The 144179-nt window shown below is 38.1% G+C and overlaps 8 protein-coding genes and 1 non-coding gene across 11 annotated transcripts in view; 6 read left to right on the forward strand and 3 right to left on the reverse strand.

Moving 5' to 3' along the window:
• Positions 1-11496, forward strand: part of lin28aa (lin-28 homolog Aa) — a 12516-nt gene extending 1020 nt beyond the window's left edge. Inside the window, exons 2-4 of the mRNA XM_062992169.1 lie at positions 465-637; positions 5500-5684; positions 11277-11496. Of these exons, the coding sequence (XP_062848239.1) occupies positions 465-637; positions 5500-5684; positions 11277-11496 (578 nt within the window). The remainder of the gene's footprint in view (positions 1-464; positions 638-5499; positions 5685-11276) is intronic.
• A 6817-nt stretch (positions 11497-18313) lies between these two features.
• mecr (mitochondrial trans-2-enoyl-CoA reductase) lies at positions 18314-28465 on the forward strand. The gene is made up of 10 exons (XM_062992171.1): positions 18314-18824; positions 18905-19002; positions 20989-21120; positions 22683-22826; positions 22925-23027; positions 24652-24754; positions 25760-25833; positions 25985-26045; positions 27312-27384; positions 28226-28465. The coding sequence occupies exons 1-10, from the start codon at positions 18592-18594 to the stop codon at positions 28387-28389; spliced, it is 1185 nt and encodes a 394-aa protein (XP_062848241.1). The 5' UTR covers positions 18314-18591; the 3' UTR covers positions 28390-28465.
• Positions 28466-31871: 3406 nt separating this feature from the next.
• On the reverse strand, positions 31872-42030 carry smpdl3b (sphingomyelin phosphodiesterase acid like 3B). Its single transcript, XM_062992172.1, has 8 exons — positions 41961-42030; positions 38911-39121; positions 37988-38085; positions 37745-37888; positions 34887-35056; positions 34610-34790; positions 33099-33232; positions 31872-32234 (listed from the first exon to the last, which is right to left on the reverse strand). The coding sequence occupies exons 1-8, from the start codon at positions 42028-42030 to the stop codon at positions 31872-31874; spliced, it is 1371 nt and encodes a 456-aa protein (XP_062848242.1).
• A 2938-nt stretch (positions 42031-44968) lies between these two features.
• On the forward strand, positions 44969-54292 carry rpa2 (replication protein A2). The gene is made up of 9 exons (XM_062992173.1): positions 44969-45104; positions 46652-46746; positions 46837-46938; positions 49209-49322; positions 50348-50422; positions 50861-50977; positions 51263-51397; positions 51570-51664; positions 53848-54292. The coding sequence occupies exons 1-9, from the start codon at positions 45092-45094 to the stop codon at positions 53933-53935; spliced, it is 834 nt and encodes a 277-aa protein (XP_062848243.1). The 5' UTR covers positions 44969-45091; the 3' UTR covers positions 53936-54292.
• Positions 54293-57710: 3418 nt separating this feature from the next.
• Positions 57711-69732, reverse strand: themis2 (thymocyte selection associated family member 2). The gene is made up of 6 exons (XM_062992315.1): positions 69627-69732; positions 67708-67848; positions 65629-66054; positions 60131-61299; positions 57866-57980; positions 57711-57772 (listed from the first exon to the last, which is right to left on the reverse strand). Exons 1-6 carry the CDS (start codon positions 69730-69732, stop codon positions 57711-57713), a joined length of 2019 nt encoding a protein of 672 aa, XP_062848385.1.
• Positions 69733-72513: 2781 nt separating this feature from the next.
• On the forward strand, positions 72514-84008 carry ppp1r8b (protein phosphatase 1, regulatory subunit 8b). Of its 2 annotated transcripts, none has more exons than XM_062992174.1 (7): positions 72514-72599; positions 75124-75184; positions 78103-78256; positions 78359-78573; positions 78692-78836; positions 81643-81707; positions 81818-84008. In XM_062992174.1, exons 1-7 carry the CDS (start codon positions 72550-72552, stop codon positions 82148-82150), a joined length of 1023 nt encoding a protein of 340 aa, XP_062848244.1. In that variant the 5' UTR covers positions 72514-72549; the 3' UTR covers positions 82151-84008. The 2 variants fall into 2 exon arrangements, with proteins under 2 accessions (XP_062848244.1, XP_062848245.1); XM_062992175.1 differs by lacking the exon at positions 72514-72599 and adding an exon at positions 72888-72954.
• LOC134311013 (small Cajal body-specific RNA 1) lies at positions 75275-75437 on the forward strand. Its single transcript, XR_010011380.1, has one exon. It is a non-coding gene; the product is annotated as a small Cajal body-specific RNA 1 (non-coding RNA).
• A 2869-nt stretch (positions 84009-86877) lies between the features above and the next one.
• On the reverse strand, positions 86878-106374 carry LOC134309934 (cytochrome P450 4A6). Of its 2 annotated transcripts, XM_062991398.1 has the most exons (12): positions 106128-106364; positions 105489-105633; positions 105265-105309; positions 103604-103731; positions 103397-103521; positions 101583-101737; positions 101387-101493; positions 97587-97777; positions 97343-97476; positions 90197-90261; positions 88871-88953; positions 86878-87809 (listed from the first exon to the last, which is right to left on the reverse strand). In XM_062991398.1, exons 1-12 carry the CDS (start codon positions 106317-106319, stop codon positions 87632-87634), a joined length of 1548 nt encoding a protein of 515 aa, XP_062847468.1. In that variant the 5' UTR covers positions 106320-106364; the 3' UTR covers positions 86878-87631. The 2 variants fall into 2 exon arrangements, 1 of the variants encoding a protein (XP_062847468.1); XR_010011244.1 differs by lacking the exon at positions 90197-90261 and having other exon boundaries at positions 87795-87809; positions 106128-106374.
• Positions 106375-142453: 36079 nt separating this feature from the next.
• Positions 142454-144179, forward strand: part of med18 (mediator of RNA polymerase II transcription, subunit 18 homolog (yeast)) — a 4272-nt gene continuing 2546 nt past the window's right edge. Inside the window, exon 1 of the mRNA XM_062992177.1 lies at positions 142454-142950. Coding sequence (XP_062848247.1) covers positions 142878-142950 — 73 coding nt within the window. The 5' untranslated portion in view covers positions 142454-142877. The remainder of the gene's footprint in view (positions 142951-144179) is intronic.

The following is a 144179-nucleotide window of genomic DNA, read 5'->3' on the forward strand; positions in this document are numbered from 1 at the left end:
ATCTTTGCTTATTTTTGTAATAATGTGTTGATGTATTATTTATGTAAAAGGATTTTTTTAAAGTTTAAGTACAATCACTGTAAAGAATTTTTTTTTACATTTTCAGCAGACGCCTTTATCCAAAGCGACTTACATTACAGTTACAGTATACAGTCTGAGCAACTGAGGGTTAAGTGCCTTGCTCAAGGGCCCAACAGCAGCAAGCTAGCAGTGGTGGGGCTTGAACCAGCAACCTTTGGATTACCTAGTCCTGTGCCATAACCACTTGGCTACGGCGTGTTTCAAACACACCCTTAATTTCTATCTATAATGTATGACGTGGTACCAGACCTCTTTATTAATTTATAATAAATAATCTTAAAGTACTTGAAGTATGTCTTTAGGTGTAAAATATCTCTGCAGTATACTGAACTGAAATAAGATAACTGAGATATGTTATTATATTGTTGCCAACTCTCCTGCAGGAGGGTGTAAAACTGAGGAAGACGAAGGACAGAGTACTGAGGAAGACTCACAATCATTCCATGGGGTCGGTGTGTGTAAATGGTTCAACGTACGAATGGGTTTTGGTTTCCTGTCCATGAACAGTCAGGATGGAGTGGCGCTTGAAGCTCCAGTTGATGTGTTCGTCCATCAGGTATGTTTGGCCTTTACTCCAGTTGTCACATAACCAAATTTGACTCCATGCCATTTCAATTTTTCTCTTTAAGTGTTTGATTGTGGTGTTTTATAATTGATCATTTACAACACCCCTCCTGGACCATTATCATATCGCCCATCTAGAATACACCCCAGATTAACCTTATGGCTACAGCAGTCAAGCCCAGACATTGCTGAAACTGACAAAGCTTGTGTAATAAGATTGCTCATTTGAATGACCAGAAAACAAAGGTGAGGCCAGTGAAACCAGGCAGTCCTGAAATGGCCCACCCATACTAAGGGGTAATTATAATTTAGCCTTTTCTGTCATCTAAGTGTCAGATTCAGCAGTCTATAGCAGCAAACTATGCAACTTTCAGGTTTTAAGATTAAAATGTGTTTTTTTTATCCTGGACTTCTCCCTTCAGTTTCCTGTTATAAGCTAATTTGGGTTTATTTAAGGTCTTTACAGAACCCATCCCCCTCCCCTCTAAGATACAGTGTGCTAATAGACATACCAGGATATTGTGGCTTTATCTTCAACAGCTTTAAGACCCCCTATGGAGAAGCCATTCTTCCTCACGGAGCCAGAATGGCTCCTAGCACCCTTCTGCAATTTAGAATGTTTTTATTTCAGTAAACACTACTACCCCACATTACAACTCATATTTAATATGTACATTATTTTTCCAAAGTAAAACTGTCCAACTGAAAACCAGTACCATGTACATGTAAACATATTAAAATGTAATTTCAATTCCTAATGCATATTACTTGCAAACGATTTAATACAACTTCACACAAAGCAAGCATGTGGTGTATACTGAAATGCCTTTTTGGTGCTATATATTGTACACAATCAAAGGGAACTATTACTGCACACTAAGTAAAAAACTAAGTCAACTAATTATTAAAACCTAAAATTTCCCTTTAAAATTCATAAAAGATTAAATGTACAATCCTGGAAATGATGCGTACTTGGGCATATCCACTGCTAATTGGCAGTCACTTGTCCTGACTGTTAGGGTCAATGTTGTGGTCATCATTAGTAGATGGGTGGTCCACATGCCAGGACAGCAAGAGCGGCTGTACTTGTGTCTACGAATTAGCTGCTGAAAACCTTAACTGCTGGGATTTGATGGTTTTTGTAGTGGCAGACAAAGGAAGATGTATCCCAATAAAGTGCTCCCCTCAGCCATGACCAACCCCCACTTTATCTCAGGAGCCATCTATTTCATTGTCCTTTAATCCTCTTTTCTTCTGATGTCCTCGTCTACTTCCTTTTCCTGTCTCTCAACGTGTCTTTGGTAGCATAAGGCAGTTGTTAGAGTACTGAACCAATGATCTGTAGGTTGCTAGTTCAAGCCCCTGAGCAAGATCCTTAACTTTCTATTGCTTGCACTGTATTCTGCACATGTAAGTTATTTTGAATAATAGCGTTTGCTAAATGTCACAAATATGTGCAAATATTTAAATAACATAAACATGCCGTATAAATAAATAGTCAACGATTTCTGTGTTCTATAGTATTAGAACTTTTGGAAGGTTATAAAAAGTGCCCCCACAAAAACGTCAACTATTAAAATGCACAATCAAATAGAAGCCTAAATCTAAGCATTAAATGCAATGCTGTAGCCATTAACTGAATATTGGGGGGTATACCACTTGGGGTCAGTGATCAGTGGCTAATTTTAACAGTTTAAATGAAATAGTCTGGCAAATAACTGAATGTAAATTGATTACAGTGCAGTCTTGCTTTGTTGTTGCTTCATTGCTAAAACACTTATTGTCTCCTCTTTAACCATGACCACATTGAGAGAGGTCAGTTCCAAATAGGATTTTTGATGGAGCAACATCCTATCTATCTACTAACTATACCCTCTGACTCATTTGGTATTGGTAATTGTATTTAATATTAATTTAAACAGATCTCTATCTTTTTTTAAACATGAATTTTATTGTACAGACATTGAACAATTTAAAACGTGTTTAACTGCTTGTTAAACTGCTGGTGAGAAGTCAGAGCATAATGTCACATTCCCACACTATATGATATCCCTATGTGAACCTTAATGGGTTTTTTAATTCAGGCCTGACAGCTTCTTGACCTGCAAGGTTTTAAGCCTTCTCCATTGGAGTTTTAAGACTAGAGTGAATCATTCTAGACCACATAGCATCTCGGCATGTCTCCACACTGAAAAATCTTCAAGGAATGTTCCAGGACCTCCCCTCTCCAAATCCATCCTTAAAGTCAGTGTCAAAGGAACAGGAATTAAGGCATTGGTGGGTGTGTGTGTGTGGTATTGGGGGGATGGTATGTGAAAGTGAGAGAGTGAATTTAGGTAGTGTGGAATGCAGTATCTTAAACTACAGAAGAGAAAGACATTTGGATAAACTACACTCTGCTGGGTCCTTCAGCCTCCTAATACCCATATAAAGACACATCCCTGGAAAATCAAATTTATGGATTTTACAAATGATATTAAAGCTGTGAACAGTTGGCACTACTTATTTTGTTTACATTTTACTTTTTACTATCTATATCAATCAGAGTTGTCATGAAGGTTATGCATTAAAATGAAATAAAATTTGTTTAGACTGGAATTCAAGAATAAATGCTTGTGGGTAGAGCTTTAGGCTGTTAAACAAATGATTGTTGGTTCCAATCCCACCACTCGCAGCCAGTGTTGAGTTCCTGAGCAAGGCTCCTAACCCTCTCAGCTCCAGAAATGTCTGCCCCTGCATCTTAACTGCAGCTTACAAACAAGATGGGATGCGTGGAAAAAGAATGTAATTGTATTGTGCATGAGTATACAGTGTGTATATATGACAAAAAACAGTGTTCTATTAGGCCAAAAGTATTCAGACACCTGGCCATGAGCTTGTTGGACATCCTATTGTAAAAACAAATGTGACCTCTATGTGATTTTTCAGCTATAACAACAGCCACTCCTCTGAGAAGGCTTCTCACAAGATGTATTTCTGTGGAAATTTGTGCCCATTTAGTCAAAGAGCATTTACATTTTGTTTGGCTGGGCACTGATGTTGTAGACCCTTCATGATATAGACACAATGATGTAATTGGTTTACTGTTCTCTGGCTTTTTTTTCTTCTTTTCTTTTCTTAGTGATTGGATTTAGGTAGGGCTGGCTCGATACCAATCCGATACCATCATTTCTCCTCTCAAACAACTAAGCAGTAATAATACATGTCTCAATGCACCACGGTTAAACTAGCTATCTTAATAACAATGCTCAGACTATGAAACAAATATTCTAAAGGAATAAATATAGAACCTACAACATCACACTTATGCAAAACTGCTGTTTTTATTTGAATTTTTACACACATTTAGCAGCATTTTGGCTTGTTTAACAGCACCATACAAACATTTAAAATAAAATTTAAAGTGCAACTTAATCTGTATTTAACAAATAAATTATAATTTCAATATAAAATTCAACTGTCGACTCTCAAGTCTAGTAGATCAGTGTGTTTTAATTTCTAAATGGCCTTATTTACATTGTGTTATTTAAATTATGTGTTATTTACATTAAGCAACAGTATCAGATCGAATTACACGTTTTTTTCGTTGCGATATCCAATCCAGTGATTTGGGCCAATATCGGACCGATACCGATACAGAGTATCGGATCGGTGCCAGCCTAGATTTAGGGCAGCTGTAGTCTAGTTGTTAAGGTACTGGACTAGTGATCAGAAGGTTGCTGGTTCAAGCCCCATCTCTGCCAGGTTACCACTGTTGGGCCCTTGAGCAAGGTCCTTAACCCTCAATTGCTTTGACGATATACTGGCACAGTACTAATTTGGCATTACATAACATTGTCTTCAGTCCCCTTTACTATAAAGAATCTGCTTTAACGTCTAAGGCGTTTGGGCCAAAAACAATAATACAGGAAAGTAAGTACTTGTACAATACCGGATAAGCTTTTAACTCTATATTAAAATACTGTCTGTAAGTCTGTAAATATTAATGATTTTTCCAAATACTGAAGTTCTTCTATATTTTGTATTTTCTATCTTTTGACTTTCCTTGTACCATTTAACCCAAAATCTGACAAAAACAGATTTTTAAATCAATTAAACATCAAGTCTGATGTTACCAAAACAGCTCTAAAACAACTCAGGCTTCTAAAATAAAAATAATTATCAGAAATATACAGTGATCCTATTTCAGTGATCAGATCATTCAGAATGCTGCTGTCCGAGTGCTAAAAAGTCTAAAAACATGAGCATATCACCCCGGTATTAGAACGACTCCATTGGCTTTCAGTCAATAAGCGTATTCAATATAAAATTTTAGTGCTCACTTTTAAGGCACTTTATGGTCTGGCCCCTAATCTTTTACACCGCTATGTCCCTTCTCGTAGGTTAAGGTCGTCTGTTGCTGGTCTCCTGGTTGCTCCTAGGTTTAGGTTGACCACCATGGGTGGTAGATCATTTAGTGTTGCTGCCCCTACACTGTGGAACTCTCTTCCTCTCACTCTTCGTCTCTTTTCATCTCTCGCTCAGTTTAAATCTCTTCTTAAAACGTTCTTGTTTTTTCAGCACTTTCACTCATCTTCTGTTTCTGTTTGATCTTGTTTGTGATTATGATTCCTATGTAAAGCGTCATTCGGTACTATGAAAGGTTATATAAGTTGAATTTATTATTATCATTACATCCACATTTAAACCACACGAGGATACAAGCACCAAAAACACTTTATTACAAAAAAAACAGGAATCTGTGTTTTTAGTTCATCTGTTTTCCCCAATTTCCCCATTTTCTGATGTTACATTTTATTTTTACAGCTTGTGAGTATGCACCATATTTAATAAAATATTCATCTTTTTCATCAGAGTAAGCTACACATGGATGGTTTTCGGAGTCTGAAGGAGGGTGAGGTAGTCGAGTTCATCTTTAAAAAGTCCTCCAAAGGCCTGGAGTCTGTGCATGTGACCGGGCCTGGCGGAGCTTACTGCATAGGCAGCGAGAAGAGACCCAAAGGCAAGAGCACCCAAAAACGTCGTTCCAAAAGGGACAGGTGAGCAGATTTAATATAAATTCATTATTTATGTGTCACAAAAGGCCTTTTTAGCAACAGAACTTATTAATGCCACTATTTTTTTCTGTTGCTTGTTTTTGTTGTGTACATCTGTGTGAGTGGAATCATTTACATAACCCATTTTACTGCATCATAAGTGATGATCTTACCCTCTCTCTTTCAATTTATATATAATGTGATTTGGTCACCTTCTGGGCCACCACTCACCCATTCCGGATAAGGGTCAAAGAGACTGGCTTGACATGTGACCTTGATCAATAACTGTTAAAATTTTCTGGTCACTAGTGCATTTATTTTCCTTCATGTCCATCCCCCATCACCGTAGCCATCTTTTACAGATTAGGTCACTGCCTTATAGAAGTTTATTTGTATACATATTAATATTCATTTTTCTATGCACTGTGATTTAAATACAGTTTTGCCTTTTTTTTTTGCAAAAATCTGGTTGAGCTTGTGAAGACTGTTTTCTGTAAATGCTTTTCTTTCGATAAATCCTTTAGTTTTTGTATACTTATAAGTAGGGCTGGCACCGATCCGATACTCGGTATCGGTTCGAAATTGGCCCAAATCACTGGATCGGATATCGGAAAGAAAAAAACATGTAATCCAATCCGATACTGTTGCTTAATGTAAATAACACTTAATGTAAACAACACTTAATGTAAACAACACTTAAAGTAAATAACACTTAATGTAAACAACACAAAGTAAATAACACTTAATGTAAATAAAGCCATTGTTTGTGTGTAAAACAAATAACACATGAAGATATGTTCCAACAGAGCGCCGTTTATTGCCACTCACGCTTGATGACATCATTAACATGTGCCACTGATCTACTTAAACTTTTAGCATTTAAAAAATAATCATCTACTACTGCCACATCTAAAAACACTGTTTAATCACAATAAAAATCGCTTTATAAATGATAAATTGCTCACCTGAGATAAAGAACCTATCTTGTCCTGGCTTGGAGATCTCTCACATCCTTAATGATTAATCCATTAGTGTTATGAAATAAAACAAACTACACCGTTTTCCGTTTTCCTCTTCAAAATCCAGCAGGGTTTTGTAATACGGCAGTTTTGCATAAGTGTGATGTTGTAGGTTCTGTATTTATTCCTTTAGAATATTAGTTTCCGAGTCTGAGCATTGTTATTAAGATAGCTAGTTTAACCATGGTGCATTGAGACGTGTATTATTACTGCTTAGTTGTTTGAGAGGAGAAATGATGGTATCGGATTGGTATCGGTATCGGCAGATACTCAATTTGCAGTATCGTATCGGACATAAGAAAGTGGTATCGAGTCAGCCCTACTTATATGGTTTTAAGGAATAGGATATAAGATCCATGCACAGTTATAGGAAATAGGATGCCATTTGGAACAGAGTAATCATGTGTGTGGTTACATTAATGTTAGTAAGACTTGGCAAGTTTTTTAAGTTATGGAAAGTCATGTTGATTTGCTAGCTGCATTACTTTTAATTACGTCAAATGATTAAGATCAGGTCTTTTAATGTAACTGTAATGCTTGTTTAGCATGGTGCAAATCACATAGTGCCACTACTAAATTCCATCAAAAAAAACATTATGTTTTGATTATATATGTTGTGATTATATATGTTATGACTATTCATCATGTATTTAAAAATATTCCCTTTTTTTATTGATGGAAAATTTGTCATATTGTGGTGCAAAAACTACAGTACATATTGTGAAATGTGTGTATTGCTCCACACCAGCAACCTTATAAATGTAATTTGCTCCACTATTTGGAGGTTAATAAAATGATATAGTTAAGGTGCTCTGGTCACTTTTGGTTAGAAAATTGAACAGTGTTTACAGAGTTTGGATGGGGATTGTTACAGCCACAAATAGTCTCAGGAGACCTGCATTCAATATAACGACCCTGATCGTGTCAGCCCTTTAATAGGCGCCGCAGCTGTTTAATGTGATTGCTCATTGTTTTCAAGAGCAAATGGAGATTTTTAACAAGATGTATTGTTAAAGTGGCACTGTTCATCAGTTTTATCCTTGTTACTGTATCCTTGTATCAAGAGGGTAGTAAAATAACAGCTGTGTTAAGAGAGCTAAAAGTGATTAAAAAATCACTAAGTGTCAAACAGCAAGACATTACATAACAAGTCTTTAAAAGAAAATCACACTTTGACACATTTCCTGTGCACATTCTCACTTTTTTAGCATGTGAAACCACCACACACACAACAAACTCTCTCCCTGTACATGTCACGAACAACTGTTTAAGTCAAAAAGACAGAGGGGAAAAAGTCCTTGCATCTTATTTAATTGATAACAGATGTAGATGCACAGGAGTGGTTAGAGGTCAGTGTTGCCAGGGAAACTGCATAATTTTAGGGCTTGGGGAGGGGGGCGTGTTAAGATTGAAGAAGCAAGAGGTCATAGTTCATAGGTTGACACTGCAGCTTTTTTTCTTTCTGCACACGCTCTCTGTGATCAATCCACAACCCAAGCTGCCATGATAGTTGGATGCATGTGGACTCAATTCAACGCCTATAAAACACCAGCATCATCATCACACCCCCTCAACATCATTTGCATACACATCAATGTGGCAGTGACAGAGTTTGCCTAGCATCCATCTGTCATTCACGCTGCCACGTGTGACCATGATCCAAAACACTTCATCAATTGCAATCCACTCTTACTCTTACATTATGGCTACCAATGGCTAAACTTCATTCGGAAACTAATTATTTCACAAAATCTGGGCTTTAGCAACTTGGTTTAAAATGTCTGTATTGGAGTTAATGAGGTGCTGCATTTTATGAGTGTATTGAATAAAGATTATTCTAATTTAGTCATATGGATGGTTTATGGTAAAATCGGTTTATGGTAAAATCTTTGATATGTTATTTTTCTAGGTAGTCTTGCCTAGAATCATAGATAGATGCACTAAACCATAATCAAAAAGTCATTAAGTAGCCTTCATTAAAAAAAAATACTATAGGTAGTATTTATAATCACATACACAGTGAGAAAAGTGTTGCATGTACACTGATCAGCCATAACATTAAAACCACCTCTTTGTTTCTACACACTTTGTCATTTTATCAGCTCCACTTACCATATAGAAGCACTTTGAAGTTCTACAATTACTGACTGTAGTCCATCTGTTTCTCTACATACTTTTACCTGCTTTTACCCTGTTCTTCAATGGTCAGGACCACCACAGAGCAGGTATTATTTAGGTGGTGGGTCATTTTCAGCACTGCAGTGACAATGACATGGTGGTGGTGTGTTAGTGTGTGTTGTGCTGGTATGAGTGGATCAGACACAGCAGCGCTATTGGAGTTTTTAAATACCATGTCCACTCACTGTCCACTCTATTAGACACTTCTACCTAGTTGGTCCACCTTATAGATGTAAAGTCAGTGACAATCGCTCATCTATTGCTGCTGTTTGAGTTGGTCATCTAGACCTTCATCAGTGGTCACAGGACACTGCCCATGGGGCGCTGTTGGCTGGATATTTTTGGTTGGTGGACTATTCTCAGTCCAGCAGTGACAGTGTGGTGTTTAAAAACTCCATCAGTGCTGCACAGAAACAGATGGACTACTGTCAATAATTGTAGAACTACAAAGTGCTCCTATATGGTAAGTGAAGCTGATAAAATGGACAGTGAGTGTAAAAACAAGAAGGTGGTTTTTAATGTTTGCATTTAATATACATTAAATGCAAAATTATATACACAACCACTTGTACACTAAATATACACATATTACTGAACAGAGGTACCAACGTAACATACAAACTAACTTTAACCCAAAATATGCAGATATGGATATAAGCTGCAATACATAATTATTTATGTGTAGGTGTAGATGTGCTCTGTTGCAAGTGTAAGAAAGTAAATTTCAGAATATAGTGTTTGGTATGGGGTGTGGGTGTGGTGTGGATTAATTATGTGGATCATCATGTTGGTGGTTCATTCAGATGTTGGCCTCTGCTGTTTAGTTTTCAGTTAATAACATTATTGAGTTTAACACTGTTATTGTAATGTCTTTATTATGCCCTAAGAAAATTGTGGTGTATGATCTGAATAATGAAAATATAGATTTAGAGGTTATATTCAGTTCAGACTACATGACAATCCAGTTCAATACAAATCAAGTGCAGTTCAGCTGTATTATACAAAATCTTTAGCTCAGAGGAACCATTTGTGTTTCATACAATTTCCCTCATTAATAGTATTTGTGATAATTACTAAACCACAATATTACATTACCGTGTGCCTTGCTAATGATTTGAAGGCTTCCTGTCTCCCTCTAGTGGATTTAAATAATAATATTTGTTTATTAGGATTTTAACGTCATGTTTTACACTTTGGTTACATTAATGACAAGAGCGGTAGTTACCCAAGATTTATCAGTTCACAAGGTTATATCCAACACAGTCATGGGTAATTTAGTGTCTCCAATTCACCTCACTTGCATGTCTTTGGACTGTGGGAGGAAACCGGAGCACCCGGAGGAAACCCATGCAGACACGGGGAGAACATGCAAACTCCACACAGAAAGGACCCGGACCGCCCCACCTTCAAACCCAGGACCATCTTGCTGTGAGGCGACAGTGCTACCCACCGAGCCACTGTGCCGCCTTTTCTTCATACAATTTCCCTAATTAATAGTATTTGTTATTATTACTAAACCACAATATTTCATTACCGTGTGCCATGCTAATGATTTTAAGGCTTCCTGTCTCCCGCTAGTGGTTTTAAATAATAATATTTGTTTGTTTGTTTGTTTATTAGGATTTTAACCTCATGATTTACACTTTGGTTACATTAATGACAGGAACGGTAGTTACTCATTGCCCAAGATTCATCAGTTTACAAGGTTATATCAAACAGTCATGGACAATTTAGTGTCTCCAATTCACCTCACTTGCATATCTTTGGACTGTGGGAGGAAACTGGAGCACCTGGAGGAAACCCACACAGGCACAAGGAGAACATGCAAACTCCACACTGCCCGGACCGCCCTGCCTGGGGATCGAACACTGGACCTACTTGCTGTGAGGTGACAGTGCTACCCACTTAGCCACAGTGCTGCCCTAAATAATAATAATTGCAACCCTTCTTTAGGTGAATGATAATGTATTTTGGTTAATTGGCTCACATTTACACTAAATGAACGGGAAATTATTTATTCTGACTTTTTTATAATGGTATAATACTTTTAGAGAATACAAAGCAAGGAATATGGGTGGCTGGGTGGAGTGGCCTAACCTTAAAAAGGTTATTTTCAGTACACTAATTTGAATGTTTATAACTACTGTAAAAAAAAAAAGTAAACTCAAATATGTTGATTGTCATGAAGCTGGTAGACTAGTAAATGTCATTCATTATTTTTGGTCATTTTCTTCTTTACACTTAATGCCAAAATCTTAAAATTGTAATGTAAATATAGTTCTATTGATTTATTAATTTCACAACACAAGGTAGGCATTTGCAGTTTTACTGTTTTGTCTTCCAATGCTATTTTTTTTAGTTTCTTAGATACTCATTAGCAGTTATCCCTGTTTTTCAGGTGCTACAACTGTGGAGGGTTGGATCACCATGCAAAGGAGTGCAAGTTGCCTCCTCAGCCCAAAAAGTGCCATTTCTGCCAGAGTGTCTCTCACATGATTGCCAACTGCCCAATCAAAGCACAGCAGTCTTCACCAGGCTCTCAGGGAAAGCCTTCCAGTTTGAAAGAAGATGAAGAGGTGCAAAATCATTCCCCTCAACCCACTGAGATGGCTGACTAAGACAGGATGGTGCTCACAATCCAATCATATTGCTACACTGAAAATATGAATACAATTGTACCAATGCTGCTCTTAAACTACCTCAGGTTTATACAAAAAGAATGTAACCTTTATATTTAAAGCTTTAGTTTAACACTCAGGAATACAATTGCTTTGTTCTCAGGAATTCCGACAGTGCAGTTATTGTATCTCATTAACAAAAATTACAGCTTCTGTCAGCTGCCTTGTGACCATACCAACTTCCTAGTGAAAGATGTGAATACACTGCTTTGTGTGTTTGTTATGGTAGTTTAGGGTTTAGAATAAGGTTGGGGTGGGTTTACAATCATTTGACCTGATCACTTGAGGCCATATGAATGCTATGCCATGGCTTGGTTCTTTGCCTGCCAGTGGTTTTGTCTTTTTTGTCCTTGCTATGTCATAGATTATTCTCAGTATTTTTTTTAAATAAAGCCTATTTAAAGTGTGTGACATCAACAGCTACTTAACTGTAGTGATCTTTGCTCAATTGTGCGATGTGTTTATTTAATGAAATGTATTACTTTTCAGTGGCTGCTGAGAAAAAAAAAACAATTTCCGGACTGTAGGGTCATAATCTAGATAATTTAATGGTTTTTTCTTCACTTGTTTACCTATGATGCTAGCCATCCTTTATCTTAGGTCATCTTATACATTTAACAAACTGTATAAATAGATTGAAATGGAGCCTTTAAATAATCTCTGTTACAACCGTCTCTATAAAGACCCTACTCTTTGTTTTATTTCATCATACACCTCATCTCATATTATTTATGAAATGTTTATAATTTGTTGCTTATTATTCATTTACAGACAATGATGTTTCTGCTATGCACATGTGTATGACTTGGCAAATAAGCATTGGGAACAGTTTGTATTCTAATATACAGTGTATCACAAAAGTGAGTACACCCCTCACATTTCTGCAAATATTTCATTATATCTTTTCATGGGACAACACTATAGACATGAAACTTGGATATAACTTAGAGTAGTCAGTGTACAACTTGTATAGCAGTGTAGATTTACTGTCTTCTGAAAATAACTCAATACACAGCCATTAATGTCTAAATAGCTGGCAACATAAGTAAGTACACCCCACAGTGAACATGTCCAAATTGTGCCCAAATGCGTCGTTGTCCCTCCCTGGTGTCATGTGTCAAGGTCCCAGGTGTAAATGGGGAGCAGGGCTGATAATTTGGTGTTTTGGGTACAATTCTCTCATACTGGCCACTGGATATTCAACATGGCACCTCATGGCAAAGAACTCTCTGAGGATGTGAGAAATAGAATTGTTGCTCTCCACAAACATGGCCTGGGCTATAAGAAGATTGCTAACACCCTGAAACTGAGCTACAGCATGGTGGCCAAGGTCATACAGCGGTTTTCCAGGACAGGTTCCACTCGGAACAGGCTTCGCCAGGGTCGACCAAAGAAGTTGAGTCCACGTGTTCGGCGTCATATCCAGAGGTTGGCTTTAAAAAATAGACACATGAGTGCTGCCAGCATTGCTGCAGAGGTTGAAGACGTGGGAGGTCAGCCTGTCAGTGCTCAGACCATACACCGCACACTGCATCAACTCGGTCTGCATGGTCGTCATCCCAGAAGGAAGCTGACGCACAAGAAAGCCCGCAAACAGTTTGCTGAAGACAAGCAGTCCAAGAACATGGATTACTGGAATGCCCTGTGGTCTGACGAGACCAAGATAAACTTGTTTGGCTCAGATGGTGTCCAGCATGTGTGGCGGCGCCCTGGTGAGAAGTACCAGGACAACTGTATCTTGCTTACAGTCAAGCATGGTGGTGGTAGCATCATGGTCTTGGGCTGCATGAGTGTTGCTGGCACTGGGGAGCTGCAGTTCATTGAGGGAAACATGAATTCCAACATGTACTGTGACATTCTGAAACAGAGCATGATCCCCTCCCTTCGAAAACTGGGCCTCATGGCAGTTTTCCAACAGGATAACGACCCCAAACACAACCTCCAAGATGACAACTGCCTTGCTGAGGAAGCTGAAGGTAAAGGTGATGGACTAAACCCAATTGAGCACCTGTGGCGCATCCTCAAGTGGAAGGTGGAGGAGTTCAAGGTGTCTAACATCCACCAGCTCCGTGATGTCATCATGGAGGAGTGGAAGAGGATTCCAGTAGCAGCCTGTGCAGCTCTGGTGAATTCCATGCCCAGGAGGGTTAAGGCAGTGCTGGATAATAATGGTGGTCACACAAAATATTGACACTTTGGGCACAATTTGGACATGTTCACTGTGGGGTGTACTCACTTATGTTGCCAGCCATTTAGACATTAATGGCTGTGTGTTGAGTTATTTTCAGAAGACAGTAAATCTACACTGCTATACAAGTTGTACACTGACTACTCTAAGTTATATCCAAGTTTCATGTCTATAGTGTTGTCCCATGAAAAGATATAATGAAATATTTGCAGAAATGTAAGGGGTGTACTCACTTTTGTGATACACTGTACATGCAATGCAAGTCTGCACTATTCTTAAAGCTTAATTTAGCCTTATTACATTCTGTTTACATTTAATTGTATGGCTGATGATTTTATTACAGATTAGTTCTGTTTTAACAGTAATTTTGTCAATCAACATTGAGCCTGAAAATCTCAGGGATTTTTTTAGATTGTCAGATGCTTGTGATTTTGGGTAAATTCATTTTAAATATCACATTAGTATTATTGAATTGTACCAATAACATCAATTGTTTTGTTATTTTGTTAACTCCATGTGTATATGTTATACTTTAATGTTTAAATACAAACAAATAGGCTATTAATATATCACGTAAACAATCAAAGATATTTAGATACAAAATATAGAGCAAACTTTATCTTATAAGAAATTAATTTTCTTGTTTTTACATTTGTTTTTGTATTTGTCATTTTCCCACTTAGTTATGTCACAGCATCAAGACAATTGTGTATTTATATAATCTAAACATTACCATATATATTTTTATTTCTTATTTCTATTAGACAATTCCAAACACATGGGCAATAATATAGTTGCTCCCCCATTACATATGTCTAAAATAGATCCAATGCCTTTTTTGTTTTGTTAACTTTTTGCTAAACACAATTTATGATATTTTGTTGTCATAATATTTTTTTCCTGCTTAGGACTACATATTTTTCTTGTGTTATTCAGGCTTAAAGGTTTTGATGCCTAATTCAGTATAACTACATTTCTAAGATTTTTTTTTGTTTGTTTTCTGTCAGCCGTTTATGTTAGAATTTTTTTATAAGAAAAAAAAATCTTGTCTTAAATTTCTCAGGGAAGAAGCAGAAATTGTGTTTTGTCTTTTTAACTGGATGTTAAGAATGTAATACTTTATTTCAGAAAAGAATGTAACTGCATATCCCATGCTACAGAGTGTCTGCTGTCTAGTTCTTACAGTCACAGTGCTCAGAGTGAATGTACAAGTGTACTGACTTTTTACAGTCATCAAGCACTAATCTTAAGTGTGTGAAATAAATCCTCTGTGTTTTACTGTTATGATGTATTATGATTGTAAGGCATGCATTGCAGGGTGAATAAGGGTCTTGGATCCTAATAAAACCTGTTTCTACTTGCTTACTAAGATGAACTCTTTAAACGATGTCATTTTTTTGCAGTTCAAAATGAAATAAAAAACTAATCAGCATGCTTAATATACTTTTGTATTTTTCTTTAAATGGCATAAAATAAATGCCAACATGGTTTTAGTAGAATTATTTTGTATTCACTTGAAAACTAACAAATGCCAGGCAGTACATATAATAAAATGGATAATTTTATTAGTTTTAACTGTACTGAAAATGACAATTTTATTTACAGTCAATGCTTAGCAAATATGCAATCATTTAGGACAGCGTGAAACATAACACAAAATTCTGAAGGAGCATTAATTGTGTTTTCACAAAAAATAATTTAGTCAGTTGCTTAGTAAGCTGTTTAAAAGACATTACAGAACAACAACAGGCAGTAAGGGTGACATGAATTTCTGGGTCCTGTGTTTGAACCTCTGTCTTAGGTTACGGTCTGTGAATAGTTTGGCATATCCTTATGCCCTTTACTTTACCTTTCACATTTAAAAACATATGCAAGTAGTTGTCTTTGGGTTTTCTCAGTGTACCAAAAACCAAAACAATCAATGGACAGTCGACTGGCAAATGTTTTCTTCTTGCTATAATGAAACAATTATTAACACAATGAATAAATATTTAAACTTGTCCTTCAACCTAGGACGTTCACTGACACCCTGCTTGTATACAGGTCATTCTATAGAAATGGTGGAAATGCATGTCCCTTGCTTTTTCAGCCTGCTAAAACATATGATTAGACCAAGTAATCACATTAATTGTATATATTCAATAAATATGGACTGTCCCTGTAGTAATGAAAAAGTTTAATTATATAATCTTCATTGTTTTAATTTTAACCTTTAATTATAATGCCTAGATCAAGAAAGTACCTTGTCCCTTAGATCGTATGGGTGATGAGCTTTGTACTTTTCATTTAAATATGTTTTTTTATTAATTAAAATCTAATTTATATTTACTGTTAACATTACATAAAATACATAAAATATTGAATTGGCAATAAATTATATAATTATTATTATTATTATTATTATTTTATTTTGGAAACATGCACATACTCTTTGAGGTTTTTCCTGGGTCAAGAGGTCAGTGGAAAAAGTGCAGTGGACAAGAGCTTAAGGTTTGTGAGATTTCCTATTTCATTTGTTTAAAATGACATGATATGTTGTAGAATTTTTAGTGAAGACTTAAAGGATGTCATTGGAGTTACTCATTGTATAGCTTATATACTTAATGTATGATGACATGTGGTCTGAAAAATGGTGGCCATTTTGTAAAAAGATTTTTTTCCAAATTGTCATTGGTGTTACTGTCCCTGGTGTTACTTCTCCTAGGAGCAACATTCCAGTAAATAAGCCACATAAAAGCTTTAAAAAAAGGAGAATTATAAATTAATTACATTAATTACAAATAACAATAATAATAATAAACTGTATTCTAAAAATGTTTGAATTAAACTTTTGCTGCCGTTGAGTCATTAGTGTTATATTGTGTCCCTGGTGTTATGCCAAGTTTTTCCAGGATTTGGCATTATAAATGTATTATTAAAAACTTTCTAGCAATAGTTTGTTTGTTGATATGTGTTGTATAAATTAGTCTATATTTCAGAGTTTGTATCAAAACCTCTTTGTTTGGCTACTCCTGTTATTGTGGTTTTTAAAGAAAGTAATTTGCGAATCAAATAATTTCATGCAATGATGTGCAAACATTATAATATATATAATAACATAATATTTTTTCTTGGTGTCATTATTCCTCCACTCTACCTTTAATTAAATCCTGATGTTGTAATGAGAATGTCTTTTAAAAAATTAACATCAGTGTTGGTTGAATCGTTGGTAACACCAATGACAAATAAACAGCTCATAGATTCTTTGTAAAAATAATTAAAATAGATTAAGGTTGACTTTTTGTGGATTCATGAAGTTTATGGGTTAAATAATGTAATTAAAGTAGTTCAGGGTATGTTGGAAGATTTAAATTTTAGCAGATCACCAGTGTCACCCAGTTTACACCTTTTTTGTAGAATGACCCATACACATCTTGAACCAGATTAAGAGAATTTGATGGCCTTTTTGTTTTTGCTTTTTTTTTTATTTTTATTGAAGCTCTTTAAAAGTCTTACAACTTTAGAAAAGCTGCTGTTGGGCTTGTCTAGTTGGTTGTCCAGCTGCTTTGCCAGCCTGAACCAGTGTTGCCAACTTAGCGACTTTGTCGCTATATTTAGCGACTTTTCAGACCCTTCTAGCGACTTTTTTTCAAAAAAACCGACTAGCGACAAATCTAGCGACTTTTTCTGGTGTTATTGGAGACTTTTGGAGACTCGAACGTGAAAACTGTTATATAAAATTATATTGTTCTGCAGTTACTGTCCTCAACGAGCAGTGGGTGGACAAAACATGGGCTGGTTTGTAATCATTTTGGCAGCTTAAAATATAAATAAAAAAGCTATTGCTAAAGCAGGTGGAGTATAAATAGGTCTACCTTCTCCCACCACATCCAACCAGTTGTGAAAAGTTTGATTGACAGGTTATTCTTTCCAGTCCAAGACACTGTTGCCACGCCCATCAATACACTGATTCATATGTTAGACAAGTGATTTGAGTTGAATATGAAGGTAAGCAAGTCTCGTACATACAACCTCTCATATGTACGAGAGGGAAAACTTTCATTGCTTGTGTGTCCTAACAAATAATGCATTTTACAAACTTGGTAGGCTACTTTAAAGACATGCAAGCAAAAATAATTTGTCCTTTATAATGTATAATTACTGATCTGTACATTTTAAGATATTGATTTGTAGGTCATGATGGTTTAACTGGTTTATTATTTGTGAAATGCCAAACATCATTTGCTTATCCTGTGTTTTGAGCATTTTTTCATGCATTTAGGCTGAAAATTATCAGTATTATTATTATTATTATTAGTAGCTCAGTGTTGTCTTAAAAAACAAAAACAAACCACGAATTAACAGAAGAATGTTCATTTGTAGTTCTAAACATATTTAGGGTGTTTTTTTACCCACTTTTTGTCTCTCCCACGACGTTATTCCTCTCTTCTACAGCGTCAATTACATGCAAATGGACCTTATGCAAATTAGGCGATGACGTCATTTAGCGACTTCTACCGACTTTTGAGACAGCCAATAGCTACTTTCCTTACTGAGGAGTTGGCAACACTGGCCTGAACAGCATCCAGAACCATTCAGAAACCATTAAAATTGCAAAGGTGCAAATGTGGATTACTCTGGGTTATGGAAAGACGCTCATGTAAAGCTACAGCCCTATATTTGAGTTATTTCAGCTTGGTGCAGTTAAAAAGATTGTATTTCCCTCCACATCTCTGAACCTGCTATTACAGACTTTACGGTAACGCTCTATCCTATACGGAGCCAACATGGCCGCTTACTGGTAGCTGTTTCGTTTCTGACGTCCGTGTTGACATTTACGGATTTTAAGATCATTTGCATGTGGAAATATGTTCATGAATACTTGCTTTAGTATGGAAGGTTGTCGTATTGCTCGAATTTTGCGTAGGCGATTCTCGCTTAATAAAAAAGCGGGTGGACATGCATTAACCACAGGATCACACACTGGTACTCTGGTGAGAAGACACATTCCCTTCTGTAGTCACTTCTCCACAGGGACTCTAACTACAGACAGCACTGCCCTAACATACAGGAGTCATGGGGATCCCTCAGAAGTCGTTCAGTAAGCAGAGTATACACATAAACACTCACCCTCCTCTATACACCTGATATTCATTCTGATTCCTCTGTTGTGACTGACAGGTTGGAGACTCTGAAGCTTCCTGCTCTGCAAGCTAAAAATGTCCTTGTGAAAATGCTTGCAGCTCCCATCAACCCTTCTGATATAAACATGATCCAAGGCAAGAGCAGTGTAATCATAGTTGTTTTCTGATGCTTGTATTTCAGAGTCATTTTGCTGACTGCAGAGGCAGCTAATTCATACTGTGAAAACCGGTCAAACAGTGCTGTCACAGTATGAAGTAGCAGTAGACTTTATTTATTCTTCTGTAGTGACATATGTTGGGACAGTGGTAGAACTTTGGGCTATCAACCATGCAGACACTGTTGGGCCCCTGAGCAAGGCCTTTAACCCTATCTGCTCCAGGTTGCCATACGATGGCTGACCCCAGCTTCCAAACAAGCTGGGATATGGGAAGAATTTTGTTGTACTGTACGTCTGTATATGTATATAGGACAAATAAAAGCATTATACATTCTGTGTTATCCCTAAGGGATGCATTAAACCTGGAGTCCAAAGGCCCAGCAATATAACAAAGCCATCAGTGATACTGACCTAAAGTAGAATTCCTACGCTTTGCTGCTATTTACATTTCTAAAAAGAACAGCCTGTAATATTGTTAAATATCGAACTGAGAAAACATTATGCATTCTTGTCACTTGTGTTGTTAAATTAAACGCTGCTATTTTCTTTTTACAAGTCTATTGTTTTTATATGAGTAAGTGTGATGTTGTACAGATGTATTACTCATTTAATACAAAATATGATTTAGTTTCTCTTAAATGGTATTTTTTAAAGTTGTTGTCTGTTGTTCCTTAAATGATTATTTCAGGGAGGAATAAAATGTATCCAGTATTGATTTGAAAATGTTATAAAACATTCTGTTTTTCTGACCTACTTTTGGGTTAGCTTGTTTATAAATACTACTACTACTACTACTACTAATAATAATAATAATAATAATAATAATTGTAAAGAAATTGCTCCAAAACAAAATGAAACATGAGTGACACTTAAAAGCCCTCAAAGTGCTAAAATGAGCATTACATAAGAGAATTGTGTCCAAATTAAATAATGCACTCGTGATTACTAGCATAAATCTGCACAGATAATACTGCACAGAGTCGAGGAATAATGCGTTGATCAGGCTGTGTCTCTCTATACACAGAGCTGATCCGCGCATGAACTCGCCTCGTGCAGGTGAAAAGATGCAGTCGGCTACTGCACACGTGTTGGAGGGGGCGTGTGTTAGTCTCGCTCTCCTCAATCAGGACGGGGATCGGCATCAGTAGAGAGAAGCATAATGCAATTGGGTAATTGGATGCACTAAAGTTGGAAGAAAAAGGGGAGAAATGCATAAACAAAAATATATATGTAAAAAAAAGTTTAATATCAGTGTCAGTCAAATTGTGGTTTTTCAGAAAAGATTTTATGTTCGATTATTGAGTTGGTGGTTTAGAAATTTATTTGGTGGTTAATTTGATTTGCTATGGTAACTAGCTCATTAAAAAATACATGTACCAATAATTTCTTGTCAGTGTCGGAAAAAAAACCACACGGTCACCTTATGCTTAGAGCAATTTTGTTCAAGCAGTCAGATGTAATCCAACAACCAGTTATTCCTTTTTTGAGCAAAGCAATCTCCACACCCACATCAATTTAAACTTGCACGTTTGTGTTCAACTAGCTTTTAATTTATAGCAGATCCTATTTTTTGGTTTCTAAAATTTTATTTACATTACATTTTATTATGTGCAGTCAACTCTGTGAATATGGGCAGAGAGAAGTCACCAGCTGTAGTTAAATCACTTACATGTTGCTGTATGTATTTGGTAAAGATGTTTTGTGAAACTGAATACCTAATACACCATGACTGAAGTCATTATAAGACCCTTAAATAAAATTAAATAATTAGCATATGGATGATAACCATATCAAAGTTGAGAACATTTCCCCTTTTTAAGAAAGGATACAGAATATAGCACTTGAGTTTTAAATGTATAGATTATTTATATTAAACTGTATAAAATGTATAGATTATTATATATAGTAAACTTGTGTCTAATTTAACTCACTGTTATTCACACCCCTGTGTCTGCTTTAACAGGCACCTATGCGATACTTCCTGATCTTCCGGCAGTAGGTGGAAATGAAGGAGTGGGGCAGGTCTTAGAAGTCGGTAGTCATGTAAACACAATCAGAGTGGGTGACTGGGTAATTCCCAGGGATGCTGGTTTAGGTAAGTCATTGTGTCTTTTTAAAGATTTTAAAGTTGTACATTTTGTTTTATTAAAAACATATTTTATAAATTAAAAACACCCACATTTGAGACAATCACATGTGATTTTTAAATTATTTCAACAATATGACAAGTTACTCAAATGTTATCTACTTAAAATACACCAATCAGCCATAACATTAAAACCACCTCCTTGTTTCTACTAACATTGTCCATTTTATTGGCTTCACTTACCATATAGAAGCACTTTGTAGTTCTTCAATTACTGACTGTAGTCTGTCTGTTTCTCTGCATGCTTTGTTAGCCCCTTTCATGCTGTTCTTCAATGGTCAGGACTCTCCCAGGACCACCACAGAGTAGGTATTATTTAGGTGGTGGATCATTCTCAGCACTGCAGTGACACTGACATGGTGGTGGTGTGTTAGTGTGTGTTGTGCTGGTATGAGTGGATCAGACACAGCAGCGCTGATGGAGTTTTTAAACACCTCACTGTCCCTGCTGGACTGAGAATAGTCCACCAACCAATAATATATCCAGCCAACAGTGTCCTGTGACCACTGATGAAGGTCTAGAAGATCGCCAACTCAAACAGCAGCAATAGATGAGCGATCGTCTCTGACTTTACATCTACATGGTGGACCAACTAGGTAGGAGTGCCTAACAGAGTGGACAGTGAGTGGACACGGTATTTAAAAACTCCAGAAGCGCTGCTGTGTCTGATCCACTCATACCAGCACAACACACACTAACACACCACCACCATGTCAGTGTCACTGCAGTGCTGAGAATGATCCACCACCTAAATAATACCTGCTCTGTAGTGGTCCAGACCATTGAAGAACAGGGTGAAAGCAGCTAAAAAGGTATGTAGAGAAATACATGGACTACAGTCAGTAATGATAGAACTTCAAAGTCTTCTATATTGTAAGTGGAGCTAATAAAACGAACAGTGAGTGTAGAAACAAGCATGTTATGGCTGATCAGTGTATTTCTGATTATAATATATTTTGATTTTACTTCCAAAAATTAATCGCATAGAATGTAATGATGCAAATTACAACGTAGATACATAAATTTAACTTTTTCAACCAACTTACTTTTACTTATGATGAATGTTAGCAGCCTGCTTAAAAAGTTTATAGAATAACGTTTGACCATTTCAGAATGTTCCACAATAAGCAGGGGAATTGGTAACAGGTGAGAGTATCATAATTAGGTATATAAGTAGGATCCACTAAAAGCTCAGTCTTTGCAAGCAAAGTTGGCTCATGGTTCACCACTTTGTGTCAAACTTTGTAAGAGAATTGTCCATCAGTTTAAAAAGAACATTTGTCTATGCAAGATTGCTAATAATTAGGTGTTTCACCATCTACCATACACGATATTGTGAAAAGGATTTAAAACAACTTGTCCTTTTGGGTTTTTCTTTTTATAAAAGGGAAAAGTGAGTGATTCTTATTACAACTGTATTTCTTTAACTATGTTGTTATTTGACTTGATTATTTAAACTGGTTTGTTGACTAAGGTGTACTTTATCATTGCTGCTGTGTTTATTTGCACAGGCACTTGGCGTACAGCAGCAGTTTACAGCGAGGATGATTTGGTCTCGCTGCCCACTGATATCCCTCTCCTTTCAGCAGCCACTCTTGGAGTCAACCCATGCACTGCATACCGAATGCTCTTTGACTTTGAAAACCTCAAACCAGGTTATTTTAGCTTGTATATTGTATTCTTTTAGCATTATATTAAATGCACAATATCCATGCTTTCCTTAATGAGTATTATATATAACTTGTGATTTCAGGAGACACAGTCATCCAGAATGCAGCTAACAGTGGAGTCGGACAGGCTGTGATCCAGATAGCTGCAGCAAAGGGTGTTCAAAGTATTAATGTAGTTAGAGACAGGTAAACTGCCTGGAGTTAATCTACTTCAAAGAAAAAACTGTCAGACCTGTCTGTGTTTAACATTTAAAAAGGTATATTGTTTTTGCCATATTCAGGAATGATATTTGAGGCACCTAGAGTACCTCAAGAACCAATGCAGCACCATAAAATTGGCAGCTTATGCCTTATTTTAGCATATTTTACTTGGATTAAAAAGCACAGCAACAGTATTTACTTTAACCAGCATGTACACAGATTTTTGTATGCTTTAGATCAGTCCACTTTAACCTGTGGTTTATGCCTTGCAAATGATACTGCAACTTTCCACTTAACTGGCATGTTATTTGATGATTTCATTTAGCAATTCAAACCTACATCCTGTGGCTTTTCTTTTTTTTATGCCAGTGATCTTAGATCTTGGCATGTCTGACTTCATCATTGTTTTTCTATGTAGTTGAGATCTTATTAGATCAACTTATCAGGTTAACAGTTATTTCTGATTTCATGTATTGTCTGGAAAACAATTCTTTGTTTCCATCATCATGTCTTCACAGATGTTGTTGTAGTACTGATACTTGTCTTTCTTTGCTCACTGGAATTTGTGATCTAGTTGTTTTAAAACATCTATCTTAACTTTTTTGCAAATGAGGGTTAAGTACCTTGTTTATGAGCCAAAGAGTGGGGACCTAGTGGTTGTCAACATTTGTTAATAGTCTAGTCTACATACTACAACTGCTCCAGTGTAAAATTAAACAGGGCTGGGTTTCCCAGAATGTTTGTAATGCTAAGAACTTCATAACTTCATACTTAAGAACATTCTTGAATCTACGGTGTCTCCATCTCCATTGGAGATGTTCATGTTTAAGCTGTAGCCCTTTTTATACCTGCATACCTTCTTGTTTGAGGACAGTTAACTCCTTATGAGTTTCTGGACCAGGTGGAGCTCTTTCACTGGCGATGACCTCAAGGTGGAGTTTGCACAAAGGATTAAATTTATTTAAACATGCATCTACCCCCCTCCCCACCCCTAGACGTCCTGTCAGTTGCTGTTGTACCAGTGTAACAAAACTGATGTAGATAACTGACCTCCACCAATCTTAGCCCTTTTTTTCGATGGCAGATCTTTTTTATAGCACTACAGGCACTTATGGTTTTGGCAATACTAGTAGTTTAAATGCTTATTAGTTTTTTTATAATTTTTTTCTTTACCTTATGATATGTGGTTAATAATGAGAAAATGTTCTGCGTGGGTTTCCTCTGGGAGCTCCGGTTTCCTCCCGCAGTACTAAGACGTGCAAGTGAGGTGAATTGGAGATACAAAATTGTGCATGACTGTGTTTGACATTAAAGACTTGAACTGTTGAATCTTGTGTAACCAGCAATTACCTGTCCTGTCATGAAAGTAACCAAATTGTGTAAAACATGACGCTAAAATCCTAATAACTAAATAAATAATATGAAAATGTATGTAAAACAGTACATAAACCAGTAAATAATAATAAATACTACAAAATGCAGTTTTTGTCTGTTAAATAATGCTGTAGACAATTGATCACAAATATTTACTGCATGAGAATAGTAAAAATCTAGTTTACAGTTTAGGAGTGTTTTTGCTTTAGTAATTTTATTTGCTACGCTTCTCCAGACCGGACCTGCAACAGCTGACTGACAGACTAAAGGCAATTGGAGCTACACATGTGATTAAGGAGGAGGCACTCAGAAAGCCAGAAATAAAGGAACTATTTAAGGTTGGTTTTCTGATATCAGTTATTTTAAAATACATACTATTATTTTTTGTTCACATGATGACAATTTGAATCATTAAAATAGGCTGATGTGAATTTAAAAGAAGTAGTAGTAGTAAAAATGCTAGAAAATATTAAATGTACTTTGTGCTCATATTACTGAAAACATAGAAGTCTGTATTGGGTCCAAGTCCAGATTTTCTGTTGTCTTAGAATTGACCTGGACCTGTAATTTTGAACCTAGACCTGGTAATTTTATAACTTAATGAGAAGATTTACCCACTGTGTTAATAGAATTGGTTTTACATGAACGTGTTTAAGTGTTTAACACAAGTATAGTAAAATCACACTCGTGGCTGTTTTTATGTTCAGTGAATAATTGTAAAGTAAGCAAAGACAATTGCTTCAACCACCCATTCTGTTTATTAAGAGTTAAGGAGAACAGAATAAAACAACTGGTGCCGTGTAGTGTTCGAGAAGCCTGTGTGGTGATGTGATTAAATTAAGAAATTCATTAAAATACTTAAGAAATGAGCTGTTTTATTTAGGTGATAACCTTTTCTGTACTGTCTGCTGGAGGTTTTTCTAAAGCTGAATGATTGTCATGATTTTTGTTTTGTAACTTTTGCAGTAGTTTAGGAGAGTACACAGTAAACTAGGCTGGATTATGTATTTAGATGGGGAGGTCTGAGCGCTGACGTTTAAGAGTCACAGATCACTACTGAACTATTGTAAAAACATTAAAAAGCCTTATTTGGAAAATTGTTTACAAGTATTTTTAGTTTTCTTTCTTTCTTTACAATCATAGCTCTTTCTTACCTCTGTCTATTTTGAATTTAGGTAAAAAAAAATAACCTCCCTATGAAAGACCAATCTAAATAGTGCATCAGTTGATTTAATTTATTGTAATTTAACATTTAGAGTTACTGTACGGTTGGTATCTTTACAAGAAACAAGCAAAACTGGAAAGTGTTAAACATGCAACAATATAATGTGTATCTTGCATAGTCTTGTTCTAGACCTAAACTGGCTCTAAATGGAGTAGGAGGAAGAAGTGCTACAGAACTGCTGCGTCATTTGCAGTAAGTTGCATTAAGTATGCAGTGAAGTGTAGAAAGTGGTTTGTGGTTAAAAATATAAACAGTTTTTGAGTTTGTTAACCACATGGTCTTCTCTAAATGTAGTGTAAAAATGAAGCACAACTAAAACAGTTTTATCTGCTGTTCTCTGTAGGAGAGGGGGCACCATGGTTACATATGGAGGGATGGCCAAGCAACCAGTAACAGTGCCTGTGGTAAGCAACGTTACTGTTTGACATATACACCGATCAGCCATAACATTAAAACCATCTCCTTGTTTCTGCACTCGCTGTCCATTTTATCAGTTCCACTGACCATATAGGAGCACTTTGTAGTTCTACAATTACTGACTGTAGTCCATCTGTTTTTTGCATGCTTTGTTAGCCCCCTTTCGGGCAGCACGGTGGCTAAGTGGGTAGCACTGTCGCCTCACAGCAAGAAGGTCCTGGGTTCGATCCCCAGGTGGAGCGGTCCGGGTCCTTTCTGTGTGGAGTTTGCATGATCTCCCCGTGTCTGCGTGGGTTTACTCCGGGTGCTCCGGTTTCCTCCCACAGTCCAAAGACATGCAAGTGAGGTATATTGGAGACACTAAATTGTCCATGACTGTGTTTGATATAATCTTGTGAACTGATGAACCTTGTGTAATGCGTAACTATCGTTCCTGTCATGAATGTAACCAAAGTGTAAAACATGACGTTAAAATCCTATTAAACAAACAAACAATCCCCCTTTCATGCTGTTCTTTAGTGGTCAGGACCCCCACAGGACCACTACAGAGTAGATATTATTTAGGTGGTGGATCATTCTCAGCACTGCAGTGACACTGACATGGTGGTGGTGTGTTAGTGTGTGTTGTGCTGGTATGAGTGGATAAGACACAGCAGCGCTGATGGAGTTTTTAAACACCTCACTGTCACTACTGGACTGGGAATAGTCCACCAACCAAAAATAACAAACACACAGCGCCCCGTGGGCAGCATCCTGTGACCACTGATGAAGATCTCGAGGATGACCAACTCAGACAGCAGCAATAGATGACGATTGTCTCTGACTTTACATCTACAAGGTGGACCAGCTAGGTAGGAGTGTCTAATAGAGTGTACAGTGAGTGGACAGTGTTTAAAAACTCCAGCAGCACTGCTGTGTCTGATCCACTCATACCAGCACAACACACACTAACACACCACCACCATGCCAGTGTCACTGCAGTGCTGAGAATGATCCACCACCTAAATAATACCTGCTCTGTGGTGGTCCTGACCATTGAAGAACAGAGTAAAAGGAGGTTAAAAAAGTATGTAGAAAAATAGATAGACTACAGTCAGTAATTGTAGAACTACAACGTGCTTCTATATGGTAAGTGGAGCTGATAAAATGGACAATGTGTGTAGAAACAAGGAGGTGGTTTTAATGTTATAGCTGATCAGTGTATGCACATACTGTGGTTTTGTTCTCTGGTTAACTTGTGCTGTTTCCTCCAGAGTGTCCTTATTTTTAGGGATGTGAAACTACGAGGCTTTTGGGTCACACAGTGGAAAAAAGACAACAAACACAGTAAGCATAAAATATGGATAGAGGGCTGGTTGGGGGGAGAGGGTGTCAATAACAGATTTAATTAAAAAATGAGCATCTAATTTCTTTTATAAATGTAACAAATTTAAAAATGTATAGAGTAATTTGACTTAATTTTAGCTTTTTGCCAGATGTAATGCGACCCATGTTTTTTACCCATTTTCACTTTGTCAATAAGGATACATATTGTTTGCACTGCACTTTATTTTTCATCTAATGCCTAGTTCCATATGATTTTTTTTATTTATATGACTATGATTTTTGCCCTGATATTCGCTTGCCGACTGGTCTGCGCTAGACTTGCCGGCTCGGGAGCAACTCGGTGTTCGCTCGGCGATCGAAACTCGGCTCTCAATCACTATGTGTAAACTGCTCAACAACTCGATCCGAAGAGAGATATCTAGCTTGTCAAATATCTGGATCTGTCGCCCAACTGGCAATGAGTGCTATGTCGAACAGCCAATGAGAACACAAGATACGGGGTGAGGGGAAACGCAGGGGAGACGTTGTATAAAGGTGGGACAGGGGCACAATATAGTTTATATCAGAATACATCGGCACACACACAAGTTTAAACAGTGTTTCTGACCTTATCGTTTTCTACAAAACACCAACGCTGTATTGCAAAAAATATTTGTGTAGTGTGTGACCCCCTATCGCCGATCAGTCGTGTAGTGTGAAAGCCACAGCGACTTGATAGACTCCAATTACAAGAGATCCAGTTGTGTAGTGTGAACTGTACAGTGACCTGACGACTTGGAAAGTCGTGTAGTGTGAACTTGGCATAATGTTTTCTAAAAACTCATATGTCTGCTTTACATAGATGAGAAGGCTTTGCGGGTCATGTTGGAGGAGCTTTGCAGCCTCATTCGAGATGGAAATCTTTCGACCCCGGCCTGCACTGAAGTGAATATTCAGGACTTCCAAAAAGCTTTGGACAATGCTATGAAGCCATTTATCTCCTCTAAACAGATTTTGGTCATGTAATGTCAAGTAATTGTTTTATCCAATGTTTGTTTCTGTTAGAAGTCATAAAAGAATTATTAAAAAGTAATTTCACAAATGTGGTATCAGTGTGAGTAATGGGCCTATAACCATAACGTATTAGATTAATTATCAATGCTATAACAATTTACAAACAATAAGATGTAGGTTGGCAAAATGAATGTATTTTTTGTGGTATTATCTTAATAGACATTACATTAAAAAGTCATAATTAATTATTTGGAATTATCTGAATATAATAGCATCGTGGAGGACATATTTAATATATTTTAATTTCAGATGTACCAATCAGAAAAAAATAGTATCTATCTGAATAGGCAAGTATTCAGACAGATACTATTTTTTGATTGGTACATCTTAAATTAAAATATATTAAATATGTCCTCCTCGATGCTATTATATTCAGATAATTAATATTAATATATTAATACTGCTGATTAAGTATCAAATTTTAGATTTAAAATCTGATTTTAAAATTAGATTTTATTTTATTTTTTGTAGTTAATACTAACCCAACACAAATAATGCATTTGAACACGTCCAGCAATGTGCCACTTTTTTCTTTTTTTTTAATATTTCTGTTTTATGCATTTTCTCTCCTTTTGTCTCCCTTTTTAGCGCATCTAATTGCCCGATTGCGTCATGCCTCCTCTCCACCAATGCCGATCCCTGCTCTGATTGAGGAGAACAAAGCTAACCCACGCCCCCTCCGACACGTGGGCAGCATGCCGTATGCATCTTATCACCTACACTTTGACGAGTGCAGTGCAGCTCAGCACTGTGTTCGGAGAGACACACCCTGAGAGCACTCTTTTCTCATCTCTGTGCAGGCGCCATCAATCAGCCAGCAGAGGTCATAATTGCATTAGTTATGAGAGAGACACTATCTGGCTTAATCCCACCCATATCTGAACAACAGGCCAATCGTTGTTCATGTGGCTGCTCAGCCTAGCCGGCAGGCAGAGCTGGGATTCGATACGATGTATTCGAGATCCCAGCTCTGGTTCCAGTGTGTGTTTCTACAGCTGCGCCACCTGAGCGGCAGCAATGTGCCACTTTTATTGTTTTATTTAAATGTAAATAAATTGTACTTGTAAGAGTAGTTTTAATTTAGGGTAAATTTTTACCCACACTATTTTATGACAAAAATACTCCATTCACCTGCACTTTTATGATTGTTATTCTTTTTCAATTCTTATCCCCACAAGTACACTATCCAAAACATGTGAAAAATATGAGGTCTGGTTGAGCATTTGAATCCATCCTAAAGGTGTTTAGAGGGGTTAAGGTCAGGGCTCTATGGAGTTCACTGAAGTTTATCAATACCAAACTCATAAAATTATGTCTTAAATAAAAAATGACTTTCTCCAAACTGTTGCCACAGAGCTGGGAGCACACTATTGATTGTATACATTAGTTAGCAATGGGTGTGGATGAAACATCTGTATTAGGATGTCCACATACCTTAGCCATATAGTGTACTCTTCTTATTAAGATAGATAGAGATATACTTTATTTGTCATACATACAGTGTATCACAAAAGTGAGTACACCCTTCACATTTCTGCAGATATTTAAGTATATCTTTTCATGGGACAACACTGACAAAATGACACTTTGACACAATGAAAAGTAGTCTGTGTGCAGCTTATATAACAGTGTAAATTTATTCTTCCCTCAAAATAACTCAATATACAGCCATTAATGTCTAAACCACCGGCAACAAAAGTGAGTACACCCCTAAGAGACTACACCCCTAAATGTCCAAATTGAGCACTGCTTGTCATTTTCCCTCCAAAATGTCATGTGATTTGTTAGTGTTACTAGGTCTCAGGTGTGCATAGGGAGCAGGTGTGTTCAATTTAGTAGTACAGCTCTCACACTCTCTCATACTGGTCACTGAAAGTTCCAACATGGCACCTCATGGCAAAGAACTCTCTGAGGATCTTAAAAGACGAATTGTTGCACTACATGAAGATGGCCAAGGCTACAAGAAGATTGCCAACACCCTGAAACTGAGCTGCAGCACAGTGGCCAAGATCATCCAGCGTTTTAAAAGAGCAGGGTCCACTCAGAACAGACCTCGCGTTGGTCGTCCAAAGAAGCTGAGTGCACGTGCTCAGCGTCACATCCAACTGCTGTCTTTGAAAGATAGGCGCAGGAGTGCTGTCAGCGTTGCTGCAGAGATTGAAAAGGTGGGGGGTCAGCCTGTCAGTGCTCAGACCATACGCCGCACACTACATCAAATTGGTCTGCATGGCTGTCACCCCAGAAGGAAGCCTCTTCTGAAGTCTCTACACAAAAAAGCCCGCAAACAGTTTGCTGAAGACATGTCAACAAAGGACATGGATTACTGGAACCATGTCCTATGGTCTGATGAGACCAAGATTAATTTATTTGGTTCAGATGGTCTCAAGCATGTGTGGCGGCAATCAGGTGAGGAGTACAAAGATAAGTGTGTCATGCCTACAGTCAAGCATGGTGGTGGGAATGCCATGGTCTGGGGCTGCATGAGTGCAGCAGGTGTTGGGGAGTTACATTTCATTGAGGGACACATGAACTCCAATATGTACTGTGAAATACTGAAGCAGAGCATGATCCCCTCCCTCCGGAAACTGGGTCGCAGGGCAGTGTTCCAGCATGATAATGACCCCAAACACACCTCTAAGACGACCACTGCTTTATTGAAGAGGCTGAGGGTAAAGGTGATGGACTGGCCAAGCATGTCTCCAGACCTAAACCCAATAGAACATCTTTGGGGCATCCTCAAGCGGAAGGTGGAGGAGCGCAAAGTCTCGAATATCCGCCAGCTCCGTGATGTCGTCATGGAGGAGTGGAAAAGCATTCCAGTGGCAACCTGTGAAGCTCTGGTAAACTCCATGCCCAGGAGAGTTAAGGCAGTTCTGGGAAATAATGGTGGCCACACAAAATATTGACACTTCAGGAACTTTCACTAAGGGGTGTACTCACTTTTGTTGCCAGTGGTTTAGACATTAATGGCTGTATATTGAGTTATTTTGAGGCAAGAATAAATTTACACTGTTATATAAGCTGCACACAGACTACTTTTCATTGTGTCAAAGTGTCATTTTGTCAGTGTTGTCCCATGAAAAGATATACTTAAATATCTGCAGAAATGTGAGGGGTGTACTCACTTTTGTGATACACTGTACATGTACAGGTGTACAGTACAATACAATTCTTTCTTCGCATATCCCAGCTTGTTTGGAAACTGGGGTCAGAGCGCAGGGTCAGCCATCAACAGTGGCTGCATAGCAGAGCCTGGATTTCAACCGCCAATTTTCCGGTTGATAGCCCGAAGCTCTTCCCACTAGGCTACCACTTTAAGATACTGCTGTTTAAATAAGACTGCCCTAGATGATTAAGGTAAAATGACTTGGTGGGAGAAAATAGAAGAAAACTCAAACATGCTGAAGTGAGTGTAACAATGCAGGATTTGAACATTAGTAGCTGGCCCACATGCTTACAGCTAATGCAAAACCGATACTTAGCAAGGTTGGGACAACCAAGGATGCCCCCTCTTTCTCCACACACCGCTCATAGGCGTCAAGGTTCACCTCTCTAATGGCACAAACATGGTCAATACGACAGTCTGCATTGCAAACCGATCGATCATAGTTTACAGAATTGAATGCGTAATATTTCTGCAGGTAGCAGCTGTCATCAGCTATCCTTTCTAACACATGATGCATGGAGGCAGGGGAGGCGTCTGGTACCCCAAATGCCTCAGTCAGGCGATACTCCTTCTCCCAGCGTGCCTGTGCAATGTTGGCATAGGTCAGGTTCAGATAGTAGGTCACAACATCCTAAAATATAGAGAAAAGAGAGAAGTGACACATGAAGTCCTAATGCAGTTCTATTCAATGCTTTATTATTTATTTATTAAAATATACAAAAAAGAGGAAGGTGACACATGAAGTCCTAATGCAGTTCTATTTAATGCTTTGTTATTTATTTATTCAGTGTTTTTAAACCCGCTCTTTTCTGATTAAGTTAGGGCAGCACACACTTACACGTTTACCCACTTACAGCTAGGGACAATCAAGAGCAGCTGATTTATCTATTGACATATTTTAAAGGGTGGAAGGAAAAGCTTCACAGGCAGCAAATGAAAGCATGGATAGATCCCATGTTCCCAGGACCCTGATGCTGTTAAGCACCCACATTTAATGTTTATGGCTTATTTATTCAACTGTGTAGAGTGATAAAATGTTACAAGATATTCATTCACTTTTTTATTTATTCATTTTCGGGGCGGCACGGTGGCACAGTGGGTAGCACTGTCGCCTCACAGCAGGAAGGTCCTGGGTTTGATCCCAAGGTGGGGCGGTCCGGGTCCTTTCTGTGTGGAGTTTGCATGTTCTCCCCGTGTCTGTGTGGGTTTCTGTCAGGAGCTCCGGTTTCCTCCCCCAGTCCAAAGACATGCAAGTGAGGTGAATTGGAGATACAAAATTTCCATGACTATGTTTGACATGAAATTTTGAACTGATGAATCTTGTGTAATGGACACGAGGCAATTACTACATCCTAGACAGGGCATTATCCATGACATTACCCACTTACTCACAAGTAAAGGCAATTTAGTGTAGCCAGTCCACCTACTGGCAAGCTTATGAAATGTGGCAGAAAACCCAGATGAACTGAAGTCTGAAGATTATAGATTGTCATACCTTGACTAAAAGTGTTTTGTCATCATACTCAAACACTCGAATGCCCGGGTTATTCGCCCCATCTTCTACTCCAGGCAGTGTTGTTTTCCAAGGTGTAACTCCAGGAGTCAGGAACATGGAACTAATTGGAGATCCTGTGCAAAAAAAGATAATTATGTTTGACTTCTTACTGCTATTTAAACATTTTTATCATGACATTATTATAGGAATATGTAAATTAATAAAAAAATTTTTTTTTCTATTTTATTTATGCATTTTCTCCCAATATAGCGTAGTCAATTTGTCTTCCGCTGCTGGGGGATCCCCGAATGCAGTCGAGGTGGGTATATTGCTGCTCACGCCTCATCTGACCCGCGTGGGTGCAGCCCTTAGCGGAACCCTTTTTCACCTATGCACTCTGCACAGGCGCCTCACTATCTACCAACCAGGGTCCTTACACAGCGTTTTAAGACCCCACCCATATAGTCTGGTCATCCCACCCTAGGAGAACCATGTCTGCTACAGGCACTGCCAATTATGCCCGCTAGATGGTACCCAGCCAACCGGCGGCAACGGCGAGTTTCGAACCGAGGAGTTTAGAATCTCGGGCTGGTGTGCTAGCGAAATATCCCGCTGTGCCACCTGGGCGCATATGAATTAAAACATTTTACATTACATTAACATTTTCGGTATTTAGCAGATGTTTTTATTTAAAGTGACTTACAGTACTGTGACAGTATATATTGTCCAAGCAATTGAAGGTTAAGGGCCTTGTTCAAGGGCCCACAGTGGCAACCTGGTAGTGATGGGGCTTGAACCAACGACCTTTTGATTACTAGTCTAGTACCTTAACTACTAGGCTACAACTGCCTAGTTTTAAGGTTCACAAATCTGTAGTCATGACTCTGACTGCAGTAACTTCTATTAATTAATAAATATTTTAATGTGTAGTTTGTCCACTTAGTTTCCTACATTTATCTCACCTTTTTTTAATGCATTTTCTCACTTTTTCTCCCGTTTTTTAGCGCATCCAATTTTTTACCCAATTGCGTTATGCTGCCTCTCTACTGGTGCTGACCCCCGCTCCGATTGAGGAGAGCGAACTGACACACGCCTCCTCCGACAAGTGAGCAGTAGCCGACTGCATTTTTTCACCTGCACCAGCAGCCGAGTTCATATGCAAATCAGGCCTGTGCAAGGAGAGCCACACCCTGATCAGCATTATTCTTCTACTCTATGCAGATGCCATCAACCAGCCAGCAGAGATCGTAATTGCATCAGTTATAAGGTCTCTATCCGGCTCCCTAACCCTGTATTCGAAATCCCAGCACTGGTGTGCTAGCGTATTTTACCACTGCGCCACATGAGTGGCTTTGCTACATTTGTATTGTTTTTTATATTTACATATTATTGTTTACTATTAATTTTTGGGTTTGTGGGTTGGGTTGAAAAGGTTTGTCCAGATATACACTTTTAGGCTTAATCCTTGCACATACCCAATCCTACCTCACAAAAAGCATAATAAGAAATACCTGTTGTACTGTAAAACATTCGGAAGCTGTCAGTATGGTGATGACCAAAGAACTGGCCGATAATGACGTCATGATGCTTTTGAATCAGCTGCTCATATTGCTTATTGAATTCAGGCCTGAACCACATCTTGTGTCGCTTCTTCTCAAAACATCCAGGGGGAACATGGCCGATAATGTATACCTTAAAAAGAGACCCAATATTCTTAGCATAATAGGAACTTCCATTTCTGAGCTTGTAACTTTGTGATGTACTAAAGATAAAACACAGTAATTTAACCTTTTCCTTGTTTTTGGCGGCTTCGGTGAGCACTTGATCTGCCCATTTAAACTGGCCTGCTGGATCTTGTATATTTTCTGTTACTTTGTTCTGGTCATAGTACAAATTACTGTTCAAGACTATAATCCTAAAACCAGTTCGATTTAACAGCATCTCTGTGTAGTATCCACCTGGAAACAAAGAAAAAAAAGAAGTGACGGAGCTGCCACACAGCAAAATGGCTTCTGGTGTCCTGGGTTTGATTGTTTATGCCAGAGATGTTCACAGGTCACAAAATACGAGTCTGAGTCGAGTCACGAGTCTTTAGGCTAGACTCCGAGTCAAGTCACGAGTCAATATAATCTACACAAAACATATATTGGAAATGTAGCATAGAAATGAACAAATAATATATAAGTTCAGATAAAAAAACAACAGATTAGTGACTGTATTTTGCCGTTTTACTTCGGGCCTTTACTTTCCTAGGTACCAGTTAAAAGCTTAAACTGATACGTTTTGTTTTCATTGCAAATTACGGCACAGCAGCCAAAATCCCAAACACAGCAAAATATCCATAACCACTGCTTACCTTAGCTTATGTTGTTCCAGATGATATTAAAAATATAATCGTGTGTCCCATTAGGAATATAATCCGTTTTTTTAAATGTGCTTATAATTAAAAACCTCCAAACTTTTCCCAGGTGTGAAGTAAAACACAAACTCGTTAAAAAGCCAGTCAAGCGTTTCATTGACAATCATCTGTGTGACGCTGCAAACTAAATACATACAAATAACAACATTTATTACTAAAAATTTAAATCAGAAGGTCTGATTGGTTCAGAAAGCGTTTTTTTTTCAATTATTAGCGCCAATTCTGTAGGAGCGTTCCATTCACATTAGCTGTTGCTGTGAAGTGAACTACGTATTCCACCATTTTAAGTGAGATTCATATTCAAAGTAAGGAGTAGGGAGCGACGCTTCAGCACTACGCCAGAAGCTGGCTTGAACATTTACCCATTGTGGGTTAAGATGGCTGTAGCGTTATTAGAGAGCAGAAATGACACGATGAGAATGATGTTGGATCATATATATATGCTGTATACTGGTGCTGGTCATAAAATTAGAATATCATGAAAAAGTTGATTTATTTCAGTAATTCCATTCAAGAAGTGAAACTTGTATATTATATTCATTCAGTACACACAGACTGATATATTTCAAATGTTTATTTCTTTTAATGTTGATGATTGAACTAATGAAAACCCCAAATTCAGTATCTCAGAAAATTAGAATATTACTTAAGACCAATACAAAAAAAGGATTTTTAGAAATGTTGGCCAACTGAAAAGTATGAACATGAAAAGTATGAGCATGTACAGCACTCAATACTTAGTTGGGGCTCCTTTTGCCTGGATTACTGCAGCAATGCGGCGTGGCATGGAGTCCATCAGTCTGTGGCACTGCTCAGGTGTTATGAGAGCCCAGGTTGCTCTGATATTGGCTTTCAGCTCCTCTGAATTGTTGGGTCTGGCATATCGCATCTTCCTCTTCACAATACCCCATAGATTTTCTGTGGGGTTAAGGTCAGGTGAGTTTGCTGGCCAATTAAGAACAGGGATACCATGGTCCTTAAACCAGGTACTGGTAGCTTTGGCGTGCAGGTGCCAAGTCCTGTTGGAATATGAAATCTGCATTTCCATAAAGTTGGTCAGCAGCAGGAAGCATGAAGTGCTCTAAAACTTCCTGGTAGACGGCTGCGTTGACCTTGGACCTCAGAAAACACAGTGGACCAACACCAGCAGATGACATGGCACTCCAAACCATCACTGACTGTGGAAACTTTACACTGGACCTCAAGCAACGTGGATTCTGTGCCTCTCCTCTCTTCCTCCAGACTCTGGGACCTTGATTTCCAAAGGTAATGCAAAATTTACTTTCATCAGAGAACATAACTTTGGACCACTCAGCAACAGTCCAGTCCTTTTTGTCTTTAGCCCAGGTGAGACGCTTCTGACACTGTCTCTTGTTCAAGAGTGGCTTGACACAAGGAATGCGACAGCTGAAACCCATGTCTTGCATACGTCTGTGCGTGGTGGTTCTTGAAGCACTGACTCCAGCTGCAGTCCACTCTTTGTGAATCTCCCCCACATTTTTGAATGGGTTTTGTTTCACAATCCTCTCCAGGGTGCGGTTATCCCTATTGCTTGTACACTTTTTTCTACCACATCTTTTCCTTCCCTTCACCTCTCTATTAATGTGCTTGGACACAGAGCTCTGTGAACAGCCAGCCTCTTTAGCAATGACCTTTTGTGTCTTGCCCTCCTTGTGCAAGGTGTCATTGGTCGTCTTTTAAACAACTGTCAAGTCAGCAGTCTTCCCCATGATTGTGTAGCCTACAGAACTAGACTGAGAGACCGTTTAAAGGCCTTTGCAGGTGTTTTGAGTTAATTAGCTGATTAGAGTGTGGCACCAGGTGTCTTCAATATTGTACCTTGTCACAATATTCTAATTTTCTGAGATACTGAATTTGGGGTTTTCATTAGTTGTCAGTTATAATCATCAACATTAAAAGAAATAAACATTTGAAATATATCAGTCTGTGTGTAATGAATGAATATAATATACAAGTTTCACTTTTTGAATGGAATTACTGAAATAAATCAACTTTTTCATGATATTCTAATTTTATGACCAGCAACAGTATATATATATATATATATATATATATATATATATATATATAAAATTGTCACACGTAATGTTGCTGACTTTCATTGTCCACAAGTAATTTTTTGCGAGTCACAAGTCGAGTCCGAAACTATCACAGAGTCCCCATCTCTGGTTTAAGCTTAATCAGTTAGGTTGTCAGACTCTGTTACCTTTTTTAAAAGTATCTCTTGAAGAAGAATCCAGCCAGTCCTCCCACAGCTTTTGTATTTGTTCATAAATGCTATTTTGAACAGGTGGCAGTTGACTTTTTGGATGATAGTCATGATTGCCCATGGCTGAGTAGACCTTTGTTTCTGACAAAACAAAAGTAGTTAAAATACTGCAGCTCAGTCCACTGATACAATGGGTTTTAATAAAGCAAAACATAATGCTGTGCATTAGACTGTACATACTTGGAAACAGTGCTTGTAAGATATGGGTAAGGTTGCCAATAATTCTTAGGACTGCCTCTTCCCCAAGATCCTCATTAGGCACATGAGGTGTATCATCTCTGTAAAAGACATTTGGTTAATTTGCATGCATTAATTACAACAGTTAATGTCAGTTGGAAAAAAATATATTTTTGATGTTGAGTTTACATACACTAAAGGGACATAGTAGCAGTCTTAGGATTAACACCTACAAAATACAACACTATTTAAATAAAGAAGGAAATAATAGAGAAATATGAGAGTTATTGCTGTTTCTGGTAGATACATTTTATAAAAAAGAAGGAAATGTATTATGGTGTATGGTACAGCAAACATACTGTACTAAAATGTGATGTGTGTTTTTTATGTACAGTACAGTACTACTATTGTATTGTTGTTTATTGTTGTTTCTTATAGGAATGTCTATTCTATAATTTAAGATTTAATGGAATATACTTGTATTTATAAAAAAAAAAAAATTTAAGACATTAGAAAGGTTAGGTAAGGGGGAGGTCTGGCACGGATTAATTCTATTTACATTTTTTCTTATGGGAAAAATAGGTTTAACTAACGAACATTTTGACTTAAGAACAGCCCTTTGGAACCAATTAAATTCGTAAGTCAAGGGCCTACTGTATGTATTGAACATATATGTTTTTTAATGTACTTGATGATCTTGTATATTAAAACACCCAGAAATGTTTTTAGAAGTGTGTTTTAATAATTAATCCCCAAAAAAACAACAGTAGGAATTGAATTCCCTGACTTGCTTTATTAAGACTATTATCTTTTCTGTATTATCTTTGCTAGCTACTTACTTATCAATGTCAAGAGAGTGAACGTATCAAAAGACAAAATGAGTTAGTGTTATACAGTTATGATCATCAAAAAAAGAGAACAAATACCCAGTCCAAACAATGAAGTCTGGATCAGAAAGAATATCCTTCATGGCATTCACTGTGGAATTGATAAGGTCCCATGGTGAATCGCATGCGTAGTCTCCAAACTTTCCTGCATGTGGAGTTGGACGGCTCCCGCTAGAATCACACACTGATCCTGAGTTACCTAGGCTGTAGGTGGGATCCCAGTGAAGATCTGTGATATGCCAGAAGCTACCTGAATACATAAAGTGTGAGAATAAACCAAGACTTTTCACTTGAGAAACAGTCAGTTTGTGTTGATTTCCTTCAAGCATTTAATAATCACATTCTAAGGTTAAGGTTCCATTTTGCCAATATGCCTACTGTGGAGCTTACTATTTTCCCCAGTCACTACAGCACAGGTTCAAATTTAAATTGCTCATTAGCAGTGATGTTGTATTTTGTTTGTAGACCTTCAAACCTTTACCAATTATCCAGTGTTGACAGGTAGAGTTACTACATACAGTGAACAACCATTTTGTCCATTTTATCAGCTCCACTTACCACAAAGAAGCACTTTGTAGTGCTACAATTACTGACTGTAGTCCATCTATTTCTCTACATGCTTTGTAAGCCCCCTTTCATGCTGTTCTTTAATGGCCAGGACCACTACAGAGTAGGTATTATTTAGGTGGTGGTGCTGCTGTGTCTGATCCACTCATACCAGCACAACACACACTAACACACAATCGCCATGTCAGTGTCACTGCAGTGCTGAGAATGACCCACCACCCTAATAATACCTACTCTGTGGTGGTCCTGGGAGAGTCCTGACCATTAAATAACAGCATAAAAGGGGGCTAACAAAGCATGCAGAAGAACAGATGGACTACAGTCAGTAATTGTAGAACTACAACAGGCTTTTATATGATAAGTGAAGTCGATAAAATGGACAATGTGTGTAGAAACAAGGAGGTGGTTTTAATGTTATGGCTGATCAGTGTATAGTAAATACATTAATTTAACTACTTTAAATTACTTTTCACTATGACCCTGTACTGACCCTATTTTAATAAGATTCATGAAAAATAACTTTATTTTCTAAATCTACTTAACATGAACATTCTTAGTTAATTTTGCACACATACAAAAAACATCAAAAACCTCTGAGGCAAATTTGCACACAGATCTTAACTGGCCTCAGTCAAACACAGTGTAAAGCAAGTGTTGGTTCTAGGTTTCATTACTAACCACAAATACAGTATTTAAATCAATTTGACTCCAACAACTGATGTTACTGTCAACCACATTAGTATGTACATTAGTAAACACTATAATGATAAGGGTGCATGGGTGGTGCACTAGCCCATCATTGCTGAGATCAAGGTTCCAATTTAATAAATAAATAAATAAAATGTATTTAATTCATAATAAATAAATTAATAAATAACAATAACAATAAACTATAACATGCATGTAGTGTGTCTGCCATTTTTGAAAACAGTGGTTATTCTATAATAAGCACTTTATTATATTACCATGACACATAGTATTAAACGAATGAATAAGTGAATGGATTAATTAATAGTTTTTGGCACAGTTTTTACATAGGATGCCTTTCCTGACACAAACCTCATATTTATCGGGGCCTGGGACCGGCACTAGGGGTGCACTGATATGTGGTCCCCTTAAATGGCTAGGCTCAAGTGACATCGTGCAGCTTCTGTGTTCATTAGCCCAGTCTGGAATTTGAACCCCCAGGACTTAGGCACTGCTATTACTGGCAGTGTGGCTCTTACCATTACACCACTCAGGCACACCCATGACAGATAGTATTGTGGTAGTACAACCCCAAATCAGAAAAAGTTGGGACAGTATGGAAAATGGCAAATAAAATAAAAACACAGAGTTCCTTACATTTACTTTGTTCCTTACAAAAACTTCTATCTGCTCAACTTAATTTCATTTGTTAATAAACATCCATTCCTGCATTTCAGGTCTGTAACACATTCCAAAGTTGGGACGGGGCAATTTAGGGCTAGTAATGAAGTGACATTGACTTCTCTGGGCTCGGAGGCATCTAGGATGGACCATCACATAGTGGAAACATGTATTGTGGTCAGATAAATCAGCATTCCAGGTCTTTTTTTGGGGAAAAAAAGGACGCCGTGTGCTCCGGACCAAAGACAAAGAGGACCTTCCAGACTGCGATCAGCAACAAGTCCAAAGGCCAGGGTCTGTCATGATATGGGGCTGTGTCAGTGCCCTTGGCAGAGGTCATTTATACTTCTGTGATGGCAGCATTAATGCAGAAAAGTACATTGAGATCTTAGAGCAACATATGCTGCCTTCAAGACATCATCTTTTCCAGGGACGTTTATGCATTTTTCAACAAGACGATGCAAAACCACATGCTGCACACATTACAAAGGCATGGCTGCTGAAGAAGAGGGTGCAGGTACTGGACTGGCCTGCCTGCAGTCCTGACCTCTCCCCAGTAGAGAATTTTGAAAGGAAAATGCGACAACAATGACCCTGTACTGTTACACATCTTAAGACGTGTTTGCAGGAAGAATGGGACAAAATAAAAGCTGAAACACTAAATCCCTTGGTCTCCTCAGTGCCAAAACGTCTTTTAAGTGTGGTGACAAGGAATGGCAACATTACAAAGTGGTAAATGCATTACCATCCCAACTTTTTTTGGAATGTGTTGCAGGCCTAAAATGCAGGAATAGATGTTTATTAATAAAGGATATGAAGTTGAGCAGATAAAACATGAAATATATCAGGTTCATCCTGTCTGCAATCAAATAAAATCAAAGTAAATGTAAAAAAACTCTGTGTTTTTTTATTATTTGCATTTTCCATGCTGTCCCAACTTTTTCTAATTTGGGGTTGTAAATTCCTGTACTGTAATATTAATTTGCTTAATAAAATCCTTTGAATTACAATTTTAATGTGCTGATAATGTAAATGCAGAAACCATTAAAAAACAACACTGGCAGATTCTCATTCTGCGAGCAGTTAAGAATAATCTTTATTAAGAACATACCTACACATGTTACAGTGTTTGAGATAAAGTTTTAAGCACTTACCTGTGAGTTCTTTGCCCTTTGCAGAGAAAGTTAAAACAGCAAAAACAAGAACTTTGCAGCTGAAGTCCATATTGTGACTATCCAGGAGAGACTCTACTCAGCCAAGCTGTCTGGTTAGCTTGTTGGTTTATAAATTAAAAGTCTCCAACAGAAAAGGCATGCAATTTCCAGCTGACAGTAAATGACAGATAAGATAAGGCAGCTGAAGTTAATAGAACTTAGATAAACACCTTTTCTCTTGTAGGATACAGAAATAAATAATTTTTAACACTGTTGCTATAACATCATTAATACACAAGATGGTTTTTTTTTTTGCTAGACTGACTTTGTGTTATTTATTTATTTTTTTATGTAACTGTGTGTATCTAGAAAGTAGCTACAGGAATCCCCATTTCATTTATGGCCTAAAATAAAATAAAATGAGAACTAAAAGGACTTTGGACATAAGTTCGTAAAGCAATTAGCTAACCTATTGCTTAACACATTATGCACTACAACTTCCTAATCTTAATTGCAACAACTTACAGAATTCTTTTAATATTATTTACATTTCATAATAGTTTTATCCTAGACAGTGCAATCCCTGGATCCCAGCAGTAATTGACTATCATCTACATACTTTATACAAACATGAAACGTTGGATTTATTTGTGGATTTAGTGGTTGAACATTTATAGTGTTGTGTATTTTAATATGTCTATGGAAAAACTGCCATTAACAAGGAGTGTCATAATCTTTTAGCACTTTAATAGTGGGCAGTGTCAGACCTAAGATTGCTGTTCACTAAATATTTTGATAAACAGACTATTCTCAACCCAGCAGTGATGACAGTGAGATGTTGAAAACTGCTTTCGTGTCTGCTATGCTAACCCATTACCTGTGAACTGTGGCCAGTATTGAAACAAAGCTGTTGATGAAAATGAAGAAATGAAATGGAAAAACTAGCCTGCTGCAGCTAATACATGATACATCAAAACTATCACACAACAAGGCTATGTTGGTCACTAGTGATCATGTGGTGGTTATTTTTGACTGATAGGTTTGGTTAGAGGTTTGGTAAGTTTTTATTACAACAGATGAAAAAAGTAAGTATCTGTAAATATACAATGAACACATATAGGTGTACCTAAAAAATGAACGTAAGTACCAGCTAGCTAAAAATGTTTAAACTCCTTTGGAATTACTTAGATTTTTACATTAAATACCCATGAAATGTGTTTATAAAAACAGACAAACAAAACTAGTAAAAGACACAAGAACTTTGTTCTAGGTCAAATGTTCTATTAAAACATTTATTAGTCATTTATATTACACACAAAAATAATTAAAAACAGGCAAACAAAAAGTAACCATTGCGAGATTGCTGCTGTTGGGCCATTGAGCAAGGTTCTTAATCCTCAATTGCTTAGACAATATACTTTTACGGTACTGTAAGTCACTTTAAATAAAAGCGTCTGCTAAATGCCAAAAATGTAAATGTTCTAGGTCAAATGTTCTATTAAAACAAGCAAACAAAAAGTAAACTGCTGTTCTGTATTTAATAATTGGTAGAAGCTTTTTAGTAGCTATAATGTTTCATGTGGCTACTGATTACTGATGTTTTAAATGTTTAAGTCTATTATCATGACAATCAGCTCAACAGTGCAGTTGTAGCATAGCGGTTAAGGTACTGAACTAATAATCAAAGGGTCACTGGTTCAAGCCCCACCAAGGTCAGGCTTTCACTGTTGGGCCCTTGAGCAAGACCCTTAAACCTCAATTGCGTAGACCGTATACTGTCACAATAATGTTTTTTTTGGATAAAAGTGTCTGCAAATGCCAAAGGTGTAAATGTAAAATTAACCGATTAGTCAGATTAGTTTAAACTCATTTAATGCTTCTGTAAAAACAATGTTATATGCAGAGGTCTTAAAATAGTATATGGATTGTTTGTTTGTTTGTTTGTTTATTAGGATTTTAACGTCATGTTTTACACTTTGGTTACATTCATGACAGGAACGGTAGTTATTCAATACACAAGGTTCATCAGTTCACAAGGTTATACTGAACACAGTCATGGACAATTTAGTGCCTCCAATTCACCTCACTTGCATGTCTTTGGACTGTGGGAGGAAACCGGAGCACCCGGAGGAAAGCCACGCGGACACGGGGAGAACATGCAAACTCCACACAGAAAGGACCCGGACAACCTCACCTGGGGATCGAACCCAGGACCTTCTTAAATAGTATATGGAATATACGTATATTAGGGCGGCCATAATTCTTAAGTTGCTAATTTATCCTGATTACACGATGGAGTTGCTCCGAACTGAGGTGATGGTAGTCATGGCGACGAGATCGCGACACCAGGTTACGTGTGACGCAAGCACGTAAGTGCGAGCCCTCCCGGAACCCATTCAGATTGTATTGCAGCGCCTGCAGTTCGAAAAAAAGTGCCTTAACATGAGAGTCTATGAGAGCAATCCGGGGCGATTTTCAGTTAGAGTGAAGTCGCCCAAACAGTCACAGCTGTGATAGAAAAATGTATTCCCTTTCGCCCTTTGGTGGTGCGTTCCCCGATCGTCCTAAGGAACGAACCACCCCTGCATTAATGATATAATATTTAATAAATGAATGCACATTTTATTATTGGTTTTATCCTTTAAAATATCACCTGAGAAATATTTAAAATTCAGGGTCATGATGTGTTTGGTGTCACCACTTTATCCTGTCAGGATTCACCGCCAAATCACTGAGCTGAAGGCAGAACTACAGAAACAAACCACTACATGTACTGTACTAACTGTTGTCTCACATTGTGGCAATAAAGTTTTGTAAGCCCTGAATTCGCGGCAGAACTTGGTGACCAGTAAACTCGCTTACTGGTTTGATCCTAAACAGCCCCAGCCACCCTATATAATGAAACTAGACGCTTTGTGAGGTAATAGCTCCTGCACCCTATGTAGTGCACTTAGTAGCCGTTAGTGAGGCATGTTGGATACAGCCTGTGAAAACCAACTGCGCGGGGAATACAGGCAGTAAGCGCGGTACTGCACTGACAGTGAGGCTGTTGTTGTGTGAAGAAACTTCTATTGCTTCTCGGTTCATTTTATTTGTGTAAAGAACTATTACCTCTCGCTTGTATTAAAATAATGTGGAATCAAGGTATGTGTCTTTACATTTTTAAGCACTTTAGCGGTCTTTTTAGTTTAATGAACTGTGGAGCTAAAAGCTAACAGCCATGCCACTGCATCAGTAAAATGCTAGCGAACTAGCCAAAAGGGCAAATTGTTGACTAGTTAGCATTTATTCAGGCTCAACTATAACATTAAAACCAGCTGCTTGTTTCTACACTCACTGTCCATTTTATCAGCACCACTTACCATATAGAAGCTCTTTGTAGTTCTACAATTACTGACTGTAGTCCATCTGTTTCTCTGCATGCTTTGTTAGCCCCCTTTCATGCTGTTCTTCAATGGTCAGGACCACTACAGAGCAGGTATTATTTAGGTGGTGGATCATTCTCAGCACTGCAGTGACAATTACATGGTGGTGGTGTGTTAGTGTGTGTTGTGCTGGTATGAGTGGATCAGACACAGCAGTGCTGATGGAGTTTTTGAACACCTCACTGTCACTGCTGGACTGAGAATAGTCCACCAACCAAAAATATCCAGCCAACAGCTCCCCGTGGGCAGCGTCCTGTGTCCACTGATGAAGGTCTAGAAGATGACCAACTCAAACAGCAGCAATAGATGAGCGATCGTCTCTGACTTTACATCTACAAGGTGGACTGACTAGGTAGGAGTGCATAATACGTAGAGTGGACACTGTATTTGCAAAAACTTAAGCAGCGCTGCTGTGTCTGATCCACTCATACCAGCACAACACACACTAACACACCACCACCATGTCAGTGTCACTGCAGTGCTGATAATGATCCACCACCTAAATAATACCTGCTCTGTGGGGGTCCTAACAATTAAAGAACAGGGTGAAAGGGGGCTAACAAAGCATGTAGAGAAACAGATGGACTACAGTCAGTAATTGTAGAACTACAAAGTGCTTCTATGTGGTAAGTGGAGCTGATAAAATGGACAGTGAGTGTAAAAACAAGGAGGTGGTTTTAATGTTATGGCTGATCAGTGTACATACTGACTTACTTTATTTATCCCAGGGGAAATTATTGACACAACTATTGGCACTCTTTATAAAAAAGAACAAAAGGCCAACCCCAGAATTATCAACCATGTCATTATAGACCTTGTGTTTCGCACAGAAATGTTCTTAAATTGGCAGAAAGTGGTGAGCCACAATCCATCTTTGTTTGCATCCTCTTTTTATACCCAATCATGATACCATCATCTGTTTCCATCTCACCTGTAACTTGAATTTTTTTTCTTATTTAGCCTCACATAATTGCAGATTATTGTTTTCATTGCATTAGACAGCAGAAATAAAAATAAAATTATCCAACCTTTTGTGAATGGGGTTTGTATATATAGGTACAATAATATGTTAATAATAGAGATAATTCAAAATTATTAGTGACAGCAAATAAATAATCATGAAAGTCCATCTGAGTGCATATGTATAGGCATGGGCTCAGTCACTGCCAGACTGACTAAATTGTTCATCCATTTTCTTTTCATTCAAAGAAAAGATAAAAAAAAAGCAGAACAAGTAAAAAAATTATTTATTTAAACTTTTCTCAGGATCATATGGAGAAGCCAGCATGGGCGGTGGATACAATCAGTCACCAGGGGGCTTTGGTTCACCTGCTGCCTCTCAGGGAGGAGACAAAAAAGGGGTCAGTTTTTTTAAAATGTAGTTTTATGATAAATTGGGATAAAGCATAATTATGTTAATGCTTTATTGATTTTATGTTTGTGTTTTTTAGAGGACGCGTGCCCAGCAGATTGTTCCCTGCACTGTGTCACAGCTCATGTCTGCAGCCCAGGCCGAAGATATCTTCCGTGTAGGCGACGTGGAAGTTGCACAAGTAAGAAAACAAAAAGTCTTTGGTCCAGTCCTTATTGCTGGGAAGATTCTATTAAACTTATGTTTAAATTTAATGAGACTGCAGTGGGTTAGGGTACTGACCTAGTGATCAGTTCCAGCACCACTGTCTAAGCATCCACTTGACTATGGACCTGCATCCATTGTGACTGTGTATTTAGGCTACTCAGTGAGCTTATTTTACCCAGCTGCAAAATAATTTTACAGCATGACCAGCTATGTGCAACTGTGTGAAGGGGAATGCTATGAGGATATGAGAACATTAAGTATGATACTAGCTTCCTTTTTTTATATATATATATGAATTTTAAGCAGTACTTGTGAACCAGTGGCGATTTCTCTAAGACTCCAAGAGAAGCTCAGCTTCCCCTAAAATGTCAAAAATTAAATGGTCAAATATGTACAGTTGTGTTAACATTTCATTGACTACAAATGCGTTAGAACACGTTCATCTCGAAGACGAGTTCGTTCAGAATCAGCTACTTATCACAAATCGACTGACTCGAACTTCTCATACATTCCCGTAGCGTCAATGCATTTGCCCGCAGAAGCTGAGCGTCTCTTCACTTCAATGGGACTGCATGGAAAGGTTTTTTTCATTGCCTCAAAACTCGCCGGTCATTGGATAAATGCCACGATTTTGTCCCGCCCCCGGACGCTGAGCGTCTCTGGGGGTGAATGGAGCTGTGGGCGGGTCTGGACGCTGAGCTTCTGCAAGATGATTGGAGGATCAGTCGAAAGGCTGAATCCCGTTTTGATTGACAGCTATTTTGATCTCTACACCATCACTTAATCACTGGGAGCTTCAGTCCCATCGTGGATTTTGTGAGTGAAGTCGAAAGACAAACTGCAACCCATTTCAGGCCATTTTCTTGAAAAGGAACGGAGGGCAGAATTTATGTATAAATAAATTGACAAATTTTATGATGTAAGCCGACAATGTTGTGAACCCATTTAAAATAGGCATAAAAAGGGCCATTTGGGAAATTAGCATAATAGCTTGCACAGTTATTGTGCTACTTAACACTATGGCATTAAAACAATACGTAGTACACTATACATAAATGATGTGTTCAGTACAGTGTAGAAGGCCATTGAAGCTCAGGTGTCAAGACAAAAATCATGATTTTCATCTGTGTGGAGTTTGCATGTTCTCCCTGTGTCTGCGTGGGTTTCCTCTGGGAGCTCCGGTTTTCTCTCACAATCCAAAAACATGCAGTCAGGTTAACTGGAGATACAAAATTGTCCATGACTGTGTCTGACAATAAAACTTGAACTGATGAATCTTGTGTAATCAGTAACTACCTGTCATGTAATAAATGTAACCAAAGTGTAAAACATGATGTTAAAAATCCTAATAAATAAATAAATGATTTTCGTCTTGACCATATCTAATTGTAGTAAAAAATAATAATTGTATTAATAAATGTTGATTTACAGTGCCTATAAGGATTTACCCAATTTTTTTGCATATTTATTACTTTGGTTTTTAGTCGTATAAATGAGTTTAAGATTAGATAAAGACAATGATCTTTTATTGAAGTTATCCAACATTAACTGCCAATGTGTGGGTAAAAATAGTAATTACTCTTTTTAGTTTCAATCTATTAAATAAAAGTGATTAATATTTGTGTTTAATTAATCGAGATTTAGGATTTCATTTCTGACATTTAGCTCCTTACTGAATACAGTAAAAGCGATCAAAGGTTAAGGGTCTTCTCAGTACCTTAACCACTGAGCCACCACTCTCCTCTGCAGTCCCACTGGTGTCACAGTGGTAAATATTTAAAAAGTCCATGATGAGCCAACTGGTAAATCATTCACATATTTGAGGATGTGAAGGCCTAGTTCATCTTATTTGACATCAACTTCATGAATTTGTTACAAGAAAAAGACCAAACAGAAACAGAAATGTCAAAAGATATTCTTTTTGCATGTTTGCCAAAAAAGAAAAAAACAATCCTGCATAATGCAGTTGGTTTTCAAATAGGATGTGTTCACATAATCTGCTCATATATTGTATACGTTTTTCCTTTTCTTTACACCACACAGCAGATTTTGGTAAAGGGGTGCCCTGTGATTTACCCCTCACTGACGATCAGTTGCTTAATTTGCACTCTCCCATGTGAATAAGATGTCTAATCACAATCACTGCTGGCAGTAATTTGTGACATGTGAATAGTGCAAGTTTGTGTGCACCTGGTCAACAGTTCCTCAGATTCTTAAGTGATTTGTTTGTTTTGGGTGTTCTAGGTCACTATTGTTGGGATCATCAAAAGCACAGATAAATCTATGACTAATATTCAGTACAAAGTGGATGACATGACAGCAGCCCCAATGGATGTGAAGCAATGGGTAGATACAGAGGTAAGGCCAAAGTAATGAGTTAGTCCTCTTTAAATACAGGGTGTGGAAAGTGCTACCCTGCCTCCAGAACAGCACCTTGTAATATGGCCATACTAGTCTGGAATAGTTTGTTGGAGAGATTAAGACAGAGGATCTACTTTTTGTTATGTTTGTCTACGAATCTATGTTTGAATCTTAGCTGAGCTATTGGCCAGCCAGGCATCTACACAGACATGATTAGCTATACATAAATGGGATTGGCACCCATACGAAGTGGTTGATAAAAATGAAATTCAATTAATAGCTTACCTTCACCTTATTTTAAAGTCTTTTGCCATCCTAAAGTGTTTATTTTCACAGATTAAAATGTTACATGTTGGTATACTAGTTAACTAAAGCATACAAAATTATATTAATAATAAGGCATATTTAGGTAACAATGAAACCATTGCTTGCTTAATGCTGTCAGATATGAGCGTCAAATATCTTCCCATAAGCTGCTTTTACAGCCATTACATATGCGCATGATCGCCAGGAAACAGCTTTGTGCTGACTGGTGGACTATTATCAGCTATCTATTTCCCCTCAGATTTACAGAGCATAAGAAAGCCACAGAGACAAGATTCATTTCTCATAAACTAATATTTTATTGTCAGCTCCTCAAATGAAAGACCAGATGTTTAAATTCCACTTTTAGTGTTTTTAACCAATAGCTTGGATAACAACCAGTAAAAAATTGATTGCCTAGTAAGACAAAGGTTGGGTTTAAAATTATGCTTATTCTTTATTTTGATATAGTATTATGCAACATTGCAATTGTAAGACCTGTTAACACTAATTACACTAGACCATTCTTAGAAATATGGACCCCTAAAGATGCCTATCGATGATGGCCCTAAAGCTGAAATTATCCATATAAATTGTTAAAGAAATGGACAAATACCAAAATTAAATAAGAGCTTAAGGAGAAACTAGGCAAGTATAACACTAGTTGCTAACTGTAAAAGGATGTTTATATTTTATTCGTGCATGTTTCTTACCCATAGGATCCCAGTGTGGATAGCTCTGTCATTCCTCCGAACACTTATGTAAAGGTTTCTGGCAACCTGCGATCTTTTCAGGTGAGGAGCACTGGATGTCTGATTTGTTTCCATATTTCAGTCATAAATTGTTAAAACTGCACCACAGTGATAAATGCATTTAGCATGATTGAAAGATTGTGGTAGTTGTGCATTAGGAATAGCAAGGTGGCTCATTTTTTGCGTCCACTTTCCTGCCAAATCTATGCTTCATGTCTTTTTGTTCACTTTCTGGCACTGCTTTATAAAAAGTCACTTTTTTCTTTGATTTAAGATTAAGTGGTTGTAATGTTTTCTATGTCTGAAAATATTTAATATTTATTTTTTGCTGTCCCAAAGAACTGTTATTAAGTGTATGTGTAAATATTTTGTAATGACACTTATGTGCAGTATGCAGCATATTTTGGCAGTAGTTGCACATCTCCCTAATCTTTGGTTAACACTGCAAAAAAATAACTGCCTAAATCTTGTCTGTCACAGAATAACAGATCTTTAGTGGCGTTTAGTGTCCGGCCACTAGATGACATGAATGAGATTACATCCCATATGCTGGAGGTTGTGCAGGCACATTTGCTGCTCAGCAAACCACAGGCCATGGTGAGACACTTTTCACACACCACACAGCCTACATACCTTCAGCTTCCTGTCCATAAGAGCAAAGAGTTTGTGCATTTGTGTTCTTGCTTGATAAAACATGATTAATCTGTTTCTTGCTCTTGAATAGTATATCTAAAATGTACATTTTATCAGTAAATATAACGGGAACAGTGTTTCTTTATCATAAACTGAGATATACACACTCCACAGAGCCACTGCACCAGCTGAGTTGATATAATAAAATGAAAGCTGTACAAGTTATCCTTTTCTTTTTGTCCACTTTAGACAGGGGGAGGCGGTGGAATGAACAGCAGCATGGCATCTGTGTCACGCACTGGCATGGGTAGCATGGACACAAGTGGGGGATACTCTGGTGCCAGTGCCATGGCCAATAATGGATTAAACCCTAACCAGAACCAGGTGAGATTTTTTGGTTGACCGTATGAAATTGTGTTGCAAACTGTGGCTAGCATTGTGAACAAGTTACCAAGTCTTGAACAGGGAGCACACTCCTCAAGGCACACGTGTCAATAATAGTAATATTAATTTGAGTATGCTCTGATTTAGATCTGTTCTCTGTTCTGTTTTTCAGGTGTTATGTATGATAAAGAGCTGCCCAGAGCCTCAGGGAATCAGTATACAGGAGCTAAAGCAAAGACTTGGTGGCATGAGCATAATTGTTATCAGGTATTTCACATATAATCCAATATACAATGAAAGACAACAAGTGTTTAGGCATTTTATTTTTATTTAATATACTTCCACTGCATCCACTTTATATTAACACATGTAATGTCTTTCGACTTTGTACTTATTAACACACAAAGTAAAAAGAAATAAGGAAGTTGGAAGCATAGTTTTATCTATCGGCATGATGTGTTATAAGCCTATATAATAATCAAGTAAGTAATCCTGTTGGATATATTAAAAATAATAAAATTCTGCCTGTGTCTCTGGTAGAGCCAATGCACCACATGATATAGTGTGTTCAGCTATCAGACGTCATCCTTTTACAGCTTTAGTTTACGGCTGCATTCGACTCTTGTTGAGTAGTGCATGTTGCATATAGTTTCCTGGGTTTCATTATTTTTTTTAAAGACATCACGTACTGCTTTTACTTGTCTCCTAAATGTGCATTTAAATATTATTCAGTTTACCGTACATCTTGGCCAGCTTCATGTCATGGTTAGTGCCTGTGCACAGAAAATGGTTACAGGTCCCTAAATTACGGTGGCTGAGAAGTGCAAAACAAATTAACATTTTAGAAAACAAAATTACAAAAGTAAAGACAAATTTACAAGAGGTGAAACACTTTTACCAATGCCGAAACAAATTTACAAGAGCTGAATCATTTTATTCAGTTGGCCGCTTTTGTTTTTCTTGTGGGAAGTCCTTAGATTTTGCAGAAGTGCGGACGAAAGAAGACGTTTAGACGTCGCCTGTGCATCTCTATCTACCGTCCGCTCTTCTAAAACTCTAGAGACTTCCCACAAGAAAAACAAAAGCAGGCCAACTGGCTGAAATAATTTCCACAAAATGGACAAAACATTGTTTAGTAGGGACGGGACATTCGATATAGAGGCTTCGAAGCTTTTTCCCTTTTGTAACACTTGCTGAGTCGACTAAGTGTATCGGAGGTTATATTCAACCACCAGAAATGTGCGGGATTGATTCTTTAATAGTCAGTGAGATAAAACACAACACCAAAGCTTTGAGACAGTCAAACCCCTGATCACTTTTTGAGTCTCAGAGAATTGTACATGACAAATGTTAACGCAATGCTTTATTAAAGTAAAGATAATTATTTGCAGATGAAAACAAATATTTGGTGATCTATTAAACCACCGAGAGTTCGTATGTTTCACAGTGTTGAGTTTGTGCAGCCTGCGATTTGTTTCGGCATTGGTAAGTGCGGGGCCAGTGATAGCTCAGTGGTTAAGGTACTGGACTAGTAAACAGAAGGTTGCCGGTTCAAGCCCCGCCACCACCAAGTTGCCACTGTTGGGTCCCTGAGCAAGGCCCTTAACCCTCAATTGCTCATCGTGTTCCGCTCACTGTGTAAGTCGCTTTGGATAAAAGCGTCTGCTAAATGCTGAAAATGTAAATGGTAAAAGTGTTTCACCTCTTGTAAATTAGTTTTTACTTTTGTAATTTTGTTTTCTAAAATGTTTATTTGTTTTGCACTTCTCGGCCACCGTACTAAATGCCCACAAGAGACTAACCATAAGCAACATCATTGCTGGATTGACAGCCGTTCTGAACGCAGCGCTACTTGTTAACATCTATTGATCTAAATAAAAAGAAATGCAAAACATGATATACACAGATGAGACAGAAGTACTTTTTAACTGTGCTGAATTATTTCTTCATCTAAGATTTTCACTTAAGAAGCCCAATAGAACTGTATAATCCAGAATGCACCCGATCAGAGATTTCATGTAGTGATCCGTGTTATTTTTAGAATGTAATTTTTTGTTCCGAGCCCTTAGATTTCTTTTAGATTAATGAATAATAACATTGTGCTGTCTTCCATTTCATGCACTTGAAAAGGAAATGCATGTGATAAACGGCTTTTTGTCACACACTTCTGTGAATAACCCCAAAGTGGAAATGGTAGTGCAAGTTTAGTTCCTTCTTTGTCATGTATGCTCTCATATCTTTATCTCTTTGGTCAACTTGAAACATTTTAAATGGGGTTATGTATCTGCCCTGTAGATATTATGGTTTGCATATTGTGTGTAAATTTGTAAATAAGTGTAGTACTTGTTGTTTATGTCTGTATTCTGGCTTGTGTATGACAGCATTGCAGGACAGTTCTGTAAAGCATTTTAATAGTTGGATTACATTCTCATGTTTTACTTTATCTACAGACAGGTTGTGGACTTCCTCAGCAATGAAGGCCACATTTTCTCTACTATTGACGAGGATCATTTCAGATCAACAGATCAAGAGGCTTAAGAAACATCTAAACCCTTTAAGCACACTGATGGTGTGTGGTCTCTGTCCATTTGCTAGCTGTACAACAGGGTTTCTTTACTGTGTCAACAACCCATATATTACATTTGTGGTAAGAAAAAGCTTAAGACCAGTGGGTAAATTCTTAATTCTTTGAATTGTGGATGTGGTTTGAAGACCGTACAAAAAGCAGGTAGCAAAGTCGGAAACATTTTAATGTAAATGTACAGTTTAAACCCTTAAACATGTTTCTATCCCCAACACAGTTTGTTTCTAATAATATTTTCTACCTAACATGTTACTATTTTATTTGGATGCTGCATAATAAAAATTGAATAAAATAAAGTCTTTGTTTCTGAATGCCTTGTATTTGTTTACTGTTGTTCTCATTAATTAACCGATAAATGTCCAAGTTCATGTTCAATTACCTCAATTGATTAAAAATGTCATTGAAATTCATTTCCAACAGCTGAAACTCTATTTAAAAATGTTTTCTAGAAAAATCTGATGTGTTTAATATACAGTGGTGCTTGAAAGTTTGTGAACCCTTTAGAATTTTCTATATTTCTGCATAAATATGACCTAAAACATCATCAGATTTTCACACACAAGTCCTAAAAGTAGATAACGAGAACCCAGTTAAACAAATAAGACAAAAATATTATACTTGGTCATTTATTTATTGAGGAAAATGATCCAATATTACATATTTGTGAGTGGCAAAAGTATGTGAACCTCTAGGATTAGCAGTTAATTTGAAGGTGAAATTAGAGTCAGGTGTTTTCAATCAATGGTATGACAATCAGGTGTGAGTGGGCACCCTGTTTTATTTAAAGAACAGGGATCTAGCAAAGTCTGCTCTTCACAACACGTTTGTGGTAGTATATCATGGCATGAACAAAGGACCTCAGAAAAAGAGTTGTTGATGCTCCTCAGGCTGGAAAAGGTTACAAAACCATCTCTAAAGAGTTTGGACTCCACCAATCCACAGTCAGACAGATTGTGTACAAATGGAGGAAATTCAAGACCATTGTTACCCTCCCCAGGAGTGGTCGACCAACAAAGATCACTCCAACAGCAAGGCGTGTAATAGTCGGCGAGGTCACAAAGGACCCCAGGGTAATTTCTAAGCAACTGAAAGCCTCTCTCACGTTGGCTAATGTTAATGTTCATGAGTCCACTATCAGGAGAACACGGAACAACAACGGTGTGCAAGGCAGGGTTGCAAGGAGAAAGCCACTGCTCTCCAAAAAGAACATTGCTGCTCGTCTGCAGTTTGCTACAGATCACGTGGACAAGCCAGAAGGCTATTGGAAGAATGTTTTGTGGACGGATGAGACCAAAATAGAACTTTTTTGGTTTAAATGAAAAGCATATGTTTGGAGAAAGGAAAACACTGCATTCCAGCATAAGAACCTTATCCCATCTGTGAAACATGGTGGTGGTAGTATCATGGTTTGGGCCTGTTTTGCTGCATCTGGGCCAGGACAACTTGCCATCATTGATGGAACAATGAATTCTGAATTATATCACAGAATTCTAAAGGAAAATGTCAGGACATCTGTCCATGAACTGAATCTCAAGAGACGGTGGGTCATGCAGCAAGACAGCGACCCTAAGCACACAAGTCGTTCTACAAAGAATGGTTAAAGAAGAATAAAGTTAATGTTTTGGAATAGCCAAGTCAAAGTCCTGACCTTAATCCAATCAAAATGTTGTGGAAGGACCTGAAGCGAGCAGTTAATGTGAGGAAACCCACCAACATCCCAGAGTTGAAGCTGTTCTGTACGGAGGAATGGGCTAAAATTCAAGCTGGTGTGAAGGACTGATCAACAGTTACCAGAAACGTTTAGTTGCAGTTATTGCTGCAAAGGGGGGGTCACACCAGGCACTGAAAGCAAAGGTTCACATACTTTTGCTACTCACAAATATGTCATATTGGATCATTTTCCTCAATAAATGAATGACCAAGTACAATATTTTTGTCTCATTTGTTTAACTGGGTTCTCTTTATCTACTTTAAGGACTTGTGTGAAAATCTGATGATGTTTTAGGTCATATTTATGCAGAAATATAGAAAATTCTAAAGGGTTCACAAACTTTCAAGCACCACTGTATGTAATGGGACACTATATGCTATGTCACTTAACCGTCGACTAGCTGTTATTGGTTAAAAGAATTTGGCAAAATTTGAATCTTTAGTTCCCTTTTCCCTTTTTGAATCATGTGGCCAAATGTATGTGGACGCTTGACCATGAGCTTGTTGACCATACACTGATCAGCCATAACATTAAAACTACCTCCTTGTTTCTACACTCACTGTCCATTTTATCAGCTCCACTTACAATAAAGAAGCACTTTGTAGTTCTACAATTACTGACTGTAGTCCATCTATTTCTTTACATATCTTTTTTAGCTTGCTCTTACCCTGTTTTTCAATGGTCAGGACCCCCACAGAGCAGGTATTATTTAGGTGGTGGATCATTCTCAGAACTGCAGTGACTCTGACATGGTGGTGGCGTGTTGGTGTGTGTTGTGCTGGTATGAGTGGATCAGACACAGCAGCGCTGCTGGAGTTTTTAAATACCGTGTCCACTCACTGGCCACTCTATTAGACACTCCTACCTAGTTGGTCCACCTTGTAGATGTAAAGTCAGAGACGATCGCTCATCTATTGCTGCTGTTTGAGTTGGTCATCTTCTAGACCAGGGGTCGCCCGCAGGGACCACGTGAGTCGCTCGCAGGGCATGTTCTAAAATATCACTAGTGACTATAGAGCTCCATCTAAAAAAATGTATGTGTTGCTGTTCTTTTTGAGTCAATAACACTTGCATTGGTGTAGATTTGGAAATGACTGAATGAATACTAAATATAACATTTTAAAAACAAAACTGTTTGATGTTTATATGAGCTCTTATCATTAAAGGTGAACCATGCAACTCTGTTATTTAGGAAGTTTGTATCAAACAAGTAGCCCTTCGTATTATTCAGTACCCTTGAAGTAGCTCTCGGTCTCAAAAAGGTTGGTGACCCCTGTCCTAGACCTTAATCAGTGGTCACAGGACGCTGCCCACGGGGCGCTGTTGGCTGGATATTTTTGGTTGGTGGACTATTCTCAGTCCAGCAGTGACAGGTGTTTAAAAACTGCATCAGCACTACTGTGTCTTATCCATTCATACCAGCACAACACACCACCACCATGTCAGTGTCACTGCAGTGCTGAGTATGATCCATCACCTAAATAATACCTACTCTTTAGTGGTCCTGTGGGGGTTCTGACCATTAATGAACAGCATGAAAGGGGGGCTAAAAAAGTTTGTTGGTTTTAATGTTGTGGCTGATCGGTGTACCTTTCCAAAACTATGGGCCTTCATTTAAGATTGCCCCAATTTGCACCTCTAACTGACTCCACTGTTCTGCGAATGCTTTCCCAAACATTTCGTAGTTTGTCCGAGCGGCTTTGTGCCCATTTAGTCATTAACATTGAGGAGGTCAGGCACTAATTTTGAACAAAATGACTTGGTTTCATTTCGTTGGGTTTAAGATCAGGGCTCTGTGCAGGCCACTGGAATATCTCCAAACCAGAGTCGTCAAGCCATGTCTTGATGGGCCTCACACTGTACACAAGGGCACAGTCATGCTGGAACAAGCCATGACCTTTCTCTATGACAGTTGCATAAATTTGAAAGCATGTAATTGATTTTTTACACGTTAGCAATGTGCGTGAACTTGATAATAAGGACAGTGTTTTACATACTTTAAGCCATATAAGGTAGGTCTAGTAAAACATGACGTCGTCCACAAATTCGTAGTCATGATCACTGTCCGAGAGCTTCCTTGCTGTTTGGGTAAAAATGGTAATACATTAGTCCTAAGTATTCAAAAGTAATCTTTCTGTATTGTGTGCCGTTGTGAGACAACTCTGATACAGACCTGTTTTGTGTGCCTCTTCCTGTCTTTTTCTTGGTTGCTTCACGTATGTATTAGGTATCGCCAAACTCATTGAAACTGACTTTCTAGGAATTGGTGGAGGAGGGTTGCCTTCAGTCTGATTTACATAAAGGAAGGAAAGCGTTAAACAGGATGTGCACTTGCTGAAGTACTAAGCTATTTCAAAAACAGAAAAGAGGAACTTGTTACTCTTGACTTTCAGAATGATCTACCAAAAACTTGTTTCACTTATTTGCAGTGCTCTTAATCTGGTCATGATTAAAAACGTGAATTAATTTAATGTGAGAATATTCTGTTTTTCTGTATATCTAAGTAGAGTCTAGAAACATTGCTACATATTTACTGATATGCAATATGAAAATGTTTTAAAGTCTTGCTATTTTATAGCAGACGTCCACAAATGCACACAATTTTGGCTGTGTGTCAAACTAGTGCACTACCAAGGTTGTGGTTTGTTCGCACACCATAGGAAGCACACAGTATAAAAATAAATATTAGCAACTACACTATATTGCCAAAAGTATTCACTCACCCATCCAAATAATTGGATTCAGGTGTTCTAATCACCTCCATGGCCACGTGTATAAAACCAAGCACCTAGGCATGCAGACTGCTTCTACAAACATTAGATTCAAGATTCAAGATTCAAGATTTACTTTATTGTCATTGTCATTTATTGTGAAATTTCCTCGCTACTAAATATTCCACAGTCGACTGTCAGTGGTATTATAACAAAGTGGAAGCGATTGGGAACGACAGCAATTCGCCACGAAGTGGTAGCCACGTAAAATGACAGAGCGGGGTCAGCGGATGCTGAGGCACATAGTGCGCAGAGGTCGCAACTTTCAACTTTGCAGAGGTCAATGGTGTGGGGTTGTTTTTCAGGAGTTGGGCTCGGCCCAGTAGTTCCAGTGAAAGGAACTCTTAATGCTTCAACATACCAAGAGATTTTGGACAATTTCATGCTCCCAACTTTGTGGGAACAGTTTGGGGATGGCCCCCTCCTGTTCCAACATGACTGCGCACCAGTGCACAAAGCAAGGTCCATAAAGACATGAATGAGTGAGTTTGGTGTGGAAGAACTTGACTGGCCTGCACAGAGTCCTGACCTCAACCCGATAGAACATCTTTGGAATTAATTAGAGCGGAGACTGCGAGCCAGGCCTTCCTGTCAAAAATTCCTAAACCTTGTGGAAGGCCTTCCCAGAAGAGTTGAAGCTGTTATAGCTGCAAAGGGTGGGCCGACATCATATTAAACCCTATGGATTAAGAATGGGAGTCACTCAAGTTCATATGCGTGTGAAGGTAGACAAGCGAATACTTTTGGCAATATAGTGTATATTACTTTGTATGTCAGCTGTAGCCAGCTAACTGGTCAGCCATGTGAAACAGCATTATTGTCTTTGTCTGTGTACAGCAGATAGGAGAACCAACAACCAAGAAGCTTATTGCTCGTAAACTTGTAGAGTCCAGACAAGTGAAATAGAGTCTTAATATAAAAAAGATTAAATTATTATAAGTTATTGAACAACGGTTAAATAAAAAAAGCTGCATTGTTATAACTGTTAGTGTGTTTGCTTTGATGTAGTTAAACTGTATAGTGTTTCTGGACAGATGCACAACCCAGGATTTTACTAAATGCCTTTCGATTAAATGGTAAGCTGACTTAAGAGGATGGAAGACTGGAAAGTAGCTGAAACAACAGTAAATAAGCAATTAACTGCACTACATTTATCCTAATTTCTACAACCCAGACAGAACTTGTGTTTTTTCTGCAGATGGAGCAGAAACAATACATGTTTTTAAACACATGAATTAAGCAATTTACTAGTGCCTATCAGAAAATAATGTCTTCGGCTGTAAAACTAAATCTGAGTGTTTTAACAAGATAAAATCAAATAACTCGACTGGTTTAAAAAACAAGGTAAAGGTGCTTTAATTGCTCAGACAATCTCCTGACACATTTAATAAATAAAAATGTACTTTAATTTAAATCGAGTCAATCAGAGAGATTATCTTTACTCTAGGAAATTGAAAACAATTTGCCAAAAAGGAATGGGCCAAATTTGACCCAATATAATGCAAAAAGCTTATTAACTGTGGATCTCCAAAGTGCTAAACATTACCCCTGCCCCCCTGTCCTAATAAATCACAAATTCCTGTTTTAATGCATTCAAATAAATGCACATATATGATTTAGGTCCTATTTTTTTATTTTATACAGGCAAGAAAAAGATGAATACTTACGTCTGATGGTGGTGGTGGAGGATTACGCCTTTTCTGGCCCAGAGACAGACTGTCCAGTTCGTCTGTGGGAATATTACTTTTACCATGTGGGGTAGAAACTTTAGGCTTACCACGTATTTCCTGTGATTGTATAGTTGATGGTTTGCGCTTCGGAGGACGAGGAGGAGGTGTCAGGTTTGCTGGTGTAAGCGCTTGCCATTTGTGGTAGAAATGCTCAGTTAGCTCAGTGACAGTCTGTAAATAACAATTTGGGGTTTGCCCATCAAGCCAGGGCAGGGGGTCTGCGGTGAAGGAGAGAGATATTTGTAGCCAGCGAACAGGCAATTCAAAACATCGCTCGGGGGAATCGGGCAGGCTGGCAATCACTGCGGTCTCTTCTAGAACTTCTTCTAGTCTCAAAGTTGGTAACCCTATCAATGGATCTTTTTCCAGCATTTTATCCTGGCTTGCCACTTTTATGTTCATGGGAAAGGAAAAGTTCTTGCTCAAATCTGCTAACACATACTTTTTCTTGTCCAAAAGCTTTTCAACAAAGTTGGCTGGAGTGAACAGAGGCAGGTTGACCTCGCTGTCCTCAATGTCGTCCTCAATGTCGTCCTCATCATCATCCTCATCCAAGATTCTTTTGCAGACCAGGCTCTCCATATTCTGTGCAGCACCTGCTTGTGTACTCATGGTTCCTACGCTTAGAACCTCTAGCTGGTCGCCAACACTTAAAGTAGGCACTCCATCCTCCTCACTGGCCTCACAATTCTTTGTTACAGTCACCCTCAAGCCAGGTGATTGAGAGAACGCCATATACAGCTCATACACAGAACTAAACTCTCTTGGCCTTTTTCGCATTTGGCCACCATAGTCCTGGGAAAGCAGGAAGTACTGCTGGGCTTTCCTCCCCTTTGGGGTACATGCCAATACCATGTGGGTTTTATGCCAGCTGTGCAATATAATAAGCTTGCCTTTTCTTAGCTGATTAAACCAGCTGCTACAGAAAATAGGATTTGCCTCTGGTTCCTCCAGGATCTCTGCCATTGTAGGAAACGCCTCCATTGGTTGAGCAGCAACCTCAGCAATAGATAGTGGAGTTACAAATGTTAAATCTCTGCATTGTTCAGTCACATCAATTACATCCACTTCCAGACTGGATGGGAACTTTACTATGTCCTTCCTCACTATAAACAAAATAATAACAACCATTTGTTGAATACAGAAAACCCAGTGTGTTTATTAAGGTGTGTCTAACATTATATATACACACACACTGATCAGCCATAACATTAAAACCACCTCCTTGTTTCTACACTCACTGTCCATTTTATCAGCTCCACTTACCATATAGAAGCACTTTGTAGTTCTACAATCACTTACTGTAGTCCATCTGTTTCTCTACATACTTTGTTAGCCCCATTCTTTAATGGTCGGGACTCTCCCAGGACCACTACAGAGCAGGTATTATTTGGGTAATGGATCATTCTCAGCACTGCAGTGACACTGACATGGTGGTGGTGTGTTAGTGTGTGTTGTGCTGGTATGAGTGGATAAGACTTAGCAGCGCTGCTGGCATTTTTAAACACCTCACTGTCCCTGCTGGACTAAGAATAGTCCACCAACCAAAAATATCCAGCCAACAGCGCCCCGTGGGCAGCGTCCTGTGACCACTGATGACCTGATGACCACTCTAGAAGATGACCAACTCAAACAGCAGCAATAGATGAGTGATTGTCTTTGACTTTACATCTACAAAGTGGACCAACTAGGTAGGAGTGGACAGTGAGTGGACACGGTATTCAAAAACTCCAGCAGTGCTGCTGTGTCTGATCCACTTATTCCAGCACAACACACACTAACACACCACCACCATGTCATTGTCACTGCAGTGCTAATAATGATTCACCACCCAAATAATACCTGCTCTGTAGTGGTCCTGTGGTGGTCCTGTGGGGGTCCTGACCAATGAAGAACAGGCTGAAAGGGGGCTAACAAAGTATGTAGAGAAACAGATGGACTACAGTCAGTAATTGTAGAACAACAAAATGCTTCTATATGGTAAGTGGAGCTGATAAAATGGACAGTGAGTGTAGAAACAAGGAGGTGGTTTTAATGTTATGGCTGATCGGTGTGTATGTATGTATGTATGTATATATATATATATAATTAAAACTTGCCCCTTTCCTATATAATGTTTTGTCACATTTATTTAAGATCATCAATCTACTTTTAATATTATAATACATTCATTGTAATACATTCATTCATTCATTCATTATAATTATAATTTATATACAGTGTATCACAAAAGTGAGTACACCCCTCACATTTCTGCAGATATTTAAGTATATCTTTTCATGGGACAACACTGACAAAATGACACTTTGACACAATGAAAAGTAGTCTGTGTGCAGCTTATATAACAGTGTAAATTTATTCTTCCCTCAAAATAACTCAATATACAGCCATTAATGTCTAAACCACCGGCAACAAAAGTGAGTACACCCCTAAGTGAAAGTTCCTGAAGTGTCAATATTTTGTGTGGCCACCATTATTTCCCAGAACTGCCTTAACTCTCCTGGGCATGGAGTTTACCAGAGCTTCACAGGTTGCCACTGGAATGCTTTTCCACTCCTCCATGACGACATCACGGAGCTGGCGGATATTCGAGACTTTGCGCTCCTCCACCTTCCGCTTGAGGATGCCCCAAAGATGTTCTATTGGGTTTAGGTCTGGAGACATGCTTGGCCAGTCCATCACCTTTACCCTCAGCCTCTTCAATAAAGCAGTGGTCGTCTTAGAGGTGTGTTTGGGGTCATTATCATGCTGGAACACTGCCCTGCGACCCAGTTTCCGGAGGGAGGGGATCATGCTCTGCTTCAGTATTTCACAGTACATATTGGAGTTCATGTGTCCCTCAATGAAATGTAACTCCCCAACACCTGCTGCACTCATGCAGCCCCAGACCATGGCATTCCCACCACCATGCTTGACTGTAGGCATGACACACTTATCTTTGTACTCCTCACCTGATTGCCGCCACACATGCTTGAGACCATCTGAACCAAACAAATTAATCTTGGTCTCATCAGACCATAGGACATGGTTCCAGTAATCCATGTCTTTTGTTGACATGTCTTCAGCAAACTGTTTGCGGGCTTTCTTGTGTAGAGACTTCAGAAGAGGCTTCCTTCTGGGGTGACAGCCATGCAGACCAATTTGATGTAGTGTGCGGCGTATGGTCTGAGCACTGACAGGCTGACCCCCCACCTTTTCAATCTCTGCAGCAATGCTGACAGCACTCCTGCGCCTATCTTTCAAAGACAGCAGTTGGATGTGACGCTGAGCACGTGCACTCAGCTTCTTTGGACGACCAACGCGAGGTCTGTTCTGAGTGGACCCTGCTCTTTTAAAACACTGGATGATCTTGGCCACTGTGCTGCAGCTCAGTTTCAGGGTGTTGGCAATCTTCTTGTAGCCTTGGCCATCTTCATGTAGCGCAACAATTCGTCTTTTAAGATCCTCAGAGAGTTCTTTGCCATGAGGTGCCATGTTGGAACTTTCAGTGACCAGTATGAGAGAGTGTGAGAGCTGTACTACTAAATTGAACACACCTGCTCCCTATGCACACCTGAGACCTAGTAACACTAACGAGTCACATGACATTTTGGAGGGAAAATGACAAGCAGTGCTCAATTTGGACATTTAGGGGTGTAGTCTCTTAGGGGTGTACTCACTTTTGTTGCTGGTGGTTTAGACATTAATGGCTGTATATTGAGTTATTTTGAGGGAAGAATAAATTTACACTGTTATATAAGCTGCACACAGACTACTTTTCATTGTGTCAAAGTGTCATTTTGTCAGTGTTGTCCCATGAAAAGATATACTTAAATATCTGCAGAAATGTGAGGGGTGTACTCACTTTTGTGATACACTGTATATATATATATATATATATATATATATATATATATATATATATATATATATATAATTAATAAAGATAAGTCAAACAAACACAATGCTTTTTTAAAATAAATGTATTTATTAAAAAATGCTGTTTAGCTCTACCTTGCCCTGTGTGAAAAAGTAACTGCCGACTTCTAAGTTAGCCAGTTAACCAAACTGAGGTGACAACTGGTTTAATTTTACTAGCCACACTCAGGCATGATTCACGAAAGCCACATCTGCTAAATCTAAACATCACTTAAATAGAAACTGTCTAGCAATGTAAAGCAGACGAGAAGGTCAGAAAAATCCGCACATGATGTCACTGTCTAAAGAAATAAAAAAAAACACAGGAGTGTCCACCCCTGAATGTGTGAAAAGAGACAAAATAAAGGTTTTGGAGTGACCGAGTAAAAGTCCTGAATTAAAACCTATTGAGATGCTTTGGTGAGACCTTAAACGGGTACATCACACTTGAAAACCCTCCAGTGTATTTCTGTAAAGAAGCGGGTACCAAAATCCCCCCCCCCCTTATCTTCAATGAATGGAATGATCATTTAAAAGCTGTATTTTGTGTCAGCCATAACATTAAAACCACCTCCTTGTTTCTACACTCACTGTTCATTTTATCAGCTCCACTACAGAGCAGATATTATTTGTGTGGTGGATCATTCTCAGCACTGCAGTGACACTGACATGGTGGTGGTGTGTTAGTGTGTGTTGTGCTGGTGTGAGTGGATAAGACAGAGCAGTGCTGCTGGAGTTTTTAAACACCTCACTGTCCCTGCTGGACTAAGAATAGTCCACCAACCAAAAATATCCAGCCAACAGCATCCTGTGACCACTGGAGGTCTAGAAGATTACCAACCTTAAACAGCAGCAATAGATGACTGTACATCTACAAGGTGGACCAACTAGGTAGGAGTGTCTAATAGAGTGGACATTGAGTGGACATGGTATTTAAAAACTCCAGCAGTGGTGCTGTGTCTGATCCACTCATACCAGCACAACACACACTAACACACCACCACCATGTCAGTGTCACTGCAGTGCTGAGAATGATCCACCACCTAAATAATACCTGCTCTGTGGGGGTCCTGACCATTGAAGAACAGGGTGAAAGCAGGCTAAAAAAGTATGTAGAGAAATAGATGGACTACAGTCAGTAATTGTAGAACTACAAAGTGCTTCTATATGGTAAGTGGAGCTGATAAAATGGACAGCGAGTGTAGACACAAGGAGGTGGTTTTAATGTTATGGCTGATCAGTGTACACAGCACTGTATACTGTAGATGTAGATGTGAGAGCTGAAAGAGCTGAGATCAGTCAGCAAAATATTTACCCTGCTCAAGAATAAACAATTAATAAACTATGTTTCCTACAGATAAAATTATTTTATAGATTTTGTGTTTGGTTGTTAATGTGTGGACATCACCAATAATTTTGTCCCAATTTACAAGTCTAAATTACCTCTAGAATGATATAAAAAGTCTTTGATTATATTTTCATACACGCTGCATAAAACTACAATGTGAATCAAAAGATTAAAGATTGGTCATACATACTGTGCATGATGGCTTGGACTTGGTAGATGGGGCTAAAATACAGGATGGCACTACTTTTATTTGACGTTGTTTTGCAGAAACGGCGCTTGCACAGCCTGTCTGAGAGTATAATCTCCTGAAGTGAGTAGCTACGCTCATGTTCACACTCATAGAATTCTCCACAACAGGACAGTGGAATGTACACTTCTGCAGAGGCTTCCTGCTGGCCAATCATCCGACATCGAGCGTAGCGCGTTCCATCGTCACCAAGCACCTCGGATAGAAAAGTTAATGCTTGTCCAGCTGGCAGGGTGAGGTTCTCGATAATTAGATCATCTGTACTGACAAAGGTGAAAGAGCCACAAGCGTCCACACCAACAGGTAGCAGGCCGACTATTTCCTCTATAGTGCTGTAAGGTAGTTCCTCAGGTACAAGTTTGAACAGACCTGGTGACCCCCATAAACAGAAAGAGGATTAATAAGTTTAGGTATGAGAAGTACAAAAGATCTAAATTTTAAAACCCTTTAGAACTAATTCAGACAATGAAATCTGCACAATTTAAATTAATAATGTTTTAAAAATGTTTTTTAAGCTTTATAAAGTTCTACGGGCACACTTAAAAAAAAAAGAACTGGATACTGGCAACTAAATAATTATTTAAAAATATTAAACCAAATATGTGGACTGAAAAAAGTTAAAAAAACACAAAGGCATTAATATGGTTTTTAATAATAATAGGATGTGTAAGTGCATTCAGGCAAAAATTCTGATTCTTTTTTTTTTAAAAGGCAGTTAATAAAGTTAAGTTAATTAACTTATGAAGTTTTTTAGTACACCGATCAGCCATAACATTAAAACCAGCTCTTTGTTTCTACACTCACTGTCCATTTTATCAGCTCCACTTACCATATAGAAGCACTTTGTAGTTCTACAATTACTGACGGTAGTCCAGCTGTGTCTCTAAATACTTTTTTAGCCTGCTTTCACCCTGTTCTTCAATGGTCAGGACCCCCACAGTACCACTACAGAGCAGGTATTATTTGGGTGGTGGATCATTCTCAGCACTGCAGTGACACTGACATGGTGGTGGTGTGTTAGTGTGTGTTGTGCTGGTATGAGTGGATCAGACACAGCAGCGCTGATGGAGTTTTTAAACACCTCACTGTCACTGCTGGACTGAGAATAGTCCACCAACCAAAAATATCCAGCCAACAGCTCCCCGTGGGCAGCGTCCTGTGACCACTGATGAGGGTCTAGAAGATGACCGACTCAAACAGCAGCAATAGATGAGCGATCGTCTCTGACTTTACATCTACAAGGTGGACCAACTAGGTAGGAGTGTCTAATAGAGTGGACAGTGAGTGGACATGATATTTAAAAACTCCAGCAGCGCTGCTGTGTCTGATCCACTCATACCAGCACAACACACACTAACACACCACCACCATGTCAGTGTCACTGCAGTGCTGAGAATGATCCACCACCTAAATAATACCTCTGTGGTGGTCCTGTGGGGGTCCTGACCATTTAAGAACAGGGTGAAAGCAGGCTAAAAAGGTATGTAGAGAAATAGATGGACTACAGTCAGTAATTGTATAACTACAAAGTGCTTCCATATGGTAAGTGGAGCTGATAAAATGGACAGTGAGTGTAGAAACAAGGCGGTGGTTTTAATGTTATGGCTGATGAGTGTATACTTTTCTTTATGTAATTGATTTATTACACCTGTTATCAGTTGTTGTGGCTGAAACACATGAATTCACTAATTAAAAAAGGTGTCTTTTAATTAAATACTTATGTGCATATAGTATACTGTCTTTACTAATACCAATTAGCTATTTAAAATTTAAATAATTTAATAATTTGTACTATAATGCACTTTGTACGTTGCTTTGAATGAAATAATCTATTAAATAGTGGAAATGTAATTTGAGATCTATAGAGGGCATAAATAACAATAATAACTTTGTCTGTAAATTCCACTTTTATAAGATTCTACAAATACACACAGATTATGCAGAATTCTACATAAAACTGGTCTCGCTGGGTGCTTCTAGTTTCAAATAATAATATACAGTATTTACTATATGAAAACCTACCTGAATGATCTATAGGCAGCTCAAATGTGGTGTTATTACTGATGTCCTCACAAGAGACAGACAGAAGTTTGATATCTATAATCTTAATCAGGTCTCCGGTAGACAGACACACCTCACACCCTGAGATCTCATACACGGAACCTGAAAAACAAATGAACTTTCAATATGAAATTATATTTAAGGTTTAAATATTAAGTTTAAATAGTTTAAACAATAATTAACTCATCGGGACAACATTTTATTTATATTAGAGTGATAAACATAAAGCATTTTTCACAATGTTAAGCTGGATGTCAAAAATGTTTTACAAACCTCTTTACAATATATTGCCAAAATTCTGGAGAAAACATTTAAAACCACTCTGTGTTACACATTTACAATTTCCACAGAAACACTTAAGGTACACCAATCAGACATAACATTATGACCACCTCCTTGTTTCTACACACACTGTCCATTTTATCAGCTCCACTTGCCATATAGAAGCACTTTGTAGTTCTACAATTACTGACTGTAGTCCATCTATTTCTCTACATACTTTTTTTTAGCTTTCACCCTGTTCTTCAATGGACAGGACCCCCACAGGACCACCACAGAGGTATTATTGAGGTGGTGGATCATTCTCAGCACTGCAGTGACAATGACATGGTGGTGGTGTGTTAGTGTGTTAGTGTAGACACATGATCAATCTACAGCGGTTTATTACTTGCCAGTGTTGGGTCAACACACAGAGCTGTGAACACATAACCAAATACTCTCCCCTTCCTGGAGATCGCATATCGCATGAAGAGACCCTATTTTAGTCTCTTTCAAACTTTCTCTATTCCGTCCATCAAACACAGCGTATTGTGTTTGTGTGGATGTCTGGCCAGGTCAGTGGCTCTGAGATCCAAACTCACAAGAACAAACACGCCGCAGCAACGTGTAAGCATGTTATTATTTTTTTTAATGAAATATACACATTTACTTTTAGTCTGATCTTTAATATCATCTCACTTACAGCACACCTTACGTCGCTAGAATGATTTTCACTGATGAGCTGTAGGTCTCAGTTTACTCTCAGTGCCACCCCAGTGCCTACCATTTTTATTAGACTTTGAGTTTCCAACTAACAAATTGAACATGAAGGGTTTGAGTCTAATGTCAATAGTGATGCAGTGCCATGAGAATAAGGATAATAAGGACTGAGGAATATAACAAATAAGGTTTTAATGATTATTATTCATATGCCAAAAAAGAAGACACTGCTTCTGCTTTTTCTTAGTCTTTGTGACCGACAACACACAGAGGTTCAGTATAAGGTGCTAATTGTAAAGCAGGGCTTCCTTTGTAAAGATTGCTTGATTGTGGAAAGTGTTACCCATGTTTCAGTAGCTAATTCATTGCAGACCTTCTTTTCATATTGTGGTTCTTAAGTATGTAAAATCTGACCAACAGTTAAGGTTTTGTTCCAGGCCTGAATGGTTCCACGTACTTGTAATGTAATGGGTTCCGTAGTTAAATTACACTATAGATGTTTCTGTACCACCAAATGAATAATCTTAGTTGCTGTATGTATCTTGACTTGCTGTAACTTGACTATTGAATATGAATGAACAGCATACATAGTTTTTGTGCTTACCAATTTAAGATCTTATGATTTCTAAAATATTTTTGAACAAAAAATATGAATCATTTAGTCTCAGAAAAAGAACAGTTGCAAAGATAATTGAAATTCATGCACTACATGACATGAATGTCTCTTACAAATGTATGTAAACTTTTGAATTTAACTGTATTGAGAACCGACAATGGCCATAAGCTGATCAGTAAAAATCCTTCTAGCAATGTAAGGTGTGATGTAAGTGGAATGAGATTAAATATTAGACTAAAGTAGATGTGTATATTTAATAAAATTAAAAATTAAGTAAACACTTTACCTTGAAAATAAACTCCAGAGCAGACCTTTAATATGCGGGGTAAAGAGGACTGATCCACAGTGTTCATGTACTCCTGCAAACCCATAGCTTCACCTTCGTCTTCCATTCCTAAACAGTCCAAACTGAAGTCATACACGTTTAGTTTTGAACAGTTATGTTCACACGACTGCTGAGAAGTCTGAACTGCTAGTTTCGCTTTAGAACACTGGTTAGAGATGTTGCCCACTTCCTCCTGACACTCAACTTTTTTTGACTTGCCTTTTTTAACAGCATCAACGCAAACTCACAGAAGTTCCATCATGCTCTTCCATCAGAATACAGGTGTACAGGCTTTTCCATTGTTCAAATTAACATGCTGTATCCTGGTTGGGCTCCCACCCACCATGGGACACTTTATTCTGGTTGTGGTGTGTCCAGCGTCACCTGGAAACATTGGGTTTATCTCAGGGCAGCACACACTCAGCTACTCACTCGCTCATTTCTTCATACATAAAGCCAATTTAGAGTGGCCAATTCATCTTCTGCATGTTCTTTGTAAGGTGAGGTGAAGCAGGAGTACCAGAGGAAACAAATACAGATGCAGTAAGTACATGCCAAACTCTTCACAGAAACAGTCAAGAGACAAGGATCAAACCCCAGTATCTACGGTGGTGTGCAGCAACCAGTGTACCAGCTGCACCACCATGATGTCACATGAGGTTGTCAAAGGATCTGATAGGGTGGGATGTGGCTCTGTGAAATTTTATTTTAATTATTAAGTTGGTCAACTTCCTAAGGTATTAAAATTACATTATGTGGTTCTACATATTAGCTTTAAACCTTATGTGTTGCCCTACCATCATTAAGTGAGTAATTACGTGGTCAAATAAGTCATTGATTGATTAGTTAACAGAATATTAACATAGATTATTAATCACTCACTTACTTTCTTAATTGCTTATCCAGTCAGGGTCGCGGGGGTGGGTGGGGGCTGTTGCTGGAGCCTATCCCAGCTTTGCAATGGGCGCAAGGCACACAGAAACACCCTGGATGGGGCGCCAGTCCATCGCAGGGCAGACACACATACACACACACACACACACACACACACACACATACTCATTCACCTATAGGGCAATTCAGTGTCTCCAATTATCCTGACTGCATGTTTTTGGACTGTGGGAGGAAACCGGAGCACCCGGAGGAAACCCACGCAGACACGGGGAGAACATGCAAACTCCAGACAGAAAGGACCCGGACCGCCCCACCTGGTGATCAAACACAGGACCTTCTTGCTGTGAGGCGCCAGTGCTACCCACTTAGCCACCGTGCCGCCCGATTATTAGTCATAAAGAGTTGAAAACCAAACAAGGCACGTCACCTCAAATGGTTCATACGAAAAAACCTGGTGGTAACAGTAACCTGCACTAACAGAGACAAAAATGAAATTCACTTAATAGCTTTTTAAGACAAATGTGAACCTAATGTCTGGTTCACACTACACGATTTTTGCCCTGATTTGCCCTGATTGCTCGGAGGCAACTTGGCGTTTGCTGGGGGCTCGAAAGTCGGCTCTCAATTGCTATGTGTGAACTGTTCAATGACCCAATGCCAATCGCTTGCAGACTCAAGAAAAATATCTAGCATGCTAAATATCTGGACCTATCAGTGATTCAAAATCCTGAAGTGTTAAAGGTGCTGTGATCACGCTGTAATTGTTATGTAATTGCACATACAAGCTTTACAGTATTCGTGACTTATTGACCACGCCAAACCATAATACCATAATATATTTTTTACCAACTTTCTCTGCAGAACAGACAATCCCTGCTGGCTGCATAGCCAAAATCCACTCCTTCACCCAGATTCATTTACTTTTTCCTCTTTGCTTTTACGCTACATATCAGAGCACAAATAACTTTAATTGCTTGGTTCTTCTTGTTGACGTGCATTTTTGGACATGGTATCATTAAACCCCTTGTCACTTCTCGTGTGTGTTTTCATGACAAAACATAGTTTGGGAGGCCAGACAGACTCATCTGAGATTCCTCCTGGTGATAGATTCAGGTGTTCCAATCACTTCCATGGCCACAGGTGTATAAAACCAAGCACTTCGGCATGCAGGCTGCTTCTACAAACATTAGTGAAAGAATGGGTCGCTCTCAGGAGCTCAGTGAATTCCAGCGTGGTACCGTGATGCCACCTGTGCAACAAGTCCAGTCTTGAAATTTCCTCACTACTAAATATTCCACAGTAAACTGTCAGTGCTATTATAACAAAGTGGAAGCGATTGGGAACGACAGCAACTCAGCCACGAAGTGGTAGGCCACGTAAAATGACAGAGCGGGGTCAGCGGCTGCTGAGGCACATAGTGCGCAGAGGTTGTCAACTTTCTGCAGAGTCAATCGCTACAGACCTCCAAACTTAATGTGGCCTTCAGAATAGCTCAAGAACAGTGTAAAGAGCTTCATGGTATGGGTTCCCATGGCTGAGCAGCTGCATGCAAGCCTTACATTACAAAGCGCAATGCAAAGCGTTGGATGCAGTGGTGTAAAGCACACCGCCACTGGACTCTAGAGCAGTGGAGACGTGTTCTCTGGAGTGACGAATCACACTTGTCCGTCTGGCAATCCGATGGACGAGTCTGGGTTTGTCGGTTGCCAGGAGAACGGTACTTGTGTAAAGTTTGGTGTGTCTGTCTGTCTGTCTGTCTGTCTGTCTGTCTGTCTGTAATGAGTAACTACCGTTCCTGTCATGAATGTAACTACAGTGTAATACATGACGTTAAAATCCTAATAAACAAACAAATTTATGTAATCTACGCTTAGTGGTCAGTAGATGGCGCTGATCACCTCTAACACGCCCCCGCCTGTAATATAGCAGAAGAAAAAAAAAAGCTGGAGAAGGAGGTAACCAGAGTGCCATGCAGCTTTAGGAATGAACGATGGCAAAAAACACCGCCGCAAATAGTTCAAACTTTGATTGTCCGTCATGGTAAGAGTTTTATTTGCAGTTAGTAAAGTAATAGTTAAGTGCTTTGTTTTTTGGTCTGTGCACATTTTTGTTTCAGCATGTTTCTCCATTAGCAAATTGACTAGCTAGCGTGATGCTAATTGAGGTTAAAATAAAGAATAGAGATGTGTTCGTGTTTACATGCATTTACATACAGTCTCGCTGTACAGTGTTTTGCTTTTTTAAACACGTTTTTATGTTTCATTTCTCATTTTTATGCATACGTTTTTAACTGCTTGGGAGCTTTTTGATGAATAAAATTCAGTTCGGTTAGCCTGTTTGCTGGCTAGGCTAACTGTAAACAGTTTGCTTCAGATATACAACAAACAAGCTTGAGGTAATCACAAGACAACATTTCATATTACTGCTAATTATTAAGACTTGCATAAAGGATAATAAAGGTCTACAAAACAGAAACTCTTAACTTCTCATGTATCTATCTATCTATCTATCTATCTATCTATCTATCTATCTATCTATCTATCTATCTATCTATCTATCCATCTATTTATACATCTGTCTGTTTATATGTCTGTCTGTCTGTTTATATGTCTGTCTGTCTGTCTATTTATACGTGTCTGTCTGTCTGTCTATACATCTGTCTGTCTATCTGTCTGTCTGTCTGTCTGTGTCTGTTTATACGTCTATCTATCTGTCTGTCTGTCTGTCTGTCTGTCTATTTATACGTGTCTGTCTGTCTGTCTGTCTACATCTGTCTGTATCTGTCTGTCTGTCTATTTATACGTCTGTCTGTCTGTCTGTGTTTATACATCTGTCTATCTATCTATCTATCTATCTGTCTCTATCTATCTATCTGTCTGTCTGTCTGTCTGTCTGTGTCTGTCTGTCTGTCTATTTATACGTGTCTGTCTGTCTGTCTATACATCTGTCTGTCTATCTGTCTGTCTGTCTATTTATACATCTGTCTGTCTGTCTATCTGTCTTTATATATATATATATCTGTCTATCTGTCTTTCTATTTATATATCTGTCTGTCTGTCTGTCTGTCTGTCTGTCTGTCTGTCTACCTAAGCCACGTGAAATAAAATCCACATGTATTGCATGTATTTCAGTTTAAAAGTGTCATAATTGAAAAGTAATTCATGATTGTATTTTGTCACAAAGCACCTTCAATTAGATTTTCCCCCCGAATAAATCAGTGTAGTCATTTAAGCTGTTTGTGTTAAATTTTTGTGTTTGTTGAAAAGCAGGTCCCTATCATAATGCTCCCACCTTCATACTTCACTGTGCATCTGGAGTTCTTGAAATCTGACGTCCTTCAAATTCATTCATAAGGAATGAATGAAAATGTTGCAGTAGATACAAAGAAATATACTTGAATTAAAGAAGTAAAAAACCAAACTCTTAGTCACCCATTCCCCTGGGGGCTCAGTGGCTTGAATTAAAGAAAAAATGGTGGCTCAGTGGGTAGCACTGTCGCCTCACTGCAAGAAGGTCCTGGGTTCGATCCACAGGCAGGGCGGTCCGGGTCCTTTCTGTGTGGAGTTTGCATGTTCTCCCCGTGTCTGTGTGGGTTTTCTCCGGGGGCTCCGTTTTCCTTCCACAGTCCAAAATTGTCCAAGACTGTGTTCAATATAACCTTGTGAACTGATGAATCTTGTGTGATGAGTAACTACCGTTCCTGTCATGGATGTCACCAAAAGTGTGTAAAACATGACGTTAATAAATCCTAATAAACAAAATCTAAGCAACAAGAAATAAAATTCACACGTATCACCTACTTCAGTTTAAAAGTGTCATAAATAAGAAGTAATTGGTGGTTTCATTTGGTCACAAAGCAACTTTAATTCGATTTTTCCCCAAGAAATCAGTGTAGTCATTTAAGCTGTGTGTTTTCAATTTTTGCGTTTGTTTAAAAAGCAGCTCCATATCATAATGCTCCCACCTTCATGCTCCTGTGCATCTGGAGTTCTTGAAATCTGGTATCCCTCAAATACAAGGAATGAATGAGAATGTTGCAGTAGATACAGTGTGTAGCACTGTCGCCTCACAGCAAGAAGGTCCTGGGTTCGATCCCCAGGTCGGGCGGTCCGGGTCCTTTCTGTGTGGAGTTTTCATGTTCTCCCTGTGTCTGCATGGGTTTCCTCCGGGTGCTCCGGTTTTCTCGCACAGTACAAAGACGTGCAAGTGAGGTGAATTGGAGATACAAAATTGTCCATGACTGATATTAAACTTGTGAACTGATGAACCTTGTGTGATGAGTAACTACCATTTCTGTCATGAATGTAACCAAAGTGTGTAAAACATGATGTTAAAATCCTAATAAATAAATAAATAAACCCATTACAGTACTGCAATATAAAATATTACTATTAAATTACTTGCTTTGATGTCTTTGTGATCTCACAGGAGTGATATGAACCTGCAGAACATGTCTATCCTGTTTAATTAGAATTTAGGTTTAACTTACAGTGCAACAATTAAAACTTAGGGTGCAGCAAGGGTACCTCTTGATTTAAAGATTTCTTTGTTTGGTTTTTTTTAGGGCAGGTAAGCCTCCACCAGGGCTTCATTTGGATGTGATGAAAGGGGAAAAGCTGATAGAGGTGGGTTAATAGTATTTATTTGCTTACTTTCATAGAGTACATTGTGTGGCATTTGTAAATTGTTGTATTTCTGTAAAGGCTCAAATGGAATTGCACTAGATACTAACCTGACTGTCTGCTGCCCAGTAGCTTTTGCTACTGGTGCACTTTAGTGCCTGTTGGGTCAGAATGGTGCTACAGCAAAATAAGTCCTGAGATTTTAGCTCTGAGTGGGAAGTCACTACCTCAGGTGTTATGACTCAGAGACACATGCCATGTAGCAAACCTTGTTGTAATGTCATTTTTATTCTATTCATGGGCAATGTTAAATACACTGATCAGCCATGACATTAAAACCACCTTCTTGTTTCTACACTCACTGTCCATTTTATCAGCTCCACTTACCATATAGAAGCACTTTGTAGTTCTACAATTACTGACTGTAGTACATCTGTTTCTCTACATACCTTTTTAACCTGCTTTCAACCTGTTCCTCAATGGTCAGGACCTCTACAGAGCAGGTATTATTTTGGTGGTGAATGATTCTCAATACTGCAGTGACACTGACATGGTGGTGGTGTGTTAGTGTGTGTTGTGCTGGTATGAGTGGATCAGACACAGCAGCGCTGCTGGAGTTTTTAAATACCATGTCCACTCACTGTCCACTCTATTAGACACTCCTACCTAGTTGGTCCACCTTGTAGATGTAAAGTCAGAGACGATCGCTCATCTATTGCTGCTGTTTGAGTTGGTCATCTTCTAGACCCTCATCAGTGGTCACAGGACGCTGCCCATGGGTGCTGTTGGCTGGATATTTTTGGTTGGTGGACTATTCTCAGTCCAGCAGTGACAGTGAGGTGTTTAAAAACTCCAGCAGCGCTGGTGTATCTGATCCACTCATACCAGCACAACACACACTAACACACCACCACCATGTCAGTGTCACTGCAGTGCTGAGAATGATCCACCACCCAAATGATACCTACTCTGTGGTGGTCCTGTGGGGGTCCTGACCATTGAAGAACAGCATGAAAGGGGGCTCACAAAGCATGCAGAGAAACAGATGGACGACAGTCAGTAATTGTAGAACTACAAAGTGCTTCTATATGGTACAGTATCTCACAAAAGTGAGTACACCCCTCACATTTCTGCAAATATTTTATTATATCTTTTCATGGGACAACACTATAGACATGAAACTTGGATATAACTTAGAGTAGTCAGTGTACAACTTGTATAGCAGTGTAGATTTACTGTCTTCTGAAAATAACTCAACACACAGCCATTAATGTCTAAATAGCTGCAACATAAGTGAGTACACCCCACAGTGAACATGTCCAAATTGTGCCCAAAGTGTCAATATTTTGTGTGACCACCATTATTATCCAGCACTGCCTTAACCCTCCTGGGCATGAAATTCACCAGAGCTGCACAGGTTGCTACTGGAATCCTCTTCCACTCCTCCATGATGACATCACGGAGCTGGTGGATGTTAGACACCTTGAACTCCTCCACCTTCCACTTGAGGATGCGCCACAGGTGCTCAATTGGGTTTAGTCCATCACCTTTACCTTCAGCTTCCTCAGCAAGGCAGTTGTCATCTTGGAGGTTGTGTTTGGGGTCGTTATCCTGTTGGAAAACTGCCATGAGGCCCAGTTTTCAAAGGGAGGGGATCATGCTCTGTTTCAGAATGTCACAGTACATGTTGGAATTCATGTTTCCCTCAATGAACTGCAGCTCCCCAGTGCCAGCAACACTCATGCAGCCCAAGACCATGATGCTACCACCACCATGCTTGACTGTAGGCTAGATACAGTTGTCTTGGTACTTCTCACTAGGGCGCCGCCACACATGCTGGACACCATCTGAGCCAAACAAGTTTATCTTGGTCTCGTCAGACCACAGGGCATTCCAGTAATCCATGTTCTTGGACTGCTTGTCTTCAGCAAACTGTTTGCGGGCTTTCTTGTGCGTCAGCTTCCTTCTGGGATGACGACCATGCAGACCGAGTTGATGCAGTGTGCGGCGTATGGTCTGAGCACTGACAGGCTGACCTCCCACGTCTTCAACCTCTGCAGCAATGCTGGCAGCACTCATGTGTCTATTTTTTAAAGCCAACCTATGACGCTGATCACGTGGACTCGACTTCTTTGGTCGACCCTGGCGAAGCCTGTTCCGAGTGGAACCTGTCCTGGAAAACCGCTGTATGACCTTGGCCACCATGCTGTAGCTCAGTTTCAGGGTGTTAGCAATCTTCTTATAGCCCAGGCCATCTTTGTGGAGAGCAACAATTCTATTTCTCACATCCTCAGAGAGTTCTTTGCCATGAGGTGCCATGTTGAATATCCAGTGGCCAGTATGAGAGAATTGTACCCAAAACACCAAATTTAACAGCCCTGCTCCCCATTCACACCTGGAACCTTGACACATGACTCCAGGGAGGGACAACGACACATTTGGGCACAATTTGGACATGTTCACTGTGGGGTGTACTCACTTACAGTATGTTGCCAGCCATTTAGACATTAATGGCTGTGTGTTGAGTTAAATAAAATATTTGCAAAAATGTGAGGGGTGTACTCACTTTTGTGAAATACTGTACGTGGAGCTGATAACATGGACAATGTGTGTAGAAACAAGGGTGGTTTTAATGTTATGGCTGATCGGTGTATATTCAAAGGAAAATTAATGTTTTAATGAGTTCACTTAACCTGTAGATCATGATTGATTTTAGCTGACGATTCTCATAAAAATAATTGTGATAAACAATGTTCCTTGATGTTGAAATCATGATTATGGACATGAAAACTCCTCATGGCCAATGAAGGTGTTCGTGTGCGACACATACACTACTGCACCTCTAAGCTGCTCCTGACCTATATTATTTAATTAATAATTGATAAAAACATTTTGCATAATTAAGTGGTGTGTTTGTACAGAAACTGATCATTGATGAAAAGAAATACTACTTGTTTGGGAGGAACCCAGACCTCTGTGACTTTACAATCGATCATCAATCATGTTCTCGAGTCCATGCTGCCCTTATCTACCACAAACATTTGAAAAGGCTTTTTCTCATCGATCTTAACAGCAGTAAGTAAACCATATAAGTTTTTTCAGTCTACAGAACAAGCAGTACATGAAAATATGACCTCACATAAGATAAGCGCTGTATGATGGATCTGTTCCCAACAGCACATGGCACGTTCCTGGGCCACATTCGTCTGGAGCCACATAAGCCCCAACAGGTTCCTATTGACTCTACTATGTCTTTCGGCGCATCCACACGTGTCTATACCATACGGGAGAAACCTCAGAGCCAGGCTAATGTGGGGACAGGCGACAAAACGGGGGATGATGAGGAACTGAAAGGACTGCTGGGTCTTCCCGAGGAGGAGACTGAGCTGGAGGTGTGTGTATATAGAAGGGTTTCTCTTTCCACAGTTTACTTTTTAATTTTTCAGTAGAATGATCAAATGTGTTTTTTCATGTTGTGCTTTTATTGTTTTATTCTCTGAATCACTGAAGAACCTGACTGAGTTTAACACTGCTCACAACAAGCGCATCTCCACACTGACCATAGAGGAAGGTAATTTAGATATCCAGAGGCCAAAGAGGAAAAGGAAAAGTTCCAGAGTGAGCTTCAATGAGGATGAAGAGGTCATCAACCCAGGTGAGAATTACTTTGCAATGTTCACATCGTCTTTGTGTACTTACTCCAGACAGCACGACCTGCCCAAAACAGATGGGCATAGATTATCATTTAGTGACTGTGGCTTTTTCAACAGCATGGGTCATACTGAAGAGCTTAGCAATTTGTAATGTGGACTGCAACAAGTTAGTCAGTCAGTTGTTGTGCCCCTATTGTGGAAAGAAATGTCTAAAATGCCTTACAGGATGGAGCTGCTGAGTGCAAAAACATGTAGTACATTAAATTCTTTAGCTGCAATCCTGATATCCTGAACATTTTAATTAGGGTCACCAGGGCAGGCACCCTCAACCCCCCCCCGCGGTGAGAGCGAAGTGCAAAACGGTTCTCACGTGATGCACTAAAGAAAACAACAACTACGACAAACACGTCTACGTCTTCTTATCACCAATAGTTATCCGATGCTTTTGCATGAAGATGAACATCTGTAACAACAGCACAAATGCTCACACATAATGTACACACTCCGCATTACTCCACATCACTACTCTTTACTTTCTTTAAGTAACGCCCACCGTTGATGACGCGCGCTTGGTTCCCAAACACTGGTGGAAACTCGGGTTGTAAGACTGACCGTCTGTGAGTGCTTTGGGACGGGGGTCATTGCGGTTTCATGTCATTATATACATTCAAAGTACATGTAGCGGAAACACTGGGTCACACAGGACCAATAGTCCTAAATGTTTAGCTGTGGGCTGCATGTCAATTTCTGATTTGTTAACATGGCTAGTCTAATTACAATTGAAAACCTGTTTCCACTGGCTGACATGGTTAACTGCTTATAGATGCTGCTTCTAATTAAATTAACAGATTAATCTGAGAAGTTATTATTGAAAGATTGACTGTTTACTAAAATTATCACTGAAGGCCTAGTTTTGATGGCCATGCATTACTACACAAGTCCAAGGTCACCATTGAAGGTGGTGATGCGACTGCATTCTTCACCAGATGCAAATACACAGCTATATAACAACCACTATAACTGTAAACAATAGCAGTAGCAATAACAGGAAGATTATCTGTTTCCTCTGCTGTGGTTATTATTATGGATATTTTTAATACATTTTTGCAGTTGGGTTTTAAGTAGCGTGCTTGTATTGTCTCACTCTAATGGTGATTGTGAAAAACTGCATTTGACCACTCGATGGTCTGCACTGTTTTTCACTTGACTCATAGAGTACTTTTGGTGTGTTTTGTCCCTGGCCAAGAAGGGCAACCACATTTAGCACGGTCACTTAGGTATAGTATGGGTCACTTGACAACAGAAACGACTGTGGGATCACAGATTTTAAAAAAAATTACCAGACTGTTTGGTACCAGGCAGTGGAAAAGTGTGGTTGGGAACTCACTGCTCACCACTGCTTATCAGTGCCTAACCTCACATATGCCCTTGTTGCTAAATGAACAGTCATGTTTCAAAACCTAATTTAAAACATTTCCAGAGAGTCATTATATTGGGGTAGGACAATTCCATTTTCAGACAGACACACGGAGACAGACACTTTATTGATCCCAAAGAAAAGTTAAATCCCCAGAAGCATTATACAACAGTGGAGGTTCACACTGTAAGCACAAAATTGAACAACAGAACAAGCACGACACCAAGATTGAAAGGCACTTGTACTTTACATATATTTGATAACTTTAGCAATACAGTATATTGAAGCAGGGGTTTTTAACCTTTTTGGACATGCACCCCCTTCCATGTGCCCGACCCCCCACCCAAAACCTTGTGAACTGATGAATCTTGTGTAACGAGTAACTACCGTTTCCTGTCATGAATGTAACCAAAAGTGTAAAACATGACATTAAAAACATAATAGACAAACACACACACGATGCAATTTTGCTGATTGATATATTTACAATAAGAGAATACAGCCAGACTGAGCATATTCTGCAAGCACATTATATAAATTCATGGTTCAATATCAGATACAGCTAGTCATACATCGTTAGCGGTACTTGCTTTTGATGTAGATGAGAGCAGAAGATGTTAGTTCACAGCGCCAAATAGAGGCAAAAGTACATCAATTGCTAAGTTTGCTAGTTCAGGATCCTCGGCTTTGACTGACAGAAAACTCTGCTTTGACTAACTTTTAGCTCCACAGGCTAAACGAGTCGGACTTGGCTACCTCTCCGTGGTAATATCCAGTTTAATTAAGACTAAGCTTTTGAAGGAAAGCAAGGTGTTCTGTAGTAGCTGGTGTTTATTTGAAACCGCAACATTCATTAATAACAGTAAAAACGGAGAGCTGACTGAGGAGAGAAATGTGCACAAACTTCGCTTTATACGTATCGACTTCTGACTCACTTCTAGCTATACCGTGAACAGAGCATCTCCCACTATACACCTCTCTTAAAGACACACACAGCCATGTCCTAAAACAGCAGTCACTGTTTTTGTCACTGTTTTATTTTTACTGTTAGCCCTATTTTTAAGTTTTGCTAGCCAACGGTCCTTTATTTAGACTGAACTGGATAACATTACATGTGCATGTGTGTTAAATATGTCTACTGTGGGTGAAAGATAAATTGCGTTAGTTTTAGAAGTGAAAAAAATTGCACAATGTCACGCCCCCTTGGACAGGTACTCCCCACAAAAACCCCCGTAGCAAATCCAACATCGCAAAAAAGACATGTATGGAGACACTCGAGTTGTGGTGTTTTTGACTTTGAACATGCTTTCACAAAGTTTTGCCTGTATGGTGTTATTATGTTATGGAGTTGAAACATGTAAAGCATTGTATGTTTTGTTTTACCATTGCAGAGGATGTTGACCCTTCTGTTGGACGTTTTCGTAACATGGTGCAGACTGCTGTTGTACCTTTAAAGGTAACTTTTTATGTCTACCTGTTATTATGTGTTTAAGGATCCAGTATCTCACAAACAAGTACAGTTTGTCTAATTACAATGTACCTGTATTTACTTGTTTTTATCAACAGAAAAGAAAAGAGGCTGGTAACTTTATGAGCATTGATGACACACATTCACATCGTGCCCATAGTTTTGCAGGAAAAGGTGGGCTGTATGGAGATCTTCCTCCTGCTCATTCTGATGCTCATTCCTCAGGGGGCACCATGCTGGGAGGACTTCCTCTACCAAACCCTGCTCCTGAGGTAGACTTGACCCCAGAGCTTCCTCAGCCTCCTGTTACACTCAACCCCACTCCTGTTATAGGACCCTACATTCCAGAGGGTCTAAGTGAACCCCGAAAGAAGAAGTATGCTAAAGAGGCATGGCCTGGCAAAAAGCCCACACCATCTTTACTTCTCTAGCTGCAATTTCATCTGGACAGTTTCTTAAGTGTGGGTTTTTTTTTTTTATAAATAGAATGTGATTTTTACATATTTTTTCCTATATAAATATCAGTAGCTAAAACTTGGCTCTGAATTAATTGATGTGCATAAAGGTGAAGTCCACCCTAAATGACATGTAATACGTTTATCTGGGACAAATGTGATGCCTGTTGCATTTCAGATGGATTTGTCTCTGATGTATTGTCTTTATTTTAATTAGAAATTGGCATTCATATTCATCACAGGAGGGCATTGCTGGTGCAGTTTCTTTGGCATTTCAAAGAAGGATATGGAACAATAAACGGTCAGGGTTTACTGGTTAACAGAAAAGAAAGCACTTCTGTTTACTATTTTTAGCAACATTATGTTTGTGATTGAGATGGTATGGAAGTGGGTTAGAGAAAAGGGCTGTACTCAGAATGCAATGCAGCTATGCAACACAACACATGTAATCTGGGACCATGACCACCAGCCTGTTTTGCTGGTCATAGAGAGCTTAGACTTAATCCTTAGTGAAATTGTTGACGCCGCAGCCATACAAAACCCCGCACATTCATCAGCTTCCAACAAGGGATTCCTAGTGTGATATTTTTCAACACAAAGCAATCATTTACAGCATTTAGTAAACACTTATCCAAAGCGACTTACAATTATGACTGAATATAATTCCAACAATTGAGGGTTAAGGGCCTTGCTTAGGGGGCCCAACAATGGCAACTTGGTGGCAATGTGGCTTGAATCGAACTTGAGGGTTTTTTCAGTGATAAATTATGTCTGTTGTACTACATTTATTGTACAATGTCTGCATACATAATCATAATAATTTGAGCCATGTATCATCATGTATACATTAATTCAATTATTTTTACCTACTGCTTTATTCTGATTGGGCACAAACACAGAAATACACCCTGAGCAGGGTGTCGGACTATCGCAGGGCACAAAACATTCTAGCGGCAGCCTTCCATAGGCCGACGAGTGGAAAATATACCAACTCTATACAAATAGTGACCAGAACGAACCTAATTCTCATGTACCCTTTTCTGCTGTGTGGCTTTTAATTACCAGCTGCTGCTTAATATTTATTGGACCAAAGTATTAGTTGGAAATGGAACTTGCATACATGTTTAGTGTATATGCAGTTAACATGTATCATTGTGGCATATCACTAGTACTATTAACAACAACTGTGTGAATAATTGGTCAACATTTATGAAATTCATTACAAGCCAATTTAATGTCCTAAATAACAAAAACAGATTCATACATTTTTTAAATGGTAAGAACAGGATTTTTTTGTTATCCTGAATCTTTCTCACATGATGTGAATCTAGCATTAGTGAACTACAAGAGTAGTTGAATGGTACCTAAATAAAAAAATACCTGCCATTGGACCAAAATGTTACTAAAAGACGGTTAAAGTGAAGAGAATTAAAGACAACTTTAAGCATTATTTAATGTCATTTTAAATATTGTTGTGCACATGATTTAGGGTGGATTTTTCCTTTAAATCTTAGTCATCAATGGAACCTATGAGCTGAGAGGATTCCGTTATTTTTATGGTTTTATTTTTTATTTTGGACTAACAAGAAAAGCGGTTCAAGTCAAATCTCAAAGAAAAGCCATTTAATTGAGGAGTGAAGTCTGTTGATTAGCTTTTGTAATACTCTACTTATGTCACTAGATGGTACCAGGACTATAAACGAGAGAGAATTATTCATCGTATTTACCTTCCTTTTACACCTCTAAACAAAACTTAGACACACTGATGACTTTCTGTTGTACTTTTTTGCTTTTGTATCAGGAAAAAAACACAGTAAATGATTTTTTAAATCTTGTTGGAACAAAGTGTTTTGTTTGTGATGTTTTGATATGGGGAAGTGTGCTTAGTTATATATATTTACCACAGCACACAGATATATTTACCACAGCACATTTAGAACAAAAGGGTGTTTTGATAGCACGTCTTGCACGTGATCTTACAGTGCAAAAGTGTGAAGTATTTGCCCATTTTCTACTTTTGCTAGTTTTTCCACATGTAAATGTTGTAGATTTTCCAACTCATCTTAATATAACATCAGTGATATTACAGAATATTACATTTTCGGCATTTAGCAGACGCTTTTATCCAAAGTGACTTGCAGTACAGTTACAGTATATTGTCTAAGCAATTGATGGTTAAGGGCCTTGCTTAAGGGCCCAACACTGACAACCTGGCAGTGGTTAGGCTTGAACCAGTGACCTCTGGATTACTAGTTCAGTACCTTAACTGCTAGGCTACAAATTATTGCATGTACGTAGAGATTGGTTGAAAACCTACATTGCCTATAAACAATTAATTGCCCTCTTGGCTATTAAATCAGTTAACCAAATCGAATTGACATTGGTTGAATTTTACTAGCCACACCCAGGCATGATCACTGCCAGACCTGTTGAATCTAAACATCACTTTCTGGAATTGTGACACAGGCTAGAAGGTCTTCAAAAGCAGCTCAAAAAGTCTAAAAAGATTGAAATACAGATGAGAACAAAAGTCATCTAAAACCTACCAGTCTGGTAGGATCACAAAGCCATTGCTAAGACCCTGGGACTCAAGTGAATCACAGTGAGAGCCATTATCTACAAAGGGGAAAAATGGAATAGTGGTGAACCGTTATAGGAGTGGCCATCATCGAGGTGTACACGATTCTACAATTACAAAGTGTGCAAAAAGGCATCCATGTGATAGTTAAATTGAGCATCCACTGCTGATAGGAAAGGCAACACAAACACAAAGGCACACCTTGCATTTGCCAGAAATGTCCAAATGATACCCAGGAACTTTGAGATATTATTCTGTGGATAAGTCAAAGGTGAAACTTTTTGGAAAACATGGGTCCTGTTACATCTGGAGTAAAGCTAATACCACATTCCACCATAAGAACATTATAGCAAGAGCCTAACATCGTTGTAATGTGACGGTCTTGGGCTGCTTTGGTTCTGCATGATCTTGCATTGCAGTTGTTATATTAAAAGTAGTTGGAAGATCTGCTACATTTAAATGTGTCGAATTTACAAATATAGAAGAAACTGAGAACACTTTCACAACATTGCATGCACATGCACAAATATTTTTCAAGTAACGTTCCACCTTTTTTCTTGCTTAATTATATACTTTTTTATTGTGAAGGTGGCAAAAGTCAGTTAAAGTACACTTCAAGTCCAAAGTAGGAATGTAGTAGGAGCTAATCACTTCAAGTGACTTTAAGAGTAATACTGAACTCACAACTGTCCTCAAGATATAACAGGTTAAAATGAATACATTTAATATACATATTATTGCCAAAAGTATTCACTCACCCATCCAAATCATTGAATTCAGGTGTTCTAATTACTTCCATGGCCACAGGTGTATAAAACCAAGCACCTCGGCATGCAGACTGCTTCTACAAACATTAGTGAAAGAATAGGTCGCTCTCAGGAGCTCAGTGAATTCCAGCGTGGTACCGTGATAGGATGCCACCTGTGCAACAAGTTCAGTCGTGAAATTTCCTCGCTACTAAATATTCCACAGTCACCTGTCAGTGCTATTATAACAAAGTGGAAGCGATTAGAACCGACAGCAACTCAGCCACGAAGTGTTAGCCACATAAAATGACAGCGCGAGGTCAGCGGATGCTGAGGCACATAGTGCGCAGAGGTCTCAACTTTCTGCAGATTCAATCGCTACAGACCTCCAAACTTCATGTGGCTTTCAGATTAGCTCAAGAACAGTGAGTACTTACTGCAGGGAGCAGCCTTACATCACCAAGCACAATGCAAAACGTTGGATGCAGTGGTGTAAAGCATGCTGCCACTGGACTCTAGAGCAGTGGAGACGTGTTCTCTGGAGTGACGAATCACGCTTCTCCGTCTGGCGATGGACGAGTCTGGGTTTGCCGGTTGCCAGGAGAACGGTACTTGTCTGACTGCATTGTGCCAAGTGTAAAGTTTGGTGGAGGGGGGATTATGGTGTGGGGGTGTTTTTCAGGTGTTGGGCTCGGCCCCTTAGTTCCAGTGAAAGGAACCCTTAATGCTTCAGCATACCAAGAGATTTTGGACAATTTCATGCTCCCAACTTTGTTGGAACAGTTTGGGGATGGCCCCTTCCTGTTCCAACATGACTGTGCACCAGTGCACAAAGTAAGGTCCATAAAGACATGAATGAGCGAGTTTGGTGTGGGAGAACTTGACTGGCCTGCACAGAGTCCTGACCTCAACCCGATAGAACACCTTTGGGATGAATTAGAGCGGAGACTGTGAGCCAGGCCTTCTAGTCCAACATCAGTGTTTGACCTCACAAATACGCTTCTGGAAGAATGGTCAAAAATTCACATAAACACACTCCTAAACCTTGTGGAAAGCCTTCTCAGAAGAGTTGAAGCTGTTATAGCTTAAGGGTGGGCCGACATCATATTAAACCCTATGGATTAAGAATGGGAGTCACTTAAGTTTATACGGTATGTGTGTGAAGGCAGACGAGCGAATACTTTTGGCAATATAGTGTATATAATAGTTGAGATGTACATGATTTATTTTTATTATTTAGATAATTAATGAGAAGTAGGTGAGAATAAATTGTAGTGTTTTATCAGCTGATACCAAACTTTAGTGCTTCATTAAATTACAACCACTAATACACCTGAAAGTAGCATGCGTTCTTTATCTAGTACAAAAAAACAGACACATTTGCTGTATGAGTAAAAACTTTATTATACAATCAGAAGTCATATCATAAAAATAGAGCCGCTGTTCAAGAAAATGGAATTAATAACAACAGCACTTATTTTCTACTAACAATAGTGTTAAGCTTTATTTGTCTGGTGTCAACTTCAGCTTTTATATATTAGAAAGCTAGCACTAGCTAATAACAATGATCCAATTAATACATACAATAAGAAAATAATATTGATAACTGCATGTTAGTAAATGTAAAACTGCTATATATCATGTTTCTAATACTCAACTTAGCCTACAGAGGATTATGCAGTCCAAAAAGGTGTGGAAGACAAGGTATACTGCTGAAATCTGACCTGCTGTGAGCCTTCAGGACTGGAATATGACCCTCCTGATTTAGATTATGGTGCACAATACATATACAAGAGTTACACAGCAGGTGTGTTAAACCAAGCTATGGCAGTCTAAACAAATCAATTAATATCTAGTCACAATCAGCTGTGATCAATAACAAGTGCATATGAGTTCAGGAAGGACACAAAGTATTTTTATAATAATCTCTGTGCCAACAAGTGCTTTACTTTAATCTTTCTTATTCAATATTGTTAAAAACATCTAAAGCAAGCGTCTGATCATTGATATTAATGCACTATTAGTAGATCTATTAAGATTTGTTATATAACCACTTTTATTATTTTTATATTGCTGAATTATGTCATAAGTGTAAAAACAGAATTTCAAGGCTGACTTGGAGTTACTGTCTCATCAGAGCTCATTATCCACAGATTTAATCTTGAGGTAAATACCGTTGAGAGACTTGAGCACTAATCTCGGGATCATCTTGGGGGTATGATCTGGGTCTTTGATGAGAATGTACTTCCTCAGTGTCAGTGCAACCGCCACTTTTATCTCATTCATAGCAAAGTTCTGACCAATGCAGTTCCTGTGTAGAATATAGATGCAAATGCAATTAAAACTGGTACATCTTTTAAAATGGAAGCTGAATTAGCACAAATCTTTATTAGGATTGGGAACTTTTTTTATGTGCATTGTCTCCCCCCTTTCCTCACGATTTAGCGCACTCAATTTGTCTTCCCCTGCTGAGAGATACACTATGGTGCCAAAAGTATTCACTCACCCATCCAAATCATTGAATTCAGGTGTTCCAATCACTTCCATGGCCACAGGTGTATAAAACCAAGCATCTAGGCTTGCTAGCCTGCTTTCACCCTGTTCTTCAATGGTCAGGAACCCCCACAGGACCACTATAGAGCAGGTATTATTTGGGTGGTGGATCATTCTCAGCACTGTGACACAGTGTGTTAGTGTGTGTTGTGCTGGTATGAGTGGATCAGACACAGCAGCACTGCTGGAGTTTTTAAACACCTCACGGTCACTGCTGGACTGAGAATAGTCCACCAACCAAAAACATCCAGCCAACAGCGCCCCGTGTGCAGCGTCCTGTGACCACTGATGAAGGTCTAGAAGATGACCAACTCAAACAGCAGCAATAGATGAGTGATCGTCTCTGACTTTACATCTACAAGGTGGACCAACTAGCTGGGAGTGTCTAATAGAGTTGACAGTGAGTGGACACGGTATTTAAAAACTCCAGTAGCGCTGCTGTGTCTGATCCACTTATACCAGCACAACACACACTACCATGTCATTGTAACTGCAGTGCTGAGAATTGTCCACCACCTAAATAATACCTGCTCTGTGGTGGAACAGGGTGAAAGCAGGCTAAAAGGGTATGCAGAGAAACAGATTACTACTGTCTACATTACGAACTACAGTCAGTAATTGTAGAACTACAAAGTGCTTCTATATGGTAAGTGGAGTTGATACAATGGACATGTGTGTGGTGTGTGTAGAAACCAGGAGGCGGTTTTAATGTTATGGCTGATCGGTGTACATGAATTGCTTTATTTGGAAAAGATTAAGCCCGACTGTTCCTGATTCTTTACTAATGCTTGTTCACATGGAACTCATGCAAATACAAACCTTGGTCCAGCAGAGAAGGGCACAAAGGCATGCGGTGATCTCTTAGCGGTGTTCTCTGGTAAAAATCTCAGTGGGTCAAACACCTATAGAAATAACAGATGATTTTTAAAACTCAGGTTTTCACTGCAAATCACATGTAGTAAAGATGTGAATGGGTAAATGTTTACATACCGCACGTTTTATTGTAAAATGTATTTACCTTAAAATTTTAGTATTAAAGATAGCAATGTATGACATCTAGCATTATCATTTACCGACAAATCTGCAAATATTTTCCAGTAATTCGGGCAGATTCAGAACAGATTGTAAGAAGAAATGCAAAAGGTGGCATAAAAACATCCAGAAATAGAGGTGCAAAGTTTCAAATAGTCATTAAGGGGTTTTCTTCTATTTACGCCTTAGACTACACAACAGAACAGTGCTTAAAGTGTGGAAAAAAGTGCCAGCTCTCCCACTATTCAAATGTTGGCGTCAGTTGGGCGAGAAGATGTTTTGAGTAGTGGGGCTGCCAACTGAAGCTTAAAACGCCCATGGTTATTCAGTTCATGAATGGTCATTATGAATCACCTAGAGGGCAAATTACGAAAAAAGTTACGATATGCCAAAAGTAAAATGGAGAAGTGCTGGTATTGTGTACCAGTGTGTATGTTCCCACTTTGAGCACTGCTACACAATTTATTATAAGTAACTCATTATAATAAATACTCACTACACCGATCAGCCATAACATTAAAACCACCTCCTTGTTTCTACACTCACTGTCCATTTTATCAGCTCCACTTACCATATAGAAGCACTTTGTAGTTCTACAATTACTTATTGTTGTCCATCTGTTTCTCTACATGCTTTGTTAGCCCCCTTTCATGCTGTTCTTCAATGGTCATGACCCCCTCAGGACCACCACAGAGCAGGTATTATTTAGGTGGTGGATCATTCTCAGCACAGCAGTGACACTGACATAGAGGTGGTGTGTTAGTGTGTGTTGTGCTGGCATGAGTGGATCAGACACAGCGGCGCTGCTAAAGTTTTTAAATACCATGTCCACTCACTGTCCACTCTATTAGACACTCCTACCCAGTTGGTCCACCTTGTAGATATAAAGTCAGAGACGATCGCTCATCTATTGCTGCTGTTTGAGTTGGTCATCTTTTAGACCTTCATCAGTGGTCACAGAACGCTGCCTACGGGGCGCTGTCATTTTTGGAGGTCCTAATGTTTTGGCTCATCAGAGTAACAAGCCCACTGAATTTCCCCAAGAGATGCATGGACAGGGACAGATTTGTAAGAAGCATAAATGTGATTAAATTATAAACTGTGATTTCATACATCGGGATTCTCCCAAACTGTAGGGTTGTGGTGAATTCCATATATACTGATTCCAATTAGACAACCTGTGGAAAAGACAAAACAGACGTTTTGCACATATAAGTTATTGGATTTCCAAGAATAACAATTCAGAATGATTCTGCTGTTTTCACTGTGCATGCACCATGTCAGAGAAAAACAAATGCTGGTTAACATTTAACTAGATTACCTTATAAAGTTCACAAAAAGATTAAAGTCATATATAAAAAAAATGTGTTTTTGCTTTTTATCGGTACCACAGTGTGTTCTGTCTGTAGTGTAGTCTATAACCCCAAATCAGAAAAATTTGGGACAATATAGAAAATGCAAATAAAACAAAAACACAGTGTTCCTTGCATTTACTTTGACTTTTATTTGATTGCAGGCAGTTTGAACTTAATATAATTCATGTTTTTCATGTCTGCAACACATTCCAAAAAAAGTTGGGACGGGGGCAATTTAGGGCTAGTAATGAGGTGAAAAAACGAAATAATTATGTGATTCCAAACAGGTGATTGTAATCATGGTTTGGTACAAAAGCAGCATCCAGGAAAGACTGAGCCTTGGTTGAGCAAAGATGATCAGAGGATCTCCAGTTTGTCAACAAATGCATGAACAAATTATTAAAATGTTTAAAAACAATGTACCTTAAAGAAAAATTGGAAGGGATTTGCATATTTCTCCCTCTACAGTGCATAATATTATTAAAAAAAAGCATTAAAAAAGTTGTGTGGGGGTGGTGGTAGCTCATTACAGAGAATGATCCACCGCTTAAATAATACTTGCTCTGTGGGCGTCCTGACCATTGAAGAACAGAGTAAAAGCAGGTTAACAAAGCATGCAGAAAAACAGATGGACTACAGTAATTCATTGTAGAACTACAAAGTGCTTCTATATGGTAAGTGGAGCTGATAGAATGGACAATGAGTGTAGAAACAGGGAGGTGGTTTTAATATTATGGCTGATCAGTGTATCTCTTTTAGCTACTTTTTTAACAGCAATAAGAACAGAGGAAGCCCTTTCTGTCTGTATTATCATTTAGAGCAGTATACCCTTATCCAAGCAGTAAATGTTTGTTTTAAAGCTTTTTATTGCATTGATATAAACTTTCCCAAGCATCTTGAGAATTTCCAAATATCTGGTTTTAGTTTAACATGTAAAGAAAATCAGTTTAAAATCTATTTTGTATTTTTGTTTACACAGTAATGAAATAATAATTATAATTAGTTAATATAGTTTATAAATTAATACATTGTTTAAGAATTGTATTATAGTGTTAAATTGCTAAATGTATGCACTCATTTGATTGCAGCCGACAAATTATTTGTAGCCTATTTTAATGAGTATATTTTAAGCTTTAATTGCATATTTTCTTAAAGGTATCTCATTACAGCAGGCTACAATATATATATATATTATATATATATATATATATATATATATATATATATATATATATATACAGTATGTATATATATATATATATATATATATATACATACAGTGTATCACAAAAGTGAGTACACCCCTCAAATTTCTGCAAATATTTCATTATATCTTTTCATGGGACAACACTTTAGACATGAAACTTGGATATAACTTAGAGTAGTCAGTGTACAACTTGTATAGCAGTGTAGATTTACTGTCTTCTGAAAATAACTCAACACACAGCCATTAATGTCTAAATGGCTGGCAACATAAGTGAGTACACCCCACAGTGAACATGTCCAAATTGTGCCCAAAGTGTCAACATTTTGTGTGACCACCATTATTATCCAGCACTGCCTTAACCCTCCTGGGCATGGAATTCACCAGAGCTGCACAGGTTGCTACTGGAATCCTCTTCCACTCCTCCATGATGACATCACGGAGCTGGTGGATGTTAGACACCTTAAACTCCTCCACCTTCCACTTGAGGATGCGCCACAGGTGCTCAATTGGGTTTAGTCCATCACCTTTACCTTCAGCTTCCTCAGCAAGGCAGTTGTCATCTTGGAGGTTGTGTTTGGGGTCGTTATCCTGTTGGAAAACTGCCTCCCAGTTTTCGAAGGGAGGGGATCATGCTCTGTTTCAGAATGTCACAGTACATGTTGGAATTCATGTTTCCCTCAATGAACCGCAGCTCCCCAGTGCCAGCAACACTCATGCAGCCCAAGACCATGATGCTACCACCACCATGCTTGACTGTAGGCAAGATACAGTTGTCTTGGTACTTCTCACCAGGGCGCCGCAACACATGCTGGACACCATCTGAGCCAAACAAGTTTATCTTGGTCTCGTCAGACCACAGGGCATTCCAGTAATACATGTTCTTGGACTGCTTGTCTTCAGCTGTTTGCGGGCTTTCTTGTGCGTCAGCTTCCTTCTGGGATGACGACCATGCAGACCGAGTTGATGCAGTGTGCGGCGTATGGTCTGAGCACTGACAGGCTGACCTCCCACGTCTTCAACCTCTGCAGCAATGCTGGCAGCACTCATGTGTCTATTTTTTAAAGCCAACCTCTGGATATGACGCCGAACACGTGGACTCAACTTCTTTGGTCGACCCTGGCGAAGCCTGTTCCGAGTGGAACCTGTCCTGGAAAACCGCTGTATGACCTTGGCCACCATGCTGTAGCTCAGTTTCAGGGTGTTAGCAATCTTCTTATAGCCCAGGCCATCTTTGTGGAGAGCAACAATTCTATTTCTCACATCCTCAGAGAGTTCTTTGCCATGAGGTGCCATGTTGAATATCCAGTGGCCAGTATGAGAGAATTGTACCCAAAACACCAAATTTAACAGCCCTGCTCCCCATTTACACCTGGGACCTTGACACATGACACCAGGGAGGGACAACGACACATTTGGGCACAATTTGGACATGTTCACTGTGGGGTGTACTCACTTATGTTGCCAGCTATTTAGACATTAATATATATATATATAGTATATATATACAGTGCCTTGCAAAAGTATTCAGCCCCCTTGAACTTTTCAACCTTTTGCCACATTTCAGGCTTTAAACATAAAGATATGAAATTGTAATTTTTTGTGAAGAATCAACAACAAGTGGGACACAATCGTGAAGTGGAACGAAATTTATTGGATATTTTAAACTTTTTTTAGAAATAAAAAACTGAAAAGTGGGGCGTGCAATATTATTCAGCCCCCTTGCGTTAATACTTTGTAGCGCCACCTTTTGCTGCGATTACAGCTGCAAGTCGCTTGGGGTATGTCTCTATTAGTTTTGCACATCGAGATACTGAAATTTTTGCCCATTCTTCCTTGCAAAACAGTTCGAGCTCAGTGAGGTTGGATGGAGAGCGTTTGTGAACAGCAGTTTTCAGCTCTTTCCACAGATTCTCGATGGGATTCAGGTCTGGACTTTGACTTGGCCATTTTAACACCTGGATAAGTTTATTTGTGAACCATTCCATTGTAGATTTTGCTTTATGTTTTGGATCATTGTCTTGTTGGAAGATAAATCACCGTCCCAGTCTCAGGTCTTTTGCAGACTGCAACAGGTTTTCTTCCAGAATGGTCCTGTATTTGGCTCCATCCATCTTCCCATCAATTTTAACCATCTTCCCTGTCCCTGCTGAAGAAAAGCAGGCCCAAACCATGATGCTGCCACCACCATGTTTGACAGTGGGGATGGTGTGTTCAGGGTGATGAGCTGTGTTGCTTTTATGCCAAACATAACGTTTTGCGTTGTGGCCAAAAAGTTCGATTTTGGTTTCATCTGACCAGAGCACCTTCTTCCACATGTTTGGTGTGTCTCCCAGGTGACTTTTTATAGATATCTTTGAGAAATGGCTTTCTTCTTGCCACTCTTCCATAAAGGCCAGATTTGTGCAGTGTACGACTGATTGTTGTCCTATGGACAGATTCTCCCACCTCAGCTGTAGATCTCTGCAGTTCATTCAGAGTGATCATGGGCCTCTTGGCTGCATCTCTGATCAGTCTTCTCCTTGTTTGAGCTGAAAGTTTAGAGGGACGGCCGGGTCTTGGTAGATTTGCAGTGGTCTGATACTCCCTTCATTTCAATATGATCGCTTGCACAGTGCTCCTTGAGATGTTTAAATCTTTTTGTATCCAAATTCGGCTTTAAACTTCTCCACAACAGTATCTCGGACCTGCCTGGTGTGTTCCTTGGTCTTCATGATGCTCTCTGCGCTTTAAACAGAACTCTGAGACTATCACAGAGCAGGTGCATTTATACGGAGACTTGATTACACACAGGTGGATTCTATTTATCACCATCAGTCATTTAGGTCAACATTGGATCATTCAGAGATCCTCACTGAACTTCTGGAGTGAGTTTGCTGCACTGAAAGTAAAGGGGCTGAATAATATTGCACGCCCCACTTTTCAGGTTTTTATTTCTAAAAAAAGTTTAAAATATCCAATAAATTTCGTTCCACTTCACAATTGTGTTGCACTTGTTATTGATTCTTCACAAAAAATTACAATTTCATATCTTTATGTTTAAAGCCTGAAATGTGGCAAAAGGTTGAAAAGTTCAAGGGGGCTGAATACTTTTGCAAGGCACTGTATATACAGTGTATCACAAAAGTGAGTACACCCCTCACATTTCTGCAAATATTTCATTATATCTTTTCATGGGACAACACTATAGACATGAAACTTGGATATAACTTAGAGTAGTCAGTGTACAGTTTGTATAGCAGTGTAGATTTACTGTCTTCTGAAAATAACTCAACACACAGCCATTAATGTCTAAATAGCTGGCAACATAAGTGAGTACACCCCACAGTGAACTTGTCCAAATTGTGCCCAAATGTGTCGTTGTCCCTCCCTGGTGTCATGTGTCAAGGTCCCAGGTGTAAATGGGGAGCAAGGCTGTTAAATTTGGTGTTTTGGGTACAATTCTCTCATACTGGCCACTGGATATTCAACATGGCACCTCATGGCAAAGAACTCTCTGAGGATGTGAGAAATAGAATTGTTGCTCTCCACAAAGATGGCCTGGGCTATAAGAACATTGCTAACACTCTGAAACTGAGCTACAGCATGGTGGCCAAGGTCATACAGCGGTTTTCCAGGACAGGTTCCACTCGGAACAGGCTTCGCCAGGGTCGACCAAAGAAGTTGAGTCCACGTGTTCGGCGTCATATCCAGAGGTTGGCTTTAAAAAATAGACACATGAGTGCTGCCAGCATTGCTGCAGAGGTTGAAGACGTGGGAGGTCAGCCTGTCAGTGCTCAGACCATACGCCGCACACTGCATCAACTCGGTCTGCATGGTTGTCATCCCAGAAGGAAGCTGACGCACAAGAAAGCCAGCAAACAGTTTGCTGAAGACAAGCAGTCCAAGAACATGGATTACTGGAATGCCCTGTTGTCTGACGAGACTAAGATAAACTTGTTTGGCTCAGATGGTGTCCAGCATGTGTGGCGGCGCCCTGGTGAGAATTACCAAGACAACTGTATCTTGCCTACAGTCAAGCATGGTGGTGGTAGCATCATGGTCTTGGGCTGCATGAGTGTTGCTGGCACTGGGGAGCTGCAGTTCATTGAGGGAAACATGAATCCCAACATGTACTGTGACATTCTGAAACAGAGCATGACACAAAATATTGACACTTTGGGCACAATTTGGACATGTTCACTGTGGGGTGTACTCACTTATGTTGCCAGCTATTTAGACATTAATGGCTGTGTGTTGAGTTATTTTCAGAAGACAGTAAATCTACACTGCTATACAAGCTGTACACTGACTACTCTAAGTTATATCCAAGTTTTATTTCTATAGTGTTGTCCCATGAAAAGATATAATAAAATATTTGCAGAAATGTGAGGGATGTACTCACTTTTGTGATACACTGTATATATTAATCAGTCTGATTTTAATGTTAATTTTTTGTGTGTATCCATATACATTTTTGTTTTTAATAATTTCTTTTTTATTTCTAATTTCTAAATGATAAAAAAAAACTCAAATATCTTTGTGTCTTATTATTATTATTATTATTATTAGTAATAGTAGCAGTATTTGTATTATTATTTACACCGACCCGCCATAACATTAAAACCACCTCCTTGTTTTTACACTCACTATCCGTTTCATCAGCTCCACTTACGATATACAAGTACATTGTAGATCTACAATTACTGACTGTAGTCCATCTGTTTCTCTACATACTTTTTTAGCCTGCTTTCACCCTGTTCTTCAATGGTCAGAACCCCCACAGAACCACCACAGAGCAGGTATTACTTGGGTGGTGGATCATTCTCAGCACTGCAGTGACAATGACATGGTGGTGGTGTGTTAGTGTGTGTTGTGCTGGTATGAGTGGATCAGACACAGCAGCGCTGCTGGAGTTTTTAAATACCATGTCCACTCACTGTCCACTCTATTAGACACTCCTACCTAGTTGGTCAACCTTGTAGATGTAAAGTCAGAGACAATCGCTCATCTATTGCTGCTGTTTGAGTTGGTCATCTTCTAGACCTTCATCAGTGGTCACAGGACGCTGCCCACGGGGTGCTGTTGGCTGGATGTTTTTGGTTGGTGGACTATTCTCAGTCCAGCAGCGACGGTGAGGTGTTTAAAAACTACATCAGCATTGCTGTGTTATCCACTCATACCAGCACAACACACACTAACACACCACCACCATGTCAGTGTCACTGCAATGCTGAGAATGATCCACCACCTAAATAATACCTGCTCTGTAGTGGTCCTGTGGGGGTCCTGACCATTGAAGAACAGCGTAAAAGGAGGTTAAAATGTATGTAGAGAAACAGATGGACTACAGGCAGTAATTGTAGAACTACAAAGTGCTTCTATATGGTAAGTGGAGCTGATAAAATGGACAGTGAGTGTAGAAACAAGGAGGTGGTTTTAATGTTATGGCTGATCGGTGTACATATCAGCATTAGAGTAAACAATGCATTGGAGTAAAAAGCCCAACATTCATGGTAAAATTAACCCAGCATTGTGTAAAAAAGAACCGCATAGTTGGGTTGTTGTAATGACCCAGCACAATGGTCAAATAAGTTGGGTTAAAATAACCCAGCATGTGTTCTGTCCATATATTTACCCAGTGTGTTTAAGTACAGTTCTTTGGCAGTATAATTATTTACCTTTAGTAAAGCATGCCATGACTAAGAAGAGAAACTGTACCTGCAGGTACCGTTCTTCCATCAAAAAAAGTAACAGGTTTGGTCATTCTTCGTCCTATTCCAGGCACAGGAGGGTACATACGTATCGATTCTTTGATGCACATTGTGGTGTAAGGTATTTTACCGAGGTCCTCCCTGAAATCCACACAAGAAGTTAGAAACGTAATCAGTTTTATACTGCCTGTAATTCACTGTAATAATGGTAATAGGAATAAGAAGTGATGATAGACTGGTTATAATAATACCACTCAATAGTGTCCTTTCCCTGCAGCACTTGCTGGATCTCCTCTCTGCACTTTTGCTGATGTTCAGGATGGCAGGCAAGGCTGTAGAAGATCCAGCTGATGCCACTGGCAGTAGTGTCATGTCCTTCGAACATAAAAGTGTCCACTTCTGCTCGGATGTCTTCATTTGACAAGCCCTGCTGCTGCTCATCCTACAGATCAAAACAATCGACAATTGTTATTTAGAATGTTTACTTTCAACATGATAGAAATAAATCTGCTAGTTTAGTGTACTATTCAACCTGTATTTACTTTCCCGCTTTGTTAATGAAACCATTTTCTGGGACTTCATGTTATGGTTACTTTCTCACTATGCTAGGCAATGTGAACACAGACTATGCAGCCTCAATATGAGACAGGTAAGCTGATCCACCTCACAATCACAATGTGTGCTGTGTGACAACACCAGTTTTTTATGTGTTCAAGTGCTGAGCAGCTACAGGTAGACACAGAAAACGTGTTGCAGCTTGTAAATGGGCAGGTTCATGTTGAATCTAGTGCTTGTCGGTCACATACATTTCTTGTGAATTTTTTACTTAAGGTAAATAAGAGCTATTATATACTAAACAATATGCAGTAGGCACCTTGGCTAACTAACCAAACAGCAGACTTGCTTGCTAGTCAATAATTTATTATAAGCTTACATAATTTACTACCAATGCTAAAGGGCATGTTTGACATAGCACAATCACCTACATTACATTAAAATTTTTGATCCTATCCTGACATTTACAATCATATTTAGTAGACAATGTGCCAGTGAGCAAACTACATTAACATGAGTAAATGTTTAAGGTTGTAATATGCTTCATTAGAGACAGTTTGAAAAGAATCTGGGCATGAACATCAAAACGCCTGGAGCTTTTTTAATTAAAACAGTAGGTCATTAGATGTCAATCAAATAAGGGGGCTGGTAGTAAAAATTGCCTTAATCTCCCAGACTACTGTGTTGTTATTGTACCACAAACATCTTTCGTGATGGTAGATTTAGATTTTTAATTGAAAAGTTTTAAAAAATTGAAAAATTTATTTTATTTGTTTAGTTAACATAGTCAAACTAGTTAACTGAATAAACACCAATCAGGCATAACATTATGACCACCTTTTTGTTTCTGTCCACTTATTCACCATTAGCCATTAGCCCCCAGTTACTACTTCCTTAACCCCCTTTCATGCTGTTCTTCAATGGTCAGGACTCAATTTACAAATAAATTCTTTAAAAATTCTACAATGTGATTTCCTGGATTTTTTTTCTCATTTTGTCTCTCATAGTTGAAGTGTACCTATGATGAAAATTACAGACCTCTCTCATCTTTCTAAGTAGGAGAACTTGCACAATCAGTGGCTGGCGAGGTGCGTTCCTTGCTGAGAACCCGTGATGCCGCATTCAGAGACGGTGATGAAACTGCACTCAAAACTGCCAGAAGAAACCTGTCTGCTGGAATAAAGAGGGCAAAAGCCACTTATGCTCTTAAGATTCAGGGTCATTTCACATCAAACGACCCACAGAGCATGTGGAAGGGCATTAGGTGCATCACAGACTACAAGAGGGGGGGCACACAGTGCCCTGAGGACCCAGCTCTCCCCGACACCCTCAACACCTTTTATGCACGCTTTGAGGTCTCCAACACCACCACCCCCTCCCGGCTCGCACCCTCCTTGGACAAACTCCCAGCCATCAGCGTAACAATAGCAGAGGTGAGAAGAACACTGCTGAAAGTCAACCCCCGAAAGGCCCCCGGCCCTGATGGAATTCCAGGTAGAGTTCTGAGGGAATGTGCATATCAACTGTCTGAGGTCCTGACGGATATATTCAACATCTCACTGTCCCAGGCCAGAGTTCCAGTATGTCTCAAGACATCCACTATCATTCCTGTACCAAAGTCCTCTTCAGCGACGTGTCTCAACGATTACCGACCTATTGCACTCACTCCTGTCACCATGAAGTGCTTCGAGAGGTTGGTAATGAGGCACCTGAAACAGACCATCAACGTAGCGGAGGACGTACACCAGTTTGCATATAGGCAGAACCGGTCCACAGCTGACGCCATCGCTACCCTGACCCACCAGGCCCTCACCCACCTGGAAAACAAGGACTCCTACGTGAGGCTGTTGTTTCTGGACTTCAGTTCTGCATTTAATACCATCATCCCGCAGAAACTGATGTCCAAGCTGGAATCACTGGGAACCTCCTCTTCCCTGTGTAACTGGGTCCTGGATTTCCTGACCTGCAGGCCTCAAAATGTCAGGATAAACAACATCACATCCTCCACCATCATCCTGAACACCGGCTCCCCTCAGGGCTGTGTGCTCAGCCCACTACTGTACACACTCATGACCTACGACTGCAGAGCACACCACAAGAACAACCTCGTGGTCAAGTTCGCGGATGATACAGTGGTGGTCGGACTCATCACCCACGGAGACGAGTCGCCGTACAGGAAGGAGGTGGAGGACCTAACATGGTGGTGCAGAGACAACAACCTCATCCTCAATGTTCAGAAAACCAAGGAGATGGTTGTGGATTTCCGCAGGACTGGTACATCCCCTCCTCCTCTACTCATTGATGGATTAGCTGTGGAGATGGTCCCCTCCGTCAAGTACCTTGGGGTTCACCTGACGGACACACTCACCTGGCATACCAACACCATGGCTGTCATAAAGAAGGCCAACCAACGCCTGTATTTCCTGAGGAAGCTGAGGAGGGCAGGTCTTCACACAGACATCCTCAGGTCCTTCTACAGCTGTGTGGTGGAGAGCACCCTGACCACCTGCCTCACTGTGTGGTATGCTGGCTGCACTGTGGCAGAGAAGGAGGCGCTGCAGAGAGTGGTAAAGTCTGCACAGAGGACCATCGGATGCAGCTTACCACCCATCGGGGACATATACACAACCAGGTGTAAGGAAAGAGCCGCCTGCATCTTCCGTGACCCCACCCACCCTGCACATGGACTTTTCACCCCCCTTCCCTCTGGTAGGAGGCTGCGCTGCATCCGAGCAAAAACAACAAGACTGAAAAACAGCTTCTTTCCGGATGCAGTCAGACTGCTAAATTGCTCCACCCCTCATGTACTGTCTATGCACCAGTTACTTTAAACACCTGTGACCTGGTGCTGCCTTTTATCTGCTGCTATACTGAATCGTGCACTTTAGATCCGCATAAAGCCAATACTTGAATGTAAATGTAAATATTTAAAATTCATATCTTAGTTATTTCTTCTAGTTTTTAAGTCTTAAGTTTTATTTTTACTAAACATAGTTTCTCTTGCTATTTATATTTTATATTTTATTATGTTTACACACACCGAGACCTGAGTAACTGCATTTCGTTTTAATCATGTACATGGTTTTGAATGACAATAAAGCTGAGTCTGAGTCTGAGTCTGAGTCTGACTAAATACTTTTTGGCCCCACTGTATATGGTAAGTGGAGCTGATAAAATGGACAGTGAGTGTAGAAACCAGGAGGTGGTTTTAATGTTATGGCTGATCAGTGTACATTAAGTAGATTAAATCATCTACATCATCTACACTGCAACATCACACAATATGGAAGTGGGGCTGCACTGACATTACTTCTATTTTAGAAATTTACACTGATTGAAGAAACAATTATATTTTGAAACAGGTTAGACAACATCAATGCATATATCTAATTTGTATTTTTATGCTGCCCAAGAGAAGCCCTAGGTAAGTGTTTACATCTTCCTACTGCGAAGACTGTTAGTAAAAATGAATTAGATGGTATTAAGGGTAACATACTCGAGCACACAAAAGTATATCTAGAAAGTCTAAATATCTCTTCCCCTGAGCACTGTCTTGTTCCTTTTCCTGATGTAAAGCCTCTTTCCTCTTCCTTATAACTTCATCTATAATTAAAATGAAGACATTTCAATAAGCTTTGTTGATGGTAAAACAACTTGACATATGATGTTCATGTGTTGTATTGGAATAATACCTGTATGGTCGTGAGCAATTTTGCATGCCTTTCTGTATGTGTAGCCATGTGGAGTGAAGTAAAAGATAGTGTCACTGTGATAAGGAAAAACGCGGAAGCGGAGGTTCACCAGGTAGCACAGATCAAACACTGCCTTTATGTATGTGTTGCTCCCACTAAAAACAAAGTGACAGAATTAGTACAGCACAAATTATGTCAATATATGATATACTAAATAATCCTATGTACTTTAGCAACAATACTACAACACAATAATACACATGCATATATAGCTTTTTATGCTTGGTTACAGTTTACCTACTTGTTTATTTTCTCTGTTTTATGCAGGTGGAAGCTTCTGTTACCATCTAACTACATGTTATGACCAATGTCTGACCAATCTTATGTGTGTGTATGCATGTGTGCACATGTTGAGAAGATTGCACGAAGGGAAACCACCTATTGTAGGCATTTAGAATTAAATTATGGGTGATATTGATCTGTTGGATTCATTCACAAATACATAGGTTCTGTTTGAGGTCTTACAGGTGGTACTTGTACATCTTCTGGTATACAACCATACTGCCAGTGTAAATGCCTGGCTGCAGTACATATGTGATTGTGAACCCCTCCAAATCCCAATAAAAAATGTGCATAGAAGGAAGCACTTCCAGGCCCAACTTGTCACCTCACTTTTTCAGGTGAACAAATCGACAAAAGACAAAGACCATCTCTGGATGAGGGAAGATCTCTAAGCCCCAATGTAAGGGTGTCCCCAACAAAATGGCCAGAATGCCCCCCACCCCCCAGACATCCTAATGGGATGTGTGAGGCAGATGTGCTCACTGCAAGGATGGATGTACAACCACTGCATGTGTTAAGTGTAACGTTAATGACCACAACAATTACTTCTTTAAGTTTCCTGAGTAAGGGACATGAGAATGGTGGAAAGCTGTTCCACTTCTTTTCATTTCCTGTTCATGTTAGAGAACTAATCTGCAAAAAAAAAAAATACTATGCCAAACAATCTAATACATAAGCAACACACACACAAGTTGTTTTAGAAGAAACCATACAAATATGGATTTCTTTTTACATTAAATATGAAATAAAAATTAAATGTCAGGTTTTTCACTGTTACTTATGAATAAATTCATTTTATATCTTGTTTCTTAATTAATGTTAACCTATTTGTGTTAACAATAATATGTAATAATTGCATTCACATTCACAATAACCCACTGTTATTTTCAGTAAAGCAAAAAATAAAAAATAAACTTATTTTCTTGATCAGTGGACTGCTATAAGTGTGAAAAATATACAGATTTTTTTGTCTGCAATATCATTGCTTGGGTCTCCTGGGGTTAACTAATCTACTGCTTTGATAGTTTTTTTTGGCCCTGCTAGTAATATATATATACTGTATATATATATAAAATAGTGTAGTCAATGTTTAACTTTTCAGACAGACAACAGGTCTTTTTAGACAACAGGTCGGAAACAACCACTTGTATTTTGTGTCTTTGTGTTAAGTATTGTTTCAAGATCTGAAACAACTAGGTGTGTCTAAAATGCAAACAATAATTAATCAGAAAGGTGCACATACTTGATGGCACTACATTTATTGGTAGCTTAGCTTTTAAGGTACTGGATTTGGTCCTGACTGGCTGGCTGGTCAGTGGTTCAAGCCCCACCAATGTCAGGTTGCCACTGTTTGACCCTTGAGCAACGCCCTTAGTCCTTAATTGCTCAAATTCAGTCATGAAGTGCAGTAACTACCATCAAATCTATAAGTAAATATATTTAGAACAGTTTACTTTTTCATTTGTACCCACCTATCTGTCTGACAGTTGCTGTTGTAGCTAAAGGCACACTTCATTATGCTGTCCAGTGTAAGCAGACTAACATGTTGAAAAAGTTCAAAGGACTGCTCTGTATCTGCATGGACTGTCCACTTGTCCTTTGAAAGAAAGATTTAAAAAACAAAGTGTGTAAGATCTAAATTGTATGGCACAAATAAAATAACTTTAAGGTTAACTCACCAGCATGACTTTGGCTGACTCTGCCATTAGTTTTACATACGGTTTCAAGATATCGTAATGAAACCCTGGTGTGAGAAGCCTTCTGTGGCGAAACCACTTCTGTCCATCGGAAACAAGTAAACCGTCTCCTGAAGAGACAGAAATGTTAACAGGTGTATTAAGCAAAACACTTTTGGTATTTGGTATAACAGATACCATTTTTTTTCTTCGTACATATTTCTCTTTATGCATTTTCTCCCTTTTTAGCACGTCCAATTGCCCGATTGCGTCATGCTTCATCTCCACCAATGCCAAACCCTGCTCTAATTGAGGAGAGCGAAGCTAACCCACACCCCCTTCGACACGTGGGCAGCATGCTGTATGCATTTTTTATCACCTGCACTTTGACGAGTGCAGTGCAGCTCAGCGTTGTGTACGGAGAGGACACACCCTGAGAGCACTCTTTTCTCATCTCTGTGCAGGCACAATCAATCAGCCAGCAGAGGTCATAATTGCACCAGTCATAGGAGAGAGACCCCATCCGGCTTAGTCCCGCCCATATCTGAACAACAGACCAATCGTTGTTCATGTGGCCGCTCAGCCTTAACTGGTAGGCAGAGCTGAGGTTCGATACGATGTATTCGAGATCCCAGCTCTGGTTCCAGCGTGTGTTTTTACCGCTGCGCCACTTGTGCGGCAACAGATACTATTTTATGGAAACATTTAAAAACACTTTAAAAAACATTTGTGAAAAATAGAAGATATTTTGGAAAATTCTGAAAACCCAGACTTTATTTAAGTTTATACAACAGTTAGTTCCGACATTACAATCTGATTGGTTGAGAAGCGTTCTAACCGTGCTGATATTCGTGATAACAGCACGGCCTTTTCACACCACAACTGTATTACTCCGCTGACGCGTTGCCAGTAACGACAAGCTTCATGCACACAAACGCGCACGCAGGCGACACAGACTTTTTTCCCGATCGCGTATTAAATCCGTTATCTGATATACAATCTAGTGCACTGTGTAGGGAACGTAAATCAATTGTCTAATATATTGTCATGCACCATGTAGGGAACATATATCCATGATCTGATACACAATCTAGTGCACTATGTAGGGAACGTTAATGTGTCTGTGACGCGAACAGTTGCTTAGTAGCTCAGTTAGCAGCTCCTTAAAGTTCTGTTCTCACCCATATCCTTTGGTGTGTGTGAGAGGTTTTTTATTTATTTTTACCCTTCGGAGGTTCTTGCCTTTTTCTTCTTGTTGTTCTTACCTCCCTGAAATGAGTTTTTGCAACTTGGGATGTCTGCTTTGTAGTGTTAAACTTTATATTCGTTGTGGAACTACTTTTTGGCGGAAGGTATTGTCAATATTAAAGCATATTTATTATGCAATTCAGGGCTTCTTTGATTTATTTTCTTTCTTTATTTTGTAAAAACTGTTGTATAAAAGCAATAGAACACTTGAGGTCGTGTGTTATCACGAATAACATCACGGCTGTGATGATCTACGACCGAATCACAGCCGTGATGTTATTCGCGATAACACACTCCCTCTCGTGTTCTATTGATTAAGAATGTCCCAGGTTTCAACTTTCCCCCAACAGTCACTGCAGCAACAAGCAGCAACATTGTTTTAGTCTACATTTCTTTACATGTATATGTGATATTACCTATCCAAGGGATGAGAAATCTGTATGCAATGTCATCCTTTGGTTCTGTAAAACAGGTAAAAACACCAATGGTCAAATTAACCAAAAACTTCTTTCAGTCATTTCTCTAAATTTTTTTACTGCTTTATCCGGAACAGGGTTGCTGTCCTGTTTCCCCGAAAACACTAGCTTACACATAATAATTAAAACATTTATGTAACAGATGCTCAATCAAAACTTTTTACCTGTTGTCGTGAGAATGGTCTTCACGTAAGCTGGATGATGGATAAACAAATATACACTGTCTGGGCCAAACTGCATTGGAAACGCGTAAGGATATTGCCGTCCCCATTCTTGTATCTTCTGCAAATCTGTTCCATCTTGCCGAAACTGTAAAATAAAATTTCATACAAAACAAGGACAAAGAAAGTATATCCACAAGCTGTACTATACAAAGTTTAAGAATGCCAAGCAGTCTATTCAGTCTAGCGTCTCACAATATGTTTTCTGTGGCAGCTGTGTTGTTAAAATGCAGCTGTAACGTGATTAACAAAACACTGAATGGACAAAAGGTTACATATGCAACCCATATAAACGCTGAAAGCTTGTGTCTCATGTTCAGCTAGAGTTAGAGTCTAGACCTTAACCTGATTAAAACTGACCTAACAACCTCCTGACCATTGTGCAAGTGTGATCAATTTCAGGAAACATTACTGACAGAATTGGAGATTATGCCATTTATTAAATCTGCAGAATATTTTGGGAGGAATTTTAAGTATCCTCTGGTACAAATATGTTAATGCAAGCAATTAATTCAAACATAATTTGTAAAATAGGTAAAAGTTCATTTGTAGGGGTAAATGTGGGTATATTTATCTTCCTACCTCAACAACATGTCCAAGAAGCCAGTGACCAGGTGGTCCGGGAAACTGATCAAGTGCTCTCAACCATGTCTTCCTATTTACTGACCATTTGATTAACTTCACCGAAATCCAGATTACACACACAACAGTCAGTACCTGATAAAACCCTACAGGGCTAAAACTCAAATCTGTTAGCCTGCCTGACAACTCCATAGTTCAAGCTGACTAACTACGGACACTCTCCAACCCCATACATGTAGTACACACACACATACACACACACACACACACACACACACACAATGCATGGTCACAAAGTCCACACACATGCACAGGCACACAGCAGGTGGGAGGAGCTCTTCTGTAACAAATAGCCAACGGCTGTTCAACAGCCTGTAGACCTCCAACAGTGAACTTGTGGGATTTTAACAGCAGTGAAATTTCTGCATCACCCCTGACAGTCCACGTTATAGATAGATCACAGTTCAAAGCATTATCAGTGATAGTAACTGTAATTCCAAGACTGCATTTTGTTCCATTCTCTTTCACCCAGGCTATGTTTACCTGCAAAGATGTTCTCCAATCCAACTGTATTCATTCCAATTAAAGATTAAAACTGGGATGTTTATATGTACACTCAACAGTCTGATAAAAATGCAAGCGATTGTGTAAGTTCCACTTAGTGGACATGTTACCTTGACAACAAGCATCACGTGAGTCCAGATTATTTATTTATTTTAATTATTAAGATTTTAACATAATGTTTTACACACTTTGTTTACATTCATGACAGAAACGGTAGTTACTCATTACACAAGATTCATCAGTTCACAAGTTTTGAGGTCAAACAGAGTTACAGACAATTTTGTATCTCCAGTTCACCTCACTTGCATGTCTTTGGACTGTGGGAGGAAACCCACGCAGACACGGGGAGAACATGCAAACTCCACACAGAAAGGACCCAGCCTGCCCCACCTGGGGATAGAACCCAGGACCTTCTTGCTGTAAGGCGACAGTGCTACCCACTGAGCCACTGTGCTGCCCCATTTAGAGAACGAGGAGCGGCAGTTCGTTACCTCACTTTACACTTGGTGTGTTTTTTTGTTTTATTGCTTTATTATGGCGGACTCAGAAAAATGTACTTCTTATGGGACAGTGGTAGCCTAGTGGGTAGAGCTTTGGGCTATCAACCTGGCTCTGCTATGCAGCCACTGTTGGGTCCTTGAGCAAGGTCCTTAACCCTGTCTGCACCAGGGGCGCCGCACGATGTCTGACCCTGCGCTCTGACCCCAGCTTCCAAACAAGCTGGGATATGCGAAGAAAGAATTTCAGTGTACTTTACATATGTATATGTATATATGACAAATAAAATATATCTCATCTCATCATCTTATTAAAGAAGGGGTCAGAGGAAGATGTTCTGCAACATTCCAGGGCACATGGGCTGGATTTCAGTCCCACCCCAGGTGACACAGAACACAATGAAGTATGGGCATGGAAGCATCATGATATGGGACTGCCGACCTTCAAGCTGTACTAGGGTATTATGCATAGTTAAAGGAGACAGGAATAAAACAGTTTATCAGGACACTTGTATTCAAGTATTAACCTTTATCCATCCAATAGAAATTGTACGTCCACCCTTAGAAATCCAAATAATTTATGAATAGACTATAACTAGCTACAGAGAGGACACACTTCTATAGTTCTATTTCAGTTTGGTATATGCTCATTAAATACCTATCCATCCATCCATCCATCCATCCTACTGCATTATGCTTCCTCTGTAGTGGTGCTGACCTCCGCCTCGATTGTGGAGAGCGAACTGACACACGCACCCTCCGACACGTGAGCAGTAGCCGACTGTATCTTTTCACCTGCACGAGGCGAGTTCATATGCGCATCAGCTTTGTATACAGAGAGCCACACCCTGATCACATTACTCCTCTATTCTGTGCAGACGCCATCAATCAGCCAGCAGAGGTCGTAATTGCACCAGCTATGAGGTTTCTATCCGGCTCCCTTTCTGGATGAACAACAGCCAAACATTGTTCGTATAACCGCCCAGCCCAGCCGGATGGCAGAGCTGAGATTCGATACGATGTATTCAAAATCCCAGCTCTGCACTGAAAAAATGGAAACTCGAGGGCTGTTCAAATTACAAATATGCAGTTTGTATATATTACATAATTTATTTATATTTCTCTTCAGAACATGTTTAAATCTTGTAAATATATTTCAATTTTTAGGTATGTAAATTCTGCTAGTTTCAATCATGTTAAGAATAATTAAAGTAGTTATGTTTTATTACCAGGGAAATTTCGCCTTCGGGGGTCAGTCTCGAGGACAGAAAACCGTCACTGTTGAAGCACGCCATATTTTCCCTCGCTTTTGAAAGATTTACTGTGGATGTGGACCGCAAACTACACGGAAAAGGTAATTAAAACTTATTAAGTTTCAGTCAGTGTTAGAGGTAGTTTGTTTACATGCAATATTTGAACAAGTTTAGTTTTTGATATGCCGATAATTTCGAGCGAAACGAAGTTTATGTTAATGCTTAAACGTTAACTTTTTTTTATCAGTATTAATAATGCGGTAATGTGTTTTAGATTTTGAAAATGTATGTGACAGAACTTCTCTTTTAAAATCCGTAATAAATGGTAGTTTTTTTTAAAACGTTACTATTGTAAAACAAGCTAACGCTTGTGAAAATAGACTTTATATATATGAGATAACTTCATTAGTTAAATAATATTATAATTCTTTAGACGGTGTTGGTCAGTTTTCTCATTATAAAAGCCTTTATGGAGTCTCACTGTAAATTCCTATGGTTTATTTTACTTTACAAATAACTTTTTTTTTAAACTGTTTAGACGTTTTTTTCATCTAGTGCCATTGTTTGGCCTCTTGAGTGCTGTTCCAAAGGTTGTGCAATTGTGGTGAGTACATTTTTTTTTCATTTTGAACAAAATCTTATTTTAATGTAAATGTAATGATTTAACACTTAAAAGTATATGTTTGAAATTTATATAAACAGACCACAAATGTGTTTCTCTAAATTGAAATGTGGATTAGATGTTAGATTTACTTGATTTCTATGAAGTAGTTAGTTAAAAAAAAATAAAGTTTAAAATTATTTTAAATGAAATAATACAATTTATTTTGTACTTTATAGGTATCCTCCAACTTTGCTCTGAGTGCTGTGTCAAAGGCTCTTTAGTGGTGAGCATTATTATTCAAATGCATTTGTTGGTTTACTTGTTCCACAGCATGACTGATGCTATTCATCTTAAAAAATGTGCTAAAAGAATTGCAAGAATATAGATAATTTCTATTTTTTTAGATGCACATCATTGTTATGAACTTTTTTCCAACAGCCCTGAAGTGAGTCTTACTTTCTTTAAGGTTCTAATGTTCATTTTTTTGTTGAAACTGATTTAGATGGGTGTCACTAATATAGTTAAACCTAATTATTCTAAATATTAACACTCCTCAGTACAACACAAATTAAACAGCACCACAAACTACAGCACCTAAAGTTGCTGTGACTGTTAATTAACACTTCCATTAAACACAGGTGACTACAAATGACAACCATTATGATGGTGGGATTTATTGGATGGCTGTTGAATTACACTACAGTGGTTTTGGTTTTAAAGGTGGCATCTAAATGTATGCTTTTGAGTGGTAGAGAATAGTGGTATGCAGCATTTAATTATTTTGTGAGGCAAGACTTATTTTGTAAATAACCTGACCTTACCATAGTTTGTCTCTCTTTCTCTAGTAAATGTGGCAGTGTAAAGGGTGTTCAGTAGCTGTTGGAAGTAGGTTACAACTACTTAACCATTACAAACTTAAACACCCACATTTTGGACGCACCATATGCTATCCATGTACATATTCTAAATGTCCATGTACATTTAAGACATGGAATGCTTTAATCGTACATCAAAGTAGGGTGCATTCCACACATGATAATCAGACACATAAAGAGTTGTCTATATTTAGCTGTCACTTATGTGCATGCAAGAATTTAGCTAATGAAAGGGAGTTTTTTATACACATCAACACGCATCTAAAGAGAAATGAAAATGTCAGCTGCATGTTTGCTGGCTGTAGTTTTCAAACCAGTATTTATGGAACCTTTAAAGCTCATAAGAGTCGCCGACACACACCTCACAAGTTAACTGACTTCTTACCAGGTATTGTGAAAACAACTACACTAACAGCTCCATCATTAGATAATTTTTTTACTGATAGTCAGGATTGCGAGCGTGTGAAAGAGGGAGTTTCTGATACATCTCTTGATTTAAGCAATGAACATGAGGCACTTCCAAGTGTAATTGAGCAGCAGCTTGCAGCAGCCTTACTGAAGTTGGAATATTTAGTCCATGTGCCAGGTACAGCTATTGATGAATTTTTACAAGAACTTTACTTGATAAACTCTGCATCAGTTCCACTATCAAGAGATGCTGTAAGGGATATCTTTCAGCATCACAACCTACATGTTGATGAATTTGTAGTTACAGAAATCACCACAGCGGTTTGCTCATCTAACCCTGTTCCAAAAGCAATTGAAAAAGGTGGCCCTCTAAGCACTTCGTATCGACGCAAACAGTACTACAAGGAAAAATTCAATGTTGTGGAACCAATTACTTACATACTTGATCATAAAAAAAAACACACTTTTCAGTATGTTCCACTGTTAAAATCTTTGCAGCAAATTTTAAATAGAAAAGACATTCTTGATAGGATTATTCAAAATCATAGAGAACAGCAGGACATCGAACTTGACCCATCTTATGAATTCAGGTCACCTGAAGATGGTTTACATTTTAAGGAAAACAGCTTCCTGAATGCAGATGAGTTGCGAATATCACTGCGTCTCTATATTGATGATTTTGAGACCTGCAACCCCCTAGGCACTTCCCGGAAAAAACACAAGCTTTGTGGTATTTACTGGATTTTAGGTAATTTGCCACCAGGCTCCCACTCGTCGTTGTCGTCTATTTATCTTGCAGTACTTTGTAAGAGTGGTTTTGTAAAAACTTACGGTTATGACAAAGTTTTGGAACCTCTTCTTCAAGATCTAAAAACTCTTGAGGACCATGGTGTGTATGTGCCTTTGTTTGGCAGGTCTCTTAAAGGTACAGTGTTGTGTATTGTGGCTGATAACTTGGGAGCTCACAGTATTGCTGGATTCATAGAAAGTTTTTCTGGTGATTTCTTTTGTCGGTTTTGCACAGGAAGGAGTTGTGATATTAGGAATCATTGTGTTGCATCTGGTGCTTTCAGGCTGAGAACTAAAGAGGACCATGCAGAACATGTAAAAACAGCTTGTGAGATCAATGCACATTGCTTTGGAGTTAAAAGGGAGTGTGTTTTTACCAAAAATCTGTCTCATTTTCATGTTGTCTCCGGTTTCCCTCCTGACATTGCTCATGACTTATTTGAGGGCATTGTGCCTGTTGAGCTGGCGTACTGCTTGGCATCAATGATTTCAAAAAAGTTATTTACATTGGATCACTTGAATAAAGCTATATTGGCTTTTCCCTATAAATGGTCAGACAAAACGAATAAGCCACACATTGTACCACAGAGTGTCTTGGTTCGTAAAACTATTGGCGGCAACGCTCATGAAAATTGGAGCCTACTGAGGCTGCTTCCATTTGTGATTGGGCATCTTGTGCCAGAAAATGAGCCAGCGTGGCTTGTGTTGATGGATTTGAAAGATATTGTTGAGTTAGTTGTTGCTCCCGTGCATACTGATGAATCCATCTCATTCCTTGACAGCAAAATTGTTGACCACAGACAGAGGTACCAAGAGCTGTTCCCTGATGTCCGAATTCTACCGAAGCACCACTATCTTGAGCACTATCCTCAGATGATAAGATGTTTTGGACCAGTAGTTGCAGTTTGGACAATGCGATTTGAAGCCAAGCATGGCTTCTTTAAGAACATTGTGCAACACACCAGTTGCTTTAAGAATATACCTCTTACTTTGGCTTCAAAACATCAAATGATTATTGCTTTTCACATAAACTCGCCATCCTATGGTACATCTAGCCTAAATGTATCTAATGTATCCACAGTTCCAGTTGATGTACTGAAGGAGGAAGTGGCTGAGGCTATTAGGCTAAAATGCCCTAGCATGTCTGAAGTTCATCTTGCCAAGAATGCATCAAGTAGTGGCATAGCCTACAGTAATGGCATGGTAGTTGTCCATGGATCAGCAGGTGGATTACCAGAGTTTGCTGAAATTATTCAGATTTGTGTAATACATGAGAGTCTGTTTTTTATTGTAAAAGTTCTGTGTGGGTGGTACAGTGAACACTACAGAGCCTTTGAACTAAGCTTGTCCCCGTCCAGAGAAATAAAACTTGTGGCACTCAGTGACCTCACTGACACATATCCACTGGCCTGTTACATGGTTGGATCAAGCCGTATGGTGACCTTAAAAAGGCATATCATTATTAAAGGTTGGTTAACCCTCCCCAAAGTTGTCATTAAAAGTGTTCTGTTTTGTACATACAGTGTATCACAAAAGTGAGTACACCCCTCACATTTCTGCAGATATTTAAGTATATCTTTTCATGGGACAACACTGACAAAATGACACTTTGACACAATGAAAAGTAGTCTGTGTGCAGCTTATATAACAGTGTAAATTTATTCTTCCCTCAAAATAACTCAATATACAGCCATTAATGTCTAAACCACCGGCAACAAAAGTGAGTACACCCCTTAGTGAAAGTTCCTGAAGTGTCAATATTTTGTGTGGCCACCATTATTTCCCAGAACTGCCTTAACTCTCCTGGGCATGGAGTTTACCAGAGCTTCACAGGTTGCCACTGGAATGCTTTTCCACTCCTCCATGACGACATCACGGAGCTGGCGGATATTCGAGACTTTGCGCTCCTCCACCTTCCGCTTGAGGATGCCCCAAAGATGTTCTATTGGGTTTAGGTCTGGAGACATGCTTGGCCAGTCCATCACCTTTACCCTCAGCCTCTTCAATAAAGCAGTGGTCGTCTTAGAGGTGTGTTTGGGGTCATTATCATGCTGGAACACTGACCTGCGACCCAGTTTCCGGAGGGAAGGGATCATGCTCTGCTCAGTATTTCACAGTACATATTGGAGTTCATGTGTCCCTCAATGAAATGTAACTCCCCAACACCTGCTGCACTCATGCAGCCCCAGACCATGGCATTCCCACCACCATGCTTGACTGTAGGCATGACACACTTATCTTTGTACTCCTCACCTGATTGCCGCCACACATGCTTGAGACCATCTGAACCAAACAAATTAATCTTGGTCTCATCAGACCATAGGACATGGTTCCAGTAATCCATGTCCTTTGTTGACATGTCTTCAGCAAACTGTTTGCGGGCTTTCTTGTGTAGAGACTTCAGAAGAGGCTTCCTTCTGGGGTGACAGCCATGCAGACCAATTTGATGTAGTGTGCGGCGTATGGTCTGAGCACTGACAGGCTGACCCCCCACCTTTTCAATCTCTGCAGCAATGCTGACAGCACTCCTGCGCCTATCTGTCAAAGACAGCAGGTGGATGTGACGCTGAGCACGTGCACTCAGCTTCTTTGGACGACCAACGCGAGGTCTGTTCTGAGTGGACCCTGCTCTTTTAAAACGCTGGATGATCTTGGCCACTGTGCTGCAGCTCAGTTTCAGGGTGTTGGCAATCTTCTTGTAGCCTTGGCCATCTTCATGTAGCGCAACAATTCGTCTTTTAAGATCCTCAGAGAGTTCTTTGCCATGAGGTGCCATGTTGGAACTTTCAGTGACCAGTATGAGAGAGTGTGAGAGCTGTACTACTAAATTGAACACACCTGCTCCCTATGCACACCTGAGACCTAGTAACACTAACAAATCACATGACATTTTGCAGGGAAAATGACAAGCAGTGCTCAATTTGGACATTTAGGGGTGTAGTCTCTTAGGGGTGTACTCACTTTTGTTGCCGGTGGTTTAGACATTAATGGCTGTGTATTGAGTTATTTTGAGGGAAGAATAAATTTACACTGTTATATAAGCTGCACACAGACTACTTTTCATTGTGTCAAAGTGTCATTTTGTCAGTGTTGTCCCATGAAAAGATATACTTAAATATCTGCAGAAATGTGAGGGGTGTACTCACTTTTGTGATACACTGTATATGCAATTTTGTTGACTTGTGTGATCTAATGAACTCCAGGGCTAGGTTGCCAAGAGCTCCCAGTAGGGTCTCCCAAGGTGAACAGGTCTGGAGTGAAGATCCAAACAAACACGATCCATATTTCGCCCTTATGAACCCAAAGGAGAGCACACTGTGTGCCCTGCCCAGGAAAGGGTTACCAGGACCTACCCCTGGAGCTTGGCATGGGGGTAGTGTCCAACAACGAGTTTCTTGTGGCTAGGCAGCCCATTTAACCCTGGCCGAGCTCAACCCGAAAAGGCAACGTGGGAGGATGTTGTGGACCCACTACCCGCAAGATCCAGATTAAGGGTGTGGTGCAGTGTTTGTTGGGCACAGTGTGGGGGAAGGGGCCCCTGGCAGAAACATCTGGGTTTTTTGCTTGCCCTATTGCCACCATGACCCTAAAAGGATAAGTGGAGTAGTTGATGATGTTTTATGATTTGACTACAAAATAAAAGCCTGGGCTAGAATCAGTTTAAAAATGAGAAATCTGACATCCTATTCAATACATGGTTGTTTCAATACAATAAAAATAAATAAATAAAATAAAAAATCTGATTAATCTAAAATAATAAGTAATTATGCTTTAACCTAATCACTATTCTTACTTTCTCTTAACAGACTAAGGCATAGAAGGATGTATTCCCCAGCAGTTCTCAGAGTTATCCTGGGTGACAACAGCAGTCAGAGGATAACTTTCCAAAATGGACTTCCTGAATCTATCAAATAACTTGTTGATGAGGTACAAAGACAGTGTGAAGTTCACTTTAATTTTAGGCTTCAATTTATGGATGCACTATTTGGAAATGAGTTTATGAACCTTACTTCAATTGATGAAGTACAGGATAGAGGGACAATCAGAGTAATTCCCATAACCGACGCTTCAGCTCCCCACTGTGCTAATATCTCTTTTACCTCAGCTACTGCCCATCGCTCGGTTGATGAATCCTCATCTCTGTCTAGTGTTGACACAGATATACTCTCTTCACCAGAGTCAGAGTCATCGTCATCAAGCTCTCGGTCATTTTGGCCTAGAATCTTTCATGTTCCTAAGTTTTGTTACGATGCAGAGTTGAAACTTCATCAGGGCAATGCAGCTTACAAGGAAAATGGTACATTGCTTATTCCAGATCCAAAACTGAAGTCAAACATTCTTGACGGCCTGGTGCAAGAAATAGTTATGTTTAAAGTTTATGTCACTGATAAAGAGTTTAACACTGTTGGAGAGGCCCTCATCTCAAAGCATCCTTGCCTGACTGAGAAAGGCTCCCTCACTGGATTTGCTGGATGGAAAGCTAGCTTGAAGAATAAACTGGCAATCTACCGCACTCACTTGAGAAAGCTTGGGTGTCCAGAGGTGACAATAAACTCTCTTAAGCACAAACCAGAGGGCAAATCAAGTGCTGCTTTTGGCATAAAAAAACCTAGGAGGTCTGAAGTGAACTACTGTCCCTCCTATCCTGCTGGAGAATCTGTTAAGAGCCTTGAGAGTGTGAGAGTTGAGCTTCTTTCAGATGTTAAGAAGAAGAGCAACAGGGAAGTACTGAGAATGAAAATGGAAAAGACATTTGCATACAGGAGACATGAAGTGGTTCGTGATACACCAATGATACAAGACTTTCAGGCAAGATGGCCAGCACTCTTTGACGTAAGCAAGGTATGTAATTTATAACATTCTACACACAGAGATGTTATGAACAAGCTAAAACAAAAGCTGTTTGTATGAAGCCTAACTGTTGAGCTTTGCCACAAAGCTAAACATTTGGCATATTTTTGTAAAATTATCTGCTGGCTGCTTGACGGCCCCCTTTAGTTTTAGACAAATTATCGTCATTATGTAGTCCGCTTATGTGCCCAACAAACATGTGGCCAACAAACACTGCACCACACCCTTACTTTGGATTTTTTGGGTAGTGGGTCCACAAGATCCTCCCATGTTGCCTTTTTGGGCTGAGCTTGACCAGGTTATGTGGGCTGCCTATAGCCACCAGGAACTCCCCGTCGTACACTACCCCCAGGCCAAGCTCCAGAGGTCATAATACTAATTATTTGTGAACTTTGGAACTGCTGTACAAATTAAACTTAAGCTTCCTCTTGCTTATAGTAAATAAACGGGTGACAAACGTTTTCATTGTATTTCTTTCCAAATTCCTGCTTCACAGCACGTTTATGTCTAATCATTCTTGTTTTCAGATAAATGCTGAATTTAAGCGGATTACCACCATGCCCCTTCAGTCCAGATTTCTCTCTCAGTTAGATGTGCACTCTGAGAAACTGATGGTTCTGTTTAAAAAGAGAGGAGGACAAATAGGCAAACACCTAGAGAGCATCATAGCACCCATGGCTCAAGTAAGTATACTTCCTTGAAAAAAGTACTGCTTTGTTGATGTAGCATTTGATTAAAAGGAAAAAGACTTTAAGCAAACAACTTGCTCTGCTTATTCCCTTTGAATAGAATGATGATGTTGATTTAGGACGAGAATGTATTATCAAGGCAATTTGTGTGTACCTCAACGAGGATCCAGAAAACCTCTTGAGAGAGTATGTGGTGAGTACTATTTACAATGTCTATTTATTGAAATTCTATATCAGCCAAGTCAGATATCAATATTGTAATGATGGGGCTGTGACAGTATGGATTTTTACTATGGTGAAAAAGCAACATATGCCTGCTCTTTGGCAATTTATTGCCAGTGACTTGTTAGCATGTAAATGAATATGGGTAATAAAATACAGTACATAGAATAATAATTCTGATGAGAATATTGCAGTTGAAATCCATTTTGGGGCCCAGTGCGATCATTCACAAAAATGTGTAGGCTAACTTCAGAACCTGTCCTTTCATTCTGCAGTACAATATTTCCTCTACACATTAGCAATGTGTTTGTGTAATCTTATTTTGTGACTGTGTTCTTCAGGCAGCAGATGAAGCCCTCATCCAGGGATCCATTGAGGAGACCACACTGGGAATATATGTTTTAAAAAAAAAAGAGATGCCAGTGATAAACCAGACGACATTGGGATTGTCCTTGAGGGTCAAGTGGTCTTGCAGGAGTTGGATAACGTTGCATTAGCTTCTGCAATGTTGTTTGGCCTAATGTATTCTCTAAACCTAAACTACCCTCCTGAACTCAAGTACACCTTCGAAGTGCTTCAGAAGGTTGTCATGGAGCTGGAAGGCAACACACTCTCTAAGAAAGTCCAAGTCCTTAAAAACAGACTTTATCAGTAAACTGACGTTTTGGAATGAATCACTGAATAGAGGGTATCTTGGCCTCAGCCTCTGTTATGACCCCTCTCATTGATTTTTGTGAACATATGTGAACCTTGCATTCAAATGCTTTGTTATATATGCATATATTATTTATAAGTGGTACAGTACCCCCTTTCCTGTTGGATTTGGGGTGATTTGTTCATGCATTATTTACTGTTGAAGACTGTAATGGTGGGAAGCAAGTCATTATAATCGTTTGAGCGCTTGCACATTTATGGGGCCTTTGTTATTAACAGATTTACAACACTACATTGTTAGGTAAACACAAATATTATAAGGAAAGTCTTACTGTTTTGTTTGAGGTTCGACCAATACCTACTGCTTTTATCAAAGATATTAGCTGTCCAGAGTTGAAAACTACAGTGTTGTAAAAAAAAGTATTTGCTCCTTCCCAATTTCTTATATTGTTGTTCATTTGTTACATTTTAATGTCTATGAGTTGTAAACTAATTTTAATATAAGATAGTCAACATGAGTAAACACATTACTATTTCACATGTTCAATAAACTAAACTATTATTTAAAAGCTGCAGTCATGCCTAGTAACACCGAACACATTTGTCAATTGGATTATCGGTTATCGGTGTTATCTGTATTGAATACATCTTCATGAAACTAAATGATCATTTAAAAGCTGCGTTTGTGTTTGCTTGTGTTGTTTATTTTGTGTTAATGTTATTTGAAAGCTGTAAAACATTGGAATGTGACATTGGCAACAGTAGAAGATTTGGGAAGGTGCAAATAGATTTTTACAGCCTTGTACGTAAGAATTCTTTGCGTCATGTGGATCACTCTTTGTTCTCTAATGTTTTTGCATAATTAATGGTTAGCATGTCAACAAATTCATTCAGTGTAGTTTGGTGTGAAATGCTCTGTTTTAGAGAAATTTGCAGTTTTTATATGTAATATTCATGCTAAATAGTGAATAGTTATATTTGTGTTGCAGACATTGTGAACCCATGTTCCAATCACCACTGAAAAGAAAATTTGATTTAACCACTGCATACTACTACTGAATGATATTGCTTTGGGTTCCAGTAGTAATGGATGTTTACTATGCATTTTCTTTATAAAACACATTATATAACTGATCAACCATAACATTAAAACCACTGTCCATTTAATCAGCTCCACTTACCATATAGAAGCACTTTGTAGTTCTACAATTACTGACTGTAGTCTATTTGTTTCTCTGCATGCTTTTTTAACCTGCTTTCACTCTGTTCTTCAATGATCAGGACTCTCCCAGGACCATGACAAAGTAGGTATTATTTGGGTGGTGGATCATTCTCAGCACTGCAGTGACACTGACATGGTGGTGGTGTGTTAGTGTGTGTTGTGCTGGTATGAGTGGATCAGACACAGCAGCGCTGATGGAGTTTTTAAATACCGTGTTCACAGCGTGGGCAGCGTCCTGTGACTACTGATGGAGGTCTAGAAGATCAAACAGCAGCAATAGATGAGCGATCGTCTCTGACTTTACATCTACAAGGTGGACCGACTAGGTAGGCGTGTCTAATAGAGTGGACAGTGAGTGGACACGGTATTTAAAAACTCCAGCAGCACTGCTGTGTCTGATCCACTCATACCAGCACAACACACACTAACACACCACCACCATGTCAGTGTCACTGCAGTGCTGAGTGATCCACCACCCAAATAATAACTGCTCTGTGGTGGTCCTGATAAAATGGACAGTGTGTGTAGAAACAAGGAGGTGGTTTTAATTTTATGGCTGATTGGTGTATTTTATTTTATTTTTCAAATGTATGTTTTGTGTATATGCACACAGATTTTTGTTTGGGTTTTTTTTTTTTTTTTGAGTGACTTATTTATTTTCCTGGTAAAGTTGTTTGAGGAAGAAAAGGCCAAATCCTCACAATAGTGCAGTTCAGAGTAAATTTATAAAAATGATTGGTATTGTTACTAAATACAGATATTTTGTGTTTTTAAAGAAATGTGTGTGTGTTTATTGCCATGTTGGCTTTCTGAAAAAATAATGTTGTAGGTAAAAGATTAGGCAAAATTAGTTAGGTACAAAATACACTACTTAACATGAATCAGGTTACAAAATAATTTGAAAATGTAAAATTGATGCCAAAGGTTTATAACTAAATAGTATCAGGTTGACCTGGGGATAGGTTGGTTTAACACACTGTGTACTTAGCATAATGAAGTCATGTTGGTTTAATAGATGATATTTCAAAATAATTTACTTTAATGAAAAGCTTTAAATTTGTATAAAAATTAAAAAAGTCATGTTAGTTTAACAAATAATAATTGATTATACTTTACGTTAATGAAAAGCTTTAAATTTGTATAAAAAAGTCATGTTAGTTTAACAAATAATAATTGTTTATACTTTACGTTAATGAAAAGCTTTAAATTTGTATAAAAAAGTCATGTTAGTTTAACAAATAATAATTGATTATACTTTACATTAATGAAAAGATTTACATTTATATGAAAAAGTCATGTTGATTTAACAAATAATACTTTAGTGTGTAGAACATGAATGCTTAATTTTAAGTAAACATAACTTTATTATGTGCAACCGATGTACATATTTTTTTCATGTAAATCCAACATAGTTTTTTTTTCAGTGTGGTGTGCTAGCGTATTTTACTGCTGTGCCAACTAAGCGGCAGATTGTTTTTTTTCAATACATTACATTTATCAGATAATAGCTTTTTTCCACATTGTCAGTGTGTGGTTAAGCTGAATACTCATAATTATATTTTTTATTTTTTATAATATTGTTTACTCAGCTTTAACCAAAGGCTGACTATAGACCCTTTTTCTTTAATTATCCTCTTTAATTATCCTCCACTGACCTTAAACAGGTGGCGTCAACAAAGGCAACTACAAAATCTGCGAATGCTGGGTTATTTTAATTAATGTTATTTGTTTTGAATTGTTTCTTAGCCACATTAATCACTGGATGTAAAACAAGTATAAGTCTACCAGAAAACCCCTAGTCGAATCCCCCTTGTTAATCACATGATTTAAACCTGATCAAAGTAAAGCTTGTAGACAATGCAGTGGGTTGAGGAGAAAATGAGAAAGAAGCAATTGTTTGTGCTCTTTCACCTCACCCCCCAAAGAAAACTGGGGTTTTCTGATTTTAAATAGATAAAATAGATCATTTGGAGGGTTGCACTTTCTGTTTCTGGAGCAGTCACTACTACTAAAACAAGAGAACATGAGCCCTTACTGTACAACAGAGAACTACTGTAAGCTTTTTTTCTGTTATATAAACTAAACAGTATATAGTTCTATGTTTTTAACAATTTGATAATAGCATGAATAGGGTGTTTACACTGTGTACAGAATCATGTGACTTCCACAGATCAATTACATTTATAAATACACATTGTTAGTTTAATAGCACATTAAACATGCTGATGCTTTTAGACTGATGCTTTTGTATGTAAAGGTTTCTTATATATTTATGATATTTGGGTAACATATTAAACAAAATACACCATCTTTCATTTGTGTGATTTTTTTGTGACATCAAATTTACATGTACATTTTTGGCATTTAGCAGACGCTCTTATCCAGAGCAACTTACAGAAGTGCTTCCATAGTAAACATTACATTACTCTAGTTTAAGCAGACAACAATTCAAGAACACAAATCTGCTGTAACCCTGGTAGAACCATTTTTTTATGAATAAGAGCATTAGTAAGTAAGTGAGTAAGTAAGTACAAGTCAGCTTAAGTGCTTAGTAAAGAGGTGATGAAGGTTTTTAATCGTCTTTTGAAGACGGTGAAAGATTTAGATGTTCTGACAGACAAGGGAAGTCCGTTCCACCACTTGGGTGCAAGTACAGAGAAAAGCCTTGATGCTTGTTTTCCTCAAGTCCTGGGTGGAGGATTGAGTCGGGCAAGACTAGTGGCTCGGAGGTGCGTGATACAGAGCGAGGTTTGATTAGACCTCGAAGGTAACTTGGGGCTGGTCCATTTTTGGCTTTGTAGGCGAGCATCGGTGTTTAAACTGAATGTGGGCAGCTACAGGAAGCCAGTGAAGAGAACGCAGCAGTGGGGTGATGTGGCAGTGTTTAGGTTGGTTAAAAACCAGACGGGCAGCTGCATTTTGAATGAGCTGCAAGGGTTTAATAGTGGACATAGGAGCACCTGCCAGGAGGGAGTTGCAGTAGTCCAACCGTGAGGTGGTACTTTCAAATCATCAAGTCATTACCAAGTCCGAATAAAAGAACATTTCACATTAGCAGATTTAATAACTAACAGCTTTCATTTTGTTTTCATGTACAATAGTTAGAAGCTCTATGTGAATAATTTACACATTATTATCTGGATTATAGAATAGTGTTTGTGTTGATTTAACGAATGCATTATCTTTGTTCCTTTTGCTGCTTAACATGCCCATTAATCCTCCACCAGGATGTTTGACAGTTGGTGTGTGGTGTTTGTGGTATAACTCTGTGCTTGGTTGACTTCAAACATGGTGATCAAGCATTGTAACCGAACAGCCCTGTCCTGTCTAACTAGTTTTGTTCAAATGTATCTTTTTAAAGCCATTTTGGAAGGTTTTCTTTGATCATCAAGGGTTTTTACTTGAATGTCCACCGGCTGAAATGTGCACACCAGGGCTGTTTGACCTGTTAATTTAATGACCAGATAATGATTAAATAGTGATTTATTTTAACGTTTTATTGTCTTACAGAAGTAAAAAGGTGTAGTTTCTTTATTAACGCTGCATATTTAACATGCTGGATGAGACTGGAGCTCAAATAAAATAAAGGGTACCATGTAGGTAAGTGTAGCCATAAATATAAGGTTAGGTGTGTGTCAAAAAGCATTTAAAGTTAAAGCATGTTAAAGCCTTAACAAGCTAATATTTCTTTGTCATCAATACACTCCTACAGTAAACACAGGGGCTTTGTTTCAACTTGAGCAAGCAGCTTTCTGCTCATTTTTATATTTATGTTTTTATTGATAGGGGGTGAAAGCATAAGTACAAATATTATTTGCCTTTAAAATGAATAGTGTAGGACAAACAAGACTTATCTGCTTAATGCATTTAAAATAATATTTTTATAAACCTTTTTACCATAAGTAGTTTGAAATGACAAGAAAAGTGCTTGTTACTTTATTAGCCTGACTAAATTCATTATAAGTATTTTTTATTAGTAGTAGTGTATGTAATTGTCATATTTAAATTTGTATTTTTTGTATTTAGTTTTATTTCTATTTTGTGTGATGTGTAAGCCTGTTTTAAATGCATATTTAACTATAATTAGAATTATACTTTTAGATTACGCACACCTAGTATTTTTCATGTATCATTTTTATAATAAAATTTAAAGGTGAATGTTTGATAATTTTGTCACTAGTACAAGTTTTAGTACCTAAAGGGTATATATTTTTATTTAATATTTTTAACATACAACTAGTAGGATAATAACATAATAAAACAACACTAATTTAAACCTCACGGACTCTGCAAATAATTATTGTTCAACGGCTCTAAAGATTTGGAAAAATGTTTTACTAAGTTTCCTACAAATTTATTTGTAAAGGTTTCCATGAACAAATGGATATTTACACAGTGAATGACATTTTATATGATCATCAAATAGAGAATAAAATAATGCACTATAGAAATGTATACAAAAGCATTTGACATTTTGAGAGTTTTCCTTTTTATAAAACTATATTTTCAGCTGTTATTTATGCTCATTTAAGTGTGATATATGCTAAAGTGTGGACTCATCTGACAACAACATGCTTTCACTACCTTTTAGTCCATCTGAGGTAAGTTTGGTCCCAAAGTAACATTTCTGTATAGAATTAATTTCTCTTTGCATAATGGACTTCATGTCATGTTACTGTGTCACCATCACTTGACAATGGTTGGCTGCATAGATGGGTCAGCTGTATCCATTGCTCTCTGTCCTGTGTCGCCTGTAGTGGACTAGACCCTAATAATGCAATTCACATTGAGATATTGTCAATTCAGCTTATTTTTGGTCTTCCTTGTCTTTCAGGTTGCATTTTGTGTTGAAGCTGCAAAGTGTATTAGGTGACAATAGTTTTTCAAAGTAATCCCAAATCTGAGAGTTTGAAGGTCATGCACATTTATTAGTGGTTTCCAGACTGCAATTTTGCAATCTTTGCAGTCTTTATTAAAAAACAACAATTTAGTGAATCCTCCTTTTTTAACATGCCCTCACCTGTTTCCAGTCCACCTGCTATTATGTTTTAAAACACTGTAACTTTAATATTCTATAAAGTCTCAACTTTTATTTTACACCTATCAAAACACAATCAAGTTTATCAGCCAAAACATTTCTTTTGTATTTTGTCAGTAAAATAAAGGTGAAAATGTCCCAGCTTCTCTATAAATGGGCATGGTAAGCAAATACACAAATCACCATCATTACTGACTGGAAGTCGCTGTTCATCTATGTAGTTTCTTTAACACGTATAGGGGTGTTTTCTTTACATTTGAATCACTGTATGTCTGTGTCTTAGTGAGACATGACAGGTATGAACATGTGTATATGTTTAAACTATTTCATTTTGTGGTGTGAATTTAGCTTCATATAAACAAACATCAGTGATGGGAGGGGGTTTGCAGTGGAAAACTCCATGTGCTGTATTGCAACACTGACCTTAAGAGTAGCACACCCCAGAAATGCTGCAGAGCCATCGTCACAGCTTTGATATACAGAGTGAGATTTTATTTAAACAGTTAATTTAGCAGACGTATTTACACACATTTCTGATGGACATTATGTGTTGCTTTTTTAAACATTAACCTAAATTAATGTAAATATTTGAGAATTATTATAAAAATAATTTAATAATGCAGATTGTGTTGTTTATTATATTTTTCAGTTATGCTTTGCTGCTGCAGAAACATGAGAAGAATCCTCTGCATCATCTTGCTCTTTTCTACTGTAGATTCTGCTAATTTAGTCCATGGTAAGTTAAGCAAACTTATCACTAAATACATCTGTAATTACAACAATACATTGTATCAGACTATATAAAAGGAATTAGAAACACATTACAGACAAATTTCAAATGAATAAATTGTTCTAAATAAGACATTTCCTTAGTAAATCTATACAATTGTTTATCCTTAATATATCTTTATACATGCATTAATTATCTTAAAAGACCGCTTACTAAAGGTCACATATTATTCAATAACAATTTAATCATGCTCAAATTATTGAATATAATTTTAAAACATATTTACCTAAAACAATTAATTTTATTTCAATCAAAACTTAATATAACATTATGATTATTATCTGGAAATAGTTATAACATATGTCACATAACAATACCAGAGAAGCCAAGAAAAGTGTGCGTATAAAGATTTAATAGGTAATTTTTTTTTGAATAATTGGAAGCTTTGATGCATAATTCAAATCTTATGTAAAGCTATTTATTATGAAAAGGATTAGGCACAAACAAGCAAAATTGCATTTAATTCTATGTTTTGTTGTCCTGTCAATTTTTTTTATTTGTTTAATTTAGTCTTTTAAAAGTGCTTACTAACTGTAACTAGGGTTAGGGTTAAATGTATGATTTTATTATATATATATATTTTTTTATAAGGTTAAATACAACAACAGTAGATATTATCTTACAAAAAGAAATGCATATTCTGGTTTGAAATCAATAAAGTTGTTTTTAATATCTAATTTTATCCAGACCGTACAATATTTTTTAACACAGAAACATTTAATTTGCATTTACAATTATTGCATAAACTGCTTTTATTCAGGTTTAAGTATTATCTACAATGAATCTTTAAACTAAATGTAAATGTTTAAAATAACATAATAAACAGTATCTATGTTTATTACAATTTTTGTGTTTTGACATTGTATATAATTATAATTGAGCAATGGTTTGTTACTATTTTATAAAACTGTACACTGTAAAAAATAAACATTTTTTTACAGGTTTTCCCAGTACATTTTTACAGTTTTTCCCTGTATTTATAAAAGACAGAATTTTTTTGTAAAATTACAAGAATAAACTGTATATTGAAAAGTGTCATGTGATTTACCATAAAAAATCTGTATAAATGAAATACATAAAAAAATCTGTTTTTTAACAGTTTTTAGATGACACTTTTAACAAAACTAACTGTAAAAATAAAGTAATCTTCATTGACAAAAATAGCAGAATCTTCTGTAATTAAAAAAAAAAAAACTTTTGTTATACCGATATATCACTGTCAAATAAATAAAAATACTGTTAATAATGCATTTAAAAATGTACAATTGCAAAAAAAAAAATGTGAGCAAAGAAATAAATATTTTGTAATTTTGCATTTCTTAACCACTACTTTATATACATAAACTGGAAAAACAAAGGTATTGCCTACCTTATTAGACAGGCAACAATACAATTTAAACAGATTTTACATTTTAAAATTTATAAATTTTACAGTTTTTTCCTGTTTTTTTGCAGACATTCTCTGGCGCCCCTGCTGCCAGAAAAATACCGTTTTTTTACGCTTTTTTTTTTTACAGTGTAGTAATGATTTCAGTTAATTGCATAATTGCAATCTTTATTGAAAAACAACAATTTCCTCACAAAGTTTGGCACAAAATGTTGATCCAAGAGTTTTCAGTGAATCCTCCTTTTCTAACATGCTCTCACCTGTTTTCAGTTCACCTGCTAAATGTGGAGTGTTTTAAAACACTGTAACTTTACCACTCTATAAAGTCTTTTATTTTATTTTACCCCATTTCAACTTTTGTTACAGGCATCAGATTCATAACATAATGAACATAAGTATTTTTGACATTGTATATATTTATAAATGAGCAATGGTTTGTTACTATTTTATAAAACTGTAGTAATGACGTAGAAATATTCAAACTCATTAATCATTATTCCTCTTTTGTTTTACAGGTGAAGTCCAGTTTGTGCCACTGGAAAACAAAGTTAATTTACCATGTACCAGTTCTGGTGACTGGAGTGATATCAAGTGGACGTACAATGGACATGGGGGAAAAACTGAGACTATTGTTAATAAACGTTCCAATGGATTAATGTTCCGTTCAACATTATGGCCTGGAAAAAATATTCTTAATGACTTTACTCTGGAAATCAGTGCTTTTACTGAGCGGGACATTGGGACATATGTTTGCAGAGCATGCACACATAAAGAGATATGTACTGATGGTAAAACAATAACCTTATTACCCAATTATGGTAAGTAGAAGCCAATCTTTTGTCTTTCTTAGTTGTATACCACCAAATAAAAATATCATGCCACAGAAAACACTAATCTATACTCTTCACGTTTGCAGATACATTTCCTTCATCATTAAAAACACTAATCATCACTGAGGGAGATCAGTTTAGTTTTAGTTGTCCTAACAATCCACCTTTGAAAGCAAGTTGGAGATATGAGGCACATGGAGGAGACACAGCTGCTATAAACACTGTATTAACAGATAAAAGTGCATTGTTCATTCCAAATGTTAATCGATCCCATGCTGGAAAGTACAGCTACTGGAAAGAGTTCTCAGGACAGCAGTTCAGAGTGTGTTCTGTTCATCTCTGTGTACTTACAGGTAAGATTTGAAACAACCAGAACAAACCTTTAAAAACTTTTACTATCTTCATGCAAGAACATCACCATACCGATTTAATGCAACCACCCAAATACTGATATTAATAATGTAAAGAAAAAAACATAGATTACATATAGCTAAATTAAATACAGAAATTATAGTAGTATTAAAACAAACAATTAATAATGAGTAATGTATTTGGAAAATTGCGGATTTTCTTTAAAAGGAACTCCATAAGGCAAACTATTAAATAATCTTTATAGGATAATGTGTACATATTAATGTGCTAATTGAAGTTATTAGTATGTTATTAAATGGATTACTGTAAAGATCATTTTTATGTAAAAAGCATTGTTATGCTTTAATGTATCCCATAGGTGTTTAATTAGTTAAGATTTGGACTTAGAGGTTGTTTTTGCTGAGGCAACCACAACCAATCATGGCTGTGAAGGATTGGGCATGAACAGGATTGGAAATTGCTCTGGAAACATGGGGGTGGATACCCTGGCACTTGCATGGGGACATGCTAATGAAAGAGTGCCATAAAGGGTTGTGGGCATATTCTGCCCAAAGCAGATGAGTGGACTGGTAAAGCCACCAAACAATTCATTCAGGCACTGGAGTGGCCTGCAAAGAGGGAGGAGTGCCTCCTGCTTCCAGTCAATGTCTTTATTCCTCCAGGGTGAGCTCTAATAGTCTTAAACTGGTACTAAACTGGTGGATGAACCAGTTGTTGAAAGCCTTCCCAGAAGACTAGAAGCTGTTATAGTTGCAAGGAAAGGGGGAACAACTCCATATTAATGACTTTGGATTTAAAGTGGGATGTTATTAAAGCTCCTGTAGGTGTAATCTGTAAGTGTCCCAGTACTGTTGTCCATATATATAAACCATTTTAGTTCATAGCAACCTGGATCTTAGATTTGGAGATTGGATTTTACCTTTGTTAGCATGTCTTTCAAATAATTGACACAAATTGTGTCTAACTGTACAACTGCAAACTTAGTGACCCCCAAATGCTACAATTTAATAAATCTCCAATGCAATCTTTCTTATATACATTTGCATTAAAACTATACTATATTGTTAGATTTATACTTACATGACATAATACCATTTAATGTTAATATACACACAGTTTTAATGTAATGCCTTCAAAACATTCCAAAAATTGTCCAAAAGGCTGCTGCTTCAAATTTGTATATACTGTATCTTTCATTCTTAACGGTGCCCTTACAAATGTGCAAGTTACCCAGACAATGACTGACCCTGTTTGTTATTTGCATAAACAGACTAAAGGTCACTCAGTAAACCACAATAAGGTTTCAACTCTGCATTAAACCATTTTAGGTTAGCTTAGGCCTGGAAGATCTGAGCCATTTCTAGACATGGTTAACATATGACTTCCGCTGTGCATAGAGCAGTCTTGATCTGCTTTTGTGGCTGACCCAACGAATGTTTTTTAACAGCAGTTTGTCGTGTTTTTCTAAGCCATTGTGGTGATACCCATCACAGAAGAATTTTACAGTGTTGCTGTCTCAAATTCTTTCCTTTTTGTACTGTTTGTTTACAGGCATTAATTTCAAAATGAGACAGAAATGAGATTAAAATACTACAAAACCAATACAAACAATAAAGTAAAACAATTGTTCTTGTATAGCCTTTACTGAATTTATAAATGACAGACTTCTGGTTTTTTTGTATTTTACATATACACTGACCAGGCATAACATTACGACCACTGACAGGTGAAGTGAATAATGCTGATTATCTCTTCATCCTGCACCTGTTAGTGGGTGGGATATATTAAGCAGCAAGTGAACATTTTATCCTCAAAGTTGATGTGTTAGAAGCAGGAAAAATGGGCGAGCGTAAGGATTTGAGCGAGTTTAACGAGGGCCAAGTTGTGATGGCTAGACGACTGGGTCAGAACATCTCCAAAACTGCAGCTCTTGTGGGGTGTTCCTGGTCTGCAGTGGTCAGTATCTATCAAAAGTGGTCCAAGGAAGGAACAGTGGTAAACCGGTGACAGGGTCATCGGCTGCCAAGGCTCATTGATGCACGAGGAGAGCGAAGGCTGACCCGTGTGGTACGATCCAACAGACGAGCTACTGTAGCTCAAATTGCTGAAGAAGTTAATGCTGGTTTCGATAGAAAGGTGTCAGAATGCACAATGCATCGCAGTTGCAGGGCTGTTTTGGCAGCAAAAGGGGGACCAACACAATATTAGGAAGGTGGTCATAATGTTATGCCTGATCTACTGTACTATATCAATGTTCTAACTTTAAGAATTGCATCTACAGTATAAACATAATAAGTTATTTTAAAGCTAAATTATATACTTGGACTCCTGTGGCACCAACACTTAAAAATGTACAAATCTGAGTGTTACTGTTTGAGTGTAGTGTTATTTAATTTTGTTACTGCTCATAGTCAGGTCCATAGAGCTGACTGATCCTGTTCAGAACTGCACCATCTTCTGTGAGGTGAATACTGATGTGGACACAGTTGTGAAGACAGATGAAGGAAATATCTCAGTTAAAGGACGAGTCAACAATACAGGGAGTTCTGTGAGCTGCAGGCTGATCCACGGTGTGGACACGTACACATCCAGCAATGAGGAGGAACATGCTAGTAATGCATCATGTAAATACTCTCAGAAATAAAATTATAAATATAAATTACTGTAGAATTTAAAAAAATACTTAAGTTGTGTTAGATAAAAATAAATTAATTTCAATTTTGCTGTATTAAATTATAGATTCTACTGCATCCACCACTGTGGCTCATAAGTACGCTGACCCTCCATCAGAAGTAACATTAGTATTAATTTCTACAGCTGTTCTTTTCATCATTATCATACTTCTGGTTATACTATTGAGGCTTTTACTAAAGAAAAAAAGTAAGAAAAAAAACATATTATTTGAACCAGTTGTACAAGCTGTTACATTTTGTGCATGTGTTTAATAAACTTCATATTTATTTACTGTGTAGACCAAAACTCCAGCAGAAATCCTGGAGCTATCAGGAGTTTAGAGGTAATTGTACTACACAAATATCTTGTTTTGCTGCATTGTAGTCACTTGTATTAACTTTCTTTAACTCCATTGTTCTTTTTCTTAACTGGCATAATTCTAATTCTTACATTTAATTATTTTTATTTCTAAAGTGTATAAATGAGACTCCAGTGATTTATTCTTCTCTTCAAGTTGGGAGACATCATCATCCAAACGTCATCACATCTGACACTGAATGTGTGTACAGTCAAATTAAAGTGTAAAATAGATGCTTTAGGCCTGTATTCAGATTTTTTCTATTCAGAATCTTTCTTTAATGAGTGATTTTGACATTCCAGTGGTAACAGTGGCATTTAATTTGATGCTTTTGCAGTGTTGCCAACTTAGCTACATTTATCGAGTTTTCAGACCCCTCTAGCGACTTTTTTTTTTTTTTAAAGCGACTAGCGACAAATCTAGCAACTTTTTCTGGTGTTATTGGAGACTTTTGGAGACTCGGACGTGAAAGCACATATCGTTCTGCAGTTACTGTCCTTAACGAGCAGCAGTGCTGCCATTGTTCTGTTAATTTATCCTACCCAAAGTACCCATTGATTTGTCCTACCGAGCATGCGCACATCTGTTTTTGAGTGAAACGCCTATAATTCTGTGCTACCTTTGCCTAATTTATTTCTGCTAGGGGTTACTAATGTATGGTTTTAGTTTTAATTCTTTTAAAAGTTTACAGTTTAAGTGTATGTAATGCCGTTATTATGTGACTTTTTTTGTATTCTATTTTAGAACTGTGTAAGGTGCTCAAATTAGCTATACGTGATTGCATACAGTTGAATAGCAGTTGTTTATCTAATGCTATGTGTTAACGTTTTATTTAACCTCGTTTATACATACGTTCAGTGATTTTAGAGCGTTTTTCATACATCTAGGGAAGCCAATCATTTTTAAATAACCATCTGTGACCGTAACATTACGACAACACAAAATGTATTCAGTTATTTTTCAGTTTTGTGCTTTCTTAGCAGTTCAGCTGGTACAGTCAAGGTTGTGTCTAATAAAGTTAATTACTGAGTGAATATGTTGAGCATTTATTACGTTATCTTGTACTTAGCTGTTTGTATATGTAAAACAATTTTTGTTGCTTTTCCCTTGTCAGTTCTGTTCTAATTATTTGTTCCTTATTCCATGTTTTTTTGTAGCTATAGATGAGATCTGTGTGATCTATAGTTTTCTCACTGGGATCTTATCCAACAGGGTATAATAAATCACGGAGGCAAAACCTTAGAAGATATTCCTCATAGAGGGTTAGCATATTATTTACTACTAAATGTTTTGTATACTGGCTAATATAAAATTACATTTAATTTAATTAAAATCAAAATGAATAAATTTGAGATATATGCTTGAGATACAGATCAATGGATCTATCGAGATGTGCTACCTATAGTTTCTAATAATATATAGACCTATCCAGATGTGCTACCACTACTTATAATAAGAGATAGACCTATCAACATGTGTTAACACTTATGCAAATTAGGCAATGACGTCATTTAGCGACTTCTAGCAACTTTTAGGACAGCCAATAGCTACTTTCCTTACTGGTTTACATACACTCACTAAGCACTTCATCAAGTCTTTAAATTCATTCACTGGTCATTGTATGAACTGCATCTAGCATTTAGTAGCACATTGTAGGTATACAATTATTGACATAAGCCTATCTGTTGCTCCATACAACTTGTCAGCCTTTTCTACTCAATACATTAATTGCACAGTGCGCTAGATTGTATATCAGATAACGGATTTAAAACGCGATCAGGAAAAAAAAGTCTGTGTCGCCTGCGTGCGCGTTTGTGTGCATGAAGCTTGTCGTTACTGGCAACGCGTCAGCGGAGTAATACCATTGTGGTGTGAGAAGACCGTGCTGTTATCACGAATATCAGCACGGTTAGAATGCTTCTCAACCAATCAGATTGTAAGGTCGGAACTACCTGTTGCCAGTAACGACAAGCTTCATGCACACAAACGCGCACGCAGGCGACACAGCCTTTTTGTCCCGATCGCGTTTTAAATCCGTTATCTGATAAACAATCTAGCGCACTGTGTAGGGAACATAAATCAATTGTCTAATATATTATCTAGTGCACTATGTAGTGAACATGAATGCGTTATCCGATACACAATCTAGTGCACTATGTAGGGAACATTAATGTGTTTGTAACGCGAACAGTTAGCTTAATAGCCCAGTTAGCAGCTCCTAAGAGTTCTGTTCTCACCCATAATCCTTTGGTGTGTGCAAGATATTTTCTTTATTCTTTATTCTTTATTCTATAAATATTTAAATATTCTTTTTTTCTCTTCGGAGGTTCTTGCCTTTTTCTTCTTGTTGTTCTTACCTCCCTGAAATGAGTTTTTGCAACTTGGGATGTCTGCTTTGTAGTGTTAAACTTTATATTCGTTGTGGAACTACTTTTTGGCGGAAGGTATTGTCAATATAGAGCATATTTATTATGAAATTCAGAGCTTATTTGATTTATTTTCTTTCTTTATTTTGTAAAATCTGTTGTATAAAAGCAATAGAACACTTAAGGTCGTGTTATCGCAAATAACATCACGGCTGTGATGATCTACAACCGAATCACAGCCGTGATGTTATTCGCGATAACACACTCCCTCTCGTGTTCTATTGCTTAAATAAAGTCTTTTATTTTAATTTACCCCGCTCTAATTTTTGTTACAGGCATCAGATTCAAGATTTGCAAAATACAATCAAGTTTATCAGCCAAAACATTAAAAGTAATTTCTTTTGTGTTTTTGTCAATAAAATAAAGGTGAAAATGTCCCAACTTCTCTATAAATGGGCATGGTAAGCAAATACACAAATCACCATCATTACTGACTGGAAGTCGCTGTTCATCTATGTAGTTTCTTTAACACGTATAGGGGTGTTTTCTTTACATCTGAATCACTGTATGTCTGTTTCTTAGTGAGACATGACAGGTATGAACATGTGTATATGTTTAACCTCTTTCATTTTGTGGTGTGAATTTAGCTTCATATAAACAAACATCAGTGGCAGGAGGGGGTTTGCAGTGGAAAACTCCATGTGCTGTATTGCAACACTGACCTTAAGAGTAGCACACCCCAGAAATGCTGCAGAGCCATCGTCACAGCTTTGATATAAAGAGTAAGATTAACAATTCTTACTTATTTAAACAATTTATTTAGTAGACCTATTTTTACACAATGTTGCTTTTTTAAACATTAATCTAAAATAACGAAAATATTTATAAATAATTTAATAATGCAGATTGTGTTGTTTATTATATTTGTTAGTTATGCTTTGTGTCTGCAATAACATGATGAGAATCCTCTGCATCATCTTCTTCTTTTCTACTGTAGATTCTGCTTATTTAGTCCTTGGTAAGTTAAGCTTTATAAAACTTAATACTAAATACATATGTAATTATGTTTATTACAATTTTTGTTTTTTGACATTGTATATATTTATAAATGAGCAATGGCTTGTTACTATTTTATAAAACTGTAGTAATGACTTCAGTTCAGCCATATTCCAACTCATTAATCATTACTCCTCTTTTGTTTTACAGGTAAAGTCCAGTTTGTGCCACTGGAAAACAAAGTTAATTTACCATGTACCAGTTCTGGTGACTGGAGTTATATCACGTGGACGTACAAAAGACAGGGGGGGGGGACCGACTATTGTTAATAAAGGTTCCAATGGAGTAATGTTCAGTCATGCAACATTATGGTCTGGAAAAAATATTCTTAATGACTTTACTTTGGAAATCAGTGCTTTTACTGAGCGGGACATCGGGACATATGTTTGCAGAGCATGCACACATAAAGAGATATGTACTGATGGTAAAACAATAACCTTATTACCCAACTATGGTAAGTAGAAGCCAATCTTGTGTCGTTCTTACTTGTATACCGCCAAATAAAAATATCATGCCACAGAAAACACTAATCTATACTCTTCACGTTTGCAGATACATTTCCTTCATCATTAAAACACAAATCATCACTGAGGGAGATCAGTTTAGTTTTAGTTGTCCTAACAATCTACCTTTGAAAGCAAGTTGGAAATATGAGGCACATGGAGGAGAGGAGACGCTGCTATGAACACTGTATTAACAGATAAAAGTGCATTGTTCATTCCAAATGTTAATCGATCCCATGCTGGAAAGTACAGCTACTGGAAAGATTTCTCGGAACAGCAGTTCAGAGTGTGTTCTGTTCATCTCTGTGTACTTACAGGTAAGATTTAAAACAACCAGAACAAACTTCATGCTACTAAAGAACATCACCATATTAATTATAATGCAACCACCTAAATATTGATCTAAGTAATATATGAAGAAAAAACATCAAAGATTACATACAGCTAAATTAAATAATAAACACTATAACAGTATTAAACAATTTTACAAATAATTTTCAAATATCTATATTAGAAATAAAAGCTTTTAAGAAATAGTGACTAATGTATTTGGAAAACTGTGGCATTTTTAAGGGAACTCCAATACACTGTCCATTAATCTAAATAGGATAATGTGCATATGTTGTGCTAATATTGAGGTAAATAGTTTGTTGTTGCATGCATTACTGTAAAAAAATATTTTATGTATTTAATGTAAAAAGCATTTTGTCATGCTTTATTTTAGGTGTTTTATTAGTTAAGGTGTCGACTTTGTAGTTGTTTAAAACCAAACTTGTCAACCATGTTTTTATGAATCTTTGACCAGGCATTTGTCAAGAATTTGCTGTTCTCATAGACTTTAGCTAGAGGGTATAAGCTATTGGGTTAACCCTTTTCACTATCTTGAATGGTCCCATGTATCTGGGTCCCAGCTTCTTAAACTCCAGGGGAAGAGGAAGGTCTTTACTCAACAGCCAATATTGTTGCCCTGGATGAAGAGAAGGGCCCAAGTGCTTCCACCACTTGGTGGAAACTGTTTTGAAGGCAGTTGTGGCTTTGAGGATATTGCAGACTCCTTTGCAGCAGTGGACAAAGAATGCCTTTATTTGCCATATATACTGTACATATACACATGTACAGTACAATGAAATTATTTCCCCCCGTATACCAGCTTGTTTGAAAGCTGGGGTCAGAGTGCATGGTCTGCCATTGCCCCTTGGGCAGACAGATTTAGGGGCCTTGCTCAAGGACCAAATCAAGGCTGCATGGTAGAGCCTGGATTTGAACCATCAATCTTCCGATTGATAGCCCAAAATACTACCCGCTAGGCTACCACTGTCCTCTCAGGGAACTGGTCTGGGAAAATAGGGGTGGATACCTGAATTGACACTTGAACTTGAATGGCAGTGGCAAGTGTCAAAAGGTGTTGTGGGCATATTGAACAAGTGGTAAGGCTGGTATAGGCTAGCCACCAAAGCATGCATTCGGGCGGCCTTCAAGAAGGAAAGAGTGTCTCCAGGGATCGGGCTCCTGCTGTATAGCTACTTTAAGCGCTTATCGGGTGGGGGCAATGATACAGGATCCTGGAATTGTAGGCTTGCTGAGGAAACAATTGAAAACTTGGTGACCCCAAAATGCTAGAACTTTCTATAAATCTCCAATGCCATTCTATATACATTTGCAATTATCCTATAACATAGTGTTATATTATACGCTTACAGGGCACAATAACATTTAATGTTAATATACTGTACACTTATTTTAAATGTATTGCCTTTAACACATACCAGAATATTGTCTAAAAAGCTGCTGCTTCATTTTTGTATATATCATTCAATCTTAACGGTGCCCTTACAAATGTGCAAGTTACCCAGACAATGACAGACCCTGTTTATTATTTGCATAAACAGACTAAAGGTCACTCAGCAAACCACAATAAGGTTTCAACTCTGCATTAAACCATTTTAGGTTAGCTTAGGCCTGGAAGATCTGAGCCATTTCTAGACATGGTTAACATACGGCTTCCGCTGTGCATAGAGCAGTCTTGATCTGCTTTTGTGGCTGAGGCAACGAATGTTTTTTAACAGCAGTTTGTCATGTTTTTCTAAGCCATTGTGGTGATACCCATTACAGAAGAATTTAAGTGTAGCTGTCTCAAATTCTTTCCTTTTTGTACTGTTTGTTTACAGGCATTAATTTCAAAATGAGACAGAAATGAGATTAAAATATTACAAAACAATACAAATAATGAAGTAAAACAATTGTCCTTGTACAGTCTTTACTGAATTTATAAATCACAGACTTCTGGGTTTTTTTGTATTTTACATATACACTGACCAGGCATAACATTACGACCACTGACAGGTGAAGTGAAGAACGCTGATTATCTCTTCATCACGGCACCTGTTAGTGGGTGGGATATATTAGGCAGCAAGTGAACATTTTATCCTCAAAGTTGATGTGTTAGAAGCAGGAAAATGGGTAAGCGAAAGGATTTGAGTGAGTTTGACAAGGGCCAAGTTGTGATGGCTAGACGACTGGGTCAGAACATCTCCAAAACTGCAGCTTTTGTGGGGTGTTCCCTGTCTGCAGTGGTCAGTATCTATTAAAATTGGTCCAAGAAAGGAACAGCGGTAACCCGGCGACAGGGTCATGGGCGGCCAAGGCTCATTGATGCACGAGGGGAGCGAAGGCTGACCAACAGACGAGCTACTGTAGTTCAAATTGCTAAAGAAGTTACTGTTTTATTATATTAGGAAAGTGGTCATATGCATGATCGGTGTATATCTACTGTACTATATCGATGTTCTAACTTTAAGAATTGCATCTACAGTATAAACATAATAAGTTATTTTAAAGCTAAATTATATACTTGGACTCCTGTGGCACCAACACTTAAAAATGTACAAATCTGAGTGTTATTTTTTAAGTGTAGTGTTATTTAATTTTGTTACTGCTCATAGTCAGGTCCATAGAGCTGACTGATCCTGTTCAGAACTGCACCATCTTCTGTGAGGTGAATACTGATGTGGACACAGTTGTGAAGACAGATGAAGGAAATATCTCAGTTAAAGGACGAGTCAACAAGACAGAGAGTTCTGTGAGCTGCAGGCTGATCCACGGTGTGGACACGTACACATCCAGCAATGAGGAGGAACATGCTAGTAATGCATCATGTAAATACTGTCAGAAATAAAATGTTATAAATTACTGTAGAATTAAAAAAATACTTAAGTTGTGTTAGATAAAAATACATTAATTTTAATTTTGCTGTATTAAATTATAGATTCTACTGCATCCACCACTGTGGCTCATAAGTACGCTGACCCTCCATCAGAAGTTACATTAATATTAATTTCTACAGCTGTTCTTTTCATCATTATCATACTTCTGGTTATACTATTGAGGCTTTTACTAAAGAAAAAAAAGTAAGAAAAAATCATATTATTTAAACCAGTTGTACAATCTGTTACATTTTGTGCATGTGTTTAATAAATTTCATATTTATTTACTGTGTAGATCAAAACTCCAGCAGAAATCCTGGAGCGATCAGGAGTTTAGAGGTAATTGTACTACACAAACATCTTGTTTTGCTGCATTGTAGTCACTTTTTTAGTGAACTTTCTATAACTCCATTGTTCTTTTATTTTGTAAACTGGCATATTTCTAATTCTTTTATATAATTATTTTTATTTCCAAAGTGTGAAAATAAGACCGTGGTGGTCTATTCTTCTCTTCAAGTTGGGAGACATCATCATCATCCAAACGTCATCACATTTGACACTGAATGTGTGTACAGTCAAATTAAAGTGTAGATGTTTTAGGCCTGTATTCAGATTTTTTGGAAACAACAAGACAAGAACTTTGACAACATTTTTACATTACAATTAGTTTGATGCTTTTGCCTTATTTAGAACTGTTTGTTTTACAGAATAATTAAACAGTTGACGTTAATTCCACTATACGTCATGTACGTACATTCACGCAGTATTACATTACAAACATTACATATCTTTTTTAATTAAATGCCCATAAAAGAATATATCAGATTTCTGTTTTTATTTGCATTTTACTGTTTTGCATTTTTTTATTTGGTTTATATACACTTACTGACAAATTTGTTTTTTTATGTCATTTATTGGCCATTTTTTTTTAGATACACCTAGCCTTTAGTTGCACTTTGTAGGTATACAATTATTGTCATAAGCTTATCTGTTGCTCTGTACAACATCTCAGCCCTCTCTACCCCATTAATTAACTACAAGACACCCCAATAGGACCTGCACTGATCATATATAATTTGTGTGATGGTGCGTTCTCAGCACTGCAGTTACTTACATTTGTGGCATTTAGCAGACACTTTTACCCAAAATGACTTACACTTATCACTGAATAGAGTTTAAGCAATTGAGGGTTAAGGGTATTGCTCAGGCACTAGCAGTATATTGATATGGCTGTGTTATACTGGTATAAGTGTAAAAGTTGCAGCAGTGATGTTGGGATTATTAAATATTGTTCACACACTAGCCAATTTATGAGGAACAAATACAGTGTTTAATGACTTAGAGCAGTTAAAATTCTCTACCATAACATTATATTTATCACCTACTTTATGCCATTGCTGTGCTGAGGGTTATCCAACCCCCAAATAATATCAGGTCACCGGGGTTCCTATAGTGTCCTTTTTTTTTATGGGATAGAAAGGGGTGACAAAGTGTACAGATCTACAGACGAACTACACTCAGTTACTGTAAGTGTGATAAAACGTGAATCTGCTCAGCATCACACATATAGAAATAAATGCAACATCAATTGTGTAGAAGGAATTCTTTGTTTCACTGACTATGCTGTGCTATAGAATGTATTATATTATTATTATTAATTGTGGTAGCAGTAGTAGTAAAATGAAAAGTAGTTGTAGTAATTGTGTTCACTATTAATCTCCAGTTCACAGTGATTTTTGGTCGAAAACAGGACACTTTTAAAGACACCACATGCACTTATCTCATCACCTGACTTCTGAGAACAGTAGTTGTATTAGTGGTAGGGGGGATCCCTTGCTGGCTTTTAGTTATGACATTGCACATAGCACATTAACACCTGCAAATCAAACATGTAAATATTATTCAGAAATGACCCAACTTTGCACTCGTGTTATAGCAACTGAGAGAATTTTTGTTGTTTTCAGTTTACATGCATCACTCTGTGCACTGTATTCTGTCTGTGAGCTGAGGTTTGATTAAAGCTTTTGTGAGGGTTAAGAGTACCGGAAAGACACTTTCCACTTAAACACCACATGCTGTATATAACCACAACTTAGTCACAAGAGGGGAAACTTCAGCCATATATCACGTGTTAAAAAATAAAGTCTGCCTGGAAAGTTTCTAAATGTCTAAGCTGACATATAGTGAATTTACATTTCACTACGTGTAAGCCTTTTAGATACAGCATTGTATTATATACCTTAAAAGATGTTAAACATTATATATATTTCATATAGTTATTTATTCATTCTTTTTTACATTTATACGGCAGCGTATTAGGGCCACTGTAAAAAATATTTGTAAGTTTTGATTTTGAGAATATAGTTGTATAAGTTTAGATTTTGAGATGAAATTATTTCGAGATTAAAATCAAAATGATTATGAAAATAAAGTCGGATAAGTTTCGAATTTCGAGATAAAAGTGGAAATATTATGAGAATCATTTTGACTTTAATCTTGAAATCTAAACTTACACAACTTTATTTTCGAAATAATTTCAACTTTATTCTCGAAATCAAAACTTAAAAAAATATTTGTCTTTAAAGTGGCCCTAACATCCAGTTCAGAAATATTGCGAAGATTAAGCCTTTTCTCTGCTATTCTGACCTGGAAAAAGTTATTCATGCACTCATTTCTGCAAGAATTGACTACTGTAATTCTCTGTATATTGGGATTAGTCAGTCTCTGTTGCGGCGCTTGCAGGTAGTCCAGAAATAGCAGCAAGGTTACTGACTAATACCAAGAAAAGAAACCATATTACACCCGTCCTCACCTCACTACATTGGCTGCCTGTTCAGCACAGGATTCAGTTTAAAGTGCTTTTATTTGTTTTTAAAGCACTTAATGGTCAAGCCCCGGCTTATCTCAGTGGTATGCTTTCTTCCGCAACCGCACAGCGATCATTAAGATCAGCCACTCAGAATTTGTTGACTGTTCCTAGGGCTCGTTTGAAGCTAAAAGGTGATCGTGCATTTGCAGTTTATGCTCCGAGGCTATGGAACACTCTACCTCCTAATATTCGACAAGCACCTTCGGCCGCTGTTTTTAAATCACTAAAAACATACCTTTATAAACTGGCATTTGAACAGTGAGGAGCTGTGGTAATTATAATTGTTTAGTCTATTTTTATCTGTTTTTTATTTTCTCTCTTACTCTGTATTTTTATTTGGTTCTTACTTTTTTAACATAATGTTGTGTTATGTATGCTTGTTCGATGTACAGCACTTTGGTCAACGTAAGTTGCTTTAAGAGTGCTTTATAAATTAAATGTACTTGGGTCATTCTATAATTTGGGGTACATTTCACATCTCCAAAAAAGTACAAAAAAATTGTTCTCTCTCAATAGAACAATCAGTGGTTCAAATTAATATATTCCTTTAGTGTAACATATCCACTAGTTGCAAAGCTTAAACATAATTATTTTTTATTTTATTTAAAAGGGACAGTAGATGTAGACTACTAGGTAACTTAGTTGACAGGTAACATAGTTGACAATTTCCCTATTTTGACCCATAACTTCAGTGGTAGACCTTGCCTGGCTGACCACATGTCATTTCTTGAACAGAATAATGTCTAATTTGAACATACATTTGAATTAAAATTATTAAACAAATTGTAACCATAACAATGTATGTAACATAGTTGACGGTCAATTAATATACTCATTGACAATGTTCTATTATAGATAAAATATTTAAAAAAATAAGAGAACATTCACCACAGTTTGTTCAATATACCCTCCACAGAGAAAAATTATATCATGTAATGCTGGTCACATAGTTTTAGAACAAACCATGTTTGAGTTACTGAGTGGAGTTCTGTTAGTAACATAGTTGACAGAACTTTTGCGGACAATAATAAATAAATATATTTAAATTATTTAAAAGAGATATTTGAAATATAAAATATTATTTTTCTTTAGTATTTAAACTATTGAAATAAATTTAAAAAAAGATGTTGATGCCCTTAATAATTTTATTCATTATTTTGAAACCAAGGCACCCTCAACTTAAAAAACAGACACAGCAAAAACTGTTCATTTAGGAACATCATGACAAATTTCAAGCTAAATGAAGCATTAGGATGCACATCATGTTTTTGTGATATTACAACATGTTTTCCATTAATAGGTAAAATATGAAATTTTTAAAGAAAATTGTTAGAATAAATATAATTATTATCACTGGACATGGAATGTACCCCAAATTATAGAATGACTCACTTACTAATATACGACGACGTTTTGATTTTGAGATTAAAGTCAAAATATTATGAGAATAAAGTCGAAATATTACAAGATTAAAGTTGAAATAATTACGAGATTAAAGTCGAAATATTGTGGCCATAGCAACCTCCTTGTGTTAAAATGAATTATGTTCATTATTTGTTATACTTTCATATTGGTTTCACAAATAAAGAAATCACATAATCTGCACATCAGCACCAGTTTGTTATTAGTATAAGGAATCTGAAATGGCTTTGCAATAAACTGGGTTTATTTAGAAGAATGTGCGCTCTGTGTCGTCAGCAGTACTTCAACCGAGCCTTATGGACTCGTAAGATAGACTACAATAGAAGTCATATGGCATCGCTATAAACAATTGCATTGACATGTTTAGTCATCATGTCATGTGGATGGAAGTGTATGATACAAACAGCCACCCAAAAATAATCGCGGGTTATTGGATAACCACTCATTATAAGCTGCCCTAGACGCTTGCGTGCCGATCCAGGTACTGAGACCAGTGCTTCTCTGAACTGTCAAGCCTACGACGGCTGCACACTCTTTGGCCATAATATTTTGACTTTATTCTCATAATCATTTCGACTTTAATCTCGAAATAATTTCTACTTCATTCTCATAATATTTTGACTTTAATCTCGAAATTGAAACTTTTACGACTTTATTCTCGAAATCAAACCTTAAAAATATGTTTTACAGTGACCCTAATACCCCGTCGTACTAACACGCCGTCGTATATTTGTAAATGGAAACAAAAAAGTCATGTCAAGCAACCACATGTAAATGTTCGAGTGTAACATGTTGGTTGGAAAGGGATCTGGCAACCCAGATTCATTGTAAGTAGACTGAACATGCGTGGGACTAAGTCGGCGAAAGTTAACCGGCTGTAGTTAGCACTTACAGTAATATTTTTTGCAGTAGTTGGTGAAATTATTAGATTTATATTCGTATATTTGGCCCTATTTTCAAAAGACAGTTCTATTAAGTTGTTTTTGTATTGGTTACCCAGCAGAGAACGACTTGCTTATCACACTTTACCGGCGCGGCCTTCTCATCCCCGCTCTGTATTTAAACGCTTGGCGGAAGAGGACAGCGGTTTGAATCATCATCATTGTTTTTCTACTAAGAGTACATCAATATATCACAACAGCAGGACGTGCGGTCGGTTTTGTCAAGCAATCGTGTAGCCAGTTGTGTCAGATCACAGTCTTACAGAGTGTTTAAAGCAGTTTGTTTATTTCTGAGTTTTGTTTTGCTTGGTGCTATGGAAGCTCCACCGGTTACCGTCATGCCCGTTACAGGCGGCACAATCAACATGATGGAGTATTTACTGCAAGGTAAATAAACCTTTATTTATTTTATTACATTCAGTTTTCGTGTAGATAAAAGTCAGCAGTACGCAAAAATGTATTTTAAAAGTTTAAGTTAGTACGTAAAGGATTTGAGATACAAAGTCAATAATTCCAGAATATAAAATTGAGGATAGAAATACACGGTATTGTTAAGTTTGTTTGTCTGTAGGAAGGTCCTGGGTTTGATGCCCAGGTGGGGCGGTCCGGGTCCTTTCTGTGTGGAGTTTGCATGTTCTCCCCGTGTCTGCGTGGGTTTCTCCGAGAGCTCCTGTTTCCTCCCACAGTCCAAAGACGTGCAAGTGAGGTGAATTGGAGATACAAAATTGTCCATAACTGTGTGTTTGACACTAAACTTGTGAACTGGTGAATCTTGTGTAACCAGTAAAGCCAAAATGTTATGAGAATAAAGTCGAAATATTACGAAAATAAAGTCAAAATATTATGAGAAAAAAGTCGAAATTATTTCGAGATTAAAGTCAAAATATTATGAGAAAAAAAGTCGAAATTATTTCGAGATTAAAGTCAAAATATTATGAGAAAAAAGTCGAAATTATTTTGAGATTAAAATCGAAATGATTGTGAGAATAAAGTCGAAATATTATGGCCAACGAGTGTGCAGCCGGGTCTCAGTACTTGGATTGGCATGCAAGTGCTGAGGTCAGCTTATGATGAGTGTTACTTATCCAGTAACCCGTGATTATTTTTGGGTGGCTGCTTGTATTGTACAAAGTTGTATTGTACATTAGTTTATCATATGAGTCCATAAGGCTCGGTTGAAGTACTGGCGACGACGCTGAGCACACCGGTGGCACATTCTTCTAAATAAACCCAGTTTATTACAAAAGCAGTTTCATCGTCTTTACGCTAATAACAAACTGGTGCTGATGTTACAGGAGACTGGGGATTTCTTTATTTGTGAAACCGATATGAAAGTATAACTTTACCAAATCATGAACATCCCTCATTAACACGAGGAGGTTGCTATGGCCATAATATTTCGACTTTAATCTTAAAACCGGTATTTTTTTAGTCCAAAGACGTGCAAGTGAGGTGGATTGGAGACACAAAATTGTCCATGACTGTGTTTGACATTAAACTTGTAAACTGATGAATCTTGTGTGACCAGTCACTACCGTTTCTGTCTTAAATGTAACCAAAAGTGTAAAACATGACGTTAAAATCCTAATAAATAAAAATTTTTTTTATTGGCTTCC

This window comes from Trichomycterus rosablanca, chromosome 3, assembly GCF_030014385.1.
Source record: "Trichomycterus rosablanca isolate fTriRos1 chromosome 3, fTriRos1.hap1, whole genome shotgun sequence".
Classification (NCBI taxonomy): Eukaryota; Metazoa; Chordata; class Actinopteri; order Siluriformes; family Trichomycteridae; genus Trichomycterus; species Trichomycterus rosablanca.

What these genes read in the sequence shown, in the direction of transcription:
- mecr (XM_062992171.1), top strand. Translation starts at nt 18,592, where the DNA reads ATGTTCATGAATACTTGCTTTAGTATGGAAGGTTGTCGTATTGCTCGA. An exon ending in TGATATAAACATGATCCAAG is followed by an intron (nt 19,003 to 20,988) that starts GCAAGAGCAGTG and finishes CTGCTTTAACAG; the next exon opens with GCACCTATGCGATACTTCCT. An exon ending in ATTAATGTAGTTAGAGACAG is followed by an intron (nt 23,028 to 24,651) that starts GTAAACTGCCTG and finishes ACGCTTCTCCAG; the next exon opens with ACCGGACCTGCAACAGCTGA.
- smpdl3b (XM_062992172.1), bottom strand. Translation starts at nt 42,030, where the DNA reads ATGGACTTCAGCTGCAAAGTTCTTGTTTTTGCTGTTTTAACTTTCTCT. An exon ending in AATGTTTTACAGTACAACAG is followed by an intron (nt 33,233 to 34,609) that starts GTATTTCTTATT and finishes TTTTTTGCACAG; the next exon opens with GATCTCCAATTAGTTCCATG. An exon ending in ACAAAACACTTTTAGTCAAG is followed by an intron (nt 32,235 to 33,098) that starts GTATGACAATCT and finishes TCTATATTTTAG; the next exon opens with GATGTTGTGACCTACTATCT.
- rpa2 (XM_062992173.1), top strand. An exon ending in GCGACGTGGAAGTTGCACAA is followed by an intron (nt 46,939 to 49,208) that starts GTAAGAAAACAA and finishes TGGGTGTTCTAG; the next exon opens with GTCACTATTGTTGGGATCAT. An exon ending in AGCAATGGGTAGATACAGAG is followed by an intron (nt 49,323 to 50,347) that starts GTAAGGCCAAAG and finishes TCTTACCCATAG; the next exon opens with GATCCCAGTGTGGATAGCTC.
- themis2 (XM_062992315.1), bottom strand. Translation starts at nt 69,732, where the DNA reads ATGGAAGACGAAGGTGAAGCTATGGGTTTGCAGGAGTACATGAACACT. An exon ending in CTCTGGAGTTTATTTTCAAG is followed by an intron (nt 67,849 to 69,626) that starts GTAAAGTGTTTA and finishes TTTGTTTTTCAG; the next exon opens with GTTCCGTGTATGAGATCTCA. An exon ending in GGAAGAGGCACACAAAACAG is followed by an intron (nt 57,773 to 57,865) that starts GTCTGTATCAGA and finishes TTACCCAAACAG; the next exon opens with CAAGGAAGCTCTCGGACAGT.
- ppp1r8b (XM_062992174.1), top strand. Translation starts at nt 72,550, where the DNA reads ATGGCAAAAAACACCGCCGCAAATAGTTCAAACTTTGATTGTCCGTCA. An exon ending in AACTTTGATTGTCCGTCATG is followed by an intron (nt 72,600 to 75,123) that starts GTAAGAGTTTTA and finishes GGTTTTTTTTAG; the next exon opens with GGCAGGTAAGCCTCCACCAG. An exon ending in AGGAGGAGACTGAGCTGGAG is followed by an intron (nt 78,574 to 78,691) that starts GTGTGTGTATAT and finishes GAATCACTGAAG; the next exon opens with AACCTGACTGAGTTTAACAC.
- LOC134309934 (XM_062991398.1), bottom strand. Translation starts at nt 106,319, where the DNA reads ATGGAGTTGTCAGGCAGGCTAACAGATTTGAGTTTTAGCCCTGTAGGG. An exon ending in ATATACTTTTGTGTGCTCGA is followed by an intron (nt 97,778 to 101,386) that starts GTATGTTACCCT and finishes TTTGATCTGTAG; the next exon opens with GATGAGCAGCAGCAGGGCTT. An exon ending in TGGAAGAACGGTACCTGCAG is followed by an intron (nt 90,262 to 97,342) that starts GTACAGTTTCTC and finishes TCTTTTCCACAG; the next exon opens with GTTGTCTAATTGGAATCAGT.